The sequence below is a fragment of the Nomascus leucogenys genome, chromosome 1a, assembly GCF_006542625.1.
Source record: "Nomascus leucogenys isolate Asia chromosome 1a, Asia_NLE_v1, whole genome shotgun sequence".
In the NCBI taxonomy this organism is placed as follows: Eukaryota; Metazoa; Chordata; class Mammalia; order Primates; family Hylobatidae; genus Nomascus; species Nomascus leucogenys.
This window is the reverse complement of record NC_044381.1, coordinates 68,367,039-68,484,444: the sequence shown is the minus strand read 5'-3', so window position 1 is coordinate 68,484,444 and position 117,406 is coordinate 68,367,039. Positions and strand designations below refer to the sequence as shown.

General features: G+C 39.9%; 1 long non-coding RNA gene across 1 annotated transcript; it reads left to right on the top strand.

The window, feature by feature from the left end:
- The first annotated feature begins 13,592 nt into the window (after positions 1–13,592).
- LOC105739263 lies at positions 13,593–107,261 on the top strand. The gene is made up of 4 exons (XR_004029630.1): positions 13,593–13,827; positions 67,031–67,242; positions 67,533–67,650; positions 107,195–107,261. It is a non-coding gene; the product is annotated as an uncharacterized LOC105739263 (long non-coding RNA).
- The last annotated feature ends 10,145 nt before the right edge of the window (positions 107,262–117,406 follow it).

Genomic DNA, 117,406 nt, shown 5'->3' with positions numbered 1-117,406 from the left:
TAAGCCATCCTTCTGGGGACCCAGGAAGCGAGGCGAGCCTCAGGTGGACGCGGTGGTGTGGACCACGGCGATGAGGGCCTTTCCCCCTGCCGTGGAGACCGAGGTGCGAGGGGACGCCGGCGGCTCCCCACCTTCTGGCCGAGTGGCCCTCTCCGCCGCCGGCTGGACTCCCTCGGGGCTCTCCCTCCAGAGCCGAGTAGGGCTGGCCGGGGGCGGCTGTTTGGCCTGAGCGTCGTCTTACTAAAGCGGAACGCCGGAGGGGAGGCCACCCCGAGAGGAGGCGGTCCCCGGCGGAGGAGGCTTCGTGAATCCCGCAGCCACCTGCCCGCCCGCCACTCGGGACGCCGCGCCTCTTGGGTTTCACGCTGGATGGAGGGGGCGCCGCCGAGGAGGCCCAGCCTCCGCCGCTAACTCTACCTCTCCAGTTCCTCAGGTAGACACAGCCTCTGTCTGCTGTGGTTTTAGTGCCCGTGGCCCCTCAGAAATTATTTTGTCCCATCCCGATAGTGGCTTTGGGGGATGGAGGGCGAGAGATGCAAAGGGCCAGTGGAAGATTTTTTATAGCACAAAGAATCAAGCCAGGAGATGGAGGTTTCATTGCCACCTCGGGGTGTGGGGAGGGGGCGAGCCACACCTCTCCGGCCAGTCTGCGCCCACCAGGACCTGCTGCTGGGGACCGCACACGAAAGGAGAGACACCCAGCACCTGGTTCCTAGTCCCGCAGGGCGTCAACTTCCTGGGCTTCTGCCTTTCTAGGCTTCCTCTGACTTTGCTGACCCAATGACGCCTGGCCACGGGTGGCAAAAACGCCCTCACTGAGCCCTTCGCTAAAGGAGTGCGGGGGTTTATGTGTCTGGCTTTGAAAATGGGAAGAGGAGACAAGGAAACAGGACCTGAGAAAGGACACTATCCAAAATCTGATGCTCTCAGAAGTCAACTTTAAAACTGCCCTGCTCTTTTCATCCAAAGATGAATATATGAAGCCAGCTGTTACTGGTTGAAAGTGTGCCTCTTGTTTGCATGGCAAAGAAATTCAGTTTTGTGTTCATTTACAGCTGAAGCTCTCTTGAAATAATTGCCTCAGTCACAGCTTTTACATTTTGGGAACCATGCCATTAGAACTGAATATTAGGAACTGTGATCTTTTGTCTTTTCACAATTGATAATACATTCAGAACTTATTTCTGATAAAGTTGGGCAGTTTCTAAGGATCCTGTACTTAGGATTTCAAGTCATAACTCCATTATGGAAAAGAGAACAAGAAATATGTTTCAATGACTGCCTTTTAAATTAGTGGTACTCCAGCACTTTGGGAGGCCGAGGTGACAGGATCGTTTGAGGCCAGGAGTTCAAGACAGCCTGGGCATCATAGCTAGACCTTGTTTCTACTAAAAATAAAAAATAAATAAATTTTCTGGGCATGGTGGCCCATGCGTGTAGCCCCAGCTACTCAGGAGGCTGAGGTGGGAGGATGGCTTGGGCCAAGGAGGTTGAGGCCACAGTGAACTATGATTACACCACGGGACTCCAGCCTGGGTGACAGAGTGAGACCCTGTCTGAAAAAGAAAAAAAAAATGTAGTTGTACTTAATGTACTAAAATTAAAAATTGGATAACAATAGTTGAGGACAGTGTAGGCATTTAAAGGTAGCGGATTGCACTTTTTTTCTCATGTTTGTCTTTTATATGCATCAGAATGAGTGCATATTGAATACTACTTGGTAAGGTCTTAAATTAATTTGGTACCTACTGAGATAATCCGGCATTTCATGTGTAAAGATAAATTAGATAAATGAATAATATATCACTATCTTGGAAAACAGTTCCTAAATCTGATTTATTTTCAGGTTTCATGAATCAAAATCTAACAGATAAACAACATATTGGTAGGCTGTGAAACATTGCTGCAAATATAATTAGGTAAAACAAAGCAAAATATTTTGAACAGTTTTAAAAAAAAGTGTGTTTAAGAGTGGGCTTATTGTCCAGAATTATATTGTAGGAAAATTCACTATGTGAATATTTTCTGAATCATAGTGATGATATTAACAGTATAAATATCACATTAAACAGAGACTCTTAGTTAAAATATTCTGTAAACTAAGTATTTTAAACTCTTAAAATCAATTATATAAACTCCTGTAACATCATCGAATTCTGAAAGGACTGATTTGGAAAGTAATACATAATCTAGTAAAGATGGAAGGGGAGCTGAGAAAGGATGTGTTGTTTTAGATATTTCTTATCACAGAAAACGTTTTTCTGTGCTTATTACAATAAAGAATGCACCTGTGTGGGTAATAATTCAAAGTTATATTTTATGTTTCTTCTTAATGTTGGGATGTTTTATTTTCACTAATATGATGAGATGTTTTTCTAAATATGGGACATTGCCCACCAGGGAAACATTATTCTAAACACATCCTAAACAATTACTTTTTCCATGGCATTTAACTATTAACACAACTCTACATTTTTGCTTTTGTTTTTCTTAGGAACAGGTTATTCATTCTACGAATTTATTGGGTTCTCCCGTGCACCAGGCAAAGGGTTAGATTCAGAGATTCAAAAATAAAAATACTCCTTAATGTTATAGTAGATTAGGGGAACAGACATGTGAGTTAACAGTTACAACATAGTTAGCGCATGCCATGGTAGAGATACGCAGGAGGAATAGCCAGAAGGCCTAGGGAGGGAGAGCATCAAACATCCCCCGTGAACTGAGAAGGGAAGGATGAACAGAAGTTTGCCTGAGAATGAGTTGGTTGAGACAGTGCTCTCAGACTTGCAAGCACATTGGAATTACCTAGAAACTTACAAAAACTACTGATGCCTGTGTCCCAGGCATATAATTTAATTGGTCTGTGGTATGGCTTGGGCTTTGGAATGTTTTAAATATCCCCAGGTTATTTTAAGTGTAGGCATATGGCAGAGGACACAGAGTGAACAAGCACACAGAGCCATGCTTTTAAAGCATGGTGGCCATAGCCTTATTCTGAGAGGTGTAAACTTTGGTAGGTGGTATTTGTACATTTTGGTGTAAAGAACACAATAGTATAGAAAATGAGATAAGAACTGCTGTAATTCACATTCCTTTACAAGTATTTTCTAGACACCAGGATAGTATGTTGACAAGATTAGCATATTAGAAGAAAAAAATTATTTTTATCTTTTGTATAATTCAGGCTTATTGGCTGGGCGCGGTGGCTCATGCCTGTAATCCCAGCACTTTGGGAGGCGGAGGTGGGCAGATCACCTGAGGTCAGGAGTTCGAGACCAGCCTGACCAACATGGAGAAACCCCATCTCTACTAAAAATACAAAATTAGCCAGGCATGGTGGCGCATGCCTGTAATCTCAGCTACTCAGGAGGCTGAGGCAGGAAAATCGCTGGAACCTGGGAGGCGGAGGTTGCAGTGAGCTAAGATCACGCCATTGCACTCCAGCCTAGCAACAAGAGCAAAACTCCATCTCAATAAATAAATTAATTAATTAATTAATAATAATAATAATAATTCAGGGCTATCCAGGATTCAGAGTATGTTTTAATGCTGATATGTAAGTTCTAGTCTAAGAGAGAAGTCAGTAATTTAACATACTGGCTTTTAAAAAATACTTTTCCAGAATTAAATACCGTTCATCATTCTGGCTGAAGGTCATAATAAAGAAATTAAGTTCATTTTTCTTTTTGGTAATTACTGAGATTCATTTTAAAAGCAAAACAAAAAGTACTTTAAACAAACAAAATAAATTTAAATCCTACTTAAAGGTTTTAGATGTCCCTGTAGCTAATGAAAGAGAATAATCTCACATGGAAGCTTAAATAGTTTAGTGATGTAGTCCTGATTTTCACTGCCTAACATTTAAAATGCTCTTTTTATTATTCTCAACTAGTGAAATAAAGTACCCAAAGAGACTTTAATGCTTAAGTAAAGTCAGGAAAATTGATTATCATTCATTTAATCCAGCTGTCTAATTACCATACACCAGGAGCCCCTAACCAGGAATACGTATAATTATTTTTCAGAGGCAGCATAGCACAGGGCTTAATTTTGTGTAGCAATCTAACTCAAGAAGATTTACTTTTACACAATTTATAGAAATACAGAGTTGAAAAAATTAAATTCATTAAATTCTATTCTCTTGATCATCAAATTTTGAAAAAAAAATATGTAAAAGTAGAATAACTTGATTATCCAGGGTCAAAGTTTCATTTTAATATGGTTTACAGGGGATGTATTTAAAGAACTACTTTGTTTCCATTCTATTGTGGCTTTAGTTTCACCACAAACATCACATTCCCATTCCTTGAGGGCTTGAATACTAGAATACTCCAGATGTAAGAAGAAAGGTTTGATAAGGCTGGAAGGGCCAGACCCTGCCCCTTGCTCTTGGGAAGGTGTTGCACAATATAGAGAGAGGGCCCATCATAGAGAATTGCACTGGCGTCTTGGAGTTGAAAGGCATAGCGGCAAGGCAGATAGGTTAAGGGATACTGCTACTAACTAAAATATAGTTGAGGAATTATGTATAAACATGGGATTGCTGCCTTATGCATGAGACTTTACCTTATACAGAAGACTGAAGATAGAAGAGCTCTAGTACAGAAAAATGTCAAGCAGAAGGGCAGGACAAAGGGTGGATTCCCTACAGTATGAAACTTACTCATGTATTCTGTTTGTGTGTTATACAATGGGTCTTAAAGGTTCCAGAGTAGTTTTGCAGCTCTGATTCTTTGATTATTCACTGAAAACCTGGCGGGGGGGTGGGGGAAGCCTACCCCAGAGTTGGGAGGCAATTCCCTCCACTCCCATTAGGATACGCGAGAAGAAAGGAAGGAGCAGTCTATCTGGTGACAGACTGGTTACTCTTTGACTTATGTCTCAGGCACACTCTGATTATCTGAGATAATATTCTCAGAGGATTCCTTTCAAACACTAGTGATAACATTATGGAGGTCTTGGGCCACTGAGGTTCTCTTCAGCGGTTTTTTTTTTTTTTTTTCTAATGGAGTCTCGCTGTGTCGCCCAGGCTGGAGTGCGGTGGCGCGATCTCGGCTCACTGCAACCTCTGCCTCCTGGGTTCAAGTGATTCTCCTGCCTCAGCCTCCCGAGTAGGCGAGACTACAGGCACGTGCCACCATGCCCAGCAAATTTTCTGTATTTTTAGTAGAGACGGGGTTTCACTGTGTTAGCCAGGATTGTGTTGATCTCCTGACCTCATGATCCACCTGCCTGGGCCTCCCAAAGTGCTGGTATTTCAGGCTTGAGCCACCGCACCCGGCCTCTCTTCAGTGTTTTGTGATATCAATGTGTGCCTAAGACATACTGAACTGGAACAGTGGGAGGGGTGAACATCTGTCTTTCAGAATACGCATGTACAGCCTGGCCAATGCTGGCTTTCTTGAGAATACCAACAAAAGTTCCACTGGCAAAGAGAATTTGTGAAACCTGTCCATTCTGTTTTAATTAGTTACCCTGGGTAGGTTATAAGCATAACAAATGTGCCTTTGAACTTGTTTTTGATTGCTTAAGAAAAAATCTTGAGTAAAAGTACAAACAAGATATCCTAAGCCGAATGTGGTGGCTCCTGCCTGTAATCTCAGCACTTTGGGAGGCGACGGCAGATGGATCGCTTGAGCCCAGGAGTTCGAGACCAGCCTGGATAACATAGTGAAACCCTATCTCTATTAAAAAAAAAAAAATTGAAAATTAGCTGGGCGGAGTGGCTTGTACCTATGGTCCCAGCTACTCCTCAGGAGGTTCACTTGAGGTGGAGGTTTGCTTGAGCCTGGGAGGTCAAGGCTACAGTGAGCTGTGATTATGCCACTGCACTCAATCTGAGTGACAGAGTAAGACACTGTCTCAAGAAGAAGAAAAAAAGCCTCTCCTAGCTCTGGGATTTCATGGGAAGTTCACTGAGGCTAAAGGACTTGGTGCAGCCTCCAAGGGACACCCTACCTGTCCATGGTGGTTGGGATTTGGTTATAAAAGAAGGTGCTGATGTGCTAGCTATACTAACTGGTTGGATGAAAGGAAGACAGTACCTTGAAACACCCGACATTAGATCCCTGTTTCTCCTCTCACCTGATTCTAGGTTAGAAACAAAATCTGCATTCATTTTGGTTTGGCTTGGCTATGAAACCAAATGCCAGAAAATCTTAAGAAAGTTTTCTACAGGCAAGGTAGTGGTTAGATTTTTCTTTTTCAAAGGTAGCCTAATTATTCTATTAGCCTAAACGGACTTCTTATACTTTAGTTCTTCAAGGAAAGAACACTGCTAATTAGACCATGGAGATTGAATTAGAAATTATGGATTGGAAGATTGGTCTCAAAGGACCCCAGATTCAGATGTTTACTTTTGACATGTGTGGAGAAAAGAAAGTACTGGCCAATAGCACTCTTAACTAGATTTAGCTTCAAAAGGAAGACTAGGGGTGGGGAAATACGCTGTCTTGTAAAAAACATTTTTATATGTTTGTTATTCCTATATAATTAAGCCATACATTCCATGTGATTTCTTGAGCAGAAAAATAGAATCAGCATTATTAGTGATTTTCTGTTCGGCAAATAGTCCATATTGGATCATTTTGTCACACTTATACCCCAATTTAAAGGATAATGAGGAGACACATTAATATATGATAGTTTTATGTACAATACAGACTTAATATACAAATCAATGTGAAATATTAGCACATCACTTATTTTATAGCACATTTTACTGTCTGATTTATGAATATGTTAACTGTCTCTCCTTTTAGAATTTAAGCTTCACGTTAGCACAGATCTAAAATCTCTCTAACTGCTATGGCCCCATTCATCTAGAACAGTATCTGACACATATTTGTTGAATGAATGAATCCCATAAATTACACGTAGAGATTGGGGGAGAGAGAGAGAGAGAGGGAGAGAGAGAGAGAGAGAGAGTGTGTGTGTGTGTGTGTGTGTGTGTGTGTGTGTGTGTAGGGTGAGGCAGAGAAAACAGATGCACTGAGATGAGAACAGAAAAGGATTAACATTTTTTGAGAAGCTTCTTGGCCAGATATCTCAGGTATTGATGAAAAATGATCTATCCCTTAAGAAGACTTGGTTGATTTGAATGGAACACCTTATATCACTCAGTTCACGTAATATTTTTTCAAGTGTCAATATATGGTATAATTAATATTCTATTGATGTTCCTTATTGTATATTTTATTTCTATTTTTAGCCTTCCGCCTGCATTGATATCAGTGGATCTAATTCAAATTTGGGAAGGATTACCTATTTTTGATGTTCTGTGATGTCGATTGAATAACTAAAACTAATTATTAATTTAGTAATAAGTCATTCAACTAAAGAGAAACTATACTTAACTATACATCCTCCAGCTTTTCAAGATATTAAGAAGTTTATTAGCAGGATTTTACTAGATTGGTTATTGCTGAATTCTTTGCTCACAAAACATTTTGATGAGATATGCTTGGGAACGGAATAGTTTGAGTTGAACAAGGAAATATGTGTGGCCTTGCCTCCACTTGCTCAGCCTCCGCCACCTCCATGCAAGGTTTAACTGGACCTTGTGTTTCCTGGAGCTGCTCCATGTCTGAACCTTTGGACTGGAAACTACTCTGTCCACCACATCTGCCATTGTCCACCATCTCCCCCTAGACTTTCAGTCCCCAAACACCTCCCTGTTCTTTCAGTTTATTAGCCGTTTTCTGGCTTGACTTCTTTCCTTTTCAGTTTAATCCCTGAGTAGTCTCGTGTCCCAATCCCTTTGACCTTCTAATCCAGCTTTCTTAACAATCCCAAAATTCAGGTCAACTCAATCATCCGTTTTCTTACATTTTGCTTTAAAGACATTGAAGAAGCCTAAAGAAAATTGAATAAATGAGTTGATTAGTCACATCACCAAGACAACAGTTTGGTCAGTGAAACACTCATAGCTGTTGGGTCAACTTTTTATTCATCCCTGCCTGGCTCTCTTTCCTTTTCATCACACAGTGACTGTTCACATGTTTATGGCTCTCCACAGGCCCTTCCTCATCCCACTCTGAAATCCTGCCACTCTCAATGATCAACCGAGCCTTACTCTTGCTGGTCACTGATCTGTGAGGTTTATATGTATTACCTTGTTGAATCTTCACAACAGCCCTTTGAGGAAGATATTATTATCCCTGGTTTATAGATGCCCAAGTTCTTAAAGAAAATAAGTAGTGATGCCTGGATCTGAACCCAGGAAATCTGACTCTAAGCTCATGCCCTTTGTCCCTAAACTGCCTTGCTTCTGGTACAGACTTGGTCAGGCATTTTCTCCCTAGAGCTTCAGTCCTTTCCACCTACAGATTTTTCCATATCTTTCTCCTAGGCCATTCTCTCCTGACTCTTCTCAGTTAATCTCCTACCAAAGCTCTGTATCCCCTGCTACCCCGGCTCTTAGGGCTTTCTCCATCATTGATTTGTTGATTGATTTAGCAGATACTTATTAAGTATTATTGTGTACTAGGTCTTAGGGACACAGGTAAACAAAACCTAATCTCTAGTCCTGGAGCTTTACATTCAAATTATTCCTCTAAAATATTTAACATCTCACCATGCCCTAGGCCCTCTTCCTCCTACAGAAATGCTGAAGTTCGCCGGGCGCGGTGGCTCATGCCTGTAATCCCAACACTTTGGGAGGCCAAGGCGGGTGGATCCTGAGGTCAGGAGATCGAGACCACGGTGAAACCCCATCTCTACTAAAAATAGAAAAAATTAGCTGGGCACGGTGGCAGGCGCCTGTAGTCCCAGCTACTTGGGAGGCTAAGGCAGGAGAATGGCGTGAACCCGGGAGGCGGAGCTTGCAGTGAGCCGAGACCATGCCACTGCACTCCAGCCTGGGCGACAGTGAGACTCCGTCTCAAAAAAAAAAAAAGAAATGCTGAAGTGACTGTATATTTCATACTACATCTAGCACCACACCTGACAAGGCACCAGGAACATGTTTGACAGAGAGACAAATAATTCCAGGTAAAGTAATCAAGGTTTGGAAGTTTGTTCTTAGTCTCTAGCCTCCTTTTTATTATTTATTTATTTATTTATTTAGGAGATGGAGTTTCTCTCTTGTCGCCCAGGATGGAGGGCAATGGCGCCATCTCGGCTTATTGCAACCTCCACCTCTGGGTTCAAGCAATTCTCCTGCCTCAGTCTCCCAAGTAGCTGGCATTATAGGTGTGCTCTGCCATGCCTGGCTAATTTTTCTATTATTAGTAGAGACAGGGTTTCACCATGTTGGCCAGGCTGGTCTCAAACTCCTGACCTCAGGTGATGCCCCCACCTTGGCCTCCCAAAATGCTGCAATTACAAGCGTGAGCCACCATGCCCGGCCTCTGGCCTCCTTTTTCTAAAAAGTAGCCCACTTCAGATGTCGAAAACCCTTTCTCTCTCACTATGTTCCCTTCTAAGCAGACCCAGAAAGGTTCTGAAAACCAACCTTTGCCATTAATGACTGACTAGTTGTACTTCCACTGAAATCCCACCAAAATTACCTCAAACTAGTACCTACAGTTTATGCCTTTTAGTCTATGATTGTGAAACAAAAGGTATGTGGCCTTATTAATAAATTTTGGCATCTGTAAGGTAGGAGATAATCGTGAGACAAGGGAACCTTCAAAGCCATATTTTCTCACTTCTAGTGGTCCTTGAATAGAGGGTGATTTTGCCCCTAAGAGAACATTTGGCAATGTCTGGAGGTATTTTTGGTGTCACAGCTTTATGGGGGAAGCAGGGAGGATGGACAGTGCTACTGTAGGCTTCTAGCAAGTAGAGGCTAGGGATGCTGCTCAACGTCCTACAGCACAGGTGACAAAACCTCACAACAAAGAATTGCTGCCCCAACTTGAAAGCCACTGATCGAAAGGGTGAACTTGACTGGAACATTGAGGTGCCCTGTGAGTCAGGGCAGTTAGTATCTGGGGGATGCTGGCTGAGCCTGCCAAGCATCTATTGAAAAGTTGCTGGAGGTGAAGGATCATGTCTTTGGGACCTAGAGAGTGAGATACTTGGACTCAGTTTCTGCCTCCACCCTTCCCCTAACTTTATTTGGATCTTCCCACAGCCCCAAGAAGTTCAGTACACATTTTATCTCGTCCTAGATCACCTTCTTTTTTAGTATGTAGAGATTTTGAGGGGAAAGGTAAATAGGAGACTCTTTCTCAACAGAGGTAGGATAAGATTTATCTTAATCCCAATTAAACAATAGTGAAGACCCAAAAGAAAAAAGTTGGAAACCCAAGCTTTTCACATAAGTTAATAGCAATGAAGAATCAGTTTATTGAACAATTTATTGAACATAAGAATAATTTCATAAATTCTTATGAAATTAAGTCTTAAAGGAGGAGAATAGGCAGGGCATGGTGGTTCACACCTGTAATCCCAGCACTTTGGGAGGCTGAGGCGAATTGATCACTTGAGGACAGGAGTTCAAGACCAGCCTGGCCAACATAGGGAAACCCCCTCTCTACTAAATAAATAAATAGATACAAAAAATTAGCTGGGTGTGGTGGCATCGCCTATAATCCCAGCTACTTGGGAGGCTGAGACATGAGAATTGCTTGAACCTGGGAGGTGGAGGTTGCAGTGAGCTGAGATCATGCCACTGTACTCCAGCCTGGGCGACAGAGCAAGACTCTGTCAAAAAAGAAAAAAAAAAAAGGAAAGCTATGTTAATAAAGTATAAATTCCAAAATTTAACCAGAAGTTAGTGGATATTAGCTCTTACCATGGAAAATTATCATTACTTAAATAATTTGCTAAATTTTATTTTTAAGTGGTTTTGTAGAAATGTATTTAATAGATGGAACTATGTGTGTTTTAAACAAATAGCTACTGCCAAATATGTAGAAGTAAACATTGAAATGATAATTAGGGCTATCAAGAATTGTTTGTATAAATCAAACCGATCAGATTCATATTGATTAAAGCCATTTTCTTATTTTTATACTTCTATTGTTCATCATATCACTAGCATTTACAATAAAGAACATATAATTATGAATTCAAATATACTCAAATTCTCATGAAGGCAAAACCCAAGAAGAATAGTTGTAAACAGGGGATCATTAAGCACCTTTTTCAAATATTGCCTGATTTCCACTTAGACTTATTAGCTGATTGCTTTTAGACAGTGGTTTCCAAACTTGGCAGTGTATCAGTACCATTTAAGAACTGGTGACAGGGCCAGGAATCTCCAATTAAAATATCAGCAACAAGGTCCAAATGATTTTGATACCCATTCATGACATATAGGTAGTTGCCCTGTTGATGCTTATACTAAAACAAGTTTTAAATGAAGAGGCCAGATCTAAAATATTTCTGAAATGTTTAATTTGAAGCCCCAAAATGCTTTAGGTATTGTAAGTCTACCCCTACCTTCCAAGGAATAAAAACTTGGAGGGGGAGGAATGTGGTAAAATGTGATTAGTAATCTTTTTGTCACAATAAGGACATTGACGTCAGTGCATCTAATTCAGATTGGGGAAGGACTGCCTGTTTTTAATTTTCTAGGATGCTAATGGGATAACTAAAACTGTAATTATTAATTTGGTCAATAAGAAGTCATTCAACTAAAGAAAGCACTGGAACCTACCAGTCTTAGTGAATAACATAATTGCATCTAGTCCCCAGAAACTTCTACATCAACCTAATAATGTATACATGAATCATATTCTTAATTAACATTTCCATAAATATGCTGAAGGGCAGCTCAAAGAAAATGGAATACAGACTGAACAGGATATACAGGCAGCCCGATTTCTACTCCTTCCCATTCATAGCTTGCTCTTTTGATGCTGCCTAATAGACATCTCTATATTTTATATATATTTAGTGACATATTTCATCTCCACTGTACTGACCCACTAAGGGCTTTGGAAGGTGATGCCTCATAGATAAATACGAGGTTGCATGGATAGATACTGTTTTATTCTATGAATGACAAGTTCAAAAGGGTGGTTTCCAGGAATGCAGTGCATTTGAAATAATCATTTAAAATAATGACAGCTGATCATTTATTGTTTACTGTGTGTTTTAGGTGCTGTGCCAAGTTTAAGTTTATTATCTAATTTAGTCATAACAGCAACATCCTGAAATAGGTACCATCATAATTCCTATTTTACAAATAATGAAACCAGAAAACAGACAAGTTACCCAAAGTTAGTAGCTTATTAATAGTAGAGTTTGTATTATTATTATTATTTTTTGAGACGGAGTCTCGCTCTGTCGCCCAGGCTGGAGTGCAGTGGTGCAATCTCAGCTCGCTGCAAGCTCCGCCTCCCAGGTTCACGCCATTCTCCTGCCTCAGCCTCCCAAGTAGCTGGGACTACAGGCGCCTGCCAGGACGCCTGGCTAATTTTTTGTATTTTTAGTAGAGATGGGGTTTTACTGTGTTGGCCAGCATGGTCTCAATCTCCTGACCTTGTGATCCGCCCACCTTGGCCTCCCAAAGTGCTGGGATGTAATAATTATTTTTGTGTATGAACTCGGCAGAGAAGTATATAAATAATTTTTTTAAAAACAAAGGAAAAGAAAAGTCCTGTGGAAAAAAATGGGAACACCTAGTATTAATAATAATAAAAAAAAAATCCTGACACTTGAAGTGTCCACTTTCTTAGCAGAAAGTGGCTGATTTTCAGACAGCAAACTATGTATCAGAAAACTGGGAGAAGAACCCAAGATACGTCCCTACTCAAACTGATTCAAACTTAGATATGTATATGGAACAGGAAGGGCTGGGAACAAAATTCTCAGCCCATTTCTAGTGGGTAGAACATTTAAGAATAATTATAAGGAATTATGTGAGGTCATTTGTCAAGAAGGAGTCAACAGGGCAGTGTTGGATGACACCTCTTCCATTCCAACAGTGTAAGCTCGACGGTCTTAAATTGATCAGACTAAGGAAGAATGATCAAAGTTCTCAAATGGGTTGCTACACCCCTCTACATTCCATCTGCAACTCAGCTTTTGTCCTTCAAGTTTCTAATTGCTTCATTTGAGCCATACACTCAGTATAAAGGAGAAAGTTGGACAATCCCGGTCACAAATGGGGAGCTGACTGGCAGTCCCCTGGAATCACCTTTGTCTTCAGTCCCTATCATTGCGGGAGCCAGGTTGTAAAATCTAGCATGGGACAAGAGGCTCATCTGTCAGCTGTGGCTCCCAGAGCAGTAGCCCGGCAGTAAGTGTCTCCAGGAGGAATGTGAACAATGTGGAACCACCCAGTCTCAATGTAGTAGTAGGGACAGAGTTACTGTTCACACTGGCATTGGGGATTGGCACTATGCTATCCACTCTCGCTCAGCTCATTACCCATGGAAGGAATTTGGCAAACTTTTTTTTTAAGACAAGGTCTTGCTCTGTCATCCAGGCTGGAATACAGTGGTGTGATCATAGCTCTCTGCAACCTCAAACTCCTGGACTCATGATCCTCCCACCTCAGCCTTCCAAGTAGTGATGACTACAGGTGCATGCCACCACACTCAGCTAATTTTGTAAATTTTTGTAGACACAAGGGTTCACTATGTTGTCCAGGCTGGTCCTGGTCTCGAACTCCTGGGCTGAAGCCATCCTTCCACCTTGGCCTCCCAAAGTGCTGGTATTACAGGCGTGAGCCACCGCGCTTGGCAGACTTTATTTCTTAAAGATTGCCGTCTTACTCAGCATCTTGGAGAACTCACAAATAAATGTCCCTGAGTTTCAAGACAAACCAGCCATTAAAACCTTTTAGGGGGATCCGGAGAAGATGAGTTAAATTGGAATGGACTTGAAAAAACTGATTTAGTTGGATTTATGGATCACAGTCATGAAAAGGTAAAGATGCCAACTTGTTTTGTGAATTTAATCTTTATTCCTTACTTTTTTGCCCTCACTGTTTGTAATTCCTACTTTATAATGAAATCCTTCTTGTGACTTATAGAAATTAACTGGGGAAAATGTTTTTCTTGTTCTCCATTTCCTTTAAGTTTGTTTTTAGATACACTGCATTGCAAGTATGTGTGGTACAGTAAAATGTTGCTAATTGTATCTACGCTGATAACATGCCATTTGCTGTAGGTCAGTTTCCTATCCCCTCCCCCAACTATTCCTAGCCACTGGTAGCATGCTTGTTACTTCCAAATATGTGTCTGTGTGTGTGTGTGTGTGCACCTGTGTGTATCAACAGTGTGTTCCTAAAATAATAGAATGACATATATTTGACATTATTTACATACTAAATATGGGAGCACATAAATTAATTACAGAGTAAAATCAATTTTTCAAGGATTTTGATGTAATGGTTTTTATTTAAAATGTTTCTTCCTTTCCTTAGGTAGAATTTTCTGCCAATTATTTTAAAGAGAATGAAGATTTATTTTTTAAATGTGAAATGCAGTTTTTTTCTCTTTTTTGAGACAGGGTCACACTCTGTCACCCAGGCTGGAGTGCAGTGGCAGGATTACAAGTCACTGCAGCCTTGACCTCCCAGGCTCAAGCAATCCTCCCACTTCAGCCTCCCACGTAGTTGGAACTACAGGTGTACAGCACCATGCCCAGCTAATTATTATTATTTGTAGAGACAGGGTCTCCCTATGTTGCCCAGGCTGGTCTCAAACTCCTGGGCTTAAGCCATCCTCCCACCTCAACCTCCCAAAGTGCTGGGATTACAGGCATGAGCCACGGTGCCCAGCCTACAATTAGTGTTTACTTAAAATGTTTATTAATGTGAGAAAATGTTTCAGAATGAATCTGGTCTTTTTTCTCTACAGTGGCTTCACCCTTTTCTTTCTTAGCCCTCTTGGGAAAGGGGCTCCCTGCTTCTCCCCTCACGTTACCCCTCTCACAATGCTTAATGGGGACCTATAAACAACAACTCCGTGGCCCCGGGGAAACAAGCACCTTACCTTGTAACAACGAAGACCTTTCAGGGGTCACATCCCACATTCTGGCCTTTTCCCCTCTAAACTTTATCATCAAATTTAACCTTTCATATGATAACCAACACTCGGACAGCATTTTATAGTTTTTAATCCACCGGCATTTTCTCATTTGCCTCACATAAACAGGAGGAGGCTAGGCAGTCCAGGGACTTCCTGAGCCATCTTCAACACAAGTCAGCATTTCACAGGGCTCCTTTCCTACAGCTGCCCAGCCAATGCAATTTAGTTATTGGCAGAAAGGAATAGAACTTTAGGGCAGGAATATAGACCAACAGTCAGGCAGTGATCTCCACCAGCCTTCCTCACAAAGGCTAAAGCAACTCCCTTGGATGCTAATTTGCCATGTTGACTAATGACTAAACCTTTTCTGGGAAGGACTCTAAGATTTCCAGTTTATCTTTTGTTATTTGTTTAAATCCTGCCCTTAGGTCAAAACAACCTTGATGTTATCAAACCTCAATTGTCCTTCACATCCCATCTGAATCATGCATACCCTTTCCCTATATAAACCCTGGCTCCGGGGAGTAATGGGGTGGGGATCCACCATCTTGTCTCACCACCACCTGAGGCCTAAGACACAGACACAACTTCTGCTCCTAAGTCCCTATTAAATATTTCTCCCTAAGAAACTGAATTTGTCAGCCTCTTTCTTTGCCTTCCGCTTTCTCGGACTTTGGGGGTAGGTTTGTATAGACCTGCCCACTGCAGAACTCACTCATGCTGCAAATGTGAGCATAAGTAGGATGGAGTAAAGAGCTAGGTGTACACTACGGGATTGTTTTATTGTGTTCTTTAGCAGGAAAATAAGAGTGTTTTTCTACATAAAGCCCCTATGGAAAAGATAAATTATAGCTGCTTTACTGAGTGATTACTACTTGTCAGGTATTCTCCTACTTAGGAGAGACTTTGCAAGTATTTTTTATTCTACCTCCCAACAAATCTGTGAAGCAGATGGCATTCTTTCTTTTAGTTATCACTTTTAAAATAATGGGAGACACAAGCCCTTTGTCCTGAGTTCTAAAGCCAGATTTCAACCCAGTCTGACTGCAGAGAATATGTTCTCAAAAGCTAAATAACCTGTCTTATAGTAAAATTTACTTAAAACGTTAAACTAAATGAGAGCCCTTAAAATTATTCTCTAAATCTACTTTAAAAAAAAAATAGGATAACCAAGGGCTTTTACTGATATGCTGAAGATTGTGTTTGCCAGTACTTGGGCTCCTGTAATTCACAATGGCATTGGGTCCCTGAAAAGCACAGAGCTAGACTCTGCCTGCTTTTTGTTTTGTTTTGTTTTAAAAAGATAGGATCTTGCTGGAGTGCAGTGCAGTGCCACAATCATACCTTATTGCAGACTTAAACTCCTAGGCTCAAACGATCCTCTTACCTCAGTATCCAGAGTGGCTGGGATCACAGGCACACGCTAATATGCCCAGCTTGCTTGCTTATTTATTTATTTGAATTGAATGAAGATGGGGTCTCACTGTGTTTCCCAGGCTGGTCTCAAACTCCTGGCCTCAAGTGACCCCTGTACCTCAGCCTCTCAAAGTGCTGAAATTACAGGTGTGAACCACAGTACCCAGTCTCTGCCTGCTTAATACTGGTAAAGAAGTTGAAGCCTTACTCAGGAGGCTGAGACAGGAGGACCACTGGAGCCCAGGAGTTCGGGACCAGTCTGGGCAATATACTGAGACCCTGTCTCATTTGAAAAAAAATAAAAAAAGCAGCAGCTTAACAACCAAGCACTAGTCAGTAGCCTCTGGTAGAAGAATAACCAGGAAATTGACTCTATTTTAGACCTGGAAAAAATATATAGATAATTTAATCTAATGTTTTCATTTTATAGATGAAAAGACTGAAGCTTGAAGCAGTTATGTGGCTTTACCAGGGTACATATCACCAACTAGTGTCAGGGCCAGAATTCAAGCCTGGACTTTCTGACTGCATTCTTGAAGTTATACTAACCAAGCTGCCTCCAAATTTGTGACAGGGAATTTTTTATTTCCTTTTCCAGTGTTTTAAAAAATGTCAAAAGCTAACATTTATGTATTTTAATAAATTTATCTATTTTTTTGCCTTTTTTATAGACAATGGTAAATGAAATTGTGTTTGGATTTCCCAAGAGTACTTGAATTTCATGATTTTACATTTCCTACAAAGGGGTCAGACAGCAATTTAATTTTCATGGACTAAGAGCTTTCATCAAAGCCTTCATCTTGACAAATAATTGGTTTTGGGAATAGGGGATAGAGGTAATTCGGAGATATGATAAGCATTCATTCATTACTTCACACAGACATGTACTGCATGCCTGTTTTAGACACTGTGCTAGGTACAGGTCATACGAATATAATTATGGCAAAGTTGTTTCCCCTGAGGAATAATTTTTTCCTTCCTTCCCTATTAGCAAAGAATCTGATGTATTCTTGCTGGTCTTAAATTAGGTTACTTCTCCCAACGTGTAATAAGAGTACTACTTGTTGTATGCCACATGATTTTAGGTGATAACAGACAAGCACTTAAAAAAACAATTATATACACTTCAGTGTATGAAGATGTAGTTACATAGTCATTTCAATGTAGAAAAAAGATAGTTCACAAATCCATATTTGTGGATGTTGTATCTTAGGACATGGCTGATCATGCCGTTGATCCGCTTTTTGCAGACTGTCTGAACTGCATGCGTGATGCACAGGCATGTTCTGTAAACCTGCCATCACATTTTTAAAATATGATGATACAGATTTTTGAAAGTACTGAAGAAATGGATTAATAGCATGGATTCTGCAAGTACTGAATTTCTGTGTTAATTGCTGCATTATTTAAAAGATAGATCAAATTGTCACTGCTGAAAGTCAATAGTAATTTAGTATGTGAAGTATTATACATAACTTTATTATGCTAATCACAAACAGTTCCACTCTAAGGAACTTATATTTGGGTATACATGTTAGAAATTGATTAGAGTTATTATTTGTATTGTTTTCTTTAAAATGTCTTGTTTCTGAAACAAAACATTACTTTGTATTACAACTTTATGGTTACCTTAAACTATGACAAATAATTATTTCCTTTTTTTTTTTAGACAGGGTCTTGTTCTGTTGTTCAAGCTGGAGTGCAGTGGCGTGATCTTAGCTCACTGCAGTCTCCCGGGCTCAGGTGATCCTCCTTTCTCAGCCTTTCAAGAGCTGGGACCACAGGCATGAGCCACCATGCCCAACTATTTTTTGTATTTTTTGTAGAGACAGGGTTTCACCATGCTGCCCAGGCTGGTCTTGAACTCCTGGGCTCAAGAGATTTGCCCACCTGGGCCTTCCAAAGTGCTGGGACTACAGGCATGAGCTACTGCACCCAGCCAAAAAAACCCTGATAATATGATTTTAAAAAATAAAAAAAAAAAAGAGAAGAGGAGGTAAATAATAACAAACTCTCAGGCTCAATCTCCAGAGAGTTTGATTTGGTAGATTTGGGGCTAAGAAATCTGTATTTAAAAAACTTTTCATCATGTAAAATTTGAAACTATAAAAAGACTTGTTAAAAAAAATCCTCACATATCCCATTAGATTGAACAGTTATTAACATTTGCTTTATTTGCTACATCTATTTTTTTAGATATTTTAAAGCAAATTCTAGACATCTTGATATTTCACACGAAATGCATGAGTTTGCCTCTTAAAAATGCCATTTTGTTATATAACCAGATACCAAAATCACACCTAACAAATTTAATAATAATTTCTTAGCATTTGAAATTTCCATGTCCCCAAAATATCATCTTATAGTTGGCTTGTTGGAATTCAGGTCCAAACAAGTTCCACGCGTTCCCTTTAGTTATTGTGCAAGTTAGTTGTTTTTTTTTTTTTTGAGACGGAGTCTCGCTCTGTCGCCCAGGCTGGAGTGCAGTGGCGCAATCTCGGCTCACTGCAAGCTCCGCCTCCCGGGTTCGCGCCATTCTCCTGCCTCAGCCTCCCGAGTAGCTGGGACCACAGCCGCCCGCCACCACGCCCAGCTAATTTTTTTGTATTTTTAGTAGAGACGGGGTTTCACCATTTTAGCCAGGATGGTCTCGATCTCCTGACCTCGTGATCCGCCCGCCTCGGCCTCCCAAAGTGCTGGGATTACAGGCGTGAGCCAGTTAGTTTTGTTTTCTAAAGAATTCCCCTTTTACCTGAAACTACCATTAACCAGTGCCTCAATCAGGCTGGCCCTCTAGGCTTCTATAAGACAATTCAGATGTAGAAAGAAAGGGCCATGGACATTCTTCTTTCAATATATTTCCATCTTCTATGGATTTATCAGACCACATTCTTTTTGGAGATCTTAGAAAGACAGGATGGGTGTGAGATGGAGAGGGGTGAGATGGAGAGAACTGCAGATAGCTAGGAAACCATCCTTCTAAATGAACTATGCATTTTCTGGGCCATCTTTCCCCAAAATGTTTTATAAAATATTTCTGAGATTAAGTTTTTCTTTTCAAGCAGCTCAAGTGGTACACCACACAGCATCTCCCTTTTGGAGGCTCATAATGCACATTGAATATACTATACTAAAGACTCTTTGGAGTTCCACAGAGAAATTTTACTCGTGTTTCCTAAACGTATTTTATTATGGAGTTGTGTTCCATCCCCAGCAGATCACCTTAATTAATATCTCTTGTGTATTAGTTCATTCTCATGCTGCTATAAGGATGTACCCAAGACTGGGTAATTTATAAAGGAAAGAGGTTTAATTAACTCACAGTTCAGCATGGCTGGGGAGGCCTCAGGAAACTTAGAATCATGGCAGAAGGGGAAGCAAACACATCCTTCTTCACAGGGTGGCAGAAAGGAGAAGAATGAGAACCAAGCAAAGGGGGATAAAACCATCAGATCTTGTGAGAACTCACTATCACAAGAATAGCATCAGGGAAACCACCTCTGTGATTCAATTTCTTCCCACCAGGTCCCTCCCTCCACATGTGGAGATTATGGGAATGACAATTCAAGATGAGATTTGGGTGGGGACACAGCCAAATCATATCACTTGGAGCATAGTTTGGGAAGAACATCGATCTATGCTAATATTATTACTGCTTTTCTTAGGGACACCAATCAGAACTTGTTGTGACAAAACACCATGTAGTCACTTTTGCTAATTTTTCCTCTCACTCTTAGACTCTGTGGGGTTACTAGTATTTTTATTCCCATTCAAAGATAAGTGATATTAAATACATGATAGGAGCTGAGTAAAATCTACTGCCAGAGTTAGGATTTCATTTAAAGCCCTAAAATTTGAAGACTTAAAATCTTACTTGAGTCTTATCTGAGTTGTTAAAAATTCAAATAATCCCCAATTACCAGAACCTGTGTTGACAATGGTGAAGAGAAAAAGTGATTTCACAGCATATTGCTCATATTTGCACCTCCCATTCTCTGTCCCTTTTACCACCTTCTCTACCTAAGCATGAACAACCCTTAGCTTCCTTAGCTTGATTCTAGAAGGAACAGAACTAATGAAAGTAGACATTCTAAAGATAAAAAGTATTACGTTTTCCTCTTTCGATGACCATATAAACATTTACAAAAAAAAATGGAGTGCGAGACACATAAATCAAATGTTCCTAAAGACAGAGATTAAGGAGGCATTCACTGTGGAATCTGTGAATGTGCTTCTTTGAGAGAATTCCTCCAAGTGCCCTGTAACTTCTTGTAAGTGCTCCATTCCTTCTATATATTGCTCTGGCTTCCACCATGCAGAGATACCAGGTGGTGGTGGGTGGCAATGACATCAGTAAAGATTCGTCTTACCCAAGGGAAGCAGAACTATTACTCAAAAAATGTACCAGTTTAATTCTGGAACTTCTCAGTTTCTCACCTTGGGTAGCAAAACTGTCTCTGTGGATTTTCTCTGCACTGTCTGGGCAAATACTCAGAATGAGCAATCCTTTCTTGGTGGGAGAAAATCAAAATGCCTTTTCAATAAGCAGGAATCCCACTCCTTTACATTCCTCCTGAAACTGCCAATTTGACTCTTGGTCCTCAGGGTTTGAAGTGTGCATATACATATGACAGCAGAGTGTAGAAATGAGTGGAAGCCTTGTACTACAAGATAATTGTTGGCTGTATAATTTAGGTGTAATAATGGGCCATTGTAAAATCCCATTGTTACATTTTCTCATTAGTTGACATTTACACGCACTTTCTTCCCCCTGCTCATTAAGGCTTATTTATTTATGTATTTTTTTAGAGACAGGATCTCGTTTTGCACCTAGGCTGGAGTGCGATGGTGCAGTCATGGCTGACTGCAGCCTTGAAAGCGATCCTCCCACCTCAGCTTCCCGAGTAGCTGGGACTACAGGCGCATGCCACCATGCCTGGCTAATTTTTTTATTTTCTTGTGGAGACAGGGTCTTTTTTGCCCAGGCTGGTCTCAAATGCCTGGCCTCAAGCAGTCCCCTGACTTTGGCTTCCCAAAGTGCTGGCATTTCAGGCATGAGCCACTGCACTCAGCCTAAAATGTTTCTTCTTTGTTTTTTTAATTCTCAGTTGGCATAATGAAATAAGATCCAACTTGGAACTAGATGACATGGGCTTGAATCCCAGCTTCATTCACTATCTGTGTAACATTATGCAATTTGCCTACACTCTGTGCCTGTGCTTCTTTACCTGTAAAATGGTGATTATAGAATTATCTCAGGGATTATGAGTTTCATGATATTAAAACTATGAAAATGTTTATTTCATATCTAGTATATGGGCAGTTAACAAATGTTGGGTTCTTTGCTTTCCTCTCTTTTCCTCTGCATATATAACTTACCACCCAATCCCATCATTTTGAGAAGAAAATAAAGAATAAAAGCTTTCTTGATTTTGCTTGTTTGTTTTCTTTGAAATAATATCATAGGCCATGAGAGGCTTATCCTAAAGGAATCTACTCAATATACTGGAGCAGAGGAGGAATTTGAGCTCAGGAGTTCGAGACCAGCCTAAGCAACATAGCAAGGCCCTGTCTCATTTGAAAAAAGAAAGCAGCAACAGCAGCTTAACAACCAGTAGCCTCTGGGAAAAGAATAATCAGAATTGACTCCTTGTTTTAGAGCTGGAAGGAAACATATAGATAATTTAATCCAATGTTCTCATTTTATAGATGAAAAAAACTGAGGCTTGAAGCAATTATGTGGCTTTACCAGGTTACATATCACTAACTAGTAGCAGCTGGCCAGCTGGCTGAAAGAAAACTGCTAGTCAGCACTGAGCCTGGGTGCCTGCCCACATCAAGTGCCAGGTTTCTTTTTTATTATAATTATTTAACTAACACAAGAAAGTAAGCATCCTTTTCTGCTTCTAAAGACATCAAAGGGCCTGTTTCAAATTGAAAAGTAGACTCTAGTCACTGTAGAATGCTTATGTTCCCATTGAGTGAGTATAATTAAAGAGACAGACAATAAGAAGTGTTGGCAAGGATGTGGAACAACTGGAACCCCCATACACTGCTGGTAGGAATGTAAAATATATTTTATTTTAGAAGACAATTTGGTAGTTTCTTAAAAAGTTGGACCTACAATATTACCTAGGAATTTTGCTCTTAGGAATTACCCAACAGAAATGAAACATACATTGGCACCAAGACATGTATGTGAATGTTCATAGCAGCATTATTCATAATAGCAGTTGGAAACAAATGTCCATCAATTGGTGCATGGACTGTTTAGCAGTAAAAAGGAACAAACTATTGATACGTGCAACAACGTGGATGAACTTCAAAACCGTTATGCCAAGTGAAAAAGGTAAATGCGGCTGGGCGCGGTGGCTCACGCCTGTAATCCCAGCACTTTGGGAGGGCGAGGCAGGCGGATCACGAGATCAGGAAATCGAGACCATCCTGGCTAACACGGTGAAACCCCATCTCTACTAAAAATACAAAAAATTAGCCGGGCGTGGTGACGGGCGCCTGTAGTCCCAGCTACTCGGGAGGCTGAGGCAGGAGAATGGCGAGAACCCGGGAGGCGGAGCTTGCAGTGAGCCCAGATTGCATCATTGCACTCCAGCCTGGAAAACAGAGCGAGACTCCGTCTCAAAGAAAAAAGAGAAGAAAAGAAAACAAAAAGGTAGATGCGAAAGACATAGTGTATGCTGCCTTTTTTTTTTTTTTTTTTTTGTTGAGACAGAGCCTTGCTCTGTCACCCAGGCTGGAGTGGAGTGGCAGGATCTCGGCTCACTGCAACCTCTGCCACCTGGGTTCAAGTGATTCTCGTGCCTCAGCCACCCGAGCATGGGCATGCCACCATGCCCAGCTAATTTTTGTATTTTTAGTGGAGATGGCATTTCACCATGTTGGCTTGGCTGCTCTTGAACTCCTGGCCTCAAGTGATCTGTCCACCTTGGCCTCCCAAAGTGCTGGGATTACAGGATTATAGACATGAGCCATCACATCCAAGCCATTTAAATTTAAAATCTATAGAGACAGAAAGTACATTAATGGTTGGCTGGGGATTGGAATGGGAATTGATTGAAAACAGGCATGAGAGTTATTTTGGGAATGTTGGAAATGTTCTCAAACTGGATTGTGGTGATCATTACACAACTCTAAAAGGGTACTAAAAAGTCATTAAATTATACATGTAAGATGGATAAATTTTATAGTATGTCAATTATACCTCAAGTTGTTAAAGAATATTTATTGTTATATAATTCACAAAATGATCTTCATATTAAAAGTAGCATTCAGAGACTGGAGAATATCATAGATTATACTCTTAGAAATAGGCACATATCTATCTTTTTTTTTTTTAGCTCAAATACAGTGAGATCTCCATATGCATGGAATCTGCATCTGTGGATTCAACTAACTACAGATGAAAAATGTTTGGAAAAAAAATTGCATCTACCCTGAACATGTAGACTTTTTTCCTTGTCATTATTTCCTAAACAATGTAGTTTAAGAACTACTTACATAACATTTATGCTTTATTAAGTATTATGAGTAATCTAGTGATGACTGAAAGTATATGAGGAAGATGTGTGTAGGTTACATGTAAATGCTATACCATTTTATATCAGGAACTTGAGCACCGGTGGCTCTGCAGTTGCAGGAGGGAGGGGAGAGCCTGGAACCAATCCCCCAAGGATATGGAGGGATGACTATTCACTGTCCTGTGACTGTGATGGTAAACATCCCCAGTGCTCCAACTTTCTAATTGGCATGGAGCAGTGAGTGAAGGGGAGAAGCAGGTCGGGTAACAGCAGAGCCCAAAAGAGAGTACAGGGAGATGATCACAGGCCAGAAGCTGCTTCTGTTCTCGAGCATCAGGAATGGAAATGGAGTGTGCTTGCTTTGCTTCATCTTTCGAGAACCAGCACCCAGTATGTCCCTTCTGCCATTTCCTGTCTTGGCCCAGCAGCCTGTCTCTGCCCAATGCTTTCTGGTCTTCTCTGGGCTGTGCTGCTTCATCTCTTGGTCCCTCAGTCACCTGTACACCAGGATGTCCTCTCTGGCTAGACCTTCTTCTGACATGGCATAATCCCTATATGCAACATTTCAAGCCAAGGAAAACCTTATCTTTCAATCATCATTTTTCAGTCACTTATAAAATGCCTTTCTAATCCCATCCACAAACATACATAAGAAGTTGAGATTATCAGTTTGCAATTTATGTTATTGAAGAAAATAAGTGTGGTTTAGGGTCTCAAAGAATAGGGAAGTTTGGCTAGTGCAGGGCTTGATATTTTAATCATGCTCCCTTTCAACTTCATCCAGTCACAGTACATCAGAGTAAGATTATAAACAGGGAGAATTCTCTATCTCATGCAGATAAATATACTTGTAATACTGGTGGTTGCAGTTCTAAAGGCATATAAAAAATCAGAAATTGTGTGAATCAACTAAATATCAGATCATTAGGCATATGGTACGTTTTAAAAGTGAAAGTAGTTTTAAAACCTCCTTAAAACTGCAAATGCTCTCTCAGGCCTATCTGCCAGTTGAATAATTTGGAGTTAGAATTACATAGATTTCTTTTTTTCCTGAAGCTTATTATACCTTACAAATTATAGCTAATAATTATTGAGTACTCGTGATGTTCCAGACACCTTATTTAATTTTCACAATGACTCTGAAGTAGGTACAATAGTTATCTCTGTTTTGTAGATGAGAAAAGACATAAAGAGGTCTCTGTTCAAAGTGGCAGTTGATAAGTAGCACAACCAGGATTCAGGCCCAGGTCTTTCAGACTCCAAAACCAGTGTCCTCAATCCCTACTCCATGGGTCTAACTAGACCTCATGATAATAAATATTCTACAAAAATGGTCACCCTTAGTTAAATAGCAACTTCTGTTTATTGAGAGCCTGCTATATAGAAGGCACTGTATTTGGCATTTCACATTTATTATTTTTAACCTTGATAACTTGGCAAAGTAGGTATTCTTATTCCTATTTACAAGAAAAAAGAGCAGAAAACAAACATAACTAGGGCCAAGGGAAACCAGATAATTCTGTCTGACTCAAAATCCACGTGCTTTCCCTCATGCTATCATGCTCTTCATCAAACCTTGGAGTACCACCAAGAATTAGATGACTTTTTGGCTTCTTGAACAAGTATTTATCTTGCCTATTTAATGCCTGGCTGGAACCTAGGAAATGACAACCCCTCCAAAATAAGACATGGACCTTGTTCTTCTGGATCTCAAAATTCAGTAAAGAGAAAAGGAGAATAGAATAGTTTGCTACGGATCATGGCCTCCAGCTCCATCCATGTCCCTGCAAAGGACATGATCTTGTTTCTTTTATGGCTGCATAGTATTCTATGGTGTGTATGTACCACCTTCATAGAAAATTCTTTGACTCTATTTCCAGAGCCACTAAACCACAGTTTTTGCCTTACAATTGACATACAGCATCTTCTTACTTTCATTCATTTGTTCAATTTATTCAACATTTATTGAGCGTCTACTACAACTATAGTAAACACAAGCTTTACACTTAGATTATTTATAGTCTAGTCGGGGGAGAAAGACAGGTCAATAAAACTCCCTAACACATGGTGGAGTACTAAGTTCTAAAAAGAATGACTCAGACAGTAAATGCTAGGGGAATCTAGAAAGGGGCACAGTTAACATGAGCTGAGGAGAATAGGGAAAGCTTCCTCAAATTATGTGAGATCTAGGTGGACCTAAAATAAGGCAAGGTTTGGATAAGCAGAGAAGAGAGGGAAGAACATTCTACAAAGACCTCGAGCTTGGAATGAGCATGTTGGATCAGAGAACAATGAGGACCTGGTTAGAGTGATGGGGTTTGTGCTCGGGAGCAGAAAGATTTGAAGGCTCTGTCAATTTATCTTACAGCAGCTCACTGTGATACTAACGAAAATCAGTTCCGGTCAGGGTCCAGGGAAAAGTTATCCAGGTACTGCTTCCTGCTGTGGGTAGAAATATGTCTGTTTTTTTCACCATCATTAACAACAAAAAAAAGATAAGGGGAATACCAAAAGGGCCATGGGACAAATATAGGCTTAGAAATCTGAATTTATTCCTGGGTTCTGTTTTCAGTTTCAGTCATCTATTTTCTGAAAATGCAACAGTAGAAATTATTGGACCTCTTCTGAATTAGTGTCTGCTAAGTAAGAAAAATATATAACCACCACCTCCTCTAACACCACTACCACCTCCAACACACACACAAATTCATCCCATTCTAAATATGCAGATTGCTGGAAGTAATATGCCAAGTATTGAAAATGGAGATTTAGGTCATGAAGGTGCCCCCAAACTGCCCCGTTTCACTCCCTTCTGGCTCATACTATGCTGAAGACAAAGTGGGCAGTAAATTATGTTGTTTTGAAATTATGATAATTTTGCCACCTTTTAGCATAACAGGAAACAGAGTGTTAACTGTGCAGTCTTCAAGTATGGTTTCTAGATACAATATAACTTTCATTATCACTACAATTTTTCTTCTATCTGGACAACTTGACATTTTCCCAGGGTGTTTAATTACACAGTTTTTAATTTGTACAAGATTGGGGTGAACAGTTATTTTAGTGAGTTTTAAGCAGGCAAGTTAGCCTTCCAGACACATTTTTCCAACCTCTCTCAGCTCTGATTTGGACTTAAGAAAACTCATTTTACTAACTTGCTGAGCATAAAAAATTTGGTGCTGGTGTTTATCTATCTCAGCGCTGCAGTTTAGAAGGGCAAGTGAAAAACATCCCTCTGAGCTTCAGGGGCTAGAATGAAGCAGCTCCAGATGATACTCTTGTCCACTCGCTAAGCAGAGCCTTACAGACGCCATTTTATAAAAGCAATGGGCTAGATATAGAAATTCCACAATGAGATCACACGCTTATACCATGCACCCTACACATTCATCTTGTTTTTAGGAAGTCAGCAATACTAAAAGCCAGGAAAAAAGAAGGGGAAAGTTCAGAAATTGAAGAGTGCAATTTACCCTTTTAATATTTAACTCAGGATCGCCCAGACCCTTGGAATCTTCCTTTATCTAATTTTTGAATAGTATTTTTCACATGATGTTCCCAGTATGGGCTACAGTGTCTAAGCTAGGAAACAAAAGACTAAGTTTCAGATAAAATTCTCTGCAATTTTATCTATTTACTTTTAACTTTTAAGTTCAGGTGTACATGTGCAGGATGTGAAGGTTTGTTACATAGGTAAACGTTTGTCAACGGAGTTCATTTTGCAGATTTTTCCACCAACCAGGTATTAAGCCTAGTATCCATTAGTTATTTTTACTGATCCTCTCCCTCCTCCCATCCCCTGCACTCTGGTAGGCCCCAGTGTGTTGTTCCCCTCTGTGTGTCCATGTGTTCTCATTATTTAGCTCCCACTTTTAAGTGAGAACATGTGGTATTTTGTTTTCTGTTCCTGCTTTAGTTTGCTAAGGATGATGGCCTCCAGATCCACCCATGTTCCTGCAAAGGACATGATCTTGTTCCTTTTTATGGCTGCATAGTATTCCATGTATATGTACCACATTCACAGAAAATTCTTTGACTCTGTTTCCAGGGCTACTAAACCACAGTTCTTGCCTTATAATTGACATACAGCATCTTTTTGCTTTCATTCGTTTGTTCAATTTATTCAACATGTATTGAATGTCTACTACAACTATAGTAAACAGAAGCTTTACACTCAGATTGTTCATAGTTTAGTAGGGGGAGACGGGCCAATAAAACTCACTAACACATGGTAGAGTACTGTGATACCAATAGTGCTAATGGAACAAGGTGTGAATGGTGAGAGGGGGGCAGCAGTGGTTAGAAAGGTCTTCCAGGAAACTGTGATATCTGGGAAAACTTTGAAGGATGATGAGGAGCTATCCAGATTGAGATGTAAAGTGGCTTTCTACTTGGAGAAACAGCATGTCCAAACACAGAGAAGCATGAGAAAATCTGTGTGTCCTCTCAAAAATATGAAAGGTAACAGAGCTGGAAGACAGCTGAGTAATTTGCAGAATTATAGCTTTCAGAGTGACCAACCAGAGGTCTAGGTTTCATAATCTAATCATTTGGATCTGTGGCATTCAGGATCCCATTTTAAAGGCCACTTCTTTGATTACCAGTCAGGAAATATAATGACAGGCTGGTTCAAAATGCGTAACTCATTGAGGAGGAGATTCTCCAGTGTGATAATCTCATTTTATTTCTTAACATATGATCAAGAATTCCACCAAGATTATTTTTATTTTGTTTTGTTTTAACAACCACCTATTCCTTTCTCACATTCCATATACCTAAGGTGTTGCTCTAACATGTGTGCAGAGGCCAGTTGATTTTAAAATTAGATCTCATTGTTTTTGGAGGAGCAAGTGTTTTTGTTTTTATTGTACATCCAAGAAAACGGAGGCTCTTATGACAAATGATGAAGCCATGACTGGGCATGGTGGCATAAGCCTGTAATCACTTGAGCCTAGGAGTTCGAGACCAGTCTGGGAAACATGGCAAGACCCCATCTCTACAAAAAATCTTTTAAAAAATTAGCCGAGCATGATGATGCCTGCCTGTAGTCCCAGCTATTTAGGAGGCTGAGATGGGACGATCGCTTGAGTCCTGAAGATCGAAGCTGCAGGGAGCCGAAACTGTGCCACTGCACTCTAGCCTGGGTGACAGCGTAAGACCCTGTCTCAAAAAACAAAAACAAAGCCACACAATGCGTCAGTGCAGAGAAAGAATTAGATTGAAGGACTCCCAAAAGCTTGGTTTGGGATGAATCTTTAGGATATTAGGAATAAGAGTAAATTCTCTGGAATCTGACTTCAGCAGACACTCTGTATGTGAGTTGGGGGTTGGTTACGGATTGACTCCAAATGAAGCTCTAGGGCAGGAAATAACTCTACCAGTTGGTACTATGAAAGAACTTGAAGCTCACAAACATACAATGAACCTTTTTCTTCTTTAGTTCCTCCTATAACCAAGGACTAGGAGTCAGGACTGCTTCTGCCCCACTTCTTTTATCTGTGACCCTCAGCTCCTTCTCTAGAGCTACCTTTAGTGACCATTTTATCCTAATTTCACTGGTATAAATATAGTGAGGGTCAGAAATAGCCTGATTTGCACGCTGTTGGTGCAGATTATATATGCAAAATTACGTATAAAAATGAATAATTATTTAGAGCAGGGAAAGAAATCACAACAGGTTGCTGAAGGATTGGAAATTTGGGACTCCTAAAATATCTTTAGCTGAATTACAAGACGTTCTTACATAGAAACACTTCCTTATTGTAATCTGGCTTTTGTTCTGCACAGACAACATTCTACCAGTCTTAGCCACTCCCAGCACTCACAGGGATCTGTGCAAGTGAGGGACCTGAAGCTTAGACTCCATCAGCTTCCTCTTTCACCCAGATGTGGTATCACTGATGAAGGCTGCAGGAAGATGGCTTGGATAAAAGTCCTGGTTTGCCAGAACAGTCTTGGGTTATGCCTGTTGCTCTTGTCTACGTTTTAATAATTCCCTTTCTAAAAACAGTCCTTGTTTGCACAATGAGTGATACGGTCACCTATTTATGCTGGTCCTCTCTGGGACCACACAAGCTGGGGACAGATGGGGAGTTTCAGTTATAATTTTAGTACCCTCACTGGCTTTCTGACCCAGCTGGGTCTGATAGAATCTGTTTCTCAATCTTAAAGTATGGGTAATCACATTGACCTACTTACAGTGGGTTGCAAGGAAGGTTCTGTTCTGTTGTGTTTTTCTATCTTCTTTAAAGGTATTGTGTTGGTATCATATAAATTAGACTTTAAAAAAAATCAGTCATTGGTGTGTACAGCACCTGTCATTTAGAGATGCAAGAATCTGTAAGTAATACCACCTAATCCAGTAAATGTAGTCCTCTCTGTTATGCTTTCATGAAGATCCACCCATCTTCTTGAACAACCTACAGGGTGGAACAGCAGGACATTCAGGCCTAGTTAAAAAGATCTTCTGGCTACCTGTCCTTGGGTTGCTGATTGCATCTGAATGTGATGGTGGAGCTAAGGAAGTATATCTGGGCAATAACTTGCCCTTGGTGGTCACACTGTGTCAGTTCATCACTATAAGAGAAAGGCAGAAAAGCTAAGCAGAAAAGCTCCACCCTCATGAGAAGCTGGTTTGCATGGCTGGACCAGTGAGGATGTCAAGACAGCTCTATTGTGGGTTGGCTGCTGGATCCAACTCCACCACTTCTGAGCCTTTGAGTTATAACATCAAGCACAAACAACCAGGCTTATTTTCCCTGCCAAAGTCACATGCAATGTCAAGGTATCATAGAAAAAATTAAAGTTTAAAAGTCAGCTTCCTCTGAATGCTGATTTGGGCACATAAACAGTGGCGTGGTTAAATGCCACTCTGTGTTTAAGGTAATTATATGTCAGCCCTGGAATGTGGTGATGTGAAAGCCCCATTGCAGCAAACAAAGTTGATTCTATCAGCAAACTCTGGCAAATCAGCTAGCCTGGATGCTTCTCCCTGAATTTACTACTTCCTACTTGAGAACTGTCTCTGGGAACATCAGAACTTGAAGACAAGTGTGGTGCACTGCCTAGCACTCTAAGGCTGGCGCCAGCTTGCAACCAATGATATGTCTGCAGCATGGCTTGGGGACCTTGGCCCATAGCAGCTTGCAGCAAGAGCCCTTGGAAACAGCTGAGGCCCATAGGAGTGTCAGTGGTTTGGGTCTGTGCATTGCCATGTCTTACCAGGTCCTGCCAGGGCTGGACTGCCACTGCTCAACAAGCCAAAGACATCCATCCAGAGAAAGGCTGGTGGAGTGGGCAAGACTTCTTGGGAAAGGTGATGTTCCTAGGGGTCAGGAGATGATGGTTTTTGGCTTCTAGGTCTAGAAGTACTGTCGTAATGGGCCCAAGCAAACGTCTGACTGGTGTAGTCTAACTTTGTTCTACATGAAAGGACACAGGGGCCCATTTATCCTTTTCCACTTTGGAATCACACCTTTCTCGGTGAGGACTCAGTCATCAACCCTCTGCCCTTCATCCTGGTGCCCAATCCCCAACCATGCACCAAATCAGTGGAACTTTCCTTGTGGTTTTGGGGAATCTTTTTCCTTCATCCCTACAGAATTTCCTTCATGAGTTACTGCTGGCAGCTGTATTTGTGCTAATTAGCTGCCCTTGATGGATTTATTTCATCCAGTTGTAAATTCTAGAGGAGATGTTCCCAGGCCAATTTAAAAGTAGAATTCACAGACGAAGCTGAGTGGAAATCAGGTTTGGATGGCCTCCACAGAGCAAGTCAAGCCAATTCCCATGGCACCTGAGCACAGCATTCCCAGGGTGGTAAGTCAAAGTAGTAGAAGGACAGACCTGGAAGAAATCTCACGTAGACCTTTAGTTTAGTCACCTCATTTTACAAACAAGGCACTTGGGGCTCATAAAGGTGAATTAACTTGTCCTAGCTCACAGCTATTTGCTGGTCACCTCTGAAAGTAACAAGGTATGGGTGGCTCTGTAGACTACAGGGGAATTACCCGGTTGCCTTCTGTGACACCTTGAACACAGCTGTCATAAGGAAAGGCCTTGTCTGTTATTCTCAAGTTCATCTTTTCTTTTCAACTTCTAACTTTTTTTTTCTCATGGAGTAATATTATACCCCTAAAGAAAACACATGGAATCCAGCTGTTGAGATATGTCAGATATTCCAAAAAGCATACAAAGTAGCTGACCTCGTTTTGGTAGGTACCATGGACGAGCTGCTAGAAGGCACAAAACTCCCTAAACATCTGGACGGAGCTGGGTCCTAGGTTCCAGTAATACACTGTCCACTAGCAAAAAGTCTTTATGCTCTTAGTGTGGAGTAGTCTATGGTTTCTCATCTGTCTCAGAGTCATCAGGGAAGGTTCTGTGAGGTGGTGATGTAGGAAGGTTTGTTTTATGGGGTATTTGGGAAGAAATCTTCTTGGTCATATTTATGACAACTCTTCCAAAGGGTAACTATTTGTTTACGTGCTGACCTCGGATCCGTTAGAGATGAAAGCCAGGACCTTTCTTCTTCTTTTCCTTTCCTCTTTTATTTTTTTCTTTATCCTCCTCCTCTTCCATACGTTAAAGCCCAGCTATGCTATTTAACTTAATAAACAGACTTCCACAGAGGTCTTTGTGTAAGTGATACTGTATCCATTGGGCACTTGTTGAACTGTGGCCTCCTGTACATGTATTAAAAATAAGTGTTTCTTCATATCGTTCAGCTTCTGTATAGATACTATGTATATTCATTGTAATGTATTTTCATGTAAATACAAGAAGACTTGCACTTTACTGAATCAAGACCAGGACATTTTTGTATAAAACTTATGTTATGAAACACCTCTGTTATGTGCAGAGCAGTAATTTGAAGTAGTGCCAAAATCACAGTTAAGGGAATTCTAAATCACCCAATGATTGATTATATTTTTTGTCTTACAACAAATTATTTGAAATTCTTTAAACATATGGAAACCAAGAATCATCTGAACTTCTTTATTATTACATATATAATATATGTAATTACATATTATATATGAAATAATATATCATATAATAATATATATTCATCAGATGAAACTGTCAATTCTTCATAGAAATACATTTATAATTGTATTATAATAATTTACTGACTGCAATGGATTAAAATAATTTCCATTTCAATTGAATGATTCTGAAAGCAAACCACAAGTAATCATCTTCCCATCCAAACCTGTTTCTCCTATAGATTCCTCATTTTAGCCAGGGGCTACTCCATCTACCCAACCCCTGAGGCTGGAAAACTGGGAGTCATTCTTGATACCTCTCAGCCCTCAGCCTTCACATTCAGCCTATCACCAAGTCCTGTTGTTTCACTTCAAAAATATATTTTGACTCTGCCTGTTTCCCTCCTAACTCCATTTACTCCAGGCTTCCCAAGCCACCATAATTTCTTTGCTGGACCACTCATCAGAAGTCTCGCAACAGGTCTTACTCCTGCCATACTTGTTTCTCTCCAGTCTGTTCTGCTCGAAGCAACCAGAATGACCTTTTAAAGAATATGAGCAAGCTGTGCTCTTGCCTCCAACTTCCTTAACATAGATCTAGATCTCTTGCCGCTTTTCCCTTGGCTCCCTATACTCTAGTTGCCTTGGACTTCTTTTGGTATTGAAAGTGATCTGAAATATTTCCTTCCTCTCCCTCCTCTGAACCCTGCCCTAGACACTGACCAGTTTCTTTTCATCCTCGGGCCTTAATAAAATGTCAGTCTTCTAAAAAGTTTTACACTCAGACTAAGGCAAGTAATGCAGCGTACTCAGAGAAAGTAATTGTTGGTTCTTCTCTTTCAAAACCCTCACCACAATCTGCATTAGTATATATGATATATAATTCCATATATATAATGCCTAAATTCACTCATAGACTGTAAGCTCCATGAGGGCAGATATCACATATGTTCTGGCTCAGTGCAGGCATATAATAAATTTTCATTAAATACTTGCAAGTAAATGGATCATTATTGCCATGCATTTGTCTATTGCATGTTTTATTTTAAAGTGCACGAGTGTTCTAATACCCCTAAATTCAGATACATATTGACCAGATGATTTTATCCCCCTTCTACAGATAGTAAGACAGGTTTAAAGAAGAAAAATAAGTTAGGAAAGGTGGTTTAAGTTCCTTGAGTTCAGAGCTGACTAATTCATAGAAAATAATAATAATTATAATGATTAAAATTTATTGTTCTCTTATTATATGCAAGAGTGTTCCAACAACATTAACTCATTTAATCCCTTCAACAACCCTACGAGGTAGGTAGCATTATAACCATCCTTTTCTTATAGATAAGGAAATGGAGGTACAAACTAGTTAGGTAACTTGCCCAAGGTCTCAAACATATATGCGCAGCAATATATCATATTAAATATATGTTACATAATAGGCCCACATTCATGTTCATTATCTCACTGACAAGCAATTCTAACACACTGAGCTTTTCTCAATCAGGTTTTCCATTATGAGCAACACTGCATCCGGAAGAATGATTTCTGGTTCCTCTTGGTCATCGTTCCCTGTCTTCCCTCTACCTCTCCAGCCCTTGCTCTCTCTGCCTTCTCTCTTCCCTTTTCTTCTTTTTTCCCCCACTCCCTGCTGTTCAGTAGTAAAATCTCTGACAGAGCCACTTTTTTGCCAGGCTATCATATACAAGGTCAGTGTTCTCACATTCCAAAGGTAGGTAAAAATGTGTGTGGAGAGCAGGGAATTCTGCCAGAACAATGACTCACTGTGTTACATGCAAAACGGTTCAATAATAGGTCACTGCCTTAGCAAGAGCAACACTGCCTGTCCCTACGGAAAATAAGGGGGCTACCACATGGCACTCCTGATGCTTTAATAGAAGCTTTGTATGACAAATGGGAAAGCCATACCCATCATAAACCATATACTGGCTTTTTGTTTCATGGGCATATGAGGTGAGTTTCAAAAAGGGAAGTGTATAAAATGCAGTTCTTGACATGTAATATCACACGTATTCATAGTAAGCATGCACACAAAGTCACCTGTAGGTTACTCAGCTAATTACATAGGTGGTGAAATATCTGGCTCCTTTGCTTCTCCAAATGTCTTGTTTACCAGTTTGTTTTTTGGCTCATGTTCCTGTTCATTAGAACTTCCATTAGCAGAAATATAGGATTATGGTGGAACTGGATGGGCTGCTTCCTGTCTTGTTTTCTTCCAGGCTCAGCCTAGAATGCATAAAAATGACTGGAGCCCTCTCTTATGCCTCAGTTCCCTTGAGCCTGTGTTCTTCACCACCCCAGCCTAGTAAACCCCACCTTAGGATCAGCCCCACAACCAGCTTCCTTCACCAGCATAACACTGCTGCTGAGGAGGAAAAAAGGAGCAGCCCTTGCAGATTGGGACTCTCAGACATTTATGATTCACCTGATCTTTAAGACCGCCTCACAGCTGTGTGGTTTAGCCTCCGCTCCCTTGTCCATGCCCCTCCAGTTCCAAACTCTTTAATCTAGTCTAAGCCAGTAGTTCTCAACCTGGGCAACCCATTACAGTCACTCCAAGATCTGTTAAAAATCCCAGTGCCTAGGCTGCATCTTAGAACACTTAAATTGTATTCACTGGCACTGGATCCAAGCATCAGTACTTTTTTAAAGCTCCCTAGATAACCCCGGTGAGTGTGCAGCCGAGGATTAGAGCCATTACTTTAAGCTAATAACATCACCTCCCACTTCATCATAAAATGGAAGGCTGTCAACTACAGACATCTCAACTTCCTATCCTCTCATCCGCCTTTCTACATCCACCCTCAACCTGCTGTCCTTCCCTCAGTCTTAGAGGTTGGTATGTCCCTCTTTCTATTTCAGGATAACACTTCAAACTATGGCCTTTATACCCATATCTTCCAAGATCTAATCTCTTCCTTTGAACTAGATCTTTCCTTTCAGATTACAAGCAAGCTTAAGTCTCCTGCATCTTTAGAAATGTATCTTCGGAACTCATCACCTCTACCTGTATCTCTAGTTCCACATGTAACTACTTCCCACTTAATTCTTTGTACTCTGGTTATATTCTCCCTGGAATACCAGACTTTCTTAGCTGAACTAATCTTTTATAACTTGACTCAGTTGCTACATCCTCCATGAAATGTTTCTAGAATTCACTGGGTGGATCATGACTCTTCTGTACATTATTTTCAAGTGAGGTTCTTCCTTTGTTTTTCCCCTCCTCTCCTTTCAAATATCAGCTCCTTGAGGGCAGAAACCATGTCATTTTCACCTTTGTTACAGCAGTACCTGGCTCACCATATGCTTGTCGAAGTGAATGTAAAACTATTTTCCACCTAGCTTCTTGGGCAGAATGATGTGATCTAACTGGCTGTAAGTGATTTTCATTTCTGCAGGCCCCTGTGCTTTTATTTCCATGGATAACTGCTAGAGAAGTTACCTGGGGCAATTCTTGGGACATTATTTGGGGTTTTATATTATGCCACAGAATAATGTCGTGTTTACTTGCTTAGGATGAATTTATAAACAAATCTAATATATGAATCTTCTCATTAGCATCTCCATACTTTCTAAGGCCATTGCTCTGACAATAATGATTAGTAATAGAAGAAATAAGAATCAACAATGTAGCTTGTCTCTTACATACAGTTTTAGAAATTAAAATTCATATCCTAACACGGTCTGCTTTATTTTGGAATCTAACACCATTTCTTTGCAGCTGGGCAGTGCTGACCTACCTCTGCAGAGGAGCTAGAACACGCTGAGCCACTATACTGAGCTTTTAGTGGCAGCAGCTGCTAAAAGTTTTTGTTTCCTTTTATTTTCCTCTTAAACTCTCCTTTAGAAGTACAGTACAGGTTACTCCTCAGTCATACTCTAAATGCTTAGCCCCTTCAGTGGAGTAGTCAAATCCCTACTCTGCCTGATTAATTAGCTGAGTAAATGTAAGAAACTCCTCAACCTTATGGCCTCTCTTTCTGCCAAGTTTTGTAAAACTCATAGACTGCATGTATTCATAAGCACAAGAAAACACCTGTGAGCAATTAACCACAGACCCTTGATTTAGAGGCATTGGAAATATGCTGATGGCCCTTAGATTGTTGTCACAGGTCTATAATTATGTGAGACCACAACCAAATCATCCCAGCAGTCCAATTACAGGAAGGGTCATTCTTTCAACTATAACATGATGCTGCTTCTAAAAACAACTCTGCCTGAGATCCAGAAAAAAGTGTTCTTTAAGAGGGTGCTGCTTTAAAGGAACCATACATGGGAGTTTGAAGGTGGTAGTGCCTCAGGACATTTCTCTGAAATGTGTATATAACCAATACATGGGGAAGAGACCACAAAAAACAATTAAAAATTCACTGAATTGAAAATCCTGTTTAAAATTATCCACCCAGAAAATATTGCATATAACTCTTTGTTTCTGTTTAGCCTAGAGACAATAACCACAGAATTAATAAACCAAGTCTGCAACCAATAGTGTGAGCGGTGAAAACATACGAATCTATCTTTTAGAGTAGACAGTCCACTGTAGAATTATGAAACAAAAAGATCATCTTTTTTTTTGTAAGATTGAATTCTCATTCTACGTGTATGTTACCCTGTATTCTATGTGACTAGAATATTTAAGCCTTGCAACATTGAAGAAAAGTCACCTATTTCCAGAATCAGGCAAAAAAAAAAAAAAAAAAAAAAACCAACCAACTCAAAGTTCCTAGAAAAAAAGAGTTCTTAACCAAGCGCAGATGTGCTTCATGAGCTATGAGAATCCCCAGAATTCTTGAACATTTTGTGTGCGTGTGTATTTTTCAGGGCAGAAGAGTGGGAAGTGCCTGTAGCTGCACTGTCCTATGTAATGGTCACTACTGCATGTGGCTATTGAGTGTTTGATATGTGGTAGCTTCAATTGAGGTGTGTGGTACATGTGAAATTCACACTGGATTTTGAGCTATAGTGATAGAAAGTATATAAAATATCTCATTAATAATTATTGTGTTGATTAATGTTGAAATAATATCTGTATTGGGCTAAATAAAATATATTGTTAATATTAATTTCATCTATATATTTTTACTTTAAAAAATATGGCCACTAAAATTACATATATGGCTCATACTGTATTTCCTTTGGATGGTACGGGGTCTACAGCTTCCATCAGTTTTTCAAAGGGCCCTTTTTCTTAGAGCAAAGAGGGACTTGTTAAGATGTAAATGCTCATCTTTCAGGCTGCATATGCTGGCTCAGTGGGCCTTGAATCAAGACCAGCGTCGGGGAGCTATGATGCTGACAAAACTGTCCTTGGATTACATTTGGAGTTGCACTGCCTTGGAAACCTCTAACATTGCTGGTGTTTTCAAGTACACATTGACCCATTCATTACTTTACCACTCACACAGACTCCATAATGTCTCTCCCTCCTGATTTAGAAGTACACATATCCACAAATCTGCTCAATCTGTCTTCTTGGATTCTTCACCTACAAATTGAACATATTAGCACCTCTTACCCCGATACTGCTCCATCTCTTGCATTTTCTATCTGGGTCACAGGCATCTTTGAATTCCTCCTCTCCTTATTCCCTCACCACACCCACACATGCAAACAATCATTAAGACCCATCAGTCTCTTGAATACACCTGTTTGTGTTTCTTTGTCACCAATGCCTAGATTATTGTCATAACCTCCTACCTTGCCTCTCTTTCTCCACATTATCTTTCTCACAGCTGTTACAGTTCATTTTAAAATCATGAATCTGATTATATTACTCTCTGGTTCAAAGATTAAATTAGAAACTCCTCATTTTGGCCAAAAAGGTCCTCCATAAACTGTCTCAATTCTGGTTTCGCTCCACTCTCCTTCCCATATACTTTCCAGCCACACCACGGTTTTCTTTCATGCTTCCAAGCCATTGCACCTGTGTGTCCCTTTGCCTGAATTCCTTTTCCTCCCCTTTGCTTTCAAACCCCATATTATCACTAGCTCAACTACAGCTACTTTTGGACTCTCATAGCACTTTTTATCTATCCCCATTATGGCACATATCTATCATGTTATATTGAATTTTTTTGAATCTGACTTTTTGTCCTTGCTGCCTAGTGCTGAGAACTGGTAGGAGTTTATTTAATATCCAGAGAAATTCCAAGTAGTCTTGTTTGTGCAGATCTTTCAAAAGTACAGTTCTCCAACTTTATAAGTAAGAGTTTGAAGGTGCCTTAGAGGTCTTCTAGTCTACCCTCTCATTCCATGATGAGCAAAATCGAGACCTATAGAGGTTGAGTCATCACTTAGTGAGTGCCTGCTATCTCATTTCATCTTCATAATGACCTTTGAAGTAGGCACTTCTACTAATACCCATTTTACAGAAGTGAAAAATGAGGCCTCAGTGAATGTAAGCAATTTAGGCCCAAGGTCATGTAGCTGGTTATCTGGCAAGATAAAATTAGAATTCAGGTCTTCTTATAGTTGGCCTAGGCATCTTTCCCTTGTCTCACATTGTTATTTACAATTTGCAGCATTCCCTGAGTTATTCAACAGAAGCAATGATGATATATTTTGTACAGAGAGATGGAGTGTTTTCATGGAAAGAACCAAATTATGACAATGAGGCTGGTTTTATCCTTTGCTCTGTGAATTACTAGCTACTCTAGTCTCATCTAGAGTTGACTAAATGGAGAGATTTAAATTATCTGTATTTATTGTTAATATAAAATAAGGATGGATATAAACATAAAATTAGATATATGAAAGGACTAAATGCACTATATTATTTCAACTTGCAGATGTTTAGGCATTTCTTTTGAAAATATTTTGTTATGAAAATAATTGGTGTTCATTATGGAATACTAGAAAACTATAAAAATAAATAGAAGAAAAAGATCACCTCAAGATTATTATTAACATTTGATATAATTCTTCCCAGTTTTCTCTATGCAGTTTTTGTTTGACATATTTGTGATCATATAAAATTTTTCTGCCGTTGTGTTTTTTTTCATTTTACATCATGACATAAGCATTCCCCCATTATCGCTATATAATATTCATTGGCATAATGTTTCATGGCTACATAATGGTCCATCAGCTACTCACAGCATAATGCTTAGAGTTGTTTGATAAAGTGACATATAAAGGCATGAAATCCAGCAAGTTGGTAGTATGACAGCATTAATAGCTCAAAAGGACCTTAGAGATCTCTAGTCCTGTGCTTATCCAAGTGTGAGCCCCAGACTAACAGCATGCACATCATCTGGAAGCTTGTTAGAAATGCAGATTCTTGGGCCCTACCCTAGTCCTACTGAATTCAACTCTGTGTCTTAGTAAGATCCTTGGGTGATTTGTGGACACAGTAAAGTCGAAGAGAAAATGAGAAAAAACAGTGATTCTCAATCTTGACCGTACCTTAGGGAGATCTTCAAAATTTCAGTGCCCAGGTTACACTCCAGACTAAATAAATCAGAATCTCTAGAGGTGGGACCCATGCATCAGTCTTTCTTAAAGCAGCCCTGGTTATTTCAATGTGTTCAAGAGCCATAGAAGAAGGAACAGAATCCCTACCTCAAACTGATTAGATGATGTTTATGCAGCCACTCTCCTTAGTGCCAGAATTCTTTCTACTAGGAAGACCTCTGAATTTCTATGGGAAGTTCTGGTAAAATAAGACCCCACAATACTTTTAAGGAAATTTAAGTTAAGAAATTTCCTTATATTTCCCATTTGTGTTTTCCTTTCCGCTCCTCCCTAGCCTCCTTCTCCATTTTTCCCCTCTCCAAAGAGATTCCTGGCTTGACACTCTCTGGAGATTCTGCTCGCAGACCACAAAGCCTGGTTTTCCTGTATCGCAGAGCCAAGAAGCAATAGAAAGATTACTCGATTTCTTCTCAATAATTGTATTTGTTCTGGCACATTCTCCTGCTTGCAAGACCCACATCCAATTTCTCTTACGCCCGTATTTAAGCAAGCCAGGGGATTTGGAAACTCTGCCTCTGTCTACACAATGCCACAACCATAGGTTGAAAGAAAAGTCAAAGTCATAGCCATCAGTTGTTTTTCTAATTTTCTTTTCCATCAATTGACCACTGAAAAAACAAACACCTGAGTCAACTTGGAAGACTTTGTTCTCTAAGTCCTGCAGAATGTTTAACAATTTCTTGGCCGGGCGCGGTGGCTCACGCCTGTAATCCCAGCACTTTGGGAGGCCGAGGCGGGCGGATCACGAGGTCAGGAGATTGAGACCATCCTGGCTAACACGGTGAAACCCCGTCTCTACTAAAAATACAAAAAACTAGCCGGGCGAGGTGGCGGGCGCCTGTAGTCCCAGCTACGCGGGAGGCTGAGGCAGGAGAATGGCGTGAACCCCGGGTGGGGGAGCCTGCAGTGAGCCGAGATCGCGCCACTGCACTCCAGCCTGGGTGAAAGAGCGAGACTCCGTCTCAAAAAAAAAAAAAAAAAAAAAAAAAAATTTCTACCCTGGAGAAAATATACTTTCTCAAAACTGAGAGTTATAGTATTATTTCCCTTTTCTACACAAAATAGGACCATACTACATACTCTGAATATTTTGACTTATGTAGAGAATTTTATTATGGAACCCTAGGAACCTGGCATTAGACTTGACCAATAAAAAGAGATTTTTAAAATTCTTTAAACTTTAAACTCAGTTGGAGGAATGTTAGGGATCCTGGTTCTAATCTTCTCCCATTTTTAACCCCTTCAATTTTTCCTTCAGTTTCTAATATTTGTTTTTATTTAAAATATATTTTAAACTTTTTATTCTAAGTAGGATACAAAAATTAAACAGATGTTTGGCTAATAATGGCCAACCAAATACAAGCATTTATCTCTTTTTCTGTTTGTGAGTCACCAAAGATTGCAGCTTTTTTTAAAAAAAGGGATTAAAAAAAGAATAGGATGGGAGCTATCAGCTTATGAGAGAGTTGAGAATTTTCTAGAAGATAGAAGTGGTTGGAGGAATGATGGCTTGGAGAAAGGAGGCTGCGCTGTTTATTTACTGACTCCCCCACCCCTGGGTCCATAGGTCGAGGGCTACCCTGGGACTGAGCCTGTGCCTAGGTCAAGAGAGGTAGGACTGCCAGTTGAAAGACGAGTCAGCGCTTGTACAGAACTGTCCACCATAACTGCAGATGAAACTAGAGGCGGACTGCAGGCACGTGATGCTTGCACCAGAAATGACTCTATAGCCACATACAGCTGGATGTGGAAGAGCTCAGTCCTCTATCTGAACATGACATTCCTGCTTAAAAACTTTCAGAGGTTTCTCTGCTGACTGAGCAGAGTAGAGGAATCGGCTTCAGATTCTTCAAGCCCTGAAACTTTGTGTGTATGTGCCTATTTTGGATGAGAAGATCCATAATTTTCATCACATTTTCAAAAGGGTACATGTTAAGTGTTTAAGAACCACAAACACAAAACCCTAATCCTTAATATGACAGGTGAGGCCCTACACAATCCAGACTAACCAACCTCTCTTGAGCCGCATCTCCTGCCAGTCGGCTCTCCCCCATCTCCCCTTACTCAGTGAACATTAAATTCCAGCCACAGAGCTTCTCATCCCATCTCAAACATGCTATAAGCTCTTTAATCTCTCTCTGATTGAACGCATGCCTTTCTCTCTGCCAGGAATGTTGCTCCTCCTTTGCCACTTCCTCTGCCCCTTCTCTGCCTAGTGAATTTGCTTTTATCCTTTAAGACTCAGCAACAACATCACCTCTGTGACCCCCTCCCTCCTTCCTAGTGTTCTCCCCAACCGTTTCCTGAGCAATCCATACGCCGATGTCTGTGGAGTTCACCCTTTGGTATAGTCATTGTTTGTTTATGTGCTGCTCTCTTCTACTTGTCTATGAATTCTTGAAAGCACAGACCATGCCCCTCACCACTCCAAACCATAACTTGGAACATAACAGACAATAATAATATTGATGCAACCAGTGAGAAATGAATGACCTCGTTTATTAGCTTGGCCAATTGTCTCTTGCATCTTACAGAGAACCTGACCCCGAGAGACTGGGATATTTATAACTAGGTTTCCTGTTCAGGTTGTTAGAATCTGTCCTGGTTTAAATGTACATTTCTGATTCCTATACATCTTTTAAGAACCACTATGAAAAACGAATAATCAGAGAACAACAAAGGATACTTGCAATTAAAAATGTAATAGATGACATAAAAAAATTAATAGGAGGTTTGGAAGATAGAGCTGTAAAAATCTCCCAGAAAGTAGAGAAGCTGCCCCCCAAGGCTGGTGCACATGCCCTCCTTGTAGCATGTAGGACATTCCTTCTCACCAGTGCATTTATTTGTCACCCTGCATTGTAGTAGCCATTTTATGGATCCCTGATTCCCAATAAATAGGCTGGGCTTCCTTGGAGCAGGGACTGTCTCTTCCTCCCCATCACCTATCCTGTGCACTAACGTACATGTGTATTGAAAGAATGAATGACAAATATGTATGAAGGAGTGAAGGCAAACTTCAGTTGGGTTGGGGGTTGAGGGGAAGCTTTGCTGAGGTTGGAGGAAAAGGTGACTGAGGATAAATCCCTGGGGAACACTAGGGAAGATCCAGGCTAGGGGGAATAGACAGGTTCACAGCTACTGCAAGCACGGCTGAACAGGGAAAGGGTGACTGGGCAGATGCAAGGGGTTGAACCACCAAGAAAAATCCTGAGAGAAGGAAGGGGAGGTTGAAGGTCACTCAGGATTTCATCTTTCCTTGGGAATGACTTCATGCCAGGCATTGTGTTAAGGACTTTCCACGCATTGTCTTACTTAAGCTTCACAAAACCTTATAAAGTTGTAATTACTACTACAGCCATTTTCCAGGTGATAAGGATAGGTGTACGATCAATAAGTATCTGACCTCAGATTCTAGAGCTGGTGGTCACAGAACCAGGATTTGAGGGAAACGTCTGATTATGTCTGTGTTGTTTTAATCACCAGGCCACTCTCTCTGGCAAAGGAGCCCAAGCCGAACCTCTCATATTTTGTTCCACTTTGCCTAGGTCGGCAGTCCTGGGTGCCCAGAGCACACTCTGCAGATCACAGCTCGCAGGCTCCTAGCTGGGGATTGCACAGCTCCCTCTCCCAGATCATCGCAGTCTCCTTTTCCCAGAAAAAGCTGTGTGGGAGAGAGTAAATCGCTGGGTTTGGGGAATAATGGTTTTCTTCTGTTTTGTGTTACTGGATCTGATGCACAGAAAACTGCCCAGAGCCTCAAATAATTACAGTAAGACGACTCCGCTTCCTTCACGTGGCCACAGCAGACAGGCAGGAGCCCAGACACACTGCAAAGCAAGTGCTGTGACTGTGAGATGGGAAAAGGCAGGAACCCAGAATCAGGGATTCCTGACGGAACCACAACCGCAAGCACAGCGTGGCACTCGGCAGAAACCGGGAAAGGGGCCCCACCCGGAAGGCCAGTGACTTGTTTCATTTTAAAGTCACTTAATAAAAAGCCCATTTAGACATATGATTAAGTAGGGGAAATGGCAAGTTTTAAGATGATTCATGTAGTGCAGTACCATCTGTGTTAGGACAAAAAGCCCAACAAAGCATGCAGACTGGCAGACCATCCACTTCCTGCTGCCAGCCATCGTCCCTGAGGAGCAAGTGGTATGGGGGAGGGAGGGAGACCTTGGCTTTACCTGTATTTTGGAAATATTACTCACATGGCAATCATGTATTATTGGGTGAAGAAAAATGGTCAAATAAATTTGAGAAAGAAAACAATGTGAAACGAACCTGGTCATTTCTTTGTCAGTCAACATTAGAATTGGCATCTCAGTGACAGGGCCAATTCTTTCTTTGGTCTTCATGACCATGCCCCGTTTGCCCCCTCAGTTTTAAACTGGATATACAATAATACACTTTCCACCCTAAGGTACCAAATATTGATAGTTTCATAGTGTGAGTCAGAAGACTTGGAAGAAGTCGTCTGATCCTGCGCATGCACGGAAGAAGAAAGGGTAGTCACCCCCTGCTTCTATTCTCCCACTGTCCCCCACAGCAGCGTGATGGCCAGTGTTAGGTGTTATCTTAGCTGGGTTAGGGAATACGTAGAAACCTGGTAAAGCACTGTTTTGGCTGTGTCTGTGAGGGTGTTTCCAGAGGAGATTAGCATGTGGGCCTGAGGGGAGTACTGAGAGAAGTCCCACCCTCAGTGTGGGTGGGCACCATTCAATCTACTGGGGGCCCGGACAGAATAAACACAGAAAACAATGTGCAGACCTGTCTGCTGAGGCCAGGATACACCCTTCGTCTCCTGTCCTTGGACAACAGTTCAGGCTCGCCAGCCTTTGGTCTGGAGAACTTATGCCAGTCCCCTCCCCACCTCAGGTTCTCAGGCCTTTGGCCTCAGACTGAGCATTACACCTTTGGCTTCCCTGGTTCTGAGGCCTTAGGACTTGGGCTGAGCCATGCTAGGTCAGCATTCCTGAGCATCCCAGAGTCTCCAGCTTGCGTGTGACGTGTCACGGTCTTCCCAGCCTCCATAATTGTATGAGCCAATTCCCCTAATGTATTCCCTGTCATATCTCTCCCTGTATTTATCCTATTGGCTCTGTCTCTCTGGAGGACCCCGACTAATACATGCAGCCTCCCTGCTTTTCAGCATTCATTTCAGACACTCAATCCTAGAGCTATTGGGATAGAAATAATTCATGGACTGAGCCCAGGAGAGCCAGGGTCACCTAGGTATTATCCCAGGGTCAGAGCATCATTAGGACAGAGGTGATGGGAGAGGGCTGGGGACTAGAGACTGTTTCTTGGAAAAGGCCTGCAGAGTGCCCAGCAGGTGTGTGCATATGTGCATGTGTATGTGAGGATGTGCATATGTCTCACATATATGTGCTTATATGTGTGTGCATGTGCATATTTGTATGTGTGACTGTGTATATACATTTATATATGTGCTTGTACATATGGCTGTGCCTGTGTATTTCGGAATGTTTGTCCATGTGTATTACTGGCTGTGTGTGAGTTGGTGAGTGTATTTGTGTGGAATGGATCATTCTTTCCCCATGCCAGAAGGACAAGGAGATGCTACCAAGTGCTTGAAGACTTGATGTCACATTCTTGATTACCCCCACCACCCTAGAACTCCCTGGCATCCCACTGTGATGCACGGGCATAGCAAAGGATAATCCTTACCTTACCCTGGAGAGAACACCCTTTCTCTAGCCTCTGGAAACTAACCCATCATACCTCTGGCTGCATTATCAATTTTCAATTAAGATAGCAATGTCTTTGACCCTCTGAAGACAATAGCATGGAGCCTGGGTAATAAAGTGGAGTGGGTTCAGTGTGTCCAACCTCAGCAGTAGGAAGGACACAAGTTCTGGGACTCAGGGGTAGAGCTCTGCCTGATCTGACTACTTGAATTCCCTTTACAGATGAATAAAGTGATATTTTGTGACTCTAGTTGCCTTCTCTTTCAACAGGTCTCAAAATGTATAGCCCACATCCTGTTAGCAACATTTGCACATACCATTTCCAATGATAGAAAGAGTCATATTCCAGATCCAATAGAAAGCTAATCCTATATAGTCATGATCTGCTGGGTGCCATTTCTGCAGATGGGGGCATGACACCTCCCTGAAGTGCCTTTTAAGGTATATATTCTCTCTCAGCATTTTCACGAGGGACATTCAGGTAGAACATACATCTTTGGGGGTAAGACATAAGCAACATAATTATAGGGACTCCAAATACTTCAGGTATGGAGACATTAAGAAAGAATGATTTCTTTCCCTTATTTGATGTAGCAAAAGCCTGCCTATTCAAACCCATCCTAAAATTGGAATAAATAATGTAATGCAAATACATGTAAAGAAACCTGCAGAGAAGTAAATAGCATAAAAAAGTAATGACTATGTAACAAATTAGATGGGTGGCCAGGCCGAGGTGGAGACACAGGGAACTTCATGAAGCAATGGTATGGTTTTGGTTGGTTTCCGTTTTGTTTCACCCCTCATGTGTCTTGAGATCACAGCTCACATAGGCCACTACACTTCAAGGATATGATCTCAGGATTGGAATATATTCATTTGCCAGTATTAAGAGTAAGCAGCGCTCGCTTTGTTAGCACATATATAAAATTGAAATGATACAGAGATTAGCATGGCCCCTGAGGAGGTTGGGAGTACAGAGGCGTGGAGAGGGCCTGGAAGAGTATGAAGGTGGAAAATGAACTCTTGGAGTAGTTAGTATTCCCTGGACAAGAAGATAGACAAGGAGAATGAAAAGAATATGGCACACTTCAGAGTTTCTAGTTGACGTTGTTCTACCCAAGGGATGTTCCTTGGCATCTGGTGGAAGAAATACAATGGACTATAGAACTTTCTCTTCACCTCTTCCCATTCTCTTAAGCTCTTAGCATCTATTCCCCCAACTTATCATTAGATTTTTCTAGTGATTCTTTTTATTTCTGGCCCAATTATATCCAATGATTTCCGTAAAACATGAAGATTTTAATAGTATTTTAGTAAGAACCTTCTTGCTATGAATTCCTTCAAATAATAATCTTGAAAGCACACTAATAGGCCGGGCGTGGTGGCTCACGCTTGTAATCCCAGCACCTTGGGAGGCCGAGGCGGGCGGATCACGAGGTCAGGAGATCGAGACCACGGTGAAACCCCGTATCTACTAAAAATACAAAAAATTAGCCGGGCGTGGTGGCGGGCGCCTGCAGTCCCAGCTACTCGGAGAGGCTGAGGCAGGAGAATGGCGTGAACGTGGGAGGCGGAGCTTGCCGTGAGCCGAGATGGCGCCACTGCACTCCAGCCTGGGCAACAGAGCGAGACTCCGTCTCAAAAAAAAAAAAAAAAAAAAAAAAGAAAGCACACTAATAATAATAATGATAATAATCTGGAAAGCACAGTTTCCAGTTCAAGTAAGTAGCATTCCAAGTGATTGCTCAATGCCTTACTCCAAAGCAATTCCTTCCAACCCGCCACAAGGCCAGAGCTCACTCTGGAATGTACTGTATCTTACACTTCTTGGAATCTCTGGTGCTTTTCACGCAATGGGTGCTCAAAACTGTGGAACTATACTGTGAACTGTTGGAAAAATTTTCCTCCCAGACCTGCACCATCCCACACTTGCAGACATTCTGCCCCCACCCAGCAATCTAGCGGTCTCTCACTATTGCAAGTAGTAATGAAAGCTTCCTGACCAAATGACAAAGCCAGTGGCTCTTCTGAACTGCTCCATTTTCCATTATGCTCAGGATAGTTGGCATCTGTCTCCTCACTGCTCTGATACTCACTCCCTCACCTTCCTCTGCTCCTCACTCCGTGTATTTCATCTTAGGGACTTTTTTTTTTTTGTATCATAAGAGAAATTACCATGGAAAGCAGGACATCTTATGGCAAATATTCTACATAAAATATGTTGAAAATTAATCTTTTTTTTAGCGCTTATGTGCCTGTCACCATGTGAGTTAGTTGTTTTCTATGTACGATTTTATTTAATGCTTGAAGAAGCCCTAAGGGGATGTTATTTTCCTTATTTGAGAACTTGGAAAACTGAGGTTCAGAGATAGTAAGCACTTCAGTCCAGATTATGTAACTAGTGACTGGCAGTCTTGGTTTCTCAACCCCAGTGAGCAGTTCGATGCCAAGGCCTTTGCTCCACTGTCTCCCAGGAGAACATTTTTACCTTAGGGAAGGATGAAAAAATATCTAACATATTGTAATTTTGTTCTATTTTTCTAACCATCTCTAGTATCAAGGGAAAGTTTTCCATTATGTATTTTTCCTTTTTATAAAAGCAATACTTGTTCACTGAAAACCATTTAAGAAATACAGAGAAGCAAAAAGAAGAAAAAAAAATCACTTTCAATCCGCCACTCAGATACAACATATCTGAAAGTTGGTATGGCTTTTTGATGATATTTTTGATTGAAACATTTTTTATGGGTTCATGTTGTATAAACAGTTAAAACTGGAAACATAGTTTTTATGCCACTTGTCAGTCCATTCAGGCAGTTATAACAAAGTATCATAAACTATGTGGCTTATAAACCATAGAAACTTTTTTCTTAGAGTTCTGGGCACTGGGAAGTCCAATATCAAGGTGCTGGCATATTCAGTGTCTGGTGAGGGCTGGAGTTCTGGTTCATAGATGGCAGCTTCTTGCTGTATCCACATGTGGTGGAAGAGCTAGCTGGCTCTCTGGAGTCTCTTTTATAAGGGCACTAATCTCATTCATGAGGGCTCAGCCCTCATGACTTAATCACTTCCTAAAAACCCTATCTCCTAATACCTTGGGAGTTAGGATTTCAACACATGAACTTAGGCGATGCAAATATTTAGACCATAGCACCAATAAATGATTCCACAGCAATCGATTGTATAGCTATACCATAATTTCACCAGTACCACATGGTCAGCATGAAGTTTTGTTTCTTTGAATGTTAATAATATTGGGATAAACATCTCTGTAATTATCTCTGTGTATTCTAATATTTTATGAAAGGGAAGAAATATAAGTGTTAAAAAACTGTTCACCCAAATGTATGAAAGTGAAACAGAAACAAACACTTTGCTCTAAATCAGTAGTTGACAGGCTTTTCTTGTAAAGAGGCAGGTAGTAAATATTTTAGGCTTTGTGGGCCATATGGTCTCTGTCGAAACTACTCAGCTCTGCCATCATAGCACAAAAGCAGCCATAGACAATCCATAAATGAATCAGCATGGCTATGTTTTCAACAAAATTTTATTTATAGACCCTGAAATGTGATTCTCATGTAATTTTCATGTGTCATAAAATAGTCTTCTTCTTTTGATTATTTTCTAATCATTTAGAAATGTGAAAACTACCTTTAGTCTGTGTGCCATACAAAAGCAAGTGACTGGTCCTTTCTTGCTCCAAATCATCCATTCATCCTTAGAGACATAAGTCTACATCTGTTTCTAGCCACAAAGTTACAGAATTGTGAGAATTCTCTTTCCAACCCTTCCTTCTCCTGGATTTACACACACACATGCACGGACATATATTCCTGATTACCCCAAAGTCCTTCCCTAGTAAGCTGGCCACCCTCTCCCAGAGTTCCGTAAGTTCAGAAATTACTTCTATTTTCTTTAATTCTATTTCTTGGAGCATCTGATTATCTGAATGAATTAATTCACATTAAAGAGTGATTAGTAGGGAACAACTGTCCCTTGGAGAATTTCCATCTAAAAGAACATGTACCAGTGAGGCTAATGGAATGTTGGGGAAAACATTTTTGAGTGGCTGGCTACCCAGCTCTTCATTTAGGAAGTTGATTTTGGTATTATAAGGCTTGCCAAGAAGGCTAAGATGACTTATCTACTGGTGCTTACAATCTAATCAGGGAGGCAGAACAATTGTGGTACAAGAAAAAATAAAAATTCAAATCAGAGGCTATTAACTGCCAAGAAAATGATAAAGAAATTAAATGACTAAATTATGATAAGGACAAAAATAATTGCTCAATGTTACCAAGCCTAGGCTGTCAGGGACATTTGTCTGCATGTTGATAGACATAGGACTTTGCCTTCTTCCTCTTATGGATAATGGCTTCGCAATATCCTCAGGGTCTTAAGCCTTTTATCCAGTCGAAGTCACTACTTCCTGGTTTTACTTATGCATAAATGATAAAAAGAAAAATAAAATTTAAACAACTTGAGCTTAGAGGGAGTTCTTGAGCCATTTACTAAATTTCTAGAGATTTGTAAAGCTCCAAACAAAATGCATTCATGAGTCCTTTAGCATATGACTGAACCTGGAAGTTTCACCACTACTGTCCAAGGTAATCCTTGGACAGGCAAAGAGAAATAGGGCAATGGAGGGTTGATGTGAAAGCATTTCCTGCAAAGGTATCCTCTCACCAGGTAGGCAAAGAAAGATAAGTTACCCAGACTTGAAATTGCAAGAGTCTTTTTTCCTGAAAATCACATCCTAAACCCCTGGGGCAGTAAAACCCTTCTCTGAGGTCTCCTAGAAAGGTGGTCTTGGAAAACTAAAACAAGCTTTGACCTAGGGGCTGCCAGCCAGCAGGTTTTCTCTTGTGGCAGTGTTTGCTTGCCATCCATCCAACCCTGACCAGAGGCTTCAAAAGCTGGAGCTCAGCTCTACCCAAAGCATAGGGGATGCTGGGGGACAGGTCTGCCCATGAAATGCCAGGAAACCCCAGAGCTAGGAGAGGTAGCTTAAAGGTCAACATCTGGGCATCAGGGTGCTTCTTAAAGCAAGTGGTGAAAAACACATCTTACCTCCATGTTCTAAAAATTGCTGCCCAAATATCTTTGTCTTTAATCATCCAATTTTCATTTCAAAACCAAGTGCTAATAGGATATCAAAATAATATGCATATTACTAACCCAGGCTATTGGCAACTGCTGCTTGCTGCAAGCCCTTGACATTGCCTCCCTGTATCTAACCATGGTTCTGCTTAGTCTGGCTTCCTGCCTTTTGCAATGGCCAGGGTTTGATGGTTCAGAGAAAGGCAAATTGCCTAGTTAATTAAAATCTGTACTTTTAAAAACATTTTTCTCTTATATTGCCAGGCGAAGTTAAATGGGTACAACTTTCTTTTGAAAGGGCCAAAAATAAATTCTGGGCTTAAACATTGTAGATGAAATTGCTGCCTTAAATTCTAAGTTGCAGAAAAATAAAGGCTTATCATGAAAATTGTTATTTAGCTGTAACTGTGGGGGTGTAGGTACAAAGGGATTATTAACCTCCTTTATTAATGGGTATGTCAGGAACTTTGAAGGATGACCCAGAGTTTGGTGGCCAAACACCAGTGTGTGTTAAATATTCACAGTGAACTCTTCTCCCTTTGGTAATTGTAATTCTATGTCTGTTTCTAGCCTTTCTCACCTTGGTTATAGCACTCTGCTAGGGTCACATGGATTTCCAAAATCAACTGCCAGGGAGTATTCTGAATTCCTGTTGATAAATAAATTATGTTCCAATTACTGGTGCTTTTCTGAAATGTTACTCAATGAAGGAAAAAAAATTAAGCTCATGAGCTCAGCATATCTTGTTTTGCTATCAACTGTATTTCTGTGTCTGTGTTCAAGTAACTAACTCCCCTTGGCAACTCAAAGGAGAGCTTTAGGTAAACAAGTCAAACTATCTTCTTGTTTATACCTTTTTTGGAGAAAAAGTGAGAGTGCTGTAATTTTAAAAAAATTAGAATGGTAACAATGTCATCTTGAATTTACAAAGTGCAGGAGTTCTCAGATCTGTGATTTCAAGTCTTCCAACAACTCTTTTTGGGTGGGAGTAGTCAGGAGTCTGTGCTGTGGTTGAAGCCCAGGCTGGCGATCGGGAGCTGAAATAGAGGCCAGGACTCCTGGCTCCCCGTCCAGACTCTGAGGACCCAGGAGCCTCCATGGGTACACTCAGAGGCCACACTAGATGCAAAAAGAACCATGCACAGAGAAGTGAGAGGGTCTCAAAGGTATGTGTCTCAGCATTTAACAAGGAATTTTACCTGGGAGGTGGTATTCATTCAGAACCTGGCTACAAAGCTTGAAGAAAAAAGAGCCAGAACAACTAAGGAAACCTGTGCCTGCCTTAGAAAGGCAATGAGAAGTCTGTTTGTGTCTTTTGCCCACTTTTTAATGAGGTTAATTGCTTTTTGCTTGTTCAATTGTTTAGGTTTCTTATGAATTCTAGCAATTAGACCTTTGCTGGATATATAGCTTGCAAATATTTTCTCCCATTTCGTAGGTTGTCTGTTTACTCTGTTGATTGTTTCTTTTGTTGTGCAGAAGTTCTTCAGTTTAATTAGGCCCTATTTGCCAATTTTTGTTTTTGTTGCAATTGCTTTTGAGAACTTAGTCATAAATTCTTTCCCAAGGCCAATGCCCAGAATGGTGTTTCCTAAGTTTTCTTCTGGAATTCTTATAGTTTGTGGCCTTACATTTAAATCTTTAATCCATCTTGAGTTAATTTTTGTATATGGTGAAAGGGAGGGGTTCAGTTTCATTCTTCTGCATGTGGATAGCTAGCTATCCCAGCACCATTTATTGCATAAGAAGTCCTTTTCCCATTGCTTATTTTTGTCAACTTTGTTGAAGATCAGATGACATATAAGCAGCCAACAAACAGAAAAAATGCTCAACATCATAATAATCAGAGAAATGCAAATCAAAACCACAATGAAATACCACCTCACACCAGTCAGAATGGCTATTACTAAAAAAAAAAAAAAAAAAAGACAGATACTGGCAAGGCTGCTGAGAAAAGTGAATGCTTATACACTGCTGGTGGGAATGTAAATTAGTCCAGCCACTGCGGAAAGCAGTTTGGAGATTTCTTAAAGAACTTAAAACAGAGCTACATTTGACCCAGGAATACCATTACTGGGTATTTATCCAAAAGAAAATAAATCATTTTACCAAAAAGACACATGCACTTGTATGTTCAGTGCAGCACTATTTACAATAGCAAAGACAGAATTAACCTAGGTGCCCATCAACAGTGGATTGGATAAACAAAATGTGTTATATATGCACCATGGAATACTACACAGCCATTAGAATAATGAAATAATGTTCTTTGAGAAACATGAGTGCAACCTAAGTGAAGTAACACAGAGATAGAAAACCAAATACCACATGTTCTCACTGATAAGTGGGAGCTAAACACTGGGTACTCATGGACATAAAGATGGCAGCAGTAGACTCCGGAGGCCACCAGAATGGGGAGAGAGGGAAGGAGACAAGGGCTGAAAAACTACCTATTGGGTACTATGCTCACTACCTGGGTGATGAGATCATTCATATCTCAAACCTTAGCATCACACAATATACCCACTTAACAAACTTGTACATGTACCCCATGAATCTAAAATAAAAGTTAAAATTATTTCAAAAAGAAGAAAGGCAATGACATGCAACAAGAAGCAGTCAGACTGATATTCACCCCATACCCTGACAACTCCCCTCATTTGTTCTCAATCACACTTGGGGTGCTTCTGCAGGAAGGGAATGGAAGAGGTTTGGCTCTTGGGACCACTTTCTGTGTCTGTGACTATAGATTATAATGTTAATTTCTGGTTTGGTTTTTTGGAGGGTAGGGGGAGAGATTATTTTTCTTTTATTTTTTCTCCTCTCTAGAGCAAAGCTGTTTTTCTCTCATTCGTTTTAAATAATTTCATTGTCAAAGAAAACACAAAAGAGAGTTGAAAGCAATTCAAAATAGGGAATTCTCCACTGGGGAGAAATCAGGGAATAGCATAAAATGGCTTCTTGCCCTTTTCTTCAAATTCCATATTCATATTAACAGCAAAAATTGATGGTTGGGGGGCAACCGTCTGCATCTGTTTTGAATCATCCTTGTTTCCAGGCCTCAGTCTTTTCCCACACTGTTCTCCAAACTGTCATCAGGTTTAATGGCACGGCAGCCTTGGATGCTGCACTCCACCCTCAGAGACCACTCAGAACTCTCAGTGGCCCTGAGTGCTAGATCCTTAGAATTGGAACCATCTTAGAGATCATCTGGTCTTGGAATTTCTTTACCCCCTTCTTTAATAACTTGGATTGAACATTTATAGAACACTTACTATGCACCAAGGAATGTTTTAAGTAGTTTATATATATATTAGCTCATTCATTCATCACACGGCCCTATCAAGTAGGCACCATTATCCCCATTTACAGATGAAAAACTAGGGCACAGAGAGGTTGAGTCATTGACCAGGATGGCCTTCTACAGGGTGGCAGAGCTGCCTTTCCTCGTTACACATTCTACATTCCAGCCAAACGTGCTGTAGGCTCTAGGTCTCCATCTTAGGCCTCTGCTCACTCCTGTTCCTTTTGCCTGGAAAGCCTCCACATCTGGTCCCTCCCCTAAACTCTGCATTGTCCAAATCCTATATAGCCTTCAAAATGAAGGGTGGATGCTGTCTCCTCCAGGGAGCCTCTCCTAATTGCCTTTAGCTAGGGTCAGTCTCCTTATGCTGAAATAGCCAAGTACTTCCATTGTACTGTGTGGCATGTGCCACATTCTGCCCTGCATTCTAGTTATGTATGCATATATTTCATTTTTTTAAACATAATATAAGTTCTCTATGGTAGAATGCATGTGTGATGATCTCCCAGCTCCCAAAGGACCTAGTGCATTCTGTAGCACACATTAGATAACGTCTGCTGCTGTATTTACCACATGGTATGAAAAATGTATGAATGAATATGCACATCATAGGTAACATTGCTTCATGAGCAAATGCCCTCTTTTACACATTGCAATCAGGCTCCTATAAAATTGCATATTTATAAAATGAATATTTACATGTGTTAGTTAAATGCGATGCCGTTTTTCCTAAGTGGGGAGGCATCTGTGTGATGTATAAACTTGCAACAACAGAGCAGCAGATCTGAGGACCCCACGTATACATGTGGGGTGCTATCTGCCTTGGATGAGCTGGTCATTGCATGGCTTCTCTGCATGCTCTTGTGTGAAAGATAGCTTTTCTCTTGAGTCTCTACACTATCATTGCCTTTTCTGGGCCCATGAACTTTTGAACCAGGCAGTGGGGCTCTGCTCAGAGTAACTCTCACCCACCAATGTGTCCACACTGCAAGTGGTATTCACAGGCCACAGAAGCGTCACTGCTTAACCATGAGCCTTGAGACTCAGCCACAGCTCAGGCCACCACCCTCAGGATGCAAAATACTTCCTCCCATATATAAAGCTACACAAAGTCATTATTGATGACACTCAGCCACATGGGTAAACTTATGAAGGAGTACACTTTTTCTAATTTTCATGTAAGTATCAGAGAAACAATCAGGCAGAGAGAGCAATGAACACAAAATATTTTGATCTGATCATTTGACAGGGTCTTAGATAGTAAGCATCAGCTTATAATAGAATTTAAATCACCTCCCAACTTCAGGCTTACATGGTTCACAGTGCAATATTCCCTGAAATCAATAATGTGAGGGTGCTTGATTCTGGCTACGTATCAGATTTCCTGTGGAATTTCACACATAACCACATACACACACACACACACACACACACACACGCACACACACCAGGCTCTCCTCTTGGAAATTCCACAATTCCAAAAAACTGCATGGTTCATTCTGATGTGAAGCCTGGGTTGAGAATTACTGTGACCAAATGAGACACAAAAATAATAGGCCACTCAGTCCCAGGCTGTGTCTTTTGCTGTTGCTGCTTTTTAATCAAAAAGGCTAGAGAGGCATCTCAGTGGGAACATTTGTTCTGCAAGTGACAAGACTTATAATATTTCATAACTATAGAAAACAGCGGGTGGCTATGATTTCAGCAGCCGAAGTAAAACATTTTTCCACCAGCAGAAACCGAAATATATAAAACCCTACATACCCTAAAGAAGAGGAAATATAAATTCAAGATTGTGAAACTTATATTCTGTTTACATTAGAATACCATTAATTAATTATTGACAATAGTTTAGTTTTAAAATAAAACCAGAATGGAGAAGACTCATTATTGCCTGAGACTCTAAGGAAGGCAAACTGTTGTTTACTGAAAAAATTTAATGAACCATAGTCTATAGCCATATGGAAAAGCTAGTACATTATATTTTACAGCATGTAATTGATCTACAATATTATCTTCAATTCATCCTCATTAATTGGCTTTTCCATGAAACAGAAGGGCTTCCCTTTGCCATCTTAGATTTGGCAGATGTGGCTGGATTTCATGCTGTCAGGGTTCATCCTATGTACTCCCCTATAGATGTTCTTTTTCTTTCTGACACTTCACTCACTCCAGAAATGAGCCTTCACACTGTTAACAATACTTTCATATCCCTGTCTACCCTGGAAGTAGATTTTGGTCTCTACCTTTCCAACATAATCAAAGTTTACCAGTCCCATGTTCCTTGATTCCAGAGTACCCTGTTTCCCAGACTCTGTTAAGGAATGTTAAAGTGTTTTGTAGAATAATCTGAGAAAATGGGATCTAATAACAAAATACATCGTATTTCCAGGGTACAGATTTGAGTTCAAAGGGATCTTCTGGCAATAATGCCTTAGCCTAAAAGTGGTACTCTGAAAGTCAGAATTCCAGGCACTCAGAGTTACGGGACTGATGCAGCTTTGGCAAGATGGGTCACTCTCAAATCACATTGCTTAAGCATCTACTTAGTCCACCTATTCCAAGAGTGTTGGCTCATTGGTCCATGTGGTCTCCTAGCACAGAAGGGGGTGAGAACTACAGGCTCCCTCTTTTGGTGTCTAGCACAATCCAGGACTCCCTACCCCTTCTGTTGAGGCTGAGCATCCGGAGTTAACCCAACAGCTCATCGTTCTTTATTTCTCTTCTATACAAGTTCTGGTAATTTTGCTGAAGGCACCATCTCCAAAGGAAGGAACGAATATCCAAAGCAGCCAGTTTTGCTCTTGCTTAACAATTCTGGCCAGAGTCTTGCCACTGGTAAATAACAGGGACTCTTCCTGCTTTATTTCCCATTTCCAAGCACAGTGGGGGAGTTGGGTCCCTGGGGTGGACAAGGGTTAACACATGTACTCATGGCCGGGTGTGGTGGCTCATGCCTGTAATCCCAGCACTTTGGGAGGCCAAGGCAGGTGGATCGCCTAAGGTTAAGAGTTCTAGACCAGCCTGGCCAACATAGTGAAACCCCATCTCTACCAAAATACAAAAATTAGCCAGGCGTGGTGGCTCACACCTGTAATCCCGGCACTTTGGGAGGCTGAGGCGGGTGGATCACTTGAGGTCGGGAGTTCGAGACCAGCCAGACCAACACAGAGAAACCCTGTCTCTACCAAAAAATATAAAATTAGCTGGGTGTGGTGGCACATGCCTCTAATCCCAGCTACTCGGGAGGCTGAGGCAGGAGTATCACTTGAACCTGGGAGGCGGAGGTTGCGGTGAGCCGAGATCATGCCATTGCACTCCAGCCTGGGCAACAAGAGTGAAACTCCATCTCAAATAAATAAATACATAAATAAATAAAAATACAAAAATTATCTGGGCGTGGTGGCGCATGCCTGTAATCCCAGTTACTCAGAAGGCTGAGGCAGGAGAATCGCTTGAACCCAGGAGGCGGAGGTTGCAGTGAGCCGAGATCACGCCACTGCACTCCAGTCAGGGTGACAGAGCAAGACTTCATCTCAAAAACAAACAAACAAAACATGTACTCATTTCTTGTTCTTAGTAAATCTCTGGAGGGGGTATAAGAAATGCCATGAGTTCATCTAGGTTCCATCAGTAATTCACTGTGGCATTCCCATTTCACACACCCTGTTCTGCTGTCCCTCTGAGTATATCTGTATATGCCAAGCCGTTTGGTCTTACTTTTGCTTCAGAAAGTATGGGGATTCTATTCTTGGAAAGGAGAAATGAAAATTTTGTAGAGTTGGGGGTGTGGTTCATATGTATATACATATATATGTGTGTGTGTATGTATATATAGATATATATAGATATATACATACACACATAACATATTTCAAATTGCCATCTTCAATTTTGTACTTACTATATAAAAGTAGTCTGGTATCCAGAAAGGGAGTCAGGGTTTACCTAGATTATTCGCTTTGGGAATGAAGCCCATGAACTCCAGCAGAGAAGACAGAATCAAAACAGCTGGATTTGTCATTAGAAAGCACAAGTTCACCCCTGTCTGGCACAGTCATGTGCTCACTATGGTCTCACAAGGCTGAGGGCAGAGGAAGTGAAGCAAGACCGTTCAGAGGCACAGGAATATATGTGCAGCAGCCAACTGTCGCTGGTACTAACGCAGCTTGCTCTGCTGACATTCATTTGCCTGTTGTCACAGGTACAATTTAGTAATCTGGCAAGTAAGCTTTTTATTTTAAAAGCTGTGGGAGAGGAGCTAAAAATTCTAGATATATTTTGAAATTAGGATTTACTTGTCTTTGCTTCTACTTATTCACATTCTTCAGGAAAAGGTGAATGCTAAAATCTAAGAAGAAAGTCAGCATGTTTCTTTGGCTGCATTAGAGGCTACCTTACAAATACCCTCTCTTTGTCAGAAGGGAAATCTGGAGCTGTTCGCTAGGGCAGTGTTGTAGAGTCCCTTGCCTACTCTCCTCACCCATATGACTTCCTTCTGCAGGTGCAGGTATGTTGACATCTCATCAGTTACACCAAGGGCGCTGCAATGAAATGTAGCTCGTCAGGATGCCATAAAAAATAAGAAGGTGGTTTAGGTAAAAACTACAAAAGGCATTGTTTACTAAACTGAGTGACAAAATAACATCATATAACCATCAGCTCTGCCTATATCCCTTTCCTCTCACATCAAAGACTGAGCTGACTCAGATAGGGAAGCCTTAAAAATAGGTGCTACAATGAGGAATGCACAGGTTTTGTCTTTCGTTGCACTTCATATATTTTTAACAAAGGGCATATATTTAAAAAAATCATGTGTAAGATATTTTGTTAATTTTAAATGAACATTTAAAAATAGAAATTGTGGCTTCTACAAAAATCAGAACTTTGCTTTGATATGTACATACAGATTAAAAATTTAACCCTATTTGCTGTCATCTAAAGGAATGTGTTAAGACTCTAAGGCTGAATTACAGTTACCATGGAAACCAAAAAATGTAACCATTATGATTTAGGAGCCTCTAGATTCTCAATAATTTGTTGTTTGAAGAAGGGCAATTAAATTTTTAATTAAATGAGTAGAACACAAGTAATTTTACAGGAAATTTATTACATTGTGTTCAAATGTCATCTAATGTGTTCCTTGATGCTCTTTGGGTAATTTTTTCAGCAATTGCTGGCAAGTTTTTGAGAGATAGGTTAGAATATTTATTGAGCACCTATTACTTATTTAAACATTGTACAGGGCTCCAGGGATGGGAAGGATAACATATAAATACATCGTCTCAATACACGAGAAATTTTAATTTAGTTCAGATAATTTTTAAAACACACACAATAACCCAAATGCCTTTACAGAGCTATAGTTCAGCAACAAGGCATCCTAAACATATTTTGATCAAAGGACTCTGAACCGGGGACAGAGAGAGCCAGTCAAAGGGGTCTAAAACTTTCAATGGAGCTGAATTTTAAATCAAGCTTTTTTGTAAATCACAATTTCCTCTCTGATCACAAAAGCAATGTGTGCTAATTGTTGAACATTTGAAAATATGAAAATTTCAGAAGAGAAAATTAAAACCAGCTGTAATTCCAACTCCTATATTAACTTTTTGGTGTATTTGTAATAGTAATTTTTTTCCTATGGAGTATATATAGGTATGGGCAGTTGTCACTTTGCATGATAGTATGAGACTGCAAAAATGACCATGAAAGCTAGAATCATGCAAAGTGATTTTAACAATCAGTGGAGAAAATCCAATTGTTCTGTAACCTTTAAAATTATTTTGTCATTAAACTCTCTTACTGTTGTTTATAAATGTATAAGAAAATAAAAAACAGTGGCCGGATGTGGTGGCTCACGCCTGTAATTGCAGCACTTTGGGAGGGTGGATCATGAAGTCAGGAGTTTGAGACCAGTCTTGCCAACATGGTGAAACCCCCTCTCTACTAAAAACACAAAAGTTAGCTGGGCATGGTGGTGTGCACCTGTAATCTGAGCTAATTGGGAGGCTGAGGCAGGAGAATTGCTTGAACCCAGAAGGCAGAGGTTGCAGTGAGCTGAGATTGTGCCACTGCACTCCAGCCGACTTGGAAAAAAGAAAGAAAAGAAAAAAACAGTAAAATTAATCTTTAGTACTCTGAATTTAAAATATAGAAATGTTGAGAATTAAAGTGTTTTATTTCTTTGTAAAAAAACTTACCAGAAATAGTTTGAATAATGCTGGTCTATCTTTCATTGTACAATTTACAATGTGGAGCAAGCATCTTTTTTGCAGATTGTCATACTTCTAAGTCTGGATCAGCTTCCAGCACTTTGTCCTTTGTACTTTCAATGAGGTGAACTATCTCTGATAGTTGTTTTTTTTTTTTTTTTTTTTGCCAGCATCACTTCTTCTGTGTGTTTTCAACACCACCACATACTTCCAGAAGGGCTGCCTTTACCTAATTTACACAAAGACGCAGTATAGACTGGCCTTGGCCCTGATCAACATGATGGATTCTCACCATAGCCCTCAGAGGTGACAGAGAAGTTATGATTGCTCCAATTTTGTACTAAAACAAAACAAAACAAAATGAACCAAAAAAACCCCACAGCAGCTGCCATTGGGTCAGTGATGTATCTAAGCTGAGAATGAATTGGTGAGATAAAGATGTAGTTAAGGAAGGTATTAGAATCCAGGCTGAGCAGGTTTCATTTGAAGAAAAAGGCAACAGGGGACTGCGAGGTATATATAAATCAGGCTACACATTAACTTCCACAGAGTAAAACAGTAAGTCACAGCTGTCCACCTGGAAGAGATTGCTCTGGGCAGCTTCATACCTTCCAACCAGTTAAATTATTTCTTCTCCAAAACTTTGGTCACTTTTTGCATTTGGATCAGATCTTTGGAGACATCTCCATTTCCCTTGAGGAGTAAATATACAGCCACCAGGATTTTTAAAAAGTGAGTCTGAAAGCAAATATCCCTTCACCTCACTGTCTTTTGTAATTGAACTTTACAGACCCCTTTTAGAGAGTTGTAATTACCGTTGTTACTGTTCTGAGAGTATCTGGGCCTAGGATTTTTGAGTTCTAAGCCACACAGTCTGTGCTCTTACTTGACAGAGAAAATGCTGTTGCATAAACCAGATCCTTCAGATATTAGGGACTCAGGGGTTTAACTTTCCTGGGTGAATTTGGCATTTCTTCTTGGATTTACAAGATTTAGAGGAACACTTGTAAAAAAAAAAAAATAGCTGGGTACAAACTAATTAACCCTGCCTCCAAAAATAGCCAAATGATATTGGTAGGCGTTTAAAAACAAAAACAAACCAAAAAAATCCCAGAGGCTGCCTCTGAGAAATAGAACTTGAAAAATAGTTCTCTGGTCAAACGTTTGGAAAAATCTAAACATCATTCTGCCTCTTTGGAGCGTCATGACACTCTCGGAGACTCCTTCCTTGTAGGTAAGAAATGTTTTCAATTTATTGGGAATTACAGCCCTATTGTTTTCTGTATTTTTAGACAAGGTGAGAAATCCAACATTAACAAAACTTTTAAAAAAATTCTCACTTTCCTGATTTTTTTTTTTTTTTTTTTTGAGTTTCACTCTTGTTGCCCAGGCTGGAGTGCAGTAGGGGGATCTTGGCTCACCACAACCTCCGCCTCACAGGTTCAAGCGATTCTCCTGCCTAAGCCTCCTGCGTAGCTGGAATTACAGGCACCTGCCACCGTGCCCCACTAATTTTTGTATTTTTAGTAGGATAGGGTTTCGCCATGTTGGCCAGGCTGGTCTCGAACTCCTGACCTTAGGTGATCCACCCGCCTTAGCCTCCCAAAGCACTGGGATTACACGCATGAGCCACCATGCACAGCCTCATTTACGTGATCATTTATTGATATCTGAACTAACTTGTGTTCTATGGAACTTGTTTTAAGAAATGCTGGACCATGGCCATGGACACAGTTGGGTATGCACAGCTAACTCTATTTGAACTCAGAGCTACTTCCTGTCCCCAACTCCAGAACCAGAGGGGTAGTAACACAAAATGAGCCAGGAATGATCAGCCTCTCTGGCTGAGGCTGGGAGTAGCATTTTCATCCCTCAGTGGAGAGTGTTTTGTGTATGTGAAATGAGGAGTGTGAGGACAAGCAGATGGGGCTGTGTTCTCCCTCACCCTTCTTCAACCCAAGCAGATCTGCTTTGATCTGCCTTAGATGTTGCAGTTTCTTGCAAGGTTTCATTAGAAAAATAAAAAAGATTCCATCAGCAAAAAAAAAAAAAAAACCAACCAAAACAAAACAATAGTGGGTGGTGGTGTTTTAAAATCTGTACATGGAGCAAAAATCTAGGAGTGATAAATACTCTCTGGGATCTTCTATAGTCACTTATCCTCTGGTTTTCCCATCTGTAAAATGGGATTGACAATGCTATAGGGACTAAAAACTCTTTTTGGAAAAGAATGAAAGCTTGCTCCATACTTAATTCAAGGTAGAATGTGAGCAGGTAGAGAAGGACAGGAAGGAAAGGAAATATTTGTCATTTTTCAGCTCTCTATCATCTGAAACCTCCTCCCATTATCAACTGTGAGATAGAAGGTCAACTGCATGTTCCCATGGGGGTTTAATATCAGAGTGAGTGACCCAGAGAAGCCTGGACAGTTTAGGGCTCATGGTGGTCATGGTGCAGCCACTGCTCAGTGACACGGCATCAGCCATGGCGCATAGTCCCCAGAAATGGCAGTGACCAAGCCACACTGTTCATGTGGCATGAGACTTTATGAGTTTCCTTTGTCCCCTGTGTGGGTTTTGTGTCTGATTCTCTGGCCTTTCCATGAGTCTGTGAGCCTGTCTTTGTTCTTTGATTTAATGCTTTACAGTTTAAGTTAGACAGAATTCTTTCAAGTGAGAACTGTTAGGCATAGATGGTGGCATATCAGAGTGTGAGGTTGGGGCAGCCTGGGATGGAAGTCATTTTAGGAGATCTAAAACTGTCCTCATGTGAGCATTCAAGCCGATCACTAAAATTTGTCTCAAAGGGAATGGGAGAACCATGTTCCCTGTTTGGGTCATATTCCTGTAGATGTAGAAGATATTTCAGCAGGGGAGGGTATTTCTGCTCCTTGTATTTATAATTTATAACTTTCTTACACAATCAAGTAGAGACCTGCAGAACACCTATTTTTCTTTTAAACTTCTCTCTGTGCTAGTTTTGTTAGGATCTAATAAAAATTCATCTTTTAACATGTCTAAAACAAAATTACAAGAGAGAATATGAAATAGCACAGTAATACAGACTATAGTAATGCCAGAGAACATAATGAAAACGAAAGAAAATATGGGGGAAAAATAGCTAAAATCCTAACCCAAACAGCACTTGACTCTCAGGGGTCAGGGGAATTCATTTCCATCGTGCTGTAATCCTAAACTTTTTCTTGTTCTATTGAATGCACAGAACAGTGATAAGAACGTCATTGCTGTTAATGTCAGTAGGAAGGACCCTCAAGGTTACTTTCATGGACAGGGACCACTTGTTTCTTTTTCATATTTTAATTTTATACTTAAGTATTTTTACAGTTAATGTAGCTTAACTATTCAAAGCAAAACACTGAAAATGTCTAGATGGGTCTGCACAACCCCATAAACAGATAGGCTTGGTCCTGGCCTTTTTATTAGCTCTTAGTAAGATTACACATGCAAGCATCCCCACCCCAGTGAAAATGCCCTCTAGATCACCCAGATCAAAAGCAGCAGGTATCAAGCACACACAAACGCAGCTCAGAACACCTTACTCAACCACACCCCCACGGGAAACAGCAGTGATAAATCTTTAATAATAAATGAAAGTTTAACTAAGCTATACTAATATTTAGGGCTGGTCAATTTTGCACCAGCCACCGCGGCCATACAATTAACCCAAGCTAATAAAACTTGGTGTAAAGAGTGTTTAAGGTCTGCCCTCAATAAAGCTAAACTCCATCTAAGAGGAGGTGACACTCAGAGGTGTCACTGCTACCTCATCTGTATTTTCAGAGAAGCCACCTCAATCTACTACTAAAATTTAGCTGCAGGTATAAAAATAGACACATAGATCAATGGAACAGAATAGGGAACCCAGAAATAAAGCCACGTACCTAACAACTAACTGATCTTTGGCAAAGTCATCAAAAATATATACTGGGAAAACGACACCCTATTCAACAAATGTTGCTGGAAAAATTGCATAGCCACATGCAGAAGAATAAAACCGGCCCCATACCTCTCACCATAGAAAAAGATGAACTTGGGCCAGGAGTGATGGCTCATGGCCATAACCCCAGCACTTTGAGAAGCCAAAGCAGGAGGTTCACTTGAGCCCAGGAGTTTAAGACCAGCCTGGGCAAAATGGCAACATCGCAAGACTCTGTCTCTGAAAAAGTTTTTTTTTTTTTAATTAGCTAAGTGTGGTGGTGCATGCCTGTGGTCCCAGCTACTTAGGAGATGGAGGCGGGAGGATTGCTTGAGTCCAGGAGGTTGAGGCTGCAGTGAGCCATGTTGATGCCACTGCACTCCAGCCTGGGTAACAGAGCAAGATGCCATGTCCAAAATAACGATGATAATACTAATAATAATAAGATAAAGTAAAGACCTAAACATAAGACATGAAACCATAAAAATCCTAGAAGAAAACCCAGGAAATATTCTTCTGGACATTGCCCAAGGCAAATAATTTTTTAGCAAGTCCTCAAAAGCAAATGCAACAAAAACAAAAATAGACAAATGAGAGTTAATTAAATTAAAAGGCTTCTGCACAGCAAAAAGAAACAATCAAGACAGTAGATGGACTACAGTATGGGAAAAATATTTGCAAACTATGGATCCAACAAAGGGCTAGTACCCAGAATCCGTAAGGAATTCAAACAGCTCAAGAAGAAAAACAACCCCTTTAAAAAGTGGGCAAAGGACATCAACAGGCATTTTTCAAAAGAAGTCATAGATGTGGCCAAGAAACATATGAAAAAATGTTCAGCATCACTAATAACCAGAGACATGCAAATTGAAACCACAATGAGGTATCATCTTATACCAGTCAGAATGATTATTGTTAAAAAGTCTAAAAGCAACAGAAGTTGGTGAGGTTGTGGAGAAAAGGGAATGATTATACACTGTCGGTGGGAATGTAAATTAGTACAACCTTTATAGAAAACAGTATGGAGATTTCTCAAAAACTTAGGATAGACCTACCATTTAAACCAGCACTCCCATGACTGGGTGTATACCCAAAAGGAAAGAAATTATTATATCAAAAAGACACCTGCATTGTATATTTATTGCAGTATTATTCACAATAGCAAAATCATGGAATCAATCCAAGTACCCATCAACAAAGGTTTGATAAAGAAAATGGTATATATATATATATATATATACACACACACACACACACACACACACACACATACATACCATGGCATACTATTCAGCCATAAAAAGAATAAAATAATGTCTTTTGCAGCAACATGGATGGAACTAGAAGCCATTATCCTAAGTGAAATGACTCAGAAACAGAAAGTCAAATATTGCATATTCTCACTCACAAGTGGGAGGTAAATAATGGGTATACATGAACATACAGAGTGAAATAATAGACATTGGAGACTATGAAAGGTGAGAGGGTGGGAATTGGGCAAGGGGTTAAAAATTACCTATTTTATAAAGTTTATAACCTTCAATCCTTACAACATGCAAGACAGGTATTCCTATCTTACAGATGAGGAAACCAAGACTCAGTTGTTATTTGATCTAAAGTCACATAGCTTATAAATGTGAAACCTGGATTTGAAACTAGGTTCAGCTGCCTCTCAAGTCTGCTTTCAATCCCTTCTTGGTCTTGCTTCAGAAGCAGATAATTTATAATCTGCTAAATCTGAGATTTCTTGGGTAAACAATTAAATTGTAAACACTTACATTGGGTAAACACTTAAATTGTAGCCTAATCACAATCTCAGGTTGTGAGATTGCATAAAAAAGGAGAAAGGGGTCACTCCCTCCCTCCCCTGGGACAAATTTAAGTCGTATGTCGATATGTGTGAAGGTGAAAGATGGTTTACTGGGGAGAGACTCAGATGTGGTAAGGAACTGGGGGCCTAGGATAGCTTTGCTGGAGAAACAGGAGAAGCTTCTAGGGGAGAAAATAACGTGTTAATGTTAAAATAGCAGTCACAGGAACAGGGTGCCTGGTGGAAAGGAAGAACTCCATCTTGCCAGGCTGTCCTAGAGACAAAACACCCTGAAACGATAACGCAGCAAAGGGGAATGATAGGATGGCAACAATGACGGCTACTGTGTATTGAGTGTTCACTACGTGCAAGGACCATTCCAAGGGCTTTATGTGTATTAACTTATTTAATATTCACATTCTTGCTAGAAGGTAAGTACTGATCACAATATCTTTTTATGAATGAGGAAACTGAGCCACAAAGAATTAATTCTAAAAAGAATTAAATTTGCCCAAGTCACAGAAGCGTTGTAGAACCAGAATTCAAATTTAGGCCATTTGCTTTCAGAGCTTATACCCTTTACCACTATAATTTACAGACTCTGAGGAAAGTGAACACGTATGAAACTGATTGGCAGTGAAAGAAACTAAGAAAAGGAAAGCCCAGGATGGAGCCTAATGGATATTAAAGCAAAACTGAGTTCAATTTCATCTGTGCTGACAAGGACTTGCTCACATGCTGATGATGGTGGCAACTGCTTAATGGAAAAATTGCAAAGGGCCTTGGAATGTGATCATCATGTTACACAAGGTACCACACAGAAGTAATTATAATAAAGCCAACTCCCTCTCACAGGTACCAAACCTGAACTGATGCTGTTTATGCCCAAGTGGTACCATTACCCAGTTTCCCTATTTCTGCCAAAGCTATGCCAGCTTGGAGGCAACTTAGCTCCTTTATTATTGATATCCTATCATGCTTTCTCAATCCTCTCTGGAAAATTCTACTATTTTCACTGAGCCCAGTGTACCTCTTGTACTTCACTTGGATTTTGCAATAATGCCTCACAGGTCACCTTGCCTCTTGTCTCTCCCTTCCAGGCTGAACCAAATGCCTCTGCCAGGAGAATCCTTCAGAGTGTCCTAGAACATTGGAAATAGGCTTAAAGCTTAAATGATGAATCAGAAGAGTTATGCTGTATTCTAATGCTGCCACGAGGTGAGTGACACTGGGAGTCATTTCAACACTCTAGATCTTTAGATTCTACAAATATACAAGGAGGAGTTGACATTGATGCTGTCTAAGGTCCTTCTAGTGTTGTAAGTATATGAATGCACTAATGAATGAATTCCTTGCTTGTATACCTGCCTATGGATTTCTGTTTCAAACTTTAAACCTGGTGCTCAAGGCTCTATATAAAAGTTTTCTCACACCATTTTACAAGATGGCTATTCCTCCTATTATGTCTTATTCATTTCTAATCCCAGCTTCTCTTTCTGCTATTCTTGCTTCCTAAAAAATCCAATTCCATCCTCTTCACGGCCCAAACCTTAGGCCATCATTAAGGTTCTGCACCAGAACCAAGTCTTCCATTGACAGCTTTCCTGAGTGACTTCAGGCTGCACCATTGTAATTCTTCAGAAAGTGTGTACACATGGTAGCCAAAGAGCCTCGGCCCTGGAACCAGACTGCCTGGAGTCAAATCCTTGCTCTGCTACTTACGAGCTGCTGGTTAGTTAACCCTTCTATGCCTCAGATTCACCATTTGTAAAATGGATTGTAAGAGTGGCTACTTGGTAAGATTGTTGTGAAGTTTAATATATGTGTTAATATATGTAAAACACATGGAAGAGCTCCAGGTACATAGTAAGTGCTCTGTAAATATCATCTATTATTATTATTGCAACTACATTTCACACATTTTAAATAAATCTTAAGAATTAAATTGTTTCGTGCATGTAGATAATGTTTCCCCAAGTAAACAGCAAGGATCTTCGCTATTTTCTATGATTTCATGTCCTGGCAAGGGAATTCAAAGCATCACAGCAGCTATTCCTAAGCCAACAAACAAACCTATTCTAAACAAACACCTGAAGACAGTAAGGAAGGCCTTACCTGGTGCACTGCAACTTTAAACCATTTTAGTTTGGCAAATAAAGAGAATTATGACACAAACAAACATAATAAAGACCCTGCAGCTGCAGCCACTGGCTTCTCCTTAATGTCTTGGTTTCTTTCTGACTCTTTGTAGATGAATTCTAAGAGTTGGGAATGAGAATTTCTAATGGATTTACTGGCACTACTTTATATAATTCAATACATAATAAAATGAAAATCTTTTGAAAATGCATATAAGTGCCATCATGTTGAGGCAATTATTGCAGGAAAGGTGAGAAAGTAAAAACTATGTGTGGAATAAAATGATAAAATATTCTTTTTTTTAAATATATTCATTTTATTTATTTTATTTTATTTTATTTTTATTATACTTTAGGTTTTAGGGTACATGTGCACAATGTGCAGGTTTGTTACATATGTATCCATGTGCCATGTTGATTTCCTGCACCCATTAACTCATCATTTAGCATTAGGTATATCTCCTAATGCTGTCCCTCCCCCCTCCCCCCACCCCACAACCATCCCCGGAGTGTGATGTTCCCCTTCCTGTGTCCATGAGTTCTCATTGTTCAATTCCCACCTATGAGTGAGAACATGCGGTGTTTGGTTTTTTGTCCTTGCGATAGTTTACTGAGAATGATGTTTTCCAGTTTCATCCATGTCCCTACAAAGGACACGAACTCATCATTTTTTATGGCTGCATAGTATTCCATGGTGTATATGTGCCACATTTTCTCAATCCAGTCTATTGTTGTTGGACATTTGGGTTGGTTCCAACTCTTTGCTATTGTGAATAGTGCCGCAATAAACATACGTGTGCATGTGTTTTTATAGCAGCATGATTTATAGTCCTTTGGGTATATACCCAGTAATGGGATGGCTGGGTCAAATGGTATTTCTAGTTCGAGATCCCTGAGGAATCGCCACACTGACTTCCACAATGGTTGAACTAGTTTACAGTCCCACCAACAGTGTAAAAGTGTTCCTATTTCTCCACATCCTCTCCAGCACCTGTTGTTTCCTGCTTTTTTAATGATGGCCATTCTAACTGGTGTGAGATGGTATCTCACTGTGGTTTTGATTTGCATTTCTCTGATGGCCAGTGATGATGAGCATTTCTTCATGTGTTTTTTGGCTGCATAAATGTCTTCTTTTGAGAAGTGTCTGTTCATGTCCTTTGCCCAATTTTTGATGGGGTTGTTTGTTTTTTTCTTGTAAATTTGTTTGAGTTCATTGTAGATTCTGGATATTAGCCCTTTGTCAGATGAGTAGGTTGCAAAAATTTTCTCCCATTCTGTAGGTTGCCTGTTCACTCTGATGGTAGTTTCTTTTGCTGTGCAGAAGCTCTTTAGTTTAATTAGATCCCATTTGTCAATTTTGGCTTTTGTTGCCATTGCTTTTGGTGTTTTAGACATGAAGTCCTTGCCCACGCCTATGTCCTGAATGGTATTGCCTAGGTTTTCTTGTAGGATTTTAATGGTTTTAGGTCTAACATTTAAGTCTTTAATCCATCTGGAATTAATTTTTGTATAAGGTGTAAGGAAGGGATCCAGTTTCAGCTTTCTACATATGGCTAGCCAGTTTTCCTAGCACCATTTATTAAATAGGGAATCCTTTCCCCATTTCTTGTTTTTGTCAGGTTTCAGATAGTTGTAGATATGCAGCATCATTTCTGAGGGCTCTGTTCTGTTCCATTGATCTATGTCTCTGTTGTGGTACCAGTACCATGCTGTTTTGGTTACTGTAGCCTTGTAGTATAGTTTAAAGTCAGGTAGCGTGATGCCTCCAGCTTTGTTCTTTTGGCTTAGGATTGACTTGGTGATGCGGGCTCTTTTTTGGTTCCATATGAACTTTAAAGTAGTTTTTTCCAATTCTTTGAAGAAAGTCATTGGTAGCTTGATGGGGATGGCATTGAATCTATAAATTACCTTGGGCAGTATGGCCATTTTCACGATATTGATTCTTCCAACCCATGAGCATGGAATGTTCTTCCATTTGTTTGTATCCTCTTTTATTTCATTGAGCAGTGGTTTGTAGTTCTCCTTGAAGAGGTCCTTCACATCCCTTGTAAGTTGGATTCCTAGGTATTTTATTCTCTCTGAAGCAATTGTGAATGGGAGTTCACTCATGATTTGGCTCTCTGTTTGTCTGTTATTGGTGTACAAGAATGCTTGTGATGTTTGTAGATTGATTTTGTATCCTGAGACTTTGCTGAAGTTGCTAATCAGCTTAAGGAGATTTTGGGCTGAGACAATGGGGTTTTCTAGATATACAATCATGTCATCTGCAAACAGGGACAATTTGACTTCCTCTTTTCCTAATTGGATACCCTTTATTTCCTTCTCCTGCCTGATTGCTCTGGCCAGAAATTCCAGCACTATGTTGAATAGGAGCGGTGACAGAGGGCATCCCTGTCTTGTGCCAGTTTTCAGAGGGAATGCTTCGGAAGTAAAGCTCTCCTCAGCAAATGTAAAAGAACAGAAATTATAACAAACTGTCTCTCAGACCACAGTGTAATCAAACTAGAACTCAGGATTAAGAAACTCACTCAAAACCGCTCAAGTACATGGAAACTGAACAACCTGCTCCTGAATGACTATTGGGTACATAATGAAATGAAGGCAGAAATAAAGATGTTCTTTGAAACCAATGAGAACAAAGACACAACATACCATAATCTCTGGGACACGTTCAAAGCAGTGTGTAGAGGGAAATTTATAGCACTAAATGCCCACAAGAGAAAGCAGGAAAGATCCAAAATTGACACCCTATCATCAAAATTAAAAGAACTAGAAAAGCAAGAGCAAACACATTCAAAAGCTAGCAGAAGGCTAGAAATAACTAAAATCAGAGCAGAACTGAAGGAAATAGAGACACAAAAAACGCTTCAAAAAATTAATGAATCCAGGAGCTGGTTTTTTGAAAAGATCAACAAAATTGATAGACTGCTAGCAAGACTAATAAAGAAGAAAAGAGAGAAGAATCAAATAGATGCAATAAAAAATGAAAAAGGGGATATCACCACCGATCCCACAGAAATACAATCTACCATCAGAGAATACTACAAACACCTCTATGCGAATAAACTAGAAAATCTAGAAGAAATGGATAAATTCCTCGACAAATACACCCTCCCAAAACTAAATCAGGAAGAAGTTGAATCTCTGAATAGACCAATAACAGGTTCTGAAATTGTGGCAATAATCAATAGCTTACCAACCAAAAGAGTCCAGGACCTGATGGATTCACAGCTGAATTCTACCAGAGGTACAAGGAGGAACTGGTACCATTCCTTCTGAAACTATTCCAATAGATAGAAAAAGAGGGAATCCTCCCTAACACATTTTATGAAGCCAGCATCGTCCTGATACCAAAGCCTGGCAGAGACATAACCAAAAAAGAGAATTTCAGACCAATATCCTTGATGAACATTGATGCAAAAATCCTCAATAAAATACTGGCAAACCGAATCCAGCAGCACATCAAAAAGCTTATCCACCATGATCAAGTGGGCTTCATCCCTGGGATGCAAGGCTGGTTCAACATACGCAAATCAATAAATGTAATCCAGCATATAAACAGAACCAAAGACAAAAACCACATGATTATCTCAATAGATGCAGAAAAGGCCTTTGACAAAATTCAACAACCCTTCATGCTAAAAACTCTCAATAAATTAGGTATTGATGGGACGTATCTCAAAATAATAAGAGCTATCTACGACAGACCCACAGCCAATATCATACTGAATGGGATAAAATATTCTTATTTCATCAGCTTACCTTTTGACTCCCTTATATTGTGAGTTCCAAATATGGTCAAGATGAAATGTGTTTATTTTGCCTTGAACCTTCTCACTAATGTACGAAGGGGACATTTCATGAAAGCTAAGCAGTACGAATTTCCAGTAAAGCAACAAAGCTCCCTTAAGAAGTGCTCCAGAAGGAAAATTTCTCATCGTTTTGTTGTATTTCTCACCACCAGGTCAAACCAACTGCCAATGCCAAGTTGGACAGGAAGGGTGTCATGACATCAAATATTACATTCCACTGGCAGTGAGATGACCATTATGTTTCTCAGAGCAAGCATGGCTTCATAAGCCAGTTCCTGTCTGCAAGCTGATCTCACGGGTGATCCAGATAAACGCATACTGCAGCAGCAGTGTGGGCTAGTGGGAAGGCTTGTAGCTTCCTAATGATTCTGCACAGCCTTTGGAAGCCATGGTGGGTCTGGAGCCATAAAATGGTGTGGTTACAATACCAGAGGTGAAAATACAGCAAAACTCCAAAGTAATGTGGACTAAAGCTGAGTGTGCAATTATTTTCTTGAGTGATGATCACAAGGAAGATAATATCATCCAATGTCTTCCCTCATTAAGTGGGACGATGGACTATCCTGACGGACAAGGTCATTGCTCTCATCCTGATCTCTACTGGATTAGGATACATCTCAAAATCAAAGCAAAATAATTCTCCTTCTGCCCTTCCCCACATAAACAAACAAAATGGAAACAAACTCTAGTGACTCTTTCTGTAGAACACTGGGGAGTATGACAATCTATTAGAAAATAGCATAGACTTCCACTTTAGTCAGTATGTATGATGTATTCACAAATACTTATTAAGCCCTATGCTAGAAGCTTGGGCTCGAGAAATAAATAAGACAGGTCCTATTCTAAAGGAGCTTACAGTCTACTAAGATAAAAGATAAGCTCTTTTTGTCTCAAAATGGAACATGCATGGACAGCTGGGATTTAATATTCACAACAGAGGATTTTTTTCAAAGTCTTTCACCTACTGTGGTTCCCTTATGATGATTTGCTACTCTTTGGGGATGACACTACTTTCACCCTATGTATAGCTGTCTGATTCAAGCTTCATACATTTAATGCGGGCAGGGGAAGCATTTCCAGGTTAGAATGAAATATAAAGTTCTTTTGCTCAACTGAACTTTTCACTAGCACTGCTTAGACACTCTGAATCCTGGAAACATGGTAGAACATGATGCCAAGAATTCGGCAAGTATCTGGAGAAAATCAACTGAGCTTTAACTTAGCATTTTATTGCCTCTTCACAAAATGAACCAAGAATAGATAAAGACATATAAACTTAGTGATTTATAGCTTTCAAAATATTTTCTGTGTTTCTCCACCATGTGTTTGTTTTGCTTTAAGTCTTTTGAATTGGTACTTGACTGATAAGGATATGCACTGTAAATGCATCCAAAAGATAAGAATTTCTTCTAGCTTGGGAAGAAAGAGGAGAATGATTATAAAACTTCTTGGAGATGACTCACTTTGTTTAATTTTCCCTCTAGATTGTTAGAAACTTGAGAGTGGGGAATTGCCTTACTTATCTTGGTCACTTCTGAATCTACCTCAAGCGCTCCAGAAATGTTTGTTGAATGAATGTATAAATGAGGCATGGATGAATGTCTAGGTCCTGAAGGAGAGGAGGTAGTAGATAAAGAAAGATGGGGGAGAGACTGAGGATGAGAGAGAAGCATTTGTACAGTGTGGGAAGTGTGGGCAGATGCATGTTTGGGGAATGGGGGCAGGTTACATGATATTAGTGTAGTTGAATGGAAAGGCATGGTGGCAGAGGAGGCTGCAGAAAGACTCTGGGGCCACATTGGTTTGTATATCTGCTTTCTATGGTACTGTGGCAGCCAATCTATCATTTCCACATCTTTTCTCTTTCATTTAATTTTTGAAGGCCACGCTAGCTCAAGCTCTAGTAATAGGTCTTCATTTAGTTCCTATATTAATTTAGGGATATAAAGAAGCCTGCATTTTTGGGCTACCGTGTAAAGATGAGCAGACTGTGCACTGCACAATTCCCAGGAACAGTTACAGATCCAGTACAGTGCATGACAGTACTGTGCTCCCTCATTCTCCCTATATTTCTAATGAAATACATTTACAAATTGATAAATTGCTGGAAGTGCAACACGTTGAGAAATACTTTTAACTATCTTTCCTCTTTACCCATTATATAGTCCTGAAGACCCCCTGATTCTTTCATTTTCCTCGGTCTGTGAGGGTTATATTACAGAAAAAATTGTGTTGCTTTTTTATGATGCTTCCACATTCTAACTCTCAAAAATCAAAGGGTACCTATTTTCAACCATTCTATATTGGGTAGGATTCTGATGTTACAGTTCCTGGGTTCAAATTCTGGCTCCACCACTTAATGTGTGATCTTGTGCAAACTATTTAACTTCTCTGTGCCTCATTTTCCTTAGTTGTAAATAGGAATAATAAGAGCTCCTACCCTTTAGGGTTAATGTAAGAAATAATTGAGATAATCTATGTAAAGCACTTGGCACAGTGACATAGGGAGTGCTCATAGGTGTTTGCAATTATGCTACTAAATTATTATTGCTGATACTGGACTTCCAGGTTGAGCCTGCTGGGCAGAATTCCTCCTGTGCCCCTGTAGTTGGGACTGCCCATCCAGAGCCTGTCCATTTCCAATGAGCAGGGCAGGTGTCCACATTCCTCCCAGGTTGTTCATTCCACGAGAGTTAGCCAGATAATCCCCACCTATGGGTTGACAGATCACAAACATACACACACACACGATGCACACAACTTCCCCTTTACTTCAGAAACTTCTAACAACAATGCCACAAAATCAGGATGCTGTTAGGGCTTCCCTCCCTGTCTCTTCCTCCAGTCTAGTCCATTCAAACATCATTGTTGGGTTTGAGAGGGAAATGGGGGATACATGAGTCCCCAGAACGTTTCATGGGTAACAGTGGAGCCCTGGCAGATAACAATGGTTTTTGGTAAAGGATGAGCCCAAGAAGGAGAGAGGAGACAGTTTTGTTGCTGCTTTTAGTGGTGGTCAGTGTGTACATGTGTCAGATCGTAAATGGGGCAGAGAATATGTCAGATCTGGAGAGGGACCTGGAAATCAATGATCAAGTTGCAAGGGGAGAGGGGTCTAGGGTCAGGTGAACAGTGAGAGAGGAGGAATACACTGGCAAGTTGAAAAGCAGGATTCAACAATGAGTAAGGACCAGAGAATCATAGCACCTCTTCTCTCACCAAATCATTTACTCATTCATTTGACAAATTGTTCTTGAGCATTGACTATGTGCTGGGATGTGTTAGATGCAGGGTATTCAACAAAGAACAAGACAGAATCCCTACCTTCATGGAGCTATCATCTAAAGGAAACAAATAAACACATTATTGGTGAGAAGTTATATCCTAGAAGTAAGTGCAAGGCATTATGGATATGAGGGGGTGTCATGTGTTCTGGTAAATTTTCTTGGAGAAAATTTGGTGCTTTCAGGAACAGCCATGGGATCAGCACAGCTGGGATATACTGTGGGAGTAAAGTGAGGTGAGGATAGAGAGGTAAACAGGAGCAATATTATAAAAACCATCTTAGGATCAAAGATTAAGGAAATTGTTCTTTGTTATCAGGGCACTCTGCAATGCAAAACTTAAATATTAGTTATATCTCAAGGCTTGGAATCCAGGGAGGGAAATTGAGTGGTTGTTTCCTTGAATATATTATATATAATATGAAAACTCAACTGAGGATATTTACTGGAAGGCGCCTCCTCCCTTATGTTTTCCTTTATGAGAGATGAAAGATTGTCCCTGTCTGTGGCAGGGCACTCTCCAAAGAGAAGTGATACATCTTCAGCCCCACCTAGCATCTCTTCCTCTTTAGAGCAAACCTTGTGCCAGCCTATATGTTTGCTGTGGGTGGGTTTTCATAAAGCTGTAAAGAAGAAAAGGAAACCTATCATTTATTACCTTCCCACAGCCACATTCATATTCCTAAGCCTGGCCTTCAAGGTCATTTAACTTCTTCCACCCAAACTCATACTATTCCCCATGCATGGGTCCTCTTCTCTGGTCAAATGGATTGCAGAACATGATATGTACCTCCCTGCTTTGGTGCCTCTGATCTTGTTTTTCTTTCTAATCTTGCCCTCTTCCAGCCTCAGTTTCCTCATCTATAAATTGGGGATCATAATATCTTATTGAGGATGTTACACAGATCACGTGTCTGAAAGTACCCAGCATAGTGCCTGGCACAAAAAACATCATTCAACAAATGCAAGCATTTGCAAAACTCAAGTTCTAGATCCTTGTCTGCATGTCACAAACTTCAATACTCAAGTGTTTTCAGGGCTGGGTATCACACGAGTGGTGAGAACCAGAGCAAATAGGCAAGGGCATGCTCTGCTTAGAGGCAATGAACATGCACAGAAACAAAAATGAAAATACACAAACAAAAATGCCTCGGACCTCTTTTGGTTTAAACCCACCACTTTGGAATCCTTTTGACGTTTGCCTCATTACTTAGACGGTAAATATTTCTTCTTATGTAATTCTATTTCATCCAGTGGCCACTTTGTACCACTTATTTTTCACTTTATATTCTTTGTGGTGTTATTTATATTTCAGTGTAAGTTTTTTGACACTCAGGATTATTATGATAACCAAGTGAAATCACATATGTCAAGAATCCAGTGCCTGGCATCAATGGTAGCTTTCCTATTATTCATAATGATAATGATGCTATTATCAGTCTCTTAAATTCAGAGACCAGGTCTCTAAAAGTTCCAGGAATTTCCTTCCTGCTTGTTGACTTGGCAAAGAACAATAATAAAAACAATGATGGCTTCTGCTTATTGAGTGATTAACCACAGGACAGGAACTATTAGGAGTGTTTTACGTGCCTGAACTCATTTCTGCTCATGATAACCTGTGAGTAGGCCCTATTGGTATAATGCCTGTTGTAGAGATGAAGAAATTGAGGCAACGAAAGATCAAGTAACTAACCAAGTTAAGTAGTTAAGAAACAGCAAAGGCACGTGTATGCCTATGTAACAAACCTGCACGTTCTGCACATGTATCCCAGAACTTAAAGTGTAAAAAAAAGAAAAAAGAAATGGCAGAGCTAGGATTTGAACTAGGTGGCTGGCCCCAGAACCTATATACACAGTGAGTATAGCTCTATACACACTTTCTGACCAACTTCTGTTCATCCTTGAAGGGTCAGGTCACATGTTACCTCCTCTCCTACTTTCCATGCAGAGTTAGTTGCTCCATCCTAGGTACTGTCATAGTACTTTAAATGTAGCAATTATTCAGATCTACAGCAATTATCACATTAACGTTGTTTATTTTTATGTGTGTGTTTATTTGTATGTGAGTTTCTTATGGAAGAATCTGTGAATTACTCAAGGCTGTATACTTAGCATAGGGCTTGGCACATATCTGATACACAAAACTATACATTGAGTCTTAACTGAACTAGTAATTCAGCTAAATTTGATGATCATGATGATGATAGTGGCTGGAGATGAAACACTGTTGAATGGAAATTTCAAATGGTAAGAACCATAGTGCTGAGCTACTGACTGTGCCATGAGTTTGGTGATATTTTTGCTGTTCTTTTTTTTTTTATTGGAGTAGTTAAATGACTCCTATTTAAGATGTCTCAGGGCTCCTAAGCCCTTTTTAGCTACCTGTCTTCCCACTCACTCCCTTCTGAGAAGGACTAGCTCATGGCAGATGTGACTGCCTCGTGAATACCAACAGAGGAAACAAAGAACGTGCTGAAACCTATGCCTTGCAACAGTTATTAAAATTTCACCAGAGGTTACACAAACAAGCTGAAAGAATGACTGAAGGAGGCTTAGCCCCACCCCAACATAAGCCATGATCCATATTTTAGTATAACAACACCTTACATTTGCATAGTGCTTTAAAGTGTATAATCCTCTCCCCTCTATTATTTCATCTGATTCTTACAACTCATTGGATCACACAGGAGAGGCTCAAAGAGAGAAAGAGACTTGTCTAACATCATGTGGCCAGTGAAAAACGACATTGGGAGGAGGACCTGTCTTCCGTACAACATTTATGCAACGTGCCAGACGAGATGGCCCAAGTGGGAGGCTCCTGTCCCCAGAGTGCGTATGTCTGGTCTCCTAAGTACTATGAGGCAGAAAAGATTTTGCAGATGATAGACATGAAAACACTGAAGAATGGGTCAAGGGATAACATGCTGAGGGTCAAAGAGAAGATGGAGAACATGAGCTTAGGGTGGAGGGGAGTACAGGGTGACATCCACTCATGGGGGACCGAAAGAGAAGCTCTGTTACAGAAGGAGGTCGCATATTGAAGTTCACAGGAGAAAAATAAAAATTTAAAGCATTCTGCTTCAAAAGAAGAGATGAGATAGGCATGCCCCAGTTCAGAAGACAGAGGAGGTTTCAGTCAGCGTGAACTGCCTGGGCAAACTGTGTTATGCTGAATGCTTTTAAAGGACTCTTCTTTCTCTATGTTGTCATGCCCTCCCAGGGGATCTAAGAGACCCATCAGATCCCCGGCCTGTGCTTTCCACTTCAATTCCCTGTTCCCACCATACTGGGCTTACTGTCTGTAAGGCTATAGGAATGTGGAGAAACCCAGAAGCAGGAAACAGGGTGAGAACGCCTTCTTTGATGTCGCCACTTAAGTTTGCTTTGTGATTCCTCGTGTCTTGTGCCTCTAGTTCCTGCAGACTCTGCGGGCTCTGGTCTCAGATCCTCTTCCTGTGGCCCACTCTCCTGGGCGTCAGGTGCCAGGGCTGCTCTGGTTCTTGGTTGTTCAGGCTGCCCTTTGCCTCAGGTCTGCGACCCTGTCTTCTCCTGCACTGCCGACCACAGGCTCAGGCTGGACTTGCTCTATTCTGGCTCCTGGCTACAACCATTTGCTGCCAGTAGCCTGGTGCTGACGGGGTCTCCACCTACTTTCTCAAAGAATATGGGACTATACTAGAAACTGTCTGCAATAAGGTAGCATTTGTCCCATTTGGGAATACCTGCTAATCGGTTCATGTTTATAAAGATGCAGCTCATGGCCCATGAGCTCTTGCCAGTCATGACAGAGAAAAAAAGAGACAGAGAGAGTTCCAGCCATCTGCAAATGTAAAACAAGGCAGAAACACAGCGCATTCTCAAATACAGCTGAAAGCACTGCAGCGTAGGCAGCTGAATCCCATTAAGAAATCATGAGGAATCTCTGTATTCCTGCCATTGTGACCAAGAAGAAAAAAATCTCTAAGGATTTCAAAAAGAAAACATTTATGACCAGCAGACTTAAAGTTCTACAATATCTCACGAAAACAGAAAACAGTCACACACACTCCTCTGACACTTTCTAATGGCCCTTACCTAGGGAGACCCCAGAAGGGAATTTCCACTTCCCTCAACCAAGGAGCATCTGCATCTGCAGGAGAAAGTCAGAGCCAGGTGGCCCCCTCCGCTGATGCCAGATCCAAAGGCCTGATGTTCAGGGAGTGCACACAAGGCTCTCTCTATATTCACAGCCTATCTTTGTAAAGGTTATTTCATGTCGATAGATAAGTTGGAATTACTTATCTGCCTTAATTCCTTTCTCCCCAATTTTTAATTCAGACTGCCTCTGGATCTTAAAGTTAAAATGTAAGCCATATTTTTACAAATTGAATCTTAAAATTCAAATTTAAGCCATTCTCAGCAATGAAAGAGGATTGATAATGTTCCTAGCAGCCATTTTGAGTGACTGGTGGGGCATCATCTCTCTAGGCATAAAAGTGGTCTTTTAATAGGCTCCATGCCGTGATAAAAAAGGCCAAATTGGTCTTACATGAGAGCAACACATTTACTTTGTATTTCTTTATTATCCTTTTAAAAATTTCTTATTTTATTTTTAATTTTTATGGGTACATAGTATGTGTATATATTTATAGGGCACATAAGATATTTTGATACAGGCATGCAATGTGTAATAATCACACCAGGGTAAATGGGGCATTCATCACCTCAAGCATTTATACTTTCTTTGTGTTACAAACTATCCAATTATATTATTTTAGTTATTTTACAGTGTACAATAAATCACTGTTGATCAGAATCGCCCTGTTGTACTATCAAATATTAGATCTTATTCATTCTATCTAACTATATTTTTGTACCCATTAACTATTCCCACTTCCCCCACCCCACCCACTACCCTTCCCAACCTCTGGTAACCATCATTCTACTCTCTATGCCCATGAGTTCAATTGTTTTAATTTTTAGCTCCCATAAATGCGTGAGGACATGTGAAGTTTGTCTTCCTGTGCCTGGCTTGTTTCACTTAACATAATGTCCTCAAGTTCTGTCCATGTTGCAAATAACAGGATCTCTTTCTCTTTTATGGCTCAATAGTACTCCGTTGTGCATACATACCACATTTTCTTTATCCATTTTTCTCATGATGGACACTTGTATTTTAATAATTCAAAATGAATATAAATCTCAAAAAAGAAGACTTCTTATCAGGGTAGCTTTAAAGGCTCTGTGGATATTTAGATTCTATTTTTGCATGTGCCCTGATCTATGCTTGGAAAACCATGGTCCAATAAATTCCAGGGCACAACCAGAAGAGACTAGAAAGGCTGAGCAATGAGAGGGAGAGCCTGAAAGGTGGTGGCTAAGGGCAGAGAGGATTGATGTTTACAAAACCATAAGGGCTAGGCAGGGCTGGCAGGGCAAGCACATGAAGACCTTCCTGAGGGTTAATCAAAAGTGGCTTTAGCACAAATAAAAGGAAGCATGAAGTCATCCTGTGGCTAGCAATTCTATGAAAACTGTTACCCAAGAGATGCTTCATAGAAAATAAAAAAATAGGTTGAAGAGGGTGATGAATTTAGTAATAACTAATTATTATGGGATTCTGGGAATGCCTCCTAGAAAGCAATCTTGTCTTGTTTCTTTCCCTAAATATCCCTAGTTGTCATTGTATTAATAGCATCAGGTTACTTGGTTAGAGAGACAACCAGCCCTGTGGTCTGACTGACACATGGTGATTCTTTGACTCCTTTATGCAAATGATGGTCTTGGTAAGTAGTCATCTGCCTCCTACCTTGCTTCATTTAAGGTAAGCATCCAGTCTCCTGAATTTAATAACTTGGACATAGAGATTTGAGACACGGGGACTGTCTTCATCACCATAAATTGAATACAAATGACCAACGTGATGTTGGCTCCACAGTAGCATCCTAAGAATTCAGTATGCCAGCAGAGCATCATAAATACTGTTTCAGCCTAATGTAGGATTCCTTTCTATGCCTTCCCTGAGAACTGGCTCCTCACAATATTTACTTTCTTATAAAGTACTAAAGGAAAGTAGCAAATGGATGAGGGAGGAGTGTATTCCTGGAATATCTGTTTCACGTTAAGACATTTCCTCTGTCCCTTTTCACCCTTCTTTCCTCCCCTCTCTCTCTCTCGCTCCTTTGTCTCTCATTGGCGTAAGAGGTGATAACAGGGCCAGCTGGGCATTGAAATGTCAGTGGTCTCCTCAGAATTCCAACACCAGGTCACCTTATTGGCCTATAACCCCTGCTTTCCTTCCAGTAAGTGGCTAGTTATGGGAATTAGCAAGGGCATTTTAAAGCACTGACTGAGGACAAAGTGGGGTTTAAGTGATGCATAACCCCCCTTTATCCTCCATAGTCTATCTTGGCTAGAAGCCTATCATAGGACTATCAAGGGCAGCTGAGTCTCCCCCAAAATGAACAAGGAAACAACCTCATTTCTATATCTCAGCTGTGTCTGAAGGACAAATGTCTAGATAGATCCCCTTCTCTCAGATGATTTTTGTGTGTGGGGGTAGGGAGGGGAAAGTGTTTTCTATGAAAGCATCATATGATAAAACCTAAGAATGTGAAGAAAATTAGTCTTCTCTCTCTCTCCAAAAATTTACTGTTAAAACTTCAAGTGGGTCTATAAGCCTCTGACTCTTCAAGTATGTATTGAAATAGAACAAAAGGACTAGTTTAAGGAGACAGCATTAAGCTTAGTTGATGGAAAGTAAAAGCTCTTTGAAATAATTCCCTTAAAGGCCTTGGCCTTCTGAATTCAATTTGCTCCCTTTTCAAACACCTTAGGCATTCGTTTTTAATAAGTCTTTACAAAGTAAATGATTCAACAAAGGAACTCAAAACTGTGTTTCTGACTGGCAAAAGAAGTACAGATTCCAGATGTTTCTCATTTTTCTACGTCACTAATTCAAACTCAGAAATCTCTTGTTTATTGGACACTTGTTTAATCCTAATGTTTTACATACCTCTCCTCTAAGAATCCCCTTTCTCTCTGTCTCCCTTCTCTCACCAAAGCCATCTACAGGGCAATATGTCACAGATGCAACTGTACCTTTCCAGCATATGCTATGAAATATTTCAACTTATGCTAAAATGAGATTTCCTAATGATATATAACTGTTATTCATTCATATTAGCATTTATGTGAAAGATTAGGGAAAGTTCCTTCTCCTGAAATATTTGCAAACTGATGATGTGTTTTGCTTTGTACATTGAATAGAGGTAAGGGAAATAAATCATCTTTCAAGATCCTCTTCTTGTCCTTTGATCTTCGGCACTGGGGTCACCCAGCTGGCTTTTCAAATTTTGCTCCAAGGGCTGGTGAACATTAGAGGAGCTAATAGCAGGCACTATTCTGTACTCTCCTAGCACTATGGATAGGCTATGAATGATGCTTTTCCATATTTTATCATGTCCCTAATTCTATCTGGCCTTATGCTGGAGGGCCAGCACTGGCCAAGGAACTAGAAGAGCAGAGAACAGGGAGGTGACATAATAACAAACCTTCATAGAAGATAAAACACAGTAGTGGTGTTGCTGCTGGTCTAGTGGGGATGAGAAAACTTACAGGTAGGTGAGCCATGCAAAGGAGAGACACTTGATATCTCCCCTGTCTGCTTGTTTTTAATGAGACAAAGTTTGATGTAACCTTTTTGAATTTATAAATCTATTAATAAAATCTTTAATCATGGCTAATATTTATTAAGCCAGGTATTTGCTAAGTACTCCTGGATTATCTGCATTATTTTTTTAGAGCAATCCTCACTAGTACAGTCTATTAGTATCTTCATTATATAAATGAGGAAATTGAGTCTAAGAGACTCTGATACCTACTCGTCAAGAAATATGTATGATTTGGAGAAGAAATCACACATATCTTTGCAAATGAGGCATCATCTTCAGCAAAGGTACTCTTGGGAGCCACATTTACCAATCATTTAAGAACGACAGTATCTTTATATGTATTCTTTTTAAGTTTAGCAGATAATTAATTAACAGGGATCAGAGGTGAGATTAACACCAGATCAGAGGTGAAATTTCTGCTGGGTAGCTATCTAGGCTGTTTTTCAGAATTGGTGATACTGGATAGTGTGGAGAACTCCAGCATACCCTAAACACTACAAGAGGACAGAATCACATTTTGTGTGACAACATAAATCCTTCATAAAGGACGATACAATCCTTTGCAAATGACTTCAGAGGCACACTGCAGCATCGAACTCCTCAGCTCAAGTGATCCTCCTGCCTCAGCATCCCAAGTAGCTGGGACTACAGGCATGTGCCACCAGGCCTGGCTAATTTTTATTTTTTGTTTTTTATAGAGATGAAGTCTCATGATGTTGCTCGGGCTAGTCCCAAACTCTTGGCCTCAAGCAATCCTCTTGCCTCAGCCTCCCAAAGTGCTGGGGTTACAGTCATGAGCCACCATGCCCAGCCATGCTGTGGATGTTAATTATGTTAATTATAAAAGGCAGCCATCTTAGTAGCTGGACACCCATTTATAGATGTGTCTTCCATGACTATTTTCCTCCTCAAAGCTAACAAGGGATATAAATCATTTCATTAGTTGACAATTTCTACTGAACACATCGTTTTGATGGAGTCCCATATTAGATAGAATTTAAGTTGTCATAAAGACAGTATGTTTGGAATAATGTATGATTTTATGAAGCAAGCTTGTTAAATGAGGAATGGATGAATCTGAAGGAAAGGGCAATGGAGCAAAGAAAGGAAGAGACATTAAAGTCCATTAAATTCAATCAACCCAGAGAGATATTTTCTATTCCTTTGGTCCATGAAACCTATCTAAAATTGGTTCTCAAAACTGTATGTGCATCAGAGTCAACTGGAAAGTTTATTAAAGCACAGTGGAGAGCCTGAGAATTTGCATTTTTAACAAGTTCCCTCATGGTGCTGATGCTGCTGGTCTGGGAACCACATTTTCAGACCCACTGCTCTCAAATGTATTTGGAATTGTACATGATTGGAGATCTTACTTGACCTTTCCCAGATTACAGTCCAGAGATCTGTCCAAGGCCGACACCATCTTTAGATTTCTTAAACTTGGGTTTTTTTTTTTTGAAACAAGGTTTATAGGTTCACATTTAGCACTTCTTACCTGATGAAATTTGACAAGTTTCCAACCAGAAGAAGCTTCATAAGAAAAAAACAGATATGAAGGCTGTTGAGAGAAAAGTAAGGAACAATCAAGAAAAGAAATATAAATTTCTATTTTTATAATTAGCATTAACTTTTAGACAGATTAAACACCACTATTCCAAAGATACATCAATTTTATTTTCTCCACCATTTTTATTAGCAACTTTAACAAATTTGCAGATGAAAAATTGGACTAACAATGTGACAAGTTAAAAAGAAAATTCTCGGATGGGCGTGGTGGCTCACACCTGTAATCCCAGCACTTTGGGAGGCCGAGGCGGGCTGATCACGAGGTCAGGAGATCCAGACCATCCTGGCTAACACAGTGAAACCCTGTTTCTACTAAAAATACAAAAAATTAGCTGAGCGTGGTGGCAGGTGCCTGTAGTCTCAGCTACTCGGGAGGCTGAGGCAGGAGAACGGCGTGAACCCAGGAGGCAGAGCTTGCAGTGAGCCGAGATCGTGCCACTGCACTCCAGCCTGGGCGACAGAGCAAGACTCTGTCTCAAAAAAAAAAAAAAAAGAAAAAAGAAAATTCTGGCTGGGCCAGCTCTTTGGGAGGCTGACATGGGCACATCACTTGAGCCTAGGAGTTTGAGACGAGCCTGGGCAACATGGCGAAACCCTGTCTCCCCCAAAAATACAAAAATTAACTGAGCAGGGTGGCATGCTTGTAGTCTCAGCTACCAGGAAGGCTGAGGTGGAGGTCAAGGCTGCAGTGAGCTCTATTCACACCACTGCACGCCAGCCTGGGTAACAGAATGAGATTCAGAAAAAAAAAAAAAAAAAAGGAGAAAGAAAGAAAAGAAAATTAATTCTATTATTAAATAGAAAATGACAATAATGTCAGCGTTACAATAAAATATTCTAAACAATGTTAATTAGTGTTTATTCTGACCCTGGTATTGTTTGCCTAAGTTAAGGCACTATTTTTAGTAACCAAAGTATTTTGGTTACCTTTTTTTTTTTTGTTTTTGGCATTCCAAAGTCTGCTTCCTAATGCAAGGCTGTTGTCTGCTTATTGGATAATTTATTTCTTTTTCTGATTACCAAACAATTTGGGAAACTCTGAGAACCATAAAGAAATGTCTGAGAGGCACATCTGTGTAGTGTTTGTGAGGGCTAGTATGAAGACAGGGCTTCTTCAGTAAAAGCCTTTCTGGCTGGGCACAGTGGCTTACACCTGTAATCCCAGCACTTTGGGTGGCAGAGGTGGGGGGTATCACCTGAGGTCAGGAGATCAAGACCAGCCTGGCCAACGTGGTGAAACCCCATCTCTACTAAAAATACAAAAATTAGCCAGGCATGGTGGCACATGTTTGTAATCCCAGCTACTCAGGAGGCTGAGGCAGGAGAATTGCTTGAACCCGGGAGGCAGAGGTTGCAGTGAGCCAAGACTGCGCCATTGCACTACAGTTTGGGTGACAGGGGCAAAACTCCATCTCAAAAAAAAAAAAAAGTAAAAGCCTTTCTGGATATTTTATTAGCATTTCCAGGTAAGGGAAGAAATACAATGTTTTCCTTTGGTCAGGAAATCAATTCATATCAGAGCTGGTCCCTTCACCACAGCCTCTTGATCCCCTATCATATCAAGCCCATTGGACTTAGGGATCTGTAGAGGTCATTGTTTCCATACTTCTCCTTCACTCACAAATGGTGCTGGACAATTCAAACCACTCCCAGAACCGTCCTTGGGCAGCCTGGCACAAATGCCCAGCTGTTTTGGATTTTTGGCCTACTGTTGGCCACACAGAGATAACTTTAACAGGCCAGTACAAGGCAAAAAGTTTCTTGCAGTGTTCACTATTTCTTAGTCACCCCTCCTCACTTCCATATAGGGACAAAGATAGTGGTCACTCATTTCTTGAGCTTCAACGCTTGCTCCATTTCTCTTCCCATTACACCTGTTTCTGGATTAAGGCTGCTTACAGCTCACGCTCTACTCCTCCAAAACACTATAAGAAGAAGGCCCAGAGGGTTCTGACTTGAGAATGCAAAATAGGAGCTTGACATTCTTTAGCTGGACCTATCATTCTTCTAATGCCTAAATCAATGGAAGGTTTCCTGCAGACAAGAATTGGCTCAGAAAATTTCTCATTCACAGTCAAGGCTTGTAAGGAACAACATCACCTCCATGGGACTAAATATAGCCTATGATATTTTTATTCTAGAAAAGACATAAATGAACTCATAGCTATTTTGCCAAGTGCTTTCTTCTCAAACATTTATGGCAAGCCAGTGCTTCTCAGCTCGTCAGGGCAAGATGCCTACAGATGTTAACTTGTTAGCTTGCCTAGGCTAGAAATTCAGGAACTTTGAGACACGAAACTCATTCCTAGTATAACTACGTATTTGTGTGTCAGCAAAGACTATTTTCTTTTCCCTTTATTAAGAAAAATACCAACTGCAAACATTTATTGAGCTTTGAGATAGCTATAAAAGAAGTATTAGATGTGAGTCTTGTTCTGGAAGTGCTTATGATCAAGTCTGAATACAAAATCTGTACATATGAAATAATTACAAACAAAGAAAGGAGAGAGTTAAGCATTAACTCTGCAGTACAGACCTTACAGATGTATTATGTCAGAGTGTTGAGGATAGCTTTAAGAAGGATGTGATTAAGGCAAATAAAGGATGCACATGATTTCTACAAAAAGATGGGTTGGACAGGGCATAGTGGCTCATATCTGTAATCCTAGCACTCTGGGAGGCCAACACAGGAGGATTGCTTGAGGCCTGGAGTTTGAGATCAGCCTGGGCAACATAGCAAGATACTGTCTCTACAAAACGATTAGCCAGGCATGTTGGCACATGGCTATAGTCCTAGCTACTAAGAAGACTGGGGCAGGAGGATGACTGGAGCCCAGGAGTTGGAGGTTGCAGTGAGCTATGATGCCTCCCTTGTACTCTAGTCTGGGTGACAGAGTGAAACCTTGTCCCTAAAAGAAAACAAAACCAAAAACAGATGGGTAGTCATGGTAGCATCTAGAAGTCACATACTGGTAACCAGAGGGTCAAGGGACTTTTTAATTTGACCTTCACTCGTTTCAAAACAAATTCGAGTTAGTTGCCAACATTAACAAGTCAGAAGATTTTACATTAAAATACATTTTTTCTTTTAAAAAATGAAGAGTCTGTCAAAACCTGGCCTACGTTTCTGCATGAACTGCAGCTGAGTAGCACCCATCCCATCAGATGGGGCACTAACTACTCCTTCTCCACCTCCCATACCACTTCCTGTTGCTTCTCCCACTTAAACTGCTGCTTTGCTCATCTGTAGCAACTGTCTTGCTCTTGTGGGCATTTGTGTTTTCAATCCCTGCTGTGCATTAACAGAGCGTCCTGCATGGGGGGCCTGTGACAAATGCTCAACCTCAACCAATTCTATGAAAACAAGTGATCCTGCCCTCTCAGTCCAACTTCTGCAAGGTAAAACAACTTACACACAGAAGGATACTTTACAGAATTTTGTTCTTAGTCTAGAGAGGAAACTATCATGGACAACACATACAAATAATTTAACTTTTGGTTTTGAAAGTATTGGGTTGGTGCAAAAGTAATTGTGGTAAAAAGTAATGGCAAAACCGTAATTACTTTTGCACCAACCAGATACATTGGGTATAATGACTCAAAATGCCTATTTGAGGATGGTGGGTTGCCTGCCTACTGTGTAGGAAGGTTGGAGCTTCATTAACTCTTTCAGCTCATTGAATTTAAAAAAGACCCAGGTGAAACAAATACTACATGGGAAAATTTGGATTGAAAAGTGGATAAACTGAGGTTACTTATTCTATTTTTCAGAAAATGTCCCTATTTTACAAAGAATTTTTAAAAGCAAAGTTGTTCATATATATTTAAAATATGGTCAAATCTACCTGAAAAGTAGCACTGTGTATTCTATAAAGCCAGACACATCTGTTTGGGTCTTTACTGTGGACAATCGATTCTTTGCTTTGAGGAAATGGATGTTGCATCCAAGTGGTTGGTCAATGCAAGCTGCGCATGTTCGATTTGGAATGAGTTTTCATGCTGGTACTGGAATGGTCATTCATTTGTTCATTTGACTATCCTAAATGCATACATTTCTTTAGCCCAGTGGGCTTTGTCTTGAGACGGAGTCTCCCTCTGTCGCCCAGGCTGGAGTGCACTGGCGTGATCTCGGCTCACTGCAAGCTCCACCTCCTGAGTTCACGCCATTCTCCTGCCTCAGCCTCCTGAGTAGCTGGAACTACAGGAGCCCGCCACCACACCTGGCTAATTTTTTTGTATTTTTAGTAGAGACGGGGTTTCACCATGTTAGCCAGGATGGTCTCAATCTTCTGACCTTGTGATCTGCCCGCCTCGGCCTCCCAAAATGCTGGGATTACAGGCGTGAGCCACCGTGCCCGGCCACTGTCTTGACTCTTTTAATAAACAGCTCTGTGAACTTGGAGAGATCCATTAAACTTTCCTGGTTTTTGTTCCTCAAATGAGGGAACATAACAACACAATGTGCCCCAATTCATGACTTGCATCTAAGGCCTCCCCACCTCTAGAACTGCTGCTGTTCCCTGAGGCCCCATTTCCTTCATTGTTAATGGAGGTGGTTGGGCTAGATCTTCAGAGCCTATTTTTACCATGGCATTGTCTGGCTCTTGGTGATTCATTTACACAAGACAAGGACAACCCACAACTACCACCCCCACCACCAGCACCACCACCATCACCATCACCCCCATCAAAAACCTCTGTCTGTTTTTCAAGACTGAAAGTGAAAAGGGTTGTTTCTTTTCAAATATTTAAAAACAAACCCAAACTACCTTTGGGCAAGAAGGCTAGAAGAGCATGCCTCACCTCATACCATCAATTCTTGGTACTTGAACCCAGTGGGCTAATCCAGTATTGTTCTAGCAGCACCTTGAAGCTTAATAGAGCTCAACTACAGCTGCCCCCAAGTGGGTTACACTAGTATTTGGCACGTGTAAGCCAAGTGTACAACTTTCTGTGAAGAAGTCATTTCAGTTTGGGAAAAATTGTCTAATTTGGCCATTCAATTTGCATTGTTCTGAAAGTTGCCAGACTTGTCCTGCCAGGCATTAGTGTCAAGAACTTTCATCTTCTTTGGCTCCACCTCCTCTCTCTGTGTACACAGAAGAACAAAGGGAGGAGGCCCTGAGGCAGTGCCATCCAAGGAGCCAAACCTGGTCTGGGTTTTGAATTGATGACTTTTGAATTGTAAAAGCTTTTCCAAGGAAGTTTTAGCTCAAGACTTTTATGGGTTTTATAAACAGAAATGAATGCAAGCTGGACAATAGACCGTGGCAAGTTAAACATCATGAACAGGTCTGCCATTATTATTGTCGTGAAAAATAACTTCCCTGTGTTTTTGATTCTCTTCAAATATATACACATAAAAAATGCACACACATTTCTTTTCCTATATTTTTAATTAGGAAAATATCCCACGTGTTGATAAACTTTCTGTGAGTGACATGGTACCTGATTTTAGCAAATACAATCTCCTACATGCAAGTGAAGTCACCCTTTAACTGTTATGAGAACTGCTTATTTAAACATTTGCTTAGAAGAGGTTGTTGCCCCGAGGCCTTTCCAAAAGGGCCCTTGACCTCTCTTTCTAAGGCTGTTGTGCTGCTTTTCAGAAGAGGATTGTTAATTATATCCTTTAAACCACCTATTATTCTGAGCTGCTGCTGTCCATAATCTCTCTCTGTCAAAGCCGACCTTGGTCAGCTCTCTCAGACCCCAGAGCTGCCTGCTCAAAATGGAGGCTGCTTAATCTCCCTGGGTCCCTTCAGGTCGCTCCATTTTTACTTCCTCTTTTCTCAAAGAGGCCAATTTCTTTTTCATCTCATTTAAAACCTTTAAAAAAGAGATTTGGGTCTAAAACTAGATCGTACAGGTTTCTGCCTAAATTCATTATTGTAGAGAGGAAACTGAGGATCTGAGGCAAACTTAAATCACATACCGCCTCAGAGATCAAAGACAGCAACACGAATGCATTTTCCCTGGTCCTAATGAGAAGACTCTCCAAGCTTAGGAATTTACATGTTTAAAAGTAACGACAAATATAAGTACCGTGTAAAGAGAGGCTCAATCAAATGCAGTGTGAAACTTGAACATGACCAAGGGAGGCTCGTGGAGGAAATCGGGCCAATCTGTGGGGGTGTGAAGTAATATTGAACAAGGAGTAGGATAAATAGTGACCAGAGCTGTAATAAATGAAATCAGTACCTAGCTGCATACCCAAAAAGAAATTTTCCGTAATAAAAACTTTAGAAATGGTAATAAGACAATTGTTTTCAAGAGGTAAAAGTGGTTAGAACTTGAAAGTTTATGACTTGCGATCGCAAAGTTATTAATCTTGTAGGAATTCTGAAAATAAAATTGTTTCTAAATATCTCTAAGTGAATAGTTAGAAACCTTACTATCAGCGAGTAAAAATGGACTTTCCAAGCTTGATTATATTAAGCATTTTTCATAGCCATTAGTATAATCATAGACCTTCTGTATACTTTCTTCACTTCTGAGTTGCTACTGAGCTATGCATTACATCAAAGTTGTATTGCAACCACAGAAGCTTTTTTTCTTCACTCTTTTTTTTTTTTTTTTTGAGACTGAGTCTCACTCTGTTGCCCAGGCTGGAATGCAGTGGCGCGATCTCGGCTCACTGCAACCTCTACCTCCCAGGTTCAAGTGATTCTCGTGCCTCAGCCTCCAGAGCAGCTGGGATTACAAGCACCCATCACCATGCCCAGTTAATTTTTGGATTTTTAGTAGAGATGGGGTTTTGCCATGTTGGCCAGGATGGTCTCGAACTCCTGACTTCAAGTGATCCACCCCCTTCGGCCTCTCAAAGTGCTAGGATTACAACCATGAGCCGCCACGCCCGGCCACAGTAGCTTTTTTCTACCATGGCTCTAGCTCTTGATGGCTATGCCTTATATGAATGAGACAATTTGAAAACATATTTAAATCTTATATAAAAATTCCCTGACACATTGAGAGATGGAGTCTTTCACTCTGCCCCTTGAATCTGGACTTGTAAGCAATAATTCTTTTACTATGGAAATGATGCTGTATGAGGCTAGGTCAGAAAAGGCCATAAAGCTTCCTCCTGGTTCTCTTGGGGTACTCATTCCGGGAGGAGCTAGTCACCATGAAAGAAGTCTGGCTCTTCTGAGGCTGCCATGCTGGAGATGCTACACATCAGTCAGCAGCCTACTGTGCTCTCTGCATATAGTCAACATCAACTGCCAGACATGGCAGAAAGAAACCTCAAAATCAGTTCAGCTCTGAGTCATCAAATCACCCCCAGGTCATGAGTCTCCCTAGCTGAGGTCCCAGACATTGCGCAAAGAGACATTGTACTATGTCCCATCTGAATTCTTGACCAGCAGAGAATTCTATATCCAAGAGTATCATAGATGTCTGTTTTGTGCCACTAAGTTTTGGGGTGGTTTCCTGTGCAGCAATAGTAACTGGAGCCATTAATAATTACTATCATGAAAATTGTGTTTCTTAATTAAACCATCATGTTTAATTTAATTCAGGTTATCAAGTCTTACGCTGGAAGAAAGCTGTACTGACTCAAATCTTCTTAGTAATATATTCTCCCAACCCATTATGATAACCTGTTTAGATATTTAGCCACTGTATAGAAATCGCCCTTGGGTTGGAGCGAGGGAATGCTCTTTGCCAAGAAATAAACTGGAGAAGCCTTATCTAGACTAACACTTCAGGGGGCTCATGCAGTCCCCATGCATGATTGACTTCCCACTTGTACTCATTCTGAACTACTTTGGCATCAGAGATTTTACAAAACCGTGTCTCCACAGTATATATACCTGGGCCAGCTTAAAGATCCCAGGGTGCCATGTGGCCTGAGCAATATGCATGCTATCTTCTGCTTCCTGATAAATGGTACCATGCATGACCTCCTAGATAGAGATTGTCGACCTGGGTAAGATCTAGATCTAATCTCCTGTGACCTACTCCCATTAGTTCCTGGATGCAGGCAAACTTTGGTTGATACCTAAATTCTGATTAAGAAAGCAAGATATTTATTTTTGATCATGGAGCCTGCAGATGCAGGGATGGGTGGGATAGAAATTTGGGGGTGAAAGATGGAAATTTACTTTGCAGTGCCCTTCCTCAAATACTCATCACTCAACTCATCTTGGAGTTGAAGGAGAAATTGATGCCGGACTCGGGCCCTAAAAGGCAGATAACAAAGCCAGGGTGGGAATCTTTGATTCTGGCCAAATTCTACAGAATAGAAAAAGAAACTGAACTGGCTAATTCTGGAAATGTAGTTTTAGAAAATGGTTTCACACCAGGATTGTTCTACAAGATCAGATTTTCTAGCAAAGATAAACTAAACATATTTTGTTTCATTTGGGGTAACAATCAAAATGAATCTGTGATGATTTCTTCCCTTTTTCTTCTTAGTGAATTATGATACTGAAAAACTCAATTAAAATAGCCTGAAAGGATTATATGTATTATTTGGATGCCCTTGACCTTCTTTTTCACTGAATGAGGTTGACATATCCATTAACATGGAAACCTCTGCTGGGAAGTGAGTGCTCTTCAGCTCAAGACTATTCTTCTGAGCTCATCAGGTCAATGTCAGGTTGAAGTCATCAAAATAAATAAATAAATAAATAAACCACCCAAGCCTGTTGTCAAATTCAATATAATCTTTGCTTACAAGTCTATTGCTATTTGCCTACAACTCTGTTACTTAAATGCGTTATTCACAGCTTCAGCCTCTGTTGTCTAGAGAAGATACTTCCCCCGCTGCTCCCTGAGCACTGGTAGTTCACAATACATTCTTAGTGCTTAGCCACAGCAGGCTGCAGTACAAAGGAGGTCCCTTCCACTGCTGATGGGACATTCCAAATGGAATTGCTTGCCTTCATTCAATTCTATATTTTAGCCCTCAGTGATTAAAAATGCCTTCTTTGTAACAGGGTTAGGGTTAGAGGCCACAAGAGAAAGACCATATTGATAGTCTGAGAAATTAATGTTGTCATTGATATAAAGAAATCATGTGAGGCTGAATTCATCTGAATCCTGATTCATCCTTGAAAGGCAGCTGGTGTAACTGCCTCTTACAGAAAGACTTCATCTTAAGTTACCTAGATTCAAAGGGCAAATATTCTGTACTCACAATTTAGCTCTGTCTTCCCCAAACCAAGATATTTTCAAGTAGGATGGCAAGTTACTAACTCATAGTCTTCTGACAGCAGGAAGAGGGGCTTAAGAATGTGGACCACATAGATGTCAATAATCCAAGATTAATTTTATTCAATAAACTTTTTAAATAAAATGCAAACATCAGATTACTTTCTCCCTAATACCAAAACTTTTATTAAAGAGAGACCAAGAGTAATTTTGGAGTTTGGAGAAATTTGTGGGTGAACAGGTCATGGTAGGATGTAGGAAGGGCACCTTTGAGAGGACTCTGGGTACCTAAAAAAAAGTGGGATCAGCCAGGTGCGGTGACTCATGCCTGTAATCCCAGCACTTTGGGAGTCTGAGGCAGGTGGATCACCTGAGGTCAGGAGTTTGAGACCAGACTGATCAACATGGTGAAACCCTGTCTCTACTAAAATACAAAAATTAGCCGGGCATGGTAGCACGTGCCTGTAATCCCAGCTACTTGGGAGGCTGAGGCAAGAGAATCACTGGAACCCAGGAGGCAGAGATTGCAGTGAACTGAGATCGTGGTATTGCACACCAGCCTGGTCGACAAGAGTGAAACTTGGTCCCAAAAAACAAACAAACAAAGGAGGATGAATGCAAAGGAGTGGGATGTCAACAGAGATCACCTGCCCACTTGGCTGTTATACCAAGGCTGTCTGTCTCCCATGCAGCTTCTGAAACACTGTTGCCGGCCTACATGAATATTACTATTGCTACTCCATTCAAGGTGTAATTTGGTAATATAAAACCTTTTATTTTAAGAATTTCTTATCAGAGAAAATTTAAATAAGCATAAAACTTAATTCAATTTTGTGTTGGGTGATGTTTATTTCATTGTATTAGGTGAGACTCTGCCTTCTCACACCTCAATTTTGATACAGAAAACAAGGATGCAAAGTATAGATCAATATGGATTTATTCCATGTCCACAAATATGTTGCAGATTGCTAGTGTCTACTATTATAAGAGATACAACATGATTATAAAGCATAGTCCCAGGATAGAAAAGCTTCAAAATATAAAGACAAAAGACTAGCAGAAATGTCTTAAAAAGGAAAGGACAGAAAATTAATAAATTAAGTTAGTATTTACAATGTAAAGACTCCAGGCAGGCCTGGAAATGGCTTTATAAGTCATCTAGTTCTCTTTCTACCTATGAACATGACTGCGCTTATACTCACTTCTGAAAAACTTCCAGAAAAAGTGTTTCCATCACTTTGTATAACCCACCTATCAATCTTGCAGGCTCAGGGAAGGGGATAGGCATATTGCAGAAATTTTATGTTCAGGAAGAAATGATTACTTTATTTGTTCTTGATTAGGGAAAGATTGATGGTCATAAAATATTCAAAGGAGGGTTCTGAATTTGGAGGTCTGGAGAAGAGAAAAATTCAAGAAAAAGTGGATAAGCAGAATGTATGAAACTGGAAAAGAAAGCATAGAGATAGGAGGAAGGGTTGGTGGAAGGAAGTTGTGAAGAATGTCAGAGGAGCCATTCGAGCTTGGTAATGTAAACTCTCATATGCCTGAGAATTTATCACAAGGAGGGCTTGCTTAAAAAAAAAAAAAAGAAACCTGGAATATACCATCACCACCGGAGGATTATGATTGGATTGACCAAGGCTAGGACCAAAGAATCTGCTTGTTAACATGCAATCTGAGTGTTTCTGATGCAGTTGGTCTAAGGACCACACTTTGAGAAACACTGAAAACAATGATGGTTGAAGTCTTGCAGAAGAAGGCAAAAATTATGACCTTTAGGCAGGGAGATGGATGGAATAAATAATATTTTCCTATTGAATTTACATTTACAGATCTTATTTCTTTTCTGAGTGAGAGTTAGTATATTCTCTAGAATCAGAGAATAGGTACCAAATCAAATGAAGGCCTATTTGCCAGGGTATGTTGATATGCAACTTTCTCTCATCTAGCAACTTCATTTATCTAGGACAGTTAAACTAAGAAATGTGGTAACAAAATGTTTCAGTGTGGATAAAACGGACTGAAACCAATCCACACACTGTACTCATAAAATAGCTCCTCAAGGCCTTGCTCAGAGCTTACTTTATGTTTAGAAATGTCTAAAAACAAAGCTATAGGGTTTCCTAACTCATAGCAGTTAACTCATAAAATTTGGCAAGGAGTGGTACAATCAGGGAACAAGGGTGGGGCTGATGCTGGAGGTACAGACACCAGTGATAGCAAGAAATGACAGCTGGCATCCTGACAGTGAAGAATATGAAAAGCAGACAAAAGAACTCCTTTAGAGGAGGGCAAATTTTCTCAAATGGTTAAAACACCTAAGGGCTACTATGTTACCGCATGTTATATAGTAACTGATATTCATAAGGGTGGTCTCTAAGTAAAAAGAAAAAAAAAGAAAATGGAAAGAAAAAAAGAAAAAAGATTAAATTATATTTAGTAGATTTTGTTGGGAAAGGCGTGTAATTATATAATTATATTATATTATGACATTTTTGGAGACTTCTCATTTAAAATGGCTAAAATTTTTCCATATTATATACTCAAGTTATTCATTTGCTCATTTAGTTTTTTTTTTTGAGACAGAGTCTTGCTCTGTTGCCCGGGCTGGAGTGCAGTGGTGCAATCTCGGCTCACTGCAACCTCCACCTCCCAGGTTCAAGCGATTCTCCTGCCTCAGCCTCCTGAGTAGCTAGGATTACAGGCATGCACCACCATGCCTGGCTAATTTTTGTATTTTTAGTAGAGACAGGGTTTCACCATGTTGGCCAGGCTGGTCTCAAACTCCTGACCTCAGGTGATCTGCCCACCTCAGCCTCCTAAAGTGCTAGGATTACAGGCGTGAGCCACCGTGCCCGGCCTCATTTAATTTTTAAAAAGGTATTTATTAAAAAATGAAAATTATACATATTAATGGTGTACAACATATTTTTTAAGGATTCAATAATTTATTGAGAATAAAAGACAACTATACAATTGTAAACAAATTATTAACAAAAAATCATCTTTATATCTTTCGGTATCTTCATGAAAGCCTCAAATAATAATCTTACTTTCCTTACCAATTGTCTTTTTTTTTAACTTTTTAGTTCAGGGGTACACACATGCTGGTTTGTTATATAGGTAAGTCGTGTGTCACAGGGGTTTGGTGTACAAATTATTTTGTCACCTAGGTAGTAAGCCTAGTACCCAAAAGGTAGTTTTTCCAACCTCACCCTCCTCTCTCTCTCTCGACCTTCAAGTAGGTCCTGGTGTCTGTTGTTCCCTTCTCTCAACATGGTATTTTGATATACAAATACACTGGGGAATGGCTAAATCAAACTAATGAACATATCTATTACCTCACATACTTATTTTGTTTTGTGATGAGAACATTTAAAATCTATTCTCTTAGCAATTTGCAAGTATACAATACATTGTTACTAACTCTAGTCACCATGTTGTACAGATGTCCTGAATTTATGTTTCCTGTCTAACTGAAATTTTGTATCATTTGAAGAACATTTTCCAATCCCTCTCCCTGGCTCCCTCTACCATCACCCTGCCCTAGCCTTGCCCTAGTCCCTGATAACCACTATCCCACTAGTTGAGTCTGACTGTTTTAAATTCTACGAAGAGGTGAGATCATGCTGTATTTGGCTTTCTGTGCCTGGCTTATACCACTTAGCATAATGTCTTCCAGGTTCATCCATGTCATTGAAAGTGACAGGATTTCCTTCTTCTTTTTAAAGGCTGAATAATATTCCAATGCGTGTGTGTGTGTGTGTGTGTGTGTGTGTGTGTGTGTGTGTATCGCATTTTCTCATCAATTGATGGACACCTAGGTTGATTACGTATCTTGGCTATTGTGAATAATGCTTCATTTGCTCATTTCCTTCCTTCCTTCTTTCCTTTCTTCCTTCTTCTTTTCCTTTTTTCAGACAGGGTCTCACTATGTTGCCCAGGCTAAACTCACATTCTAGGGCTGAAGCAATCCTCCCTACTCAGCCTCATAGTAGCTGGGATTATAGGCACATGCCACCATGCCCGGTTTATTACTTTCTTATAGCCTGCAAAGCATCGTGATAAGTGTAAGGAAAAAATAATATGGTTCCTCAAAAAGTAAAATTTGTGAGTCTGGAAAAGCAAGCATCCTTGGGTTTAGAATAAAGGTCAGAGATTTAGATCTGGATTTGGAAGCCACTTGAATAGAAGTTTTGGTTGAAGCTATGGAATATGGTGGAAGGGGTAGAGAAGGAGACAGGGGCAGCTCAGGAAAGAACTAGGTGGTGAGCTCACTCTCCAGTGATGGATAAGGCTAATATTACTATATTGCAGATAGGATGTACATTAATCCTCCTAAAAACTAGAGTGGACTACGAATTGGAAAGTTTAGACATAATAACAGACTAAATCTCCTTTGGAACAGAAACTTTGTCTAATGCCAATACCCCTGTCCCCCCCCTCCCACCCGACCAGGGATTCCATCTAAATGCATAATGAGATAAAAAAGAAGAGTTGCTGAAGAAGACAAAGTTGACTGAGCCTCAGTCTTGTAAAGCAATTAAGTAAATGTCACCACAGAGCGGATTTTAGCACTTAAGGTTTTAATCTGATGATTAAGGCTCTCACCTACTCACAATGTAAAATTCTACAAAGTAAACTGGGGCTATGAAATGTTTTGACACTTGTTAAGAAGAAATATCTTCTAATTATTCAGTGATTGATATGAAAAATGAATACAGTGCATTAAAATACATAATTTATAGTGCATTAAAATACAGAAGTCTGAGAGAACAAAAGTGTCTGATTTTACCATTGATGTCTGTGGGTAGAAAGGAAGCAGTAATCAAGACGGCACATTCTGACTATTCTGTGATTCCAGTCTAAGCCTCCAGTTAAGTCATAGGAACGGCAGAGGTGTACCTTGTTTAACTAATTCATCAAAATGTGTTGATGCAAGGCCCTTTGGCAGTTGCATGGGAAATACAAAGACCATCAATACTTAGCCCTAGTTTTGAAGGAGCTTATGAGTAGCTGAGGTAGGTACAAATGACTACCTCAGAAGGCAAGAGGTGATTATAAAGTGCCTCTGCATATCTCTTGTTCCAACCTTTGAACAAATCATCCAAAGAATTTGGACCTTACATAGGAAGTAAGCAGTACCCAACATGTAATTAACAGCAACTTCAACAGTAGTATTTTTTTCTTTAACATATCACTACTATTTATCAGGTGCCCCTTTTTTTTTTTTTTTTTTGAGACAGAGTTTCGCTCTTGTTGCCCAGGCTGGAGTGCAATCGCACAATCTCTGCTCACCGCAATCTCTGCCTCCCGAGTTCAAGCAATTCTCCTGCCTCAGCCTCCCAGGTAGCTGGGATTACAGACCTATGCCACCACGCTCGGCTAATTTTGTGTTTTTAGTAGAGACAAACTTTCTCCATGTTGGTCAGGCTGGTCTCGAACTCTCAACCTCAGGTGATCTGCCCGACTCAGCCTCCCAAAGTGCTGGGATTACAGGCGTGAGCTACCAAGCCCAGCCTATCGGGTGCCTTTTTAACCAGGAGCAGACTACACTGGTATGTAATTAAAGCTACAAACTTATAAGTGCTTCCAATTAATTGGCTCCAAAAGCAATTTCTACATAGCCCAATTGTGAAAATCAAAGGTACCTGGCTGAAATATTTCCTGGGACACAGTAGGCAATTTGTTTTAAATGTGGTACAGACAAACTGAGTTGTATATTTACAATGTGAACTAACTGCTATCACTTGAAACTTAAATTTATCACATTATTTAGGCAGACATAATTAGTAGAACTCTTCTTTGGAGGTTGAATGCTCCCGGTGATAGTCATGTATGCATCTAGAAAGCCCGGGAAGTAGACTTCTGCCAGATGACAGCCATCTGGTGGCTCTTTGCTAAAATGATGCCCGCTTTTACATCACTTCCCTTTTAACCAAGAAAGCTACTTGAGACATCTTGTATTGGAGGAAGGGTCCACAATGTATGGAGTAAATATTTCCTAGTGCAGGCCAAGATGGCTCTCTTAAAAACCAACTTTATGTCTCAGAACAGTTTAGATTTACAGAAAAATTGTGAAAATAGCACAGAGTTCCCATGTACCACGTGCTCAGGTTTTCCTATTATTAACATCTTACATTATTGCGGTATACTTTTTAGCACTAAAGAAGCAACATTGATGCAGTGTCACTAACTACAGTCCATACTGTTGTTCCCATTTCCTTAGTTCTCACCTAAGGTCCTCTTTCTGTCTCAGATTCCATTTTGGATGCGAATGGAAACTGGATGTGTCCTTAGACTCCTTGTGGCCGTGGCAGTTTATCAGGCTTTCCTTGCTTTCAATGACCCGAACAGTCAATTTGCGGAGTACCAGTCAGATATTTTGTAGAATGTCCCTTTATTAGGATTTGTCTGATGTTTTTCTCATGACTAGACTGTGGTTATGGATTTTGGGGAGAAAGTCACAGATTCCACAGATGCCATTTTCATGACATCATGTCAAGGATAACATAGCATCAACATGACTTGTCACTGTGCTGGTGATCTTGAGCACCCGGCTGAGGTACTGTTTGTAAGGTTTCCCCACTGTAGTTACTCTTTTGTTTCTTCCCAGACTATACTCTTTGGAAAGAAGTTACCATACACAGCCTCGATTAAGGAATTGGGAGTTACATTCCATCTCCTTGAGGCCAGAGTATCTCCATAAAATATGGAATTTTTCTGCTTGGGAGATTTGTCTCTTTTATACTATTTATTTATTCAATCATTTATTTATAACATGGACTCATGGATATTTATTTTGTATTTTGAGTTATAATCCAAATACTTATTTATTTATTTTGTTTGTTAAATTGTTCCAGCTTTGGCCATTGGGAGCTCTTTCAGTTGGCTCCTGTGTTCCTTTGAATACTCTCATCATTGTAAGTTTTGGTCTTTGTTTTGTTTTAGAACTTGCTTATTTTCTGGCTCTACAGAGTGCCCTAGGTTCATCTTGTGTATTTTTTGCTCCAGCCCTAGAATCATTCATGTCTCCAAGAATCCCTGGTTCTTTTATTGGAGAATGGTCTTGGAAATCAACATCTGGACACCAGGTATGCTTGTTGCTAATAAGATATTAGGGGGCTATTTTGATGTTCAGGTACAAGTTCGTTCTCATCTTCCTAGAGATTTTCGCAGACCCATTTCTCTTTTCCTACTAAATTCACAGCCTGCCCCTCATCCGCTCGGTAAACTCCACCGTCTTCTCTTAGCTATTCATTATCTGCAACTCCTTCAGGACCAAAGCAGCATTAGAAAAAGCCACCAGAAAAACAAAGTCCTTCAGGAACTTGTGTCTCTTAGAACCGATCAGGAGGTATCTAGAGAAAATCTGATCCCTTTTCCTACCTCTAGGCAGGTGTTTCAGTTCTGATGCACCTTTTAGCTCCTTTTAGCTGCAAAATCAGGTATCTACCCTTTAAGAAAGAGGGCCCTTTCTTAATAACCAGAAACTTGCTCAAAATAAATAATAAGAAAATAAAACAATAAGCAAGTATTCTTGTAAATGCTCAATAATAAATATGACTAACTACCCATTTCCCTCATAAAGCATTTTAAATGTAAAAGAAAATGTTCTGGATTTCTTTCCTCTGTTGATCCTGCAGCACAGAATCCGCTGCTCGTGTTTTGACGTACTCTGATCTGGGAACCTGTCTGATTAAAGCTATGTTCCCACCCTGCAGAGTTAAGGGCATTCATTGGAAATAATGTATTTTAATGACCAATGTGCAGATGCTATTATCCTGAAATGACATTTCCCATCACCTGGCTGGGATTTGTCTCTTTTTGACATTTGCTTCCTTTTTAAGATTCAGTAGAGACTTTTAACTCCAATAGACCTCCAAGAGAAGGTAAATGTGAGGGTTTTAATAACTCATCCCTGGAGATCTCTCTAGAAATCAGGACTTATTCACAATGTATTAAGATCTCTTTCTCATCTGCTTGCCAATTCACTGTGCCAGGTCACAGGTATTGGCAGTCTCCTCTATTTGAACTGACATTACCTACTGGAATCGCCCGGCAGACTGCCAGCTTGGGACTTCTTGCATCCACTTATGACTTCCTGCAGGAGCCACTGAGAACCTAGATCTGGCTCATGAGAGCAACGTGTCGCACCCTGGAAGAAGGCAGACCCAGCCAGTGTTCTGAAGCAGTCTTCCACCCGGCATTTGACTATCTGGGGTCTTTTAGGCAATTTAAACAGTTCCTCAGCTTAACCCAGAGGCTCATTGTTCTCAGGTGGATTTTGTTTTGCTTGCGTAGTTTCATATTTTAAATTAAATGAGCTGCCATTATTTCAGAATCAAGAATTTCACATAATTTTTCAAGTTTTTTACTTCTCCTGAAGAAAGAAACAAGCTGGTGCCATTGGACCCCACCTTGCCACATGAAAGTTCAGTAGTGGCTGCCCTTTGGAAACTAGCACTGGGTGAACGCTGACTCTCCGTCATGCAACACACTCCAGTTTTGCAGAGTGACTGCAGTGGGTTCCCATCTGCACCACTTAACCTGTGAAATCATTGCCAGCCCCTAGGGGCATCGGGGTTTGTGCCTACTGGCAGGGAATTCAAAAGCACTCATCCCTCTTGTAACTGTTTGTCTAGTCCCTAAAATCATTGCACTTAAAGCCCTCAAATTTTAAAGGAAAGACAGTTTTCAGATTTGCAGGGTTAAATTAGTCCAAATAGGATTCAACGCTAAATCACTGTGCAGTTCTAAAATGAAAAGTTAAGACAGACAGGTTCACCAACAGATGTTAGTAAAGATCTATCTTAATCTCCCTTTAAATGAGGCTTTTTTTCCATGCGAACTTTTCATAACAATTTATCAACAGATTTACCCCATTTAAAAGAAAATCCAACATTGAAAGCTCAAAATTTACACAAAACTTACATTAGGATATGTTTTCTCATTTATTCTCAAAATATTTATTCATTGTACACTACTATAGGCTACGCAATGTTCTAGGCACTGATTTGTTTAAACAATAATTTATATTCAGTAGCACAGGGGATAATCAGGTGGAAAAAATATAAGCCATAAAACTCTAAGAACATTAAGACTGTGTGTGTGTTTCTGAAAACATGGAATAGTTAGAGGCCAATGGATCAAATACATACCTATATACTAAAAATATTTTAACATATACTTACATAATAGATGTTAATGGATTTTATATTATATGCATTTATTTGTATATTTATATAAAATGTATTTATGTATATTATATATTCATTTATATAAAGGTTTTTTTTTAAAGAGGTCTCATTTTGTCACCCAGGCTGGAGTGCAGTGGCCTGATCTCTGCTCACTGCAGCCTTGACCTCCTGGGCTGAAGCCATCCTTCCACCTCAGCCCCCCAAGTAGCTGGGACTACAAGCACAAACCATCAGGCCTGGATAAATTTTTTGTATTTTTTTGTGAAGACAGGGTTTCACTATGTTGCTCAGGCTGATCTCAAACTCCTGAGCTCAAGCAATCTGACCACCTTGGTCTCCCAAAGTGCTAAGATTACAGGCCTGAGCCACTGTGCTGGGTCATACATAAAAATTAAAAGGCTATCCACCAAGGTGACAAATAATTGTTATCTGTGTATAATAGGATTACAACTGAACTTCTTTTTCTTCCTTTTTATTATCCATATTTAAGTCAATTTTTCTTCTACGATGACCCTATATACTTTATTTTTAAAGAAATAATTTATAAAATTTATATTTGCGTCAAAAATGCCAAAAGTACTGGAATTTGAAGAGGAAGTGCCCCAAGAATAAACCTTCTGATTCTGGTGTTTTCAACTCAGTTTCCAGTGGCAAATAGCACAAGTTTTTTTACTTAGCAGTGGGAGATCCTGGATCTAAAAACATGTGCTGGGTAAATGAAGGATCCAGTGGGTGGTCAGGGATGGACAGAAACTACTGAAGGTGCTGGAAGAAAGTCCACTTGGCAGATAGAACATGATTTCTGACCATGGCATCAAGGGACAAGTGAAGGTCATCCAATAGAACACTTTAAGAAGATCCAACCCAGAGAAACAGGGAGTGCCAAACAGTGTGGGTGGTACCCGGGACCAGCAAACTGGAAGGGAATTAAAAGCATTCATTATGCACGTTTTATGTGACAAGTACTAAAGTATGTGATATTTTTATGCATCATAATGAGGAAACAGGCTCAGAGAGGCAAGGGAAATTAGCAAATGTTGAACGCTGACTCCCTGTCACGCACTGTACAATGTATTTCACAGACATGATGAAAATTGCCAAGATCACACAAGTAGTGAGTAGGAGAGTTACAGTTCAAATCAAGGTTTTTCTGATTTCATGGCCAATGCTTCTTCCACTCCCTATCCCACCCTTCTTCTGCCTCTGCACCATGAAACATCATCTCAGGAATCCATTCAAGCTGAAGCATGGTGGGGGCTCTCCACTCAAGCTGCCCTCTGATGAGGCTGGCACTGGCAAGGCCTCTCAAGGGGAAGAGCTTCCTGAGGACCCCACAGACACACAGGCACAAGTGCCATCTTCATCTAGTGTCAGAGAAGCAGAGACAGCCCAATATTTATACAATTTTTGGCTGGCTCTAATTTCCAACAATTCATTGAATGCAGTAAAATGAGCCAATAATAAAAAGACATTCGGGAGGCTGAGGTGAGAGAATCACTTGAGTCCAGGGAGGCCAAGGCTGCAGTGAGCCATGATTGCACCCCAGTACTCCAGCCTGGACAACAGAACCAGTAATTGTTTCAATAAAAAATTAAAAAAATAAAAAGACATCATTCCTATTTCCAAAAGAAATGGTGGATTTAGGGATGAGAAAAGAGGACACAGATTGTTACTCCCTGGAGTGAATTTCTTCATGTTGTCATAAGCTCTCAGCATTAGCCAATGTGGCATGAGCAGCATTACCGGGATCTTAGAAAGAAAGGGATCCCCATTATTTGCAGAAGTATCATTAAGGCTGTACAACTGTGGCACCAAAGGAAAGGCACTATTTAAAGATATGCAAAAATTAAAAGGGCATTGGTTTAGGTCAGCGGACATGTACTGGGGGCAGGGGAGTCAATGTTGCAGGCAGAGTCCTGCCTTTAAAAGGTTTATACTCCAGCTGGCCGGGCGCGGTGGCTCACGCCTGTAATCCCAGCACTTTGGGAGGCCGAGGCGGGCGGATCAAGAGGTCAGGAGATCGAGACCATCCTGGCTAACACAGTGAAACCCCATCTCTACTAAAAATACAAAAAATTAGACGGGCGAGGTGGCGGGCACCTGTAGTCCCAGCTACTCGGGAGGCTGAGGCAGGAGAATGGCGTGAACCCCGGGGGGGCACAGCCTGCAGTGAGCCGAGATCGTGCCACTGCACTCCAGCCTGGGTGACAGCGAGACTCCGTCTCAAAAAAAAAAAAAAAAAAAAAAAAAAAAAAAGGTTTATACTCCAGCTGTGGAAATAGGGCCTAGCTAGAAAAAAGGAACATAGCGATAGAGGGCACTAATGCAGAAGCAGATGAGTTCGGGGAAGGGAAGGTATTCTTCTCTGCTGGAATAACACCCTTCCACAAACCAAACCTCTCTCCACATGCTGTTGGAGGCCTAGAACTGTCCAATTTTCAAAATAAGACTTTGTTAGCCTGCCGTGTAATCTACTGTGATTGTGATATTAAGCAAGCCTATACTATGGAATAACACAAAAAATCTGCTTGTAATTGATTTTTTAAAAATATTCACTTCGTCTTTCGTTTTGTTAGGGGTTTACCATGCTTTTCATCCACTCATTCATCCATCCTTCCTCCATCCATCTATCCATCCATTCACCTATCCATTCATCCACCTTAACATTTCATACACTGAGCTAGGTGCTGGGAATCCAAAGACCAGAGAGGCATGGCTGCTGCCTCCACAGTGTGCTCTGCCAGGGAACAGCATTGCACCTGCTTCTTTCTGGGACTTTCTGGCAATCGTAACTGGAATATAAATGCCTTCTAGACAGAATGATAAGCTCTCTAAATAAATTAAATATTCTAAGCATGGATTACATCAGTGGTTCTCAAATGTTGATAAGAATGCCAATTACCTGGGTCCAGGTTAAAATGCAGATTCTGATTCAGGTCTGGAGTGGCCAAGATTTTGCATTTCTAATTAGCTCCCAGGTGATGCTGATGTTGCTGATCCCAGAACCACACTTAGAAGGGCAAGGTTTTATAGGACATCAGTAAGTCTGGACTTCTGAACACTAGAAAGAGTTATTCTTCTTAAATTCCAGGGTAAATATACCATCACCAAATTCACTCTTCTTTTTCTGCTTTAGAGAAACAGTTTCACAGAAGTGCTTTAGCCTTTTATTTCCCCGTTTCCCCCACATTTCCCCTTCCAAAAAATTGAGAGTTTAGTCCAATTATTTTTCTATTTCCAGACTTTCTTAAATTTTCTTTCAAGAAAGGCAAAATATTGCTTCAGAAATCCACTGAGAATTAAACATACTTCAGAACAAGAAGAAGGGATCCAGAGCTAATTACCCTAAGCCAGCCAGGTTGTGTTAGGAATCCATCATGATCATGTTTACTGCATGCTGCAGACCTGCAGAGGCACCTGCAATTAATTCTAATGGCTACAAGCCACGGGGTACCTAACAGCTTGTGGGTGATTAAGAATAAATTACTAAACTTTCATTTAAAAGGTCCCAGGAAGAAAATGGGGACAAATGCCAGATATGTTTACATTACTCATAGAGCTTAGCGAGGATGAACATTCTCATTTATTTTCTGGCAATGCCTCTTTTAAATTTTTCTATATTTTAGAAAATTATGCTGCCCATCCTTTGGTGCCACAGTTGTTTAGCCTTAATGATACTTCTGCAAATAACACAGATCCCTTTCTAAGATCCCACTAATGTTTGAGTATGATTTTTTCATAGGAGAAAATAAATTGGTAATTATTCCCACTGTTTGATGCGGGCACACATTGTATTTCTTAGTAAAAGATGATTTCACAGCCATCACCTCATTAACATTTCTGTATATTTCAAAATGAATGTTATATGATACTGTTTATAAACTCTGGGTTGGTACAGTTTCTAGTTCAATTACAAAAGACCCAAGATAGTTTTGTTTTTTTTTTTTTCAGGGCCACACAGGGTGCCAACATCCAATCTCAAGATCTTTGGGAAATCTGCTCACACTCCAAAATATTTACAGATGTGTCTCCTCTTTTTTGTAAAATAAATGCTCTTCTTATATTTGGTGTTTCCTTGGTATGGCCACAAGATTATTTAGTATGACATATTTAATGGTGAAGATAAAAGTGTGCATCACAATGTTTTAAACAAATCACATTTGGGTGGGATATTATAAGAAAGAAAGTTCCCAGGGGATAGAAGAAAACGGTTTCCTTAAATCACTCCATACTCAATAAGCATCGTAGGGCTCTCAATATACATCACCAGACCAGAAGATGCATTTGGCTAAGGCATACCAGACGAGGATATGAATCACGGAACACTATTCCAAGAGTGTTACAGAATCCACATACAATATAAACCAGAAAAGGCTGCATTTTAACCTCTGTGACTCATGCATTACAGCCTGTGACTCCATGAGGAGGGTTAGGAATCAGGCTGACATCCAGCTCAGGCCAAACAAACTTTCAGCCAAGAGAAACAGAAGCATCACCTTCCCAGCAGAGAGCAAGATGTACAGAGCTTGATACTTTACACTCGTTAGAATTATGTAACTTGTCAATGGTTGAGACTCTGGGGTAGAGGGTTTTGTGCTTTTTATTTTTTCTGGTATAAATATTTAAACTTCTCCATAACATTAGAGTTAGAACTTACTTTCCTGAAATGAAATTCTAAAACAAATTTGACAGCAAAACACTGTGGAATTTCTAAATGCCAACAGATTTGTGTCCATTACAGAACACACAGAATTTTGACCTCTCACTTTTCCTGGTGCTACTGCTTTCAAAATTTCTAAGGTCATTGTACCATGGAGCTCTAATTCTTGGTTAAGGAAGGCACCGAGATCATACCAGGAATATTCTCCTATTAGCTGAAACTTGAACTTTGCCTGGCAGGAGGTGTTATAAATTATTTTTCGGCTAGCATTTGCTTTTTAAAACACTCTTTTACCTGGGTTTCTCAAATTAGTTCCTGTAGTGATACTATCTCTATTTTTGCTTCTTTATGACCAGGGTCTTTAATGGCTTCAGAAGTGCCCTGGGCTGAAACTTGATCTGAGAAGGTTATTATCAGAACTGTGTTCCAAGAGAAAGCAGTGTGCTAGCTCTACATGTATACATGAGTTGCCATCAACATGAATTCAATCACAATGAAGATGATTTGGAGTAGACAATTGTATTTTGGTTGCATGACATCCATTTTATCTTAGTGTAATAACACCACAGGTTTTTTTTTTTTTTTTTTGATGGGGAGGGGGAACAAATTACCTTTACCCTGTTAGATATACTCTTACAGTTTGTTTGTTTTTTTAATAAATTACCTTTACCCCATTAGATATTCTCCCAAACAGGCATCAGATGTGTGGCCAAAGCCAGATCAATCAAAATAAATTTCAGGAATTTTACAGGAACTATTAAAAAAAAAAAAAAAAAAAGAGTTTCTCTTTCCTGAGAGACATGATTTGGGAAGAGCATTCCACTTTAAAGGCAAAGTTTGGAGCTGCTGAGGCTGCCACATGGAGACTGGAAATAGCAATAATCTAATAGAAGCCAGAGAAACCGAGCACTCATGGCCTGGTGCGATCCTGCATCAAGTTGTGTCCAAACACAGACCTATCCCTTGATTTTTACCTTTGAGATTTACAAGAACCAATAATTCCCTTTTTGGCCTAAGATAATGTGTGTCAGGAATTCTATGATTTATTACTGAAATCTAGACTTGTAATATTTTTCTACAAGTGTTCAAAATTATTATTTTATCATTTTCTATTTATAATGGAATTTCGATGAGCTGTTTTAAGGAAGACAAAAATAGAGTGAATATTTTAAATTTAGATATAATCCCATTTTCATTTTTTTTCAACTTTAATTCTTTCTCAGCAAATATTTTGTCAAGATCACGATGCTATAATAATAAGCACTACCATGGGTTGATTAGGATTTCACTGCTTTTTTTCCTATGCCTGAGCATATTCCCTTGTATGCTGCTAGTAAAATTGTCAAATAGGGACAAAAACAAACAAACATAGGACATAGATGATTTATCAATTTGATAAACAGTTGAGAGTTGGCTGCATTTATTTTCAATGGCAAATAATAATAACAATAATGGTAGCTAGCATTTACTGAATGCTTTGTCTATGGGGAGCTCTATGAAAAGCGCTTTACATAAACTAACTCATTTTATCCTTAAACTTACCCCGGAGGCAGTGGTGTGCTGGTAAAATGGCTCTGGGGGATGAGGAGGGAAGCCAGATTGACAGTTGACTCATTTTTGTGGTGTAAATACTCCCACCCTGGCTGATTTCAAGCAACTGACAGTTTAAATACTACTTTGCAAAATTCTTGCATATTTAACAATCAGCTCTTGGGATCAGGTAAAATAGACTCCAGTCCACCACTGGAGGAACCTAAATTGGAAGACAGACCATGCAGCTTCTTTAACTCTAGAAGTTTGTAAACCCAAGTTTGTACTACTCCAGAGCACGCCTCTGGAGTACAGAGTAGAGTGTCAACTGCTGTACTCCTTTCTAATCATGGGGCAGATTTTTGCTGTGTTTAAAAAGAGTGCTTCAATGTTCTGTATTTTATAGGTGAAGAGCAAAAGTCGATATTAAATATAATACTTGTATCATGTCTTTGGTTAACAGACACTAAGCTATTCTGCTACAGAATGTTTTGAAGATAACTGTGTCTAGTGCATGTCTGGGCATGCTAACAAAAATTAAAGAATGATAAAAAGGATGGAGCATCAATTATGAGTGATCTCTCGGAATGTTTCAGCCCCAAACTCTTCCTAATGCATGTGTTGCCATGTTTCTTAATCTTACTATTAATACAACCCTTTCCAAATGGTTCGGGAAATTTATAGGTGGGTTTTGAGCCCACGGAAAATACTGAGTCGTAATTATGGATTTAAAATCCTTATACACATGTGTGTGTAGTGTGTGTGTGTATAAATACCAAATATTCCCATACTACAGAAAATTAAGTAAATTATAACTGATGAGATGTTACACTAATTTCCTTTCATCCTCATACAGGCTTGACTACAAAGTCTCTCTTGGCTCACAAGTAGAGGATTTTGCATATATTGTTTATTATTTCATTCCAAGCCCAAAAGCCACAACAAAGTAAAATTGATAAAAAAAACTGTAAACAGTAGATAATAGACATCTTTGCATAGCAGAACTCTCAGAGTTCACTAGATAATAGACATGAAAGCACTCTGGAAAATTCAAGGCACGATACAAATGTGAGGAATTATTACTGAGCAAAAAAAAAAAAAAAATCTCAAAGGAAAATTCCTCAACAGCTCAACTTATACACATGGTTTTCAAACGATGAGTGTATAACAAAGTAGAAACTTCCCTGCTATACACATGTAATAAAAGAGCTAATAACTGATGTGGCTCTGAAAACTGTATATTTTGTATGTATTTGAAGAAGCATGATTTTAGTCTTTAAGAAACTCAATCACTCATGCATCCCTTACCAAAGGTATTAAGGAAAAAAATTCTCCATAAGAAATAATATAGAATTTTATATGTGAATATTTACATAAATCCTTAAGTTTTAAAAACCTCATACCATTAATAAAGTATTATTAACTTTATTTAGGTAGGATAATAGTATTGAGATATATTTTTAAGAGTTCTTATCTGTTGGAGTTATGTAAAAATCTTCACAGATGAAATAATACAATGTCTGAGATTTGCTTCAAAATCCCTGGGAAGGGGGCTATGGGGGGCAATCAGTGAAATGAGACTGGGCATGTTTTTGATAATTGTTGAAGCTGTGCTGATAGTACATGAAAGAATTTTTTATATGTTTGAAACTTTCCCTAATAAAAGTTCAAGAAACCTATGTCACAGCAATATCTGAAACATTTTAGAACAATTCTAAGGGCTGAACAACAGTATGGTGAGAATTCATTGCCAAAGTACCCATTCTTACTGACTTCACTGTCCAATTTTGGTCTATTCTAGTCCAGTCCACCCTTATATTGCTGCCAGAATTACATTTCAAAAAAAATTAAATGAGTTCATGGAACTCCCTTGCCCAAAATAATTCTTTTGAGTTCCCATCACCAAAAGAATACAGTTTTCAATTCTTTCTTTTGTGATCTCACAGCACTTTAGTCTCATTCTCCTATAGAAACGTCCTGTGCAGTATAATCTTTTCAGCATCTGTGTTCTTGTGTCCTGCAAGATGGTGAAAACCATGAGTACAGAGATCAGGTCTTTTTATCTTCCTATCTTTGGTGCTTGGCATATTATCAAGCATGTGGTAGATGCTCAATATCAGAAATATACTATCCTCAACAGATAGGATCTTGGTAATACTGTCAGCGCAAGATTAGTTGTTTTAGTGCTATAATCACGGTCATAAAAATCATAATCAACTTGGGTGCCTTTCTGCAAGCAATAAAAACCAGATAAATTAGACTTTGTCAAAAGTAAAAACTTTTGTTCATCAAAGGATACTATCAACAGAGTGAAAAGACAATTCATAGAATGGGAGAAAATATTTGCAAATTATATAAAGAACTCCTATACCCCAACAACAAAAAGTCAAACAATGCAGTTAAAAAATGTGCACAGGGCCTGGATAGAATTTTCTCCAGAGAAGATATACAAACGGCCGAGAAGTATATGGAAAGATGCTCAATGTCACTAGCCATTAGGAAAATGCAGGTTAAAACTATAGTCATATACGACTTCACACTCACTCAGAATGGCTATAATTTTAAACATGGAGTATAATAAGTGTTGGTGAGGACACGGAGAAATTGGAACCATATTGCTGCTGGTGGAAACGTAAAATGGTACAACCACTGTATACAACAGTTTGGCATTTCTTTAATAAGGTAAACATAGAATTACCATGTTACCCAGCAATTCTAGGTATATACTCATGAAAAACAAGTGTTAAAACAGAAACTTGTACACAAATGTTCACAGAAGCACTGTTCACAATAGACAAAAGAAAGAGACACCCAAATGTCTATTGCCAAATTACTGAATAAGGAAAATGTGGTATATCATACTATGGAATATTATTCAGCCATAAAAAGGAAGAAAGCACTGGATTATGATAAAAATGGATGAATCTTGAAAACATTATGATAAGTGAAAGAAGCCAGACACATAAGCCCACATATCATATGATTCTATTTATAGAAAATATCCAGAATGAGCAAATCTATGGATACTGAAAGCAGATTGGTAGTTGTCAGACTGAGGGCAGGAGAGAATGAGGAGTGACTGCTTATTGGATATAGGAATTCCTTTTGGAGTGATAAAATGTTTTTGAAAGCAGATTGTGATTAAGGTTGCACAACACTGTGAATATACTATTGTTGAATTTATACTTTAAAATGGGAAATTTTGTTGTGTGTATTTTACCAAAATAATAAATGAAACTTTCAAAGTTCCGCTTCCAGAGATCCTATTTTGAAGCACCTGGTATGGGGCCTAGGAGCATGTAGTTTTAATAAGTACCACAGTAACTTGATGCAGGTGGTATTGGGAACAAATTCTGAGAAACACTGGTGTACTGTTTCTAGGGATATTTAAATTACTTCCATGATAAAAACCTCATACCATATAATCTAGCCAGGAAAATGCCTCAGGGACATCAAACATTAACCTTCAAATTTCCTACCTCTTAATACGGGAAACCGTTCACAACTTTAAATGGCATGTCTCCAGGGCCTAGTTATATAAAAACACCTTCAGTCTCTCCACTCAGAACTCTTCCTGTGACATCTGGAGTCACAGTTCTGTTCCCTGATCAAGGTTAATCCCTCCTATACTCTTGATCTCATTCTTTTCTTCTCTCTCATGTTTTCAGCAATTTTTGTTTCTAGTGCTTCCTCCCTTCCAGCTAAAAACCATGCCTACATATCTGCATCCTAACAATGGGTCTCCCTTAACCTTTTCTTACATCCATACACAGCCAAGATCCTTGAAAAGCCAGTGGATATTTTGTCTCTCAGTTTTTGTCTTCCACCTCCTTACCCTACCCCGCCATTGAATCCTAAGAGCAGCGCTGTGAGATTTATACCGTTTTTATTTCATTTTACTATGGGGAAAATAATAAGCTCTACCAGGATATAAACTCCATGAGAAGAGGAGCTTTGTGTGTTATTCATTGCCCTTTTCCCAGAATCTAGATGAGTACTTCAGTCAATGCTCAATGAATATTTATGGGACCAAAATAGCATGCAAATGATAAGCAAAGCTTTGAGAGCAGAGGAAATCTAAGAAAACCCAAGTTCAGTGATCTTGACCCATTTAGGTTGTAACAATTTGCAAATTATTAAACTCAAGTAAAGTCACCCCAACTTAGAAGTCTGTCTCTATTTTGTCCCAGGCAATATTGTTAGGAAGCAACTGGAAACTTGCCCATGAGTACTCAGAAACCTCTGCTCTAAGACACCCCACATTAACATAACTGATAGGGATTGGAGAGTTCAGAAGAAGGGACTCAAATTGTAATTTTGTTCTTTTATTAGAGAAGTATTCTGAAATAGGAGGAAAGATAAGAAAGGGTAGTTCTTGCATGGTGTTTACCTTAATATATTAGTTGAAGAAAGTAAATGGATTTGAGTATTGTGCTTTCATAAACTTCCTTTTCCATTCTTGTTTCAATATAAATTCCTAGTATTTTAAAATTTCCTATGACAAAGCATTAAAAAACCATGACTAGTAAGCTATATTTTTCACTTTTGAATGATTTTCCTTTACATTTTATTGACAGCAAAACAATTATTTCATTTATTTGCTTACAGAATTTATTTATAATAAATTATCTACTCTAAACAACTAAAAATTAAGTACTATAAATATTTGTATCTTGTGGCACAGAATATAAAAAGGATGAGCCTCAGGATAAAATAAAAAACACAGGAAGTGAGCTTACTTCACAGGGCTGTAAAATCTACTTTGAAAAGTAAGTTTGCCATGCATCATCTTATTTAAGACATTCTATCCAATTTTCATTGAGCCTCTACTCTAAGCCAGGCATTGTGGTAGGCAATGAAGACCCAAAGACAAAACAGAGTGGCCCCTATCACGATGGTCTTGCAGTTTCACAACACAATGTTTCACCATGGGTAAAAGGTCTCAAAACACCTGAAGCAAAACCCCATTTCAGATGCACAAGGAATGTCAAAAATATACATCAAAGTGAAAAATATCTACTTCCCAATCTTCTTTCTCTGTATGCAAACATTTTCCTTCTGTCTGGCCTGACAACTGGAACATGGATTCCAAGAATAGGGCAGAAAGTTTGTCACACACCAACAAGTGGCAGCCCCACCACATCTTGGCTCCATTTTTTTGGCCCCTGAGCTAGTCTTCTCTTGGTTCTCCACCACCCCCAACATTTCTCCTGATTCCAGGGATCTATGCCATCACCAAAGCACCAGAATTTCAATTAAGAAAAAAAGACTTTCTAACTATTGCCACTGATATTTATAAAGCATTCAGGGTGGGCAATAGTTGGAAGGCTCTAAAGCATTCTTTTTAAGACAGCCAGCACACAAAGTGTGTCTTTTGTTAGAGTGTTCCAAGAGAATATTTTTCTTGCTAGTCACTGGAACAGCTGGTTGGGGATTTCCCTATTTTTGTTAGAGTGAATTAATTTGGTAAGGAAAGTAAATGAATCTTTTCAACTCCCCACCTTCCTCTACTCCCCCAACCCTCATAAGTCAGCTGTACCTCAGGAAAGGTAAGAAGCAGACAAAGAAGTCATCTGCAAATGACTCAGATGGCTGGATTTTTCTTTCTGGGTTTCCCACCACAAGGCAAGAAACTTTAGTAGGGAGAGAAAGGTGGGGGATGGGGGAACCACGTTACTAGCTACACACTCAATGCCTCTGCTCTCCCAGACAATCGCATTCCATTCTGGAATGTAATTGCCCAGAAGGAAGCCAGAATTCGTTACACAGATGGTATGCCCAATTTTAAATTTGCTCCCCCTACCAACCTGCCCAGAGTTCTTTGTGATAGGTGCATGTTCCCAATGCTAACTATGTATTCATTTTGTTCTTTCAAAAAATGCTTGTTAAGCACCCACTATGTGCCAGGCACTATGTAGATGTTGAAAAATATAATAATGAGAAAAACAGAGGCTTATTGTCTGCTGGGGAAATAGACATTGGTCAAAATATAACACAAATGAGCTCATAAGCTAAGGTAAATGTTGAGAAGGAACACAGTACTACGATGGCTTCCCAAAAGGGAGCAGACACGGACTGAGGTGGGGGCAGCTCAGGGAGGGAGAGGTGAAAAATAGTTAGCCAGGTGGAAGAATTCAGAAGGGTGACATCCAGACAGAAAACAGCATGTGCAAAAGCCCTGTGACAAGGGGGAGCTTAGTGTGTTAGAGAAATTGAAAAAAGATAAAAAACGGTGGAATTCAGAAATGAGGAGAGTAGTGCAAAGTGGAAGCAGGACCTATCAAAAATTTAAAAAAGCCCATTAAAACCAATACATGAGTCCAACCGGGTTTTGCCATACAAGATCAATATATAAAAGTCCATTGCATTTCTAGACGCTAGCAATGAACCGTCCAAGAATGCAAACCTCCCCAAATTGATCTACAGATTCAACACAATCCCCATCAATATCCCAGATTATTCCTTTGCAGAAATAGACAAGATGATCCTAAAATTCATATGGAAATTCAAGGTACTCAGAATAGACAAAACAATTTTGAAAATGAAAAAGCAGAGGACATATTTCCCAATTTCAAACCTTACCACAAAGCTGTAGTAATCAAGACATTGTGGTACTGCTGTAAAGATAGACACACAGATCAACGGGATAGCACCGACAGTCCAGAAATAAACCCTATTACCTTAGGTGGCTAGTTGATTTTTGACAAGGGTGCCAGGAAAATTATGGGGAAAGAATAGTTTTGTAATAAATTGTGCCAGAACAACTGAATATCTGTATTCAAAAGAATGATGTTATACCAATATCTCACACCAAATACAAAGATTAATGCAAAACATATAATTGACCTAAATATAAGCATTAAAACTATAAAGCTTTCAGAAGAAAACATAGGAGTAAATCTTCCTGTTCTTGGATTAGGTAATGATTTCTTAGCTATGACACCAAATTCACATGTGACAAAAGAAAAAATTGACAAATAGAACTTCATTAAAATTAAAAACTTTTGTGCTTCGAAGTACATCATCGAAAAAGTAAAAAACCCACAGAATGGGACAAAATATTCTCATACCATAGATAAGTGAAGTGAGGGACTTATAACTAGAATATACATTCTTGAAACTAAACAATAAAAAAGACAACCCAATTTTAAAATGTACAAAGTTAACACATACAAAAATATGAATCTAGACACAGACTTTGTACCTTTCACAAAAATTAACTCGAGATGGATCATAAATCTGAACGTAAAATGCAAAAATATAAAACTCCTGGAAGAAAACACAAGAGAAAATCTAGATGACCTTGAGTGTGGTGATGACTTTTTAGATATAAGATCAAAGCCATGGTCCAGGAAAGAAATAATTGATAAGCTAGACTTCATTAAAATTAAAACTTCTGCTCTGTGAAAGATACTGTCAAGAGAACAAAAAGACAAGCCACAGACTGGGAGAAAATATTTGCAAAAGACATATCTGATAAAGAACTGTTATTCAAAATACATAAGGAAATCTTAAAAGTCAACAATAAAAAACAAACATCCCAAGTGAAAAAATGAGCCGATGAAGAGACACCTCACCAAAGAAGATGTACAGATGACAAGTGAGCATACAAAAAGATGTTCAGAATCCTACGTTATTAGGGAATTGCAAGTATAAACAACAGTGAGGTACTATTACACACCTATTAGAATGGCCAAAATCCAAAACACAAAACCAAATGCTGGGGAGGTTGTGGAGCAACAGGAACTCTCATTCATTGCTACAGAGAATGCAAAATATGATAGCCACTTTGGAAGGCAGTTTGGCTGTTTCTTACAAAACTAACTTACAACACTCTTATCATATGATCCAGAAATCACACTCCACGGGATTGACCCAAATGAACTGAAAACTTAAGTCTACATAAAATTCTGAACATAGATGTTTATGCAGCTTTATTCATAACTGCCAAAACTTAGAAGCAGCTGAGGTAG